The sequence below is a fragment of the Monodelphis domestica genome, chromosome 4 (genome assembly GCF_027887165.1).
Source record: "Monodelphis domestica isolate mMonDom1 chromosome 4, mMonDom1.pri, whole genome shotgun sequence".
In the NCBI taxonomy this organism is placed as follows: Eukaryota; Metazoa; Chordata; class Mammalia; order Didelphimorphia; family Didelphidae; genus Monodelphis; species Monodelphis domestica.
Window position 1 is genome coordinate 432176197 of NC_077230.1, and position 110542 is coordinate 432286738.

A 110542-nucleotide genomic window follows, 5' to 3' on the forward strand; every position below is an offset into this window, starting at 1 on the left:
CAGGGCAGGGCTGGAGGGGAAATGGGGGGAGGGGAGAAGGCTGCAGCCGCCCAGGTTATGGAACATTTCCTATATGACCCCTCCCCCACCAGGAGGCTTAACCCAGGGACCAAGGCAGGAGAACTCCATTTCCCAGAATGCCTGTCAGGACACCATTCAGGTCCTGTCCCTCTCCATGGAGGACTGCATTTCCCAGAATAGCGCTATCCAAGTTCCTTCCCCACCTTGGCAGCCCCAAGGCATGTTGGGAATATCCTGTGCGGGGGTGGGGGTGGGGTGTCTCCGCTCCTGGGAGGCTCACAACTGTGCTTCTTGGATCTTTGCCGGGGGAGAGGGGAGGGGAGGGAGGGGAGGGAATCAATGCGCAGGCGCGGTCCAGCTCCCTGCTCTGGCAGCTGAGACTTGGTTAGGGAGCCTGCAGTGTGGGCAGGACGGTGTGCGCATTTGCAACAAGAGGGGCAGGTCAGGGAAGGGGTGTTGGGAAGTAAAAGCAGGTGGTGTCGGGGAAGGGGAGACTCTGTGAGTGTGTGTGTGGGGAGGGGGATTCCCAGCACCACCTCCCCGGGCCTTGCGGAGCAGAGATCCATTGAGGAATCAGTCAGCCAGTTAGTAGACACTTATGAGGCACCTACTGTGTGCCAGGCGGTGGCCTGACGCAGTTTCGAGTCTGCAGAAGCAGGGTAGAGCTGAGGGGGAAATGGGGGTGGCGGAGAGAAGGCTGCAGCCCACTAGGGGACAATTTGTGATTAGCCCTTCCCCCACCAGGGCTCTAAACCCAGGCGGGAGGACTTCATTTCCCAGAAGGCCTCTGTCATGACTTCCTGGCAGGAAGTCCGGTTGCTGTGGAAGACTCCGTTTCCCAGAATTCCTTGGCTCTGACGTCACGCTAGTCTTGCCACCTCCCTTTGTGGCCGCCCCAAAGCTTGCTGGGAATGTAATGTGGGCAGTCTCAGCTCCTGGAAGGTGGACAGTCCTGGTTCTCTGATCATTTCTGGGTGAGAGGGGGAGGAGGTGTCAATGCGCAGGCGCGGCCCCGGCTCCCCTCTTTATCAGCTGAGACTTTTTGCTCCCTAACTTTTGGGCATGGGACGGCCCGGGTGTACCAGTTCCGTGTTACTGAGCTTGGGAATGGGTGGTGCTCGTGTGCGCATGTGCACTGAGAGGAGGGGCTGGACGCAGTGTAAGTTCTTGTGAGGGCGGAGGGGCTGCCTCAGTGTTTCCCTGTCTGTCCAGCACCTTGAAGGACCTCAGAAAAGGGACCAACACGGAAGTGTCCGGCAGCTCTGTCTGGACGGGGAGCCATGGCGGGGCTTCGCCCTCCTCCAGTGGCGGGAATGGCCCCTCCCGCGGCGAGAGCCGGAGGCAGCTGGGGGGAGGGGCTGCTCAGGTCCGATACGCGGAGGGGCGGGGGTATCTGCCTGAGCCCACCTGCCATGTTAGGAGCTCTGATCTCGGGCACTGAGGAAATGCCAACACGCTCTCCCCACCCCCACCCGATGGCTCTCCCCCCCCCCCCAATTACCCAGTAACCCCTCCTAGGAGTCTCCCTCAGTCCACCCAGTGCAGTTTCAAAGTGGAGTGAAGCCAAAGATGGCGGCAGAGGGGGGCGGGGCTTCCTGGCTAGTCCAAGGCCCTTCCCAGCCTGAGGTTCCCCCGGGTGGGTGGAGAGTCTCCCCAGAGGCCAGGGAAGGGCCTGGGAGCCCCCCTGAGCCCTCCCCTTCTCTCCTCCCCCCAGGCGCACACAGAGGACGTCTCCCCCCTCGGGGCTGCCACCCCCTGAAGCACCCCAGGGTGGCCCCGCAGAGAGCCCGCAGCCAGAGCAATGGCCCCCGGGACCCCGAGGCCCCCCTCCCAGGTGAGTGCAGCCCCTCTCCAGGCCAGGCTGGACTCCAGCAGAGCTCAGAGCTGGGTCTCGGCAGGCCTCCAGGGGCGCCGTCACTGCTTGTCCTCAGGGAGCTCCGGGGTCCGCCCTGGCTGCCCCCCATCCAGCAGGTTCTGGGGGTTTTCCAGGACCCTCGTTCAGAGCTGAAGATCCAAACTTGACCTGTGGTCAGTGGCAGCTGCAGGTGACCCCCAGGCCCCCCTCAGGGCCCCCAGAGCAGGTGTTTGCGGGTGTCTGGCGGGTCATGCCAGGCTGCAGCGGGCAGAGGAGGGCGGCGGGCGGCGGGCAGAGGGCTTTGGTCAGGGTCGGAGCCTTTGATCAGTCCAGCACGAGGTCAGAGGAGAGAATGGACGAGTCGGCAGAGGAGCCTCTCCTGGCCGCAGTCCTCGGGAGCTCGAGGGTGGCCTGACTCTTCCCAGGCTCGAAGGGCCCCGACGGGCCGAGCTTGTCTCCGGGACCTCCTCAGGCCAGCCATTCACTGGCCTTCCCGGCTCCTCCTTCGGCCTCCCCAGACGACCACACAGAGCTGAGCTGTGATTCCTCCCACAGAAGGCTTTGCTGCCATGAGCTGGTTGAATCTGATGCCCCAAACTCGGTCCTTTCCAGTCCTGGCCTGTATTTGGTATGGGCTGCACAGTTAGGGTCCTACCTGAGTCTCCCTCGTTCTGGAAGTTGTACGTAGAGTGACTTATGTAAAGGATCCTCCGTGATGGGAAGGCAAAGAACGACTCCCCCTGGTCACTCCACTGTCGTCAGACTTGGTGACGGGGTCCAACCTGAGACTAATGAGGCGAGAGAGTGAGGAGCTATCACAAGGCTCTATTGTGGGAAGGTTGGGGAGAGGGTGAGGGAAGAGGCAGACCTGGAGAGGGGGCCATGGAGCTGGGATGCAAGGAGGGGCTGGGAGGGAGACAGGCAGGAGTGAGGGGAGAGCCCGTCCCCTGTACATGGCTAGGGGTCTCCACCTGGGAGGAGAAGGGGGCAGCCTTTTATAGGGTGGTGGTCTGGGATGAGGTAACCTGTGTTACCTCTTCTCGGTCAAAGTTGGGGTTCTTGTGTCCAGTTCACTGGATGGCCCTAAGAGGGTTCAGAACCTTGGAAGTTCTCAGGCCTGATGGTCAGTGATTCAGGGACATCATTTGTCTAGACCTGACAGCAGATTTCTGGTGTTCTGCCAGCTATTCCTGGGGCTTTGTCTTACTGTTTGGACAGGTTCTAGGGTTGGGGAGTGCTATTGGTCTTGCTGGGAAGGGAAAGGGGGTTTTGGTCCCAGGGTCTGTCAAAAAGGAGGTACTTCTGGGTAACATCACTGAACTTGATGATCTTGAGCAATTTAATCTCCATTCTTTTGAGGGGGACTCTTTAGAGGGGTATTTCTTTACTTTATACATAAAAACTGAAGATGGGGTGCAGCTAGGTGGCTCAGTGGATTGAAAGCCAAACCTAGAGATGGGAGGTCCTGGTTTCAACTCTGGCCTCAGATACTTCCTAGCTGTGTGACCCTAGGCAAGTCACTTAACTCCCAATGTTTAGTCCTTACCACTCTGCCTTAGAACCAATGTATACTATTGATTCTAAGATGGAAGTAAGGGTTTTAGAAGAAAAATCAAATTGAGCATGTGCTCTGTCCTTTTGCCATGTAGAAGAAATTGAATAAGATCTTGGAGTTGTGGGGCTTTAGCCCATGTGAGAAGGCATTTTAAAGAATTCTGCCCAGGATTTTTACTCTTCTTCCTGGATTAATTGCTTTAAGTAAAGGATTTGGCCAAAACAGAGGAAGGGGGAAAGAAGGGAAAAGGGGGGAGCTCTCAGGGTGACCAGCCTTGTGGGTAAATACTCAGGTGGAATATCAAGCCCTTGGGTGGTTTAGATGCATGGAAGGAGTCTAGGCTAAAGAGGGCTCATTCTGGTGGCAGTGGCATTCCAGATAATAGAGGGCAGAACTTGAGGCAGAGAAGCTGGCAGGCTCATAGGGCAGGTGGGGCAGTGAGGACTACTAGGAACCACCCAGATTAGAGGAATTCCAAACAAGGAGTTGTCTTCTTTTCTCTGCATTCTTCCCTTTGAGCCCAGATTCCTCTGTTTCCTTTGAGGCTGACATCTTTCTGCATTCTGGTTCTAGCTCTATCTGAAGGAAGAGCTTTTGCTGTCTGTTTCTCATAGCTACCCTTTCCACTGAACTTCATCTTTTCTGTCTGAACTCAGAGGGTATTCAGATATGTCAGGACCAACTCTCCCTCCCAGACCTGCCTCCAGAGGCTCTTCTCTGCCTCTGCTCCTGTTGTGGGAAAGTAAGTTTTGTTGTGTTAGAAGGAATGCTGGTTCTGGCCCAAAGAATTGCAGCTCAGACCCCTTCCTCTCCAGACATGAAGATGTCTATTGAAGGGTATTACACATAATGTAGTCATGGGGATGGAAAAAGCCATTGCAGGGGGGTGGAATAGCCCCCAGATGAGTATCGAGGACAGTCGATTGGACCCTGTAGGGTTTCAGATTTCTAGATTGTATTGAGGGTCTGAGGAATCATCTTCCCATGCTTAGAAACTCAACCTTTCCTCAGACTATTCCTCCCTTGGAGGTTTCAGGGGAATTCCAGGCTGAAAAATAGAGAATGGGAAAGGAAGAGGTGAAATGGAAGTTTTTAATACCAAGCATATCCTGTGTTTTTGATGTAGGAGATTGGAAAAGTAGGAGAACCCTGCCAAGAGGCGTGTTATTGTCAGATCTGGCTACTAACTTGTCAGTTATTCCTCAGTCAGCCTCTTCTTCTCTTGATCCTTGATCCCCAGGTTTCTGTAGTTACAGGGCTAGGCTTAGATCCCTTGTTTTTCATAAATATTGTGTTTTAGAAAATTAATGTTGAATTGTGTAAAGGTTAAAAATAATGGTTTAACTCCATATATAAGAGAATGTGGTCACTAATATTATAACTCAAGTCAAAATGACTTTTTAACAACTTTATTTACAAAATAGAGGTAAAGAGTAAAGTAGAGAAATGTGAAAGAGAGTAGAGAAAATATCTAACTTAACAAGCTAAATATTTGCTCCAGCACCTGGCTCAACCCAGGCAGGGCTTGTTAACCCTCCACTGGAGGACCTTCACTTGGAGGATCTTGTGGGGAATAAAGCAAGAGTTAAACCCATGTAATGTAAGAAAGAGTGATCCAGGCGGTTGCAATGAGAAGTCAGGCTGAAAGAGAGATCAGTTGAAAAGCAGCAGTAATGGCACAGAGAGAGAAGCCTGGGAATTCTAAAGGGGTTAGAACTCTGAACTGTCAATGGTCTTCCAGCCTGAGAGGTAAAGGAGGAAGGTTGTTTTCTTGGAAGCCGAGAAAGAGCCTATCTGTTTGGGAACTGTTATTCCTTCTGGGACCCAGAAATACCTCCACTAAAAGTCTTCAAGAACAGCCACTGGTTTTTTAATTTGCATGCCCAATTCATTGACCTCTGCCCTCCCTAATTTGTTTATATATGAACTCAAGGAAATAAATTTCCCCGAGTACTGCTTTGTCTGCATCCCATATATTTTGAAAGGATGTCTCATTATTGTCATTTTCTTCAATGAAATTATTGTTTTTATGATTTGTTCTTTGGGCTGTCAATGGCTGGTCTCCAGTGCTGGCTCTGATACTCTTCAAAGTTAGGAGTTTGAGTAAATCCCTTGTGTGCTTCAGTGTCCTCCAGACAGTGAATGAGGGTAGTACTAGATGAATTCTGAAGGTTCAGTTCTAAGACTTGTGTCTTTTACTCGTTTAGGGGTCAATAAAATTCAAGGATGTGGCTGTGGACTTCACCCAGGAGGAGTGGGGCCTGTTGGACTATTCTCAGAAAGAGCTATTCAGGGAAGTCATGCTGGAGAATGTGCAGAATCTACTCTCTGTGGGTAAGGAGCATTTCCTCTGTTAACTTTGAATCTTCCATTAAGGGAATGTCTTCATTAAAAGTGCTGATCTCTGCCCCAAGTTCTCCTGACCTCTTTTCATTAAAAAAAAAAAAAGTCAAATTAATGAGAATCCAAGTCATTCCCCAATTGACAAATGGTCAAAGGTTATAAATAAGTTTTCAGATGAAGCAATCAAAGTTCTCACTAATCATATAAAAAGAATTTTCAATCCTTGATTAGAGAAGTAAATTAAAAGAACTCTGAGGTACCACCTCAGCCCTAACATATTGGCTTATGTGCACTAAAGGAAAATGACAAAAGTTGGAGCATATGTGGCAAAATTGGGACACTTAATGCATTGCTGGTGGAGATGTGAACTGATCCATTGATTCTGGAGATTGTAACAATTAAAATTATAGATAAAGCTCTACACTCTACCGTTCTGTGGCCCTTCTTCCCACAGAACTGGCAGGTAATGGATTGATAATTGGATTTCTGGAGAGGGGATAGTGCCATTGGTTGAGTATCATGCCCTCTTTCCAGTTTTCCAATCTTATCTGTTAAAAATGTCCATTTTTTTATTGTTTCTATGATATTATTCTCTTCCTCCTTTTCTTTGTTTCCCTTTAAAACATATAAAACTGTTTTCTGAAATTCTTCAAGGTCTATCTCTGGCCATCTTGGGCAATGTGTTCTAAAATAATCTCTAATCACTTTGCAAGAGTTAGTGCAAAGTGCATTCTAATTGTTCTTAAGCTATTTTCTTGAGATAGTTCAAAATCCAGGTATCTCCCCCAAACTTGATTTTTCTATCCATGGGTGTTTCTTTCTCATTTTGCTTAATCTTTTCAAATTCTGTCCACTTCTCTGTACTGTCTGCACATTCCCTCATTGCTGTTAGGATGGCCTCTCTACAACAGTAGATTTTAACGGTATAATTTTAAAAGATCCTCAGAGTCATTATAGTCCCATTCGGGATCCTGAGATGATCAATGTGCTGCATTATGCCCCCAGGTTTTGATGACATGAGCAATTATTTTATTTTTCTCACATTCAGTTAAAAAAGCCTGTAGCAAGTTTTCAAAGTCCTTCTAAGACGGATTATACTGAAAAAAATATGTCTGTCATCTTTTTTGTTTTAAAAAGAGATCTTGTTCATATGTGGGAACATTTCATGTAAATTCATTTATTTCTTGGGGAGTAAACAGTATATTGTGCCTTAAAGTCACCCCATTCCGTCCTATTTCAGGTACTTCTCTTAGAGGAAATAGGCCTCTAGTTGAATTTTGTACCTGTGGTGCAGTTCGACCAGGACGAGTTTCTCTAGGAGGATGAGATCTCCTTTGGGCTGGAATTTGGTTTTCTGTAGGAGAAGGAACATGAGAAACTGGGATTGCAGGGGAAGGGTTTTGGGGGTGAAATTCAGCCAAAATTTGCACTACTCGAGAGAAGGAGTCTGTTAACTGAGCTATAGGGAAGGTTTTCCATCTCTATTCTGGGAAAGGAAATTTCCTCATTCAAAGGTTCAGAAACAGGTCTTTTTATGGTAGGGTGGATGTTTGCCAATTGATCCTGTAAGAAACATTTTAAGTTTTTCTAACTGGGCTTGCATGTTCTCTTGCATTTTATCCTCAATTTTTTGGGTATTTTTCTGAATTTGAGCTTCAAATGATTTTTTTATGTTAGCATCTCTAAACACAGTATTGAGAAGTACAAAAATGACATTACCTATTAATATAAAAAATTGGAGGTATGCTGTATTCCTCAGTGCCCCTAATTCTTCAACTGCCATTTAAATGTCGAAGAATGTAGTATTCATATATATATATATATATATATATATATATATATATATATATATATATATATATTTGTGTGTGTGTGTGTGTGTGTGTGTGTGTGTAATTATTTTTCTAACGGTCTTCACAAAACATGTGGGGAACAGGACAAAGCCAGGACTTTCTACAGGATTTTCCCACTCCTAATCTAAGCAGTTGTTCCCTAAGGGAAAGGAAATTTAGAAACAGCTCTCCCAGCCAGGACCTTAGGGCCCTATTGCTAAGATTTAAAACAGCTGTGTTCTATCTAATTTAAGGAGAGAGGGAGAAAAGGAAAAAAAAATCCAAATTTACTTAACCTGTATAGCTGATCCAAATAAGCTATTAAAAAAATAGTCACAGTAGAAAAAAGTTTAGGAAAGTTAAGAAGATTGAGGGTATTTTGTCACACTGATGTGGTTAGCCAAAAACTGTTAACAGTTAAAATTATAGTTGAGACTGAAAAAAATCTAAATTTTAATGGTCACCTAGGGAAATCCGAAATAATAAAATACCCAGGTCAGCTGCCAAATTTTTATGGTGATTTAATTACAACAGGAGGAAAAAAATATTAGAGGGAGAGAAGGAAAGGAGTTTAACTACGAACCACTCTGGCTTAGGCTGATCCAAAGTGGGCGGTTAGGCCTTGGAGAGACAAGGCAGAGAAAGGGGTTAGTCCTTATCACTCACATGACCAGTCTGAAGGAAAGCTATCTGCAGGGCTCCTCCAACTCAAGCTCCAGGATCGAACTGAACTCTAGCCCTCCTCACAGGAAGTCCTGAGCACTCCAGAGGCTGTCCTCTACCTCACTTCCTGCATCTCACATGTGTCAGTGGTGGCTCAAGCTTGATTTAGGACCACCCAGAGGTCTGTCCTTTTTTTTTCACATGTCTGTTGAAGGCCATTTTCTCAAATAATTAAAACTTGAGTTTGATTCAGAACTTCCTAATCTTGTTACACTGAGTGTGGAGAATGTGGGTTTTCAAGACCTGATTCTGTTATTCCAAGTATCTCTATTGTTATTGATCAGGAAATAGCTAAATCAGATCTTCTAAAGAATGGTCTGATTAGGGTGGAATAGTTTTGAAATTCACAAGGTCAATTTGGAATGACTCCCAAAGGGCTATAAAACAGTGCTGCTCCCCTTTTAATCAGTAATACCATTACTAGGCCTATACCCCAATGAGATCAGAAAAAGAGGGGAAGAACTGTTGGAAACTATTTGTATCTCTTGGTGGTAGCAAAGAATTGTAAATTGAAGGGACATTAGTTGATGAATAACTAAACAACTTCTGGAATATGATGGTAATGGAATATTATTGTGCTGTAAGAAATGGTGAATGAGATTATTTCAGAATGAGCTGGAAAGACCTATCTGAAGTGATGCAGAATGAATTAAGCAGAACCAGAACATTGTGCACAGTAACAGTAATATTGTGGAATGATTAACTGTAATAGACTTGACTATACTCAGCAATACAGTGATCCAGTAGAATTCTGAGGGACTCGTGACAAAGAATGCCTCCAGAGAAAGAACTGCTGAACTTAGAATGCAAGTGAAAGCATATAATTTTTCTGTTGTTTGTTTGGGTTTTTGTTTAGAAGTTGTGGTTTCCTATGATAATTCACTTATGAAAATAAATAATATGAAAATAAAATTTTTAAAGGAATATAAAAGTGTAGCTCATAGCCTCTAATTCTGCCAGGTCTAGTGAGTTTATCCTGATTCTTCCTTCATTCTTTACTCAATTGCAGGCCACATGATAGGAATGGAATAAGCATTTCAAAATACCTATTTCCTCTCCCAGGTAAAGAAGTCCATTCATTTATGAACACACTATGAATTTGATGCTCATATTGTCCTCAATTCATAATTGATACAACTGAGGTAAACAGAGGCCCAGGAGTACCTATTTGTCATTTCTATGAAGCTAAGTTAAATTAGTTTTTCTCCAAAATTTTTTTTTTAATCCTTACCTTCTGTCTTGGAGTCAATACTGTGTATTGGCTCCAAGGCAGAAGAGTGGTAAGGGCTAGGCAATGGGGATTAAGTGACTTGCCCAGGGTCACACAGCTCAGAAGTGTCTGAGGCCAGATTTGAACCCAGGACCTCCCGCCTCTAGGCCTGACTGACTAAGCCACCCAGCTTCTCCCTCACTCCAAGTTCTGATCTTCTAATCCTTCGCCATTAGCTGCCTTTAATTTCTATATAATGGAGGTTGTGGAATGTGCCTATCTTTCTATTATAAGAGGTATATGAAGATGGAATTTTCTAATTTCAAATGAGTTACATGATCTCTGCCTTCCTGCATATGTCCCAACAGTGAGTAGAATAGAAACCATTATATAGGTCTTACTCATATGCCCCTTTTCATTTAGAGCACTATGTTTTTTATTTTTTCTCCCAATCCCTTCATTCTTTCTCCTGCCCAGGGCTTCCAGTTCCTAGAGAAATTTTTATCTCCTGTTTTCAGCCAGGGAAAACACCATGGCTGCTAGAGCAAAAAGGCCCAAGAAACTCCTGTGCAGGTGAGTGAAGTGAAAGCAGATGCATAAGGGTTGTTATTCCAAAAGACCTTTATCTGTTGTAGTGAAGGGAGTACTAGACTGAGGGCTGGCAGACCAATGGTGAATCATGCTATTTATTTCCTGAGAGATGGATGATGAACTCAGTATAGAGTATGAGACATAATATATAGTAGGTCACAAAATAGGAAATATTTAGTATGTTTGCACTAAATGGCATATCTTTGCATCTGTAAAGAAGTAGCCTTATATTCCCCTTTCAGAATTACTACATAAGAGTTGAAAACCGTTAAGTTCTTTCTGAGCTTAGCATATAAAATATACCAAGAATAACCATGTGATAGTTCATCCAAAATGCTAAGAACAAAATATCTGGAATGTTACCTGGGATTCACAAAATTATAAGAATAATGGATATGACTACTTTTTAGGAAAGATAGAAAGGGTGAAGGAGAAAGACTGTCCAATACTGTGGACAAAGTATGCTCAGGCACAGGGTTTGAGTTGTAGAGTAGCTACCAAGAAGTTGGTCAGGCCCTACTTCCATTCTTTACTTATGATAGGAGCTGCAAAGTATAATGAGAATCTTGTGTCTGCACATGTCACAAGTCTATTGTGAGGTTTCATTGTTATTGTATGTAAAAGTATTTGTAAAATCATCCATTTTGCACACATTACCAAATAGTGCATCCAAGACTGGTTCTGCTTGTTTAAGTCTGAAAATTCCTTTTGGCCTAGAGAAATAGAATAAAAATCAGTTTACTTTTTGCCATCAGAGGAAGGAACTTAAATTGCTCTGTGTGTGTGTATTCTCTTTCCTTCTGTGTTTATATTATTATTTGTTTTCTTCAGAGGCAGAAACTAATTTTGAAATGAAGGAGATGTCTACAAAGCTGAGCCTTTTTGTGGAAGGATCTGGCTCCCAGAGATGCATGAATGAGGGTCTCTGTCACTTCATTTTGAAAGAAATCTGTGACTCCAATATCAAGGTAAATAGAAATCCAAAGAGTGACTGTCAATTTGAAGAGACTGGAGAGAAATTCAACCGGTATCCAGTCCTAAAACAATATACAACACTGCCCTCAGGAAATGACTGTTTACAGTATGGGGAATACAGGAAATCCTTTCCTGAAGAAGTAGGACTTGTTGAGTGGAATGAGAAGCCTGTGGAAATGCCCAGGTATCAAGGGAACCTGGGGGGAATGGGCTTGGACTGGAGTTTAGACTTCATTAGACATCCAAAAAGTAAAATTGTCAAAATGGTTTTTGTGAATAATAAAAGTGAGAGACCTTCCAGTCAGAACTCTGAGCTTGCTGCACATGAGAGAATCCACACTGCAGACAAATCTTATGAATGTATGCACTGTGGAAAGGTTTTCAAATGGAGGGGCCATCTTGCTCTACATCAGAGAATCCACACTGGAGAGAAACCTTTTGAATGTAAACTTTGTGGAAAGACTTTCACAGAGAGTGGCTCCCTTGCTAGACATCAGAGAATCCACACTGGAGAGAAGCCTTTTGAATGTAAACACTGTGGAAAGGCTTTCACGCAGAAGACCTATCTTGCTAAGCATCAGAGAATCCATATTGGAGAGAAACCTTATGAATGTAAACACTGTGGAAAGGCTTTCACACAATGGAGCCATCTTGCTGATCATCAGAGAATCCACACTGGAGAGAAACCCTATGAATGTAAACACTGTGGAAAGGCTTTCACACAGAAGTGCTCTTTTACTAGACATCAGAGAATTCACACTGGAGAAAAACCTTATGAATGTAAACACTGTGGAAAGGCTTTCACACAGTGGAGCCATCTTGCTGATCATCAGAGAATCCACACGGGAGAGAAACCTTATGAATGTAAACAGTGTGGAAAGGCTTTCACAGAGAGGGTCAATCTTGCCAGACATCAGAGAATCCACACTGGAGAGAAACCTTATGAATGTAAACTTTGTGGAAAGACTTTCACAGAGAGTGGCTCCCTTGCTGTACATCAGAGAATCCACACTGGAGAGAAACCCTATGAATGTAAATATTGTGGAAAGACTTTCACACAGTGGAGCCCTCTTGCTAGACATCAGAGAATCCACACTAGACAGAAACCTTATGAAAGTAAACACTGTGGAAAGGCTTTCACACAGATGAGCAATCTTGCTGCACATCATAGAATCCATATTGGAGAGAAACCTTTTTGCGTGGAGTGAAAAATTAGTGTCTTATTCTTATTATAATAGTTATTAGTGTCTTAAGTATAGTAAATATGGTTCCTGCTCCCACTAGATCCCCCTAATCAAGCTACCTTCAAGGCAAGATTATCCTACTCACACCCTTCACCCTGTAGGACAAAAGCTTTACAGCCATTCAGTGTTTTGGGTGTTCTTAGCCCCCAAATTATCCCATGATCAAAACTTAATTACCTTTTTGTCTTTGAAGTTCTTCCCATTGTGTCAAAGGCTTCCCCCTGATAGTCAAGCCCAGTGGCTGGAATGATACTCAATAGTTGAGTCCCCATTGTAAAACCTCAACCCCTCCCAGATAATCTAGGCCCTCCCTCCCTTTTTTCTTTATATTTCTCTCCACATTCCTGATCATTTCTTTCAAGTGTAAATTTCCTTGATTTTACTCATATAAAACTATGTAGCTTGATAATCCTGTCCTTTATTTCTGGATTTCAACCATTGTGAAAATGTTACAATCCCTTCATAGAGACTTGATTGTATCAGAATTCTCCTATAAAGAAGGGATTTTTCTATGACCTTTTGGAATATTTGTCTTAGGTCAATGACTTGAACTAGTGCTTCACATTTTCTCTCAAGAAAGAATTACATCTTAAGTGACGGTTTTTCTAGTATCTTTTTAATAGTGTTTAAAGAAGGTGTACTTTGCAGTTTTCAAGGTCCCCTCAATTTCTACTCCACACATTATGAATGTAAACAATGTGGAAAGGGTTTTACATGGAAGGTCTCTCTTGCTGCACATCAGTGAATCCACACTGAAGATGAACCTAATTAAATACTGGAAAGGCTTTCACAGTGAGGAACAACCTTGCTAAACATCAGAGCATCCACATTTGGAGAGAATCTTTATGGATGTTATCAATTCGGATTGGCTTTCACATGAAGCTCCACAGTTGTTTCATGTCAGAAAATCTTCCCTGAAGAAAAACCTCATGAATTAGGTTTGAGAAGGGAATTCCTCTCCCTTTGTTTTGATGTCATTGATCAGGGACCTGGAGATACTTTAACATTGAGATGTGCAGGGATAGACAGGCCCTCAGAGGAAGGGAGTTGAAACCAACAGATGGGAAACTAATCCCATAAGCACTTCCTTTTTGTGAGGTGCCAGGCAAATTAAGGAACTATGATTGGTTCCTGAAATGTGATGTAGGAGAGCTAGTGGGTGGAGAAAACTGTTTATAAAGGTAAGACCAAGGGTCTGGCCTCTCTCTCTATTGCCCTTCTGACTGGAGATTGGACCTGAAGGAACCCCTGTTGTGGTGAGCTTCATTCCATCAGAATGACAGATAGGGTGGGTAGGCCAGGCAACTCAATTTCTTTCCTATATTTCTTTCTATACTATCAGTAATTTGATGTAATAAAGGTACCAGCAGCCTCATAATTTAAATTTTAACTATTACAATTTGTCTGACCATGGAAGTTTTATGAGTCCTCTCATTTTCTTCAGTTTCTTCACTTTTTACTCTACTAAACTATCTTTAAGTAAGTTTGTTAATAGCTAAGTTAGATTGACAAAAACAAACACTAAGAAGCTGAGAAGATTCAGTTATCTGGACTGATCAAAGCAACTACTTTGCAGCCCAGTATTCTTGATTGGTGTGAAGGATTTAAGTATTGGGGAAGGTTAACAAGTTTGTCTTTTAGCTTTTTTTCCCCACAAAAATTATCCAAGTTTCAGGAATTAGATTTTGATTTCCTGACCCTAAAACCAGGTGTAACTAAAATCTCTGCAGTTTCTAGCCCTTTTAAGGAGAGTATCTAGCTCCTGAGAGTCATTTTCTTTTTTCTTTCTTTTTTTTTTCATATGTCCTTTCTGGGCTCCAGGTGCCTTCAGCATAAATTTAAGTTGGAGGTGGGCAGTTGAGGGGAGCAGCAGCAAGATCTCTCAAGCCGCTCCTTTAATCCTGGGAAGTATTTCAGGGACTACTGAGTGCAAAATCCCAGCAGGGGACTCTGGCCACAGTCTGTGCTCTACACCCAAGTTTTTTGCCTTCTCAGGCCAACTTGGTGAACGGGTTCCCTGCAAAGACTTTCCCCAATAAAGCCTCAGTGCAGATGCCCCTCAGAGCTAGTGTCCCAGATCCCCACACCTGTAGGCCCACTTGGAAGCGCGTGGTCTCTAACTTTTTACCATTGGGGGCAGGGGAAGGGAGAGAATTCTCCCCACCTTTTTAGCTGAAACTCTGGCTGTACCCTGAGGGGTGGTTTTAGGTACAAGGAAGTGTTTTATTTTCATTAAGTGTAAATCCTTTGCTTTTTCTTATATTTTTCCTCTCCCAAACCTTTCTTACCACTTTTTGGTTTCAGGTTAAGGCTTTTCCTGCCCCTCATTCAAATGCTAGCAAACTAGGGCATGTCTGCACCCACACCATTATTTTCTTCCTAGTCTTTAGGACCTCCACCCTCTAACCCTATGAGACCCTAACCCCTAGCCAGTACACAGTAGGATAGCACCATCTACAGACAGGAAGTAGAACTGCAGGCAATGTAATAGTTAAAAAATAAATAAGTGACCAAAGTTAGTGCTGGAGAGCATGATCCACATTGTGAAAGTGCAGCTTCCCTCCTATCCCAAACGGCTCCCATTCCCAGAGAGCATTACTGGGTTTGGTTTGCAATTTCAGAATGTTTTGTTTAATATGATTCTGCGTGTACTTGTACTGATAGGATACCTTGCAGTTTATCCATTCCTCCCCAAGAAAAAAATAATATCATGATAGCTTGATTAATCTCAGAATTCAGAAGGAAAATCCACATCTCTAATCCACCTCACTATCTAATCCTACACTGTCTCTGCCTCACCCTGTCCATCCTTCTTCTTGACCTGCCCACCCTTGCTAATGCCCTGGCCACCTTTCTTGCCTTACTCAGGTTTTCTCACCCACTGTCAAACCCACCCTTTCCTCCCCCCCTTGTTCAACTTCTTCCCCTGCCTCCACTGCCCCCTCCCCTTTCACTGGCCCATCCCCTGTCTCCATTTTCCCCACCGTTACACTCACCTGTTATATTTAAAATGGTTGATGTTGTAAACTGTAATGAGTTAAAATGGTGGAAGATACAAATTATGCTAGATATAAGAGAGGGTGAGTAAATTGTGACCGTAGAAAATATGTTTCACTACAGTGTCTTGGTTTTTAAATCAAATATAAGGTGGTCGCCAGGGAAATATTCCCAATTATTCAATATGCCCAAGTCAACTGGGTTTTATAGAGAATTTAATAAATAATACAATAAGTAAAGAGAGAGAGAGAGAGAGAGAGAGAGAGAGAGAGAGAGAGAGAGAGAGAGAGAGAGAAAGGAAATAAGTATGAAGGGCCTTAAGCCAACATGGCCTAGACCTGAGTCTTAAGAGAGAGATCAGTCAGTCTTTATCACTCACCACAAGGTCTGTCTAAGCAAGGATTCTAGGGACACCAGGCCAGGTCCATCTCAGCTGATTTCACCAGAGAGAGTTCCAGTCAGAGTCCTCCTCAAAGAGAGATCCAGCCAGAGACTGTTTCAAAGGGCCTCTCTCCAGAGCCTCCAGAGGGACAGAGTCCCCTCAGAGGAGCTCCAGCAAGACCTCCTTAGAGATTGTCCTCCAAAAGCTTCCCTTCTCCAGAGCCTCTCTCAAGAGATTCTTCCCAAGCGATCCTCATAAGAACTTTCTCCAAAAGGATTGTCCCCTCAAGAGATTCTGCATTTTCTTATATAGGGGTTTTAATCCTATGTCACCTCCCCTAAGTCCTTACATCTACCAATCACTGTAGACGTTTTCCAAAGGACTGCCCATTTGAATTCCTGCTAAGTCGACTAATCTCCTCAGTAAGTCTGAACCAGAGAAAATGCTGCTGTGTCGACTAATCTCATTAAGAGAAAACTTGCCCGACCCTTTTAGGTACCTAGCATCCCATTATATCAATTCTAAAAAACAGGCATGGCCCAAAGAACTCCTTGCCTTATTATAAGCATGGGTCCAAGGACTTTCATTGTTTAGCAAGGAGTTTTCTCCCCTAAAGCAGTCTTAAGTATGGGTGGAGTAGAGGTCCTCCCATTTCTGATCCTGGCGAGTTCTCACATCAAAATGGGGAATGTTTCCAGTAGGGAATTTGTTCCAATAGAGGATTCCTCAATGTGGAAATTTTTTAACATTCACAAGTTTGAGAAATTTCAAGATTTACACCTATTAACTCCTCCCCACTTCAGCCCCTGCTCAATCTCACTTTGCCCTGAATCTTCCTCTCCTGCACCAGCTCCCCTTTCTTTTACCTGACCTACCTCTCACCCTGCCCCCTGCTCCTACCCAACCCATCTCTCCTCTGGCCCTACTACTCTTCCCCCATGCTTCTACCACTCCTTCCCCTCCCCCACCCACTCTAGTGCAATCCAAACAAAAAGCCAAGCAATAATAACAGACAATTCAACTAAAGGCCTATTCACCCTAGGGGATGTTCCCAATCGTACTAAATGAGGGAACTTAGTAAACACTAGACATCATTTTTCTACCAGATATTGGGAGATTTAAAGGAAAAAAAAAAACCCTTTGAAGATGATCCCATTGTAGTCATAAATAAGTTTGAAAACTGTTACCACAGTTTAATCTTTTGTGTCTTGACATGGAAGATTTGCTTCACACCCAGCCAATGGAAAGAGAAAGAAATAGTATTCTTTCTCTTGTTAATCAGGTCCAGGGAGAGGGAGTGATTATTGGCCATATGAAGATCCTAAATGGGACCTGAATTTAGAGGAAGATTACTTACAACTATGTCAGGCTTGGAAAGCATCCTAGGAATGCTAGGAATAAAAGCAATGATAACTTTTTCTTATAGGCCTGGTATGTGGATTAAATTTGAAAATCCCTCACAGTTTATGGATAAACTTATTGAGCTGGGAGGTAGATGTGTAGACCTAGATTTCTGCAGGGAAAGAGATGTTAGACAAATCTGGAGACAATTTGTAAAAAACAGTTGTAAAGTAGTTAAGAACTATTTTAAGACTAACTGCCCAAACTGGGCTAATATGGATCTTGAGGAATTAAAAAGAGTGGTGGTTTACATTTTTTTGATGGACATGAAAAGAAAGATGAAGAGAACACTGACATAGTGGAGAAATTAATGAAGAGAATAAATGCATTAACTGGAAAAGCTGAAAAGGCAAATGCAAATCAGGGAGTGGCCATAGCCCCTTTACAGGAATCCACGAAGAAACCACCACAATGTTGTTTTTTTGGAAAGGTGGATCATGTAATTATGAACTGTAGGAAGTGGAATCAGGAAAATAGAAATAAAAGCTTGAGGAATAATAATAAGAAGTCACATAGGAATAGTAATTCTAATGAGGCAGATCATAACTCATGCCAAAACATCCAATATGTGGTTTGTCCTCACTGTGCTCACTGTGGCATCCCCCCTATGCATGGGGGACCCGAGAGGAATAGACAGGGATCATTATGAAGATGTGAGGGGAGGGGAAGGACTCTAGAATCAGGGGGTTAAAACTTAAATTTCCTAAACCCTGATATCTTAATACCCGTTCTTTCAGTCCATTCCTCCCCTCCCCCCTCAAAATAATGAACCTCATGTGACCCTGAAGGTTGGAAGCATGCTTAATGATTATTAGACATTGGAGCTTTCAGGTCAGTTTTGGTGAGTAAACCTGATACTGAATGCAATTGTATTGACTCATTAAATGTAGTAGTTATATCAGGAATGCCTCTAAAATTCCTAAAGGTTTCTCCTTGAATAATATCTGTGTGAGTGCCTAGCAGTAGAACATTCTTTCCTTTTAATTCCTGGTTCCCCTACAAATTTGTTAGGGAGAGATCTTTTATGCAATCTTAGAGGTACAGTAACATGTTCTCAAGCTGTCTCTATAATGCTAGAATTGCTAGAGGACTTCTTTAGTTTGTTTCCTGTCCTTCTTTTAGACAGGAAATGAGGGAACCCCCCACCTTTGAAATCCCAGCTGCAATATGTCATGCACCTCTAGCCAGTGAAATAGGTGTGTAGAATAAGAGGTCAAAACTATAAATATATAACAAAATAACAGTTTAATAAAACTAAAGGAGGGAGGGAAAGGGAATCGGGGAATATTTAATTTTATACCCAAATCAGAGACTAAACCCCTAACAACTTTCTATAACTTATAAACTAACTCCTTAATACTACTTAAGATTAGGGAGGGGTTAGTAGGAACAAGAACAAAGGCCAAAGTAAATCTCACAAAACTGAAGTCCCCTTTGGGTCTAGCAGAAGTCCCAGTAGGAAGAGTAGCACTGCAGGTCCACATAGGATCAGAAGGGGAGTGATGGATTAACTCACACCATCCACTGGTGAAATGTTGTCCACTATCTCTACTACTTTCTCAAGATTATTTTGATTCAAGGAAGGTCCAGGCTCCTGGCAGCTCCATGTCTCCCTCTTCAGAGACCCAAACTGTCGACAAATCTCAACTACCACTCAGCTCTTGAGAGCTCCAGAATGTTGGCCCTCCTTTGCCCTGTGGGATCTCCTGCTTCCTGTTTGCTCCTGCTAAAATCCCTTACAATGCCAGAGAATCTTTAGAAGTATAAACTGGTTGTGTGAAATGATTCACTTGGGAGACTAGGCATGAACATTTCCCAAACCCCTCAATTGGGGAATTTTCCGAGTGCTCATCTCCCAGTAGAATCACGCGGGGGGGGGGGGGGGGGAGATTGTGTAAAGGGAATTCTATCGCCTCCCCTTCCTGGATTGTTGACCCAGTTCATCCCATGTTGCTTGCCTACTGGACTTTACTGCACAGATGATGCATGATGGACAATGAAGGGAGTGTTGCAGGCTGAGCCAGCTCTCTCTACTTCCTTGGACATGGCATGAAAGACAGATGGAGAGTCATGTAGGAGGATGAACATGGGGTCAGACTTAGAGTTGAAAAATAGACTTTAAACCTGTGCCTATCTGTTTTCTTTATTTCAAGTGATTATTAATAAACTGTGGAAAATAAGGATCTGGAGTCATTAATTTAAATCTAACAAGAATTTAGCATGCTATAGGTTGGGAATTTAAGTGGCGTTGTTTCACAAATTACTTTAAAAGTGTGTGCAATGTATGAGAAGAACTTCACGATCTAAGGATTAACATGCAATTTCTTCAAATGTAATTATGTGTAAGAACAAAGTTTGTAGAGCGGACACCCGTAATACACGGACTCATGAAAAAGTGACCACTGAAGTATACAAATGCTTAAGAAACTTGTGCCAGCCAACTCGAGCTCTGTAAAGAGTAAAAATGAATAAGAAGTTAATATCAACTCATAATACCGATAATATTGTTAAAATGCAGATTTCCCTAATTCACTGCAATTGGAATGCAAATTTAAAAGAAAAAAGGGGGAAACTGCAGATATTAATAAATGATAAAAATATAAAACATCAAAAATAATTAGTTTAAATTAAACATCTTAGGATCACTTATGAAAGTAAAAAAGAGATAGAGAAAAAGAGACAGTACATCAAAAATATTTTAGAAATTTCCTAAAGTTTTCCAATTTTTCAAAAATTTCCAACACTACCATTTTATTAAATTTCAAAGTTAAAAAATGATGGTACATCCTATACAAAGTTTTGTTTCACCTTAAGTGGTTATTCTTATTCCCCAAAAATTACAAAAGGCAAAAATTAGCCTCTGTTCTGGTGACTTAACACTGAGCTTTAAGGTACTAGATCTTAGTCAAATAAAGCCTACTGTGTTGATTGTCCGAACATCCCTAAAAGGTTATTTGAGTAAACTGGAATTGAGATCAAAATGTAAAAATTAAAGTTATTATGGAAAAAAGTTCAAATATTATTAATCTGTTATTGTGAAGTGCCATTGAGAATTAACAAGCATTAAAATACAATTTGTTAATGAGTAATTATGTATAAAAATAAATTATGTATGCAGCTATACTGTAAAGAAAATTTGCTTTTCACCTGAATTGGATAAGGATAGATGTACAACTGTGATACACTTTTTTTTGTGGGTTTTAACTTTATTATTTTGAAAATTATATTTAATTAGTAAATTAGAATATTTTTCCCTTGTTACAAGAGTCATGTTCTTTCCTTCTCCTTCCCCCCACCCCCTTCCACAGCCAACATGCAATTCCACTGGGTTTTACATGTGTCATTGATCAAGACCTATTTCCATATTATTAATATTTGCACTAGGGTGATCAATTAGAGTCTACATCCGCAGCCATATCCCCTCGACCCATGTGATCAAGCAGTTGTTTTTCTTCTGTGTTTCTACTCCCACAGTTTTTCCTCTGAATGTGGAGAGTGTTCTTTCTCATAAAGCCTTCTATGTTGTTCTGGATCATTGCATTGCTACTAATATAGTAGAAGTCTATTACATTGGATTGTACCACAGTGTATCAGTCTCTGTGTTTAATGTTCTTCTGGTTCTGCTCCTTTCACTCTGCATCACTTCCTGGAGGTCGTTCCACTTCACAAATGTAAAAATAAATTGGTGAGTTATAAAAATAAATATAGATGGAAAACTGTTCAAAAACTGTTTGGGTACTTTTGATAGAGGTAATCAAAAGTATCTTCAGTGATGAAATGAAGCTCAAATGTGAACTTTCCTTCAGGGCCAGGAGCAAGGATGCTAAAGGGACTCTTATTATAAGCATTATAAACATAAATAAAGGATTTCTAATTCTAAGGGATTCTAAATCCACCCAAATAGGCTCCCTGTTTCTGCAAGGAACTGCTTCTCCTGTGTTTTCACAGGCTACACTAATCCTCCCTGATCTGACTAACCCAAATTTATACTATCTTAAATTCAAAACTACCACTATTATCCTTATAAATCTTCACCCTCAAATTATAAAATAGCAAAGGCTAGCTGGTTCAGTCTCAACAAGAGGACTGAGCCTTAACAGACTCAGAGTCCAAACCAAACCAAAGACCAGGTTTTCCTTTGGTCTTCTCAGAGTTAAACAATCTATAACAACCACAATAGATATTCAATAGTATTTTCCAAGTTGGGAAAAGAAAACACTGAGCTCCTTCAGATCTTTCCCTCAGACAGAGGAGGCAAAGATGTTACCTCCTCCAGCCCTGAGAGTCTCTGAGAGTGTGTCTCTGTCCACTGTCAGAGAGAGTGATTGCCACAGAAAACTGGTTATAACTGTCAGCAGTTGGAATTAACATGCTCTTAGCTCTGCTTCAAACTCCAGTTCTTTTCTCAAGCATCCACTTTACTTCTTATCCCTAAACTAATAAAGCAATACTTATTTTCTAATATCATCCTTACACATGGAATTCCTCCAGTTCATTATTCCTTTGGACACAATAGTATTCCATCACCAACGTATACCACAATTTATTCAACCATTCCCCAATCGAAGAACATCCCCTCCAATTTTTTGCCATCACAAAGAGCTGTGAGGTTTGGATTTGGCTCTCCCCTGATTATAACAATGAAGGTACATAACTCTTCCTTGATTGTGAAGATTAAATTGTAATCCCTTGTCTATTTTTAGATTTTAATCCCCAAAGTGTAAACACAGTACTTAAAGTTGGGTATGGAGTGAAGAGGGTCACTTGGAGTTTGAAAGAGACACACTGGGGGTTGGAGGGAGCCAGCTGGAGTTGATGGCTGATAAAGAATCTTGCTGATTGAACTGACATGTGGTGAGTGTAAAGGCTGACTTCCTTCTTTGGCATTCTGTAGGCCTCAGCCTTTGAGAAAAAGCCCATCGTCTTAAGATTCCTTTCCCCTGGCTGGGGCCTTAGAATTGCTACCTGGCTCAGAGAAAGTCAGAGCTCTCTCTCTCTCCCCCCTTTTCTCTCTTCCTTAATATCTTCCCTCTATTGTAAAATAAACTACCATAAATTCCATATTACTTTAGTAATTCATTTTTGGGATTTGGAAGTTAAATCCCTGGTGATCAATTAAATATTCAGTCCAACCATAAAAACTAACAGAGCACAGCTATGAATATTTTTGTACATATCTTTTTCCATATTATCTCCTTGAGGTACAAACCCAGCAGTGCTATGGCTGAATCAGTATTTTACCGCCCTTCGGGTATAGTTCCAAATTGCCCTCCAGAATGGTTGGATCAGTTCACAACTCCACCAGCAATGAATTAATGTCACAATTTTGCCACATCCCCTCCAGCATTCATTACTTTCCTTTGCTGTCATGTTAGCCAATCTGCTAGGTTTGAGGTGGTACCTCAGAGTTGTATTGATTTGCATTTCTCTGATAAGAGATTTAGAGCACTTTTTCATGTGGTCATTAATAGTTTTGATTTCTTTATCTGAAAATTGCCTATTCATTTCCCTGTTCCATTTATCATTTGGGGAATGGCTTGGGTTTTTGTACAATTGATTTAGCTCTTTATAAATTTGAGTAATTAGACCTTTGTCAGAGATTTTTGTTATGAAGATTTTTCCCCAATTTGTTACTTCCCTTCTAATTTTGGTTGTGTTACTTTTGTTTGTGCAAACCCTTTTTAATTTAATGTAATAAAAATTATTTATTTTACAATTTGTAATTTTTTCCTAACTCTTGCTTCATCTTAAAATCTTTCATTTCCCAAAGATCTGACAAATATACTATTCTGTGTTCATCTAATTTACTTATAGTTTTCTTCTTTATATTCAAGCCATTCACCCATTCTGAGTTTATCTTGGTGTAGGGTGTGAGATGTTGATCCAAACCTAATCTCTCCCACACTGTCTTCCAATTTTCCCAACAGTTTTTGTCAAATAGTGGATTTTTGTCCCAATAGCTGGGATCTTTGTTCTGCTGAAGTCATTTACCCCAAATCTATTCCACTGATCTTCCCTTCTGTCTCTTAGCCAGGTAGGAGTAAAAATAAATAAATACTCCTAGTATTGAAAAATATATAGGAGTTTTAATAATAAATTAGAGATAAAGGGAGAGTAAAGAATAAAAAAAGGTCCTTTCAGTCAAGTAAGCAGAGCAAAAGAGCCAGAGACTCACACCTGTAGCACTTAACCAAAAGCCCAAGCTCTGAAAAAACCCACAGCCAAATGTATCTCCCAAGCATCCTTACGTAAAATGGGGATATAACTTAAAAGGATGGTGGGAATGTAGCTCAGGTGTGGCAAATTTTCCACTGGCACATTCAACCCTGTGATCCTTTGGGGGACTAGTTTCCCCAATGGATCATTTTAAACATAATTAACTAAAGTATATACAATTTTACACAGGGGAAATACAACAACCTGGGGATAAAGAAACAAAAGGGAATCAAGAACAAAACCAATTAGAGGGCAGTCCCTTTGGTACAACAAAGTACATGTAAACAAATGTATTCAACCCCCCAGAGTTCAGTTCTGCACATTCAGTTTTGCTCAGGAACTCCTGGAACAGCATTCGGTCTCCGTTGCCATCTCCATGGCATCTTACACAAGGAAATCAGTATCTGGATTCTGGGAGGCAGAAAATTTCTTATCCTTAAAAATATTTTTTGTCTCTAAAGGAACTTAAAACTTTTCTTTCTTTTTTTCTTACAAGGCTGTATTTATTCTGACAGTGATTGCCAATCACTAAAAACACCCTCCAAACATCAATCCCAAAGCAAAACAAACAGGCACTAAGTCCTTATGCATCTGAATTCCATGTGAGGCTAGATCTAACTTTTCTTGACCCAGAAAATGATTAGACTTTTGACAGGGCTATTTTGACACACTCCTGACTCTCTCCTTAGGAAGGCCATGTTTTGAACTACTCCTTTTTTTAATAGGGTCAGGGAGACCTGTTGTTGTTGTTTGTGACAATTTTATTTAATCAATTTAGAATATTATTCCTTAGTTACAAGAATCATTTTCTTTCCCTCCCTCCCCTCCCCCCCCCACCCCTTCCCGTAGCACTAGTTTGCACTAGGATTATCATTTAGAGTCTATATCCCCAAACATATCCCCCTCAGCCCATGTAATCAAGCAGTTGTTTTCCTTCTGTGTTTCTACTCCCACAGTTTTCCCTCTGGATGTGGACAGTGATCTTTCTCATAGATCCCTCCGGGTTGTTCAGGGACATTACACCACCACTAATGGAGAAGTCCATTACGTTCGATTATACCACAGTGTATTAGTCTCTGTGTACAATGTTCTCCTGGTTCTGCTCCTCTCGCTCTGCATCACTTCCTGGAGGTTGTTCCAAACCCCATGGAATTCCTCCACTTTATTATTCCTTTGAGCACAATAGTATTCCATCACCAACATATACCACAGTTTGTTCAGCCATTCCCCAATTGAAGGGCATCCCCTCGTTTTCCAATTTTTGGCCACCACATAGAGCTCAGCTATGAATATTCTTGTACAAGTCATTTTCCTTATTATCTCTTTGGGGTACAAACCGAGCAGTGCTGTGGCTGGATCAAAGGGCAAAATTATTTATTTTACCTTTTGTGATTTTTTTTCTAACTCTTGCGTGGTCTTAAAATCTTTACTTTCCCAAAGGTCTGACATGCATACTAGTCTGTGTTCACCTAATTTACTTATAGTTTCCTTCTTTATGTTCAAGTCATTCACCCATTCTGAGTTTATCTTGGTGTAGGGTGTGAGATGTTGATCCAAACCTAATTTCTCCCACACTGTCTTCCAAGTTTCCCAGCAGTTTTTTTTTTTTTTATCAAATAGTGGATTTTGATCCCAAAAGCTGGGATCTTTGGGCTTGTCCTAGATTGTCTTGCTGAGGTCACTTATTGCAAGTCTATTACACTGATCGTCCTTTCTGTCTCTTAGCTAGTACCATATTGTTTTTTGAAGACCATGCTGTATAGATATGGGACTGCAAGGCCACCTTCCTTTGCATTTTTTTTTCATGATTTCCTTGAACATCCTTGATCTTTTGTTCTTCCAAATGAACTGTTTTATGTTGTGTTTTTTTTTTTCTAATTCAGTAAAGAAGTGTTTTGGTAGTTCAATGGCTACGGCACTAAATAAGTAAATTAGTTTGGGTAGGATTGTCATTTTTATTATGTTAGCTCATCCTACCCATGAGCAATCATTGTTTTTTCCAATTGCTTAGATCTAGTTTTAATTGTGTGGAAAGTGTTTTGTAGTTGTGTTTATATAGTTCCTGTTTGTCTCAGCAGATAGATTCCTAAATATTTTATATTGTCTAGGGTGATTTTAAATGGAATTTCTCTTTCTAATTCTTGCAGCTGAGATGTGTTGGAAATATATAGATATGCTGATGACTTATGCAGGATTATTTTGTGTCCTGAAACTTTGCTAAAGTTGTTGATTATTTCTACTAGATTTTTAGTTGATTCTCTAGGATGCTTTAAGTAGACCATCATATATCCGCAAAGAGTGACAGCTTGATCTCCTCATTGCCTATTTAATACCTTCAATTTCTTTTTCTTCTCTAATTGCTACTGCTAGTGTTTCTAGTACAATATTAAATAATATAAATGATAATGAGCATCCATGTTCACTCCTGATCTTATTGGGAATGCATCTAGTTTATCCCCTTTGCAGATGATGTTTCCTGATGGTTTTAGATATATATACTGTTTATAATTTTTAGGAAAGGTCCTTCTATTCCTATGCTTTCTAGTGTTTTCAATAGGAACGAGTGCTGTGTTTTGTCAAAGGCTTTTTCTGCATCTATTGAGTTAATCATGTGATTTTTGTTGGTTTGCTTGTTAATATGGTCAATGATGTCAATGGTTTTCCTAATATTGAACCATCCTTGCATTCCTGGTATAAATCCCACCTGATCATAATGAATAACCCTTGTGATCACTTGCTGGAGTCTTTTTGCTAGTATTCTATTTAAGATTTTTTAATCTATGTTCATTAAGGAGATTGGTCTATAGTTTTCTTCCTCTGTTTTTGACCTGCCTGGCTTTGGAATCAGTACCATTTGTGTGGTAAAAGGAATTTGGTAGAATTCCTTCTTGGCCTATTCTGTCAAATAGTTTGTTTAATATTGGGATTAGTTGTTCTTTGAATGTTTGATAGAATTTATTTGTGAATCCATCTGGTCCTGAGGATTTTTTCTTAGGGAATTCTTTGATGGCTTGTTCAATTTCTTTTTCTGATATGGGGTTGTTTAGGTATTCTATTTCTTCCTCTGTTATTCTAGGCAATTTATTTTTTTAAATATTCATCCATATCACCTAGATTGCCATATAATTGGGCATAATAGTTTTTAATGATTGCCATAATTTCCTCTTCATTAGAGGTGAGATCTCCCTTTTCATCTTGGATACTGTCAATTTGCTTTTCTTCTTTCCTTTTTTAAAATTAGATTGTCCAGTACTTTGTCTATTTTATTTTTTTTCAAAGTACCAGCTTCTAGTCTTATTTATTAAATCAATAGTTCTTTGACCTTCATTTTTATTAATTTCTCCTTTGATTTTTAGGATCTCTAATTAGTTTTCATCTGAGGATTTTTAATTTGTTCACTTTCTAGTTTTCTAATTTGCATGGCCAATTCATTGACCTCTGCCCTCCCTAATTTGTTAATAAATGAACTGAAGGATATGAATTTTCCCCTGAGTACTACTTTGGATGCATCCCATAGATTTTGAAAGGATGTCTCATAATTATCATTTTCTTCAATGAAATTATTGTCTCTATGACTTGTTCTTTAACCAATTTTGGAGAATCATATTATTTAATTTCCAAATAATTTTTGATCTGCCTCTCCATGTACACTTACTAATTATTATTATGTTCATTGCATTGTGATCTGAGAAGGTTGCATTTATTATTTCTGTTCTTTTACACTTGTTTCCAATGTTTTTATGCCCTAGTCATGATCAATCTTTGTGAATGTACCATGTGCAGCTGAAAAGAAAATGTATTCCTTTTTGTCCCTATTTAGGTTTCTCCACATATCTATTAACTCTAATTTTTCTAAGATTTAATTAACTTCTCATATCTTTTGGTTTGATTTATCTAGTTCTGATAGAGGAAGGTTCAGGTCTCCCACTAGTATAGTTTTTCTATCTATTTCATCCTTGAGCTTCACTAGTTTTTCCTTTAGTAATTTGGATGCTCTGCCATTTGGTGCATACATGTTGAGTACTGCTATTTCCTCATTGTCTATACTGCCTTTTATTGGGATGTAATTACCTTCCCTATCTCTTTTGACTAGATCTATTTTTACTTTGGCTTTGTCAGATATCATGATTGCGGCTCCTGCCTTCTTTTTATCAGTTGATGCCCAACAGATTTGGCTCCATCCACTTACTTTTACCCTATGTATGTCTACCTTCCTCATGTTTCTTGTAAATGGCATAAGGTAGGGTTTTGGTTTCTAATCCACTCTGCTTTTTGTTTGTGTTTTATGGGTGAGTTCATTCCATTCACATTCAGAGTTATAATTAACAGCTGTGTATTTCCCAGCATTTTGATTTCCACTCCTTGTCCTGCCCTTTCTTCTTTTACTATTTCCTTCTACACCAGTGTTTTGTTTTTAATTAGTCCCCCTAATTCCCACCCTTATTTTACTTCCCTTTCTACCCCCTCCCTTCTTATTCCCCATTTATTTTCTTTACAGTCTTTTTAAACTACCCCCTCACCATCTCCCTCCCTTGTATTGCTTCCCTCCCCACCAGCCTATTTGTTACCTTTCTACTTCCCTATAGGGTGCAAATCAATTCTCTGCCCCAGTGGATTGGATAATTCTTCCTTCTTGAGTCAGTTTCAATGCACGTAAGAATTGAGTTTTTCCTATCTCCAACCTTCCATTGTATTGATGTTCTCTCCCCCTCCCACCATGTGCTTCTTTGTGACATATAAATTTACCCCATTTTGTTTCTTTTCCCATTTCACTTAGTATTAACCTTTTTTAACTCTAATTGTAAATATATATATGTATATAAATTTATGCATACATATATCTATATACATGTTTATTTCTTGGCATTTCATTCTATATAGTTTGTTACTATACAGTTCTATACAGTTTGTTCCCTCTAAGTATAATTCTTCTAGCTACCCAAGTATTAATAACAATTTTTAAGAGTTACCAATATCCCATTTTCTTGTAGGGATACATATCATTTTAACTTATTGGGTCCCTTAAGAAAAGTTTATTTGTTTTTTTGTTTTGTTCCCCCCCCCTTTCTAAATTACCTTTTGAAGATTCTCTTGAGTTCTGTATTTGGCATCAAATTTTCTGTTCAGGTCTGGTCTTTTCTTTACAAATGCTTGAAATTCTTCCATTTTATTAAATGACCATACTTTACCCTGTAAGAATATAGTCAGTTTTGCTGGGTAGTTGATTCTTGGTTGTAGACCTAGTTCCCTTGCTTTCCAGAATATCATATTCCATGCCTTTTGGTCCTTCAGTGTAGATGCAGCCAGTTCCCGTGTTATCCTCACTGTGGTTCCATGGCATCTGAGTGACTTCTTCTTGGCAGCTTGTAATATTTTTTCTTTGGTCTGATAGTTCTTGAATTTGGCTATAACATTTCTGGGTGTTGTCAGTCAGGGATTAAGTACAGGAGGTGATCTATGGATTCTTTCAATCTCCACTTTTCCCTCTTGTTCTAGAATATCAGGGCAGTTTTCTTGGATAATTTCCTGTAGTATGATGTCCAGGCTTTTTCTTTTGTCATGGTCTTCTGGTAGACCAATGATTCTTAAGTTGTCTCTCCTGGAACGATTTTCTAAATCTTCTGTTTTGTGAATGAGATGTTTCATATTTTCCTCAATTTTTTCATTCTTTTGATTTTGTTTTATAGTTTCCTGCTGCCTTGTGAAGTCACTTGCTTCTAATTGCTGTATTCAGGTTTTTAAAGACTGAATTTCCTCCCTGGATTTTTGGTCATCCTTCTCCTTCTGGTCTGATTTTCTTTGGAGGTCTTTTTTGCCTCATCTTTCACCTCCTTTGCCTTATCTTTCATTTTATTTACCTCATCTTTCATCACCTTTGCCTCATTTTCAAGCTGATTAATTTTGGCTTTCAAGATGCTATTTTCTTTTTTCAGATGACTTATCTTGCTTTTAAAGTTCTTTTCCCAGTTGTCTTCAGCCTCTCTTAATTGTGTTTTGAATTGTATTTTGAGTTCTTACAAAGCCTGTGTCCAATCTGCTGGATTTTCTGTGTTTTTGCTTGATGTTCCTTGATCTTCCTCTGTTACATTTGCTCTTTGTTCAATGCCTGGATAGAAGCTGTCAATTGTAATTTATTTTGTCTTTTTCTCTTGTTTGCTCATATTTTCCCCTTCTTTGCCTCCTGTAGTGCCTGCACTCTGTAAAATTGAGATTTGAACCCTAGACACCAATCCCCAGAAGTTCTTGGTATTTCCCAAAATTCCCTATAATCTTACCTGAGTCTCCTCCTGGGTGAGATCACAATGAGTATTTAAACTGGCTGTAATGCCTACCTTGTCCTCTTCCTTTACTCGGCCATTACAATATGTAGTAAATAAGGTGTGAATGGGCTAATAAGCCTAGGCACATGGTTTTCTTATTTTGTATTTTCTTATTCCTTGATTTCATATAATCCTTAATAAACCTCATAAAATATAATATTTATATTACTAGAGACTAATTTAATTTTTACAGTTTTGGCAACCACAGGACTGGAAGAGAACTTCTCAAAATTCTTTTTTAAAGATAGCCTAGATAATTTTCTTTTTAAGCCACATTTCTCTGTCCGAGGCTTTTCGCCTACCCTCTCAAAGCTGTTTCTGATTCAGTTCATTCCATTCATCCTCTCTGGACCTGCTTGACCAAGATTGCTCACCTGGTCCTGGCCCTGCCCACCTGGCTCCTGCCCTGTGTGAACCTTAAAAATTCCCAGACCCTACTTCATAAGATTGGATTAAGACCATTCCCCATTTGGGCAGTGAACTCTACTTAGATCAGGAATGTGAGAACTCACCTACTTAAGTCTGCCCTAGGGGAAGATAAAATTGTAAACTCTTTTCTGAACAATGAAAAGTACTTAAATCCATACTTAAGCCATGCCTATTTTAGGACTAATACAAAAAGGGTGCTAAATACCTATAAAGGTCAAGCAACTTGTGAACTTACAAGGAGCAAAGAGGTGAAAACTTACTCAGAGATTCTAGTCTACTCAGGTGTGAATTACTCAAAAGATTAGTCTACTCAGGTATGAACTAAGAATGGTCTGTCCTTTGAAAAACGTCTACTGTGATTGGTAGATGTAAGGACTTATAAGGGGAGGTGACATAGGAGAAAATGCCCTTTAAATAGGAGCTCAAAGGACATTCTGAAACATTCAGATTGAGGATTGAGCTGGTGAAGTCAGCTGAGATGGAGCTTGCCTGGTGTCACTAGAATCCTTGCTTGGACAGATCTTGTGGTGAGTGATTAAGGACTGACTGATCTTTCTCTTAGAGCTTAGGCCTGGGTTGGCCAGGACTGGCCAGGGTCGGCTTATCCTTTTCTCATTATTTCCTTTTTCTCTCTTTCTCCCTTTCTTTAATTCCTCATTTGTATTAATTAAAATCTCTATAAAACCCAGCAGACTTGGGTATATTTGAATAATTGGGAATATTTCCCTGGTGACCACCTTATATTCGATTTAAAAACAAAACACTGTAGTGAAACCATATTTTCAACGGCAACAACCATTTAAATTATAACAGTTTGGATGGATAAGTGAAAACATATTTCCTGCGGTCACAACTTACTCATCCACTCTTTATATGTATCACAATTTATATCTTCCACTATTTTAATTACTACAGTTTATGGCCTCAACTATTTTAACTCTTACACCTGGCCCCAGAAACTCTGGCCTCCAAGCCAGATCGCTTATTGCTCCAGGCCCAGCCTCAGGACTCAGGCTGCTGGTAGCTTCTCGTGTGTCTTCAGGAATCACAACCCAGCTGGTAAAAACAGGGGTGTTCTTTCCTTAGGCAACAATTAACCTCCACATGGCAGGGACCACGGGGGGGGGGGGGAGAATTAGGAGAAGGAAAAGACTTTTCAAAACAGGAAGTTACAAGCATGGCGTATTTCACAATCTTTTGAGTGCACTGTTTCTGTTACTTATCTCACCTGAGATGCAGGGGAGAAATTCGTCTCCCTGCAACTCTTTGGCCCAATTTGAGATTCCTAAAACCCACCCTCACTATAGGGGTGGAGCTCAGTGGATTGAGAGCCAGGCCTAGAGATGGGAGGTCCTGGGTTCTAATCTGGCTTTGGACATTTCCTGGCTGTGTGACCCTGGGCAAGTCACTTGAACCCTATTGCCTACTGTGAATTTTAAATTTCTTCCATCTTGTTTGGTCTAGCACCCAAGAATGTGCACACCCACACTACACGGGCATGTGCTAGTTAATGATAAAACAGAAATAACTAACTTTCCCCCTGGGCTGTCCTAAGCCAAGCTTGAGCCACCATTGGCATGTGTGAGGCGCAGGAAGTGAGGTAGAGAACAGTCTCTGGAGTTCTCTCACTTCCTGTGGTCAGGGCTAGGTGCCAGTTTGTTCTAGGAGCTGGAGCAGGGAGGAGGCCCACAGGCAGCTGAGTGAAAGGACTGATTCCCATCCCCGCCTTGGCCTTCCAAGGCCTAAACTCCCTCTGGCTCTGCCAGAAGGTTGAGTTAACCTCTTTACTTTTCCCCTTCTTTCCTTCTCTCCCTCTCCTTCTTTCTTACTCCCGTTGAGATTAAACTGCCATAAAACTCCATTCTGACTTGAGTGTTTCATTTAGGAATTTCATAAGTAAATTCCTTGGCAACCTTAAATTAATATATATCAGTCTTTTAAAGTGATTTCAATATTACACTACCCTTTACCAATCTTTTGCCTTCTGACAATAGGCATCTAAATGGATAATAAAAAAATTAAACTTTAAAGGGACTGGAGGTTATATTTTTAAGCCTTTTTGGACTCCAATGTTTTATAAAAATCTCTGTATTTTATTGGATTTTGCTGATTGTTTTGTCTTAAGATTTAATTTTGTGGTTTTAAGTTCATATATTAATGTATTCAATACTATTCTGTTACTCCATTTCAATATACTGGGTTTTAACTACTGTTATATTCTGTTGCTTTTCCCCCTATAACTATACTGAGCAAATATTATTGAATAAGCCTATATAAAAACAGCCCCTTTTCTGTTTTGAATTTGTAAATTGTCACATAAAGGATAGATGGACTTTATAAAAACTGGTTAAAATTGTATAACAACCTTTGGACAATTTAACGAGCTAAATGACTCAAATTGATTTTAAGGGGTCTTTAGACATGAGTTTTAGATTTTTTCCCAAAAACTCTGGTCATTTTGCCTGTTTCTAACAGGAGGTAAGGTGCATTTTAGTAGCTGAAGTGAAATAAAATTTTAGTCCCCACCTCCCACATTTATAAAAATGTGAATGGATGGGACATCACAGTCTCATACCAAAGGAGCTGGGAAATTAATCCCAAGGCATAGTACTCATGGATGACTCCCAAAAGAGGTGCATCTCTCACTTATAACTCTTCAGCTCACTTTACTTCCACCAGAATGATATCTAGATTCCTTGATGATGTTCTAGACCCAAATGTGTTCTACTTTGTTTAAAAATATACTTGCCAAGGTTGAAAGATTTGCTATGTTTCTAAAAATTGTGACAAATATCCATCAGTTCATAGGTTCTTTAAATGTCATACAACAACTTATGTAAAATATGATATTGGGTTTATTTGCTATTGTAATTAATTGGGCTATTGTGAATTTTGGGGATTTTGAACTACTGTTCTTTATTAAAAAATTGTTACTTTGTGAAATTCATTTTCTCATACTCACTGTGGATCATGGCTAGGTATGAAGAGTAAATGGATCTCATTTTTGGTGAGAAACCTTGTATTCATCATTTTCTTAGCTGACACAGTGTGTCAATGATTATAAGCTATATTTTTATTTTAAAAACTCTGATTATATTTTTCTTGCATGTGAAATATACTATTTCAGTCTTTTATTTTTTCTCTCCTTTTTATATTTGAAGCACATGTCACCAGTATTAAGATTTTCTTCAACTTTTTTGATTTTGCAGTAATATGTTTAAAATATTTGCTATAATGTTAATGCATGCCCCAAAAGCTTGGGACTATAAAAATGATGCCATTAATTGTTTTAAAAAATTATGGGACTTTGCTTAATGATTCTGTCTGATTCCAGGACAAGATATACAAAAGAGCCATTGCATAGGGTCAAAGAAGCACAAAGCTAAACCTGAATTATGCCAAAAGAGCACACAGGTCAAAAAAAAGAAGAAACCAATCCAGGTAGGATTGATGCACTTCTCAGCCAATACAAAGGACTTGAACCTAGTGTGAAGACTCGAGTTTGTGATGCTTAACATACATTAAGATGCAGGCCTTCCTTGTATCTACACTCTTTATGAAAATACTTACAGACGAGTATCTCAAATTTGGCTCCTTCCTGGCTCCCATATTTAAAGGTTTTATAAAAAATGTGCTAAAAATTCAAAAATACATATCTCCTATAATCAGTCACACACACACACACACACACACACACACACACACACACACATAGAGCAGTAGAAGTCTCTCGGTGATCGAGAATGACTATTATCTTTGTGCAGTTTCATCTATGGTGTACCCTCATGTGGCTTTGGAGTCCAAAGGCTGAGGCGCAAATTTTGTGGCACATGGGGCATGGGACTCCAGTTGTTACGGGAGGTGCAGTTGTGGCCTGGTGTCGGCGTTCACGCGCAGCGGCAAGACTTCCACGTAGCTCATCTTCAAAGGTGGCAGCGGCATGGTTAATGTGGGTTCGTCAGCTGCTTCTGTCAGAGGCAGTGAGTTCTAGTTGCTTTGGTGTCATGCCAGCCCACTTCAAGTTCGACTTTAGCTGATCCTTGAATCTTTTCTTTGGTTGGCTTTGTTTCCTGAGTCCAGCTGACAGTTCACCATAGAATACCTGTCTTGGTATTCGCGGTGGGTCCATGCGGATGACGTGTCCAGACCATCGTAGCTGGGTTTTGAGGACCATGACCTCAATGCTGGTGGAGTTGGCTCTGTCGAGGACTTCCTGATTGGTGATTTGGTCCTGCCATCGGATCGTCATGATTGACTGGAGGGAGTGTTGGTGGAATTGCTCCAGCTGTTTCATGTGCTTCCGGTACAGTGTCCATGTCTCACACCCGTACAGGAGCGAGCTGAGGACCACTGCGTTGTACACTTTGAGCTTCGTCGCAGTGCTTGCACCGCTGTGTTGGAGGACTTTGCAGCGCAGCCGCCCAAGTGCCTGGCTGGCCTTTTGGATCTTGGCATTAATCTTGTGGTCTAGGGACCCATCGTTGGCGATGGTGCTGCCCAGGTACTTGAAAGTGTTGACGTTAGAAAGCTGCGTGCCATCGATTGTAATGCACGGCTGGTTCGATGGCCTCCCTGGTGCAGGTTGGAACAGCACCTCTGTTTTGCTGAGGCTGATAGTCAGGCCAAACAGTTTTGTTGCGGTGGAGAACCTGTCCACAATGGTTTGGAGATGATTTTCTTGGTGGGCCATAAGAGCACAGTCATCTGCGCAGAGAGCTTCCAGGATGAGTCTCTCTGTTGTCTTTGTTTTTGCAGTCAGGCGGCGAAGGTCAAATAGTGAGCCATCCAGTTGGTATTTGATGTAGATGCCCAGGTCTAGATCCATCACAGCATGTCGTAATACTTGGGTGAAAAATAGGTTGAATAGCACTGGAGCAAGGATGCAGCCTTGTTTCATGCCATTGGAGATGTTGAAGCGATCGGAAGTCTCTCCACCAGATAGGACTTCCCCTGTCATGTCGACATGAAAGAGCTGGATCAGTTTGACGAATTTTGCTGGGCAACTGAGCTTGCTGAGGATTACCCACAATGCGTCCCTGTTCACTGTGTCGAACACCTTTGTCAGGTCTATGAAGACAATGTAGAGACTCAGGTTCTTCTCAAGGCATTTTTCCTGAATTTGCCTCACTGTAAAGACCATGTCGATGGTGCTGCGATCTGGTCGGAAGCCACATTGTGATTCAGGCAGGTTCTGCTCTGAAACAGATGACAGGAGTCTGTTGAGTATAACATGGGCGAGGATCTTTCCAGCAGTGGAGAGTAGTGAGATGCCTCTGTAGTTGTCACAAGCTGCTCGTGAGCCTTTGTTCTTGTATAGGGCTACGATGGAGGGATCTCTGAGTTCTGGGGGCATGTCTTCCTCTTCCCATATGCTGGTCAGCACTATGTGGAATGCCTGGAGTGCCTTTCCATTTAAGGCCTTGTACACCTCGGTTGGGATCCCATCTTTACCGGGTGCCTTGCCTGCACTCATTTGTTTAATGGCTTTTTGGACTTCCTCTACTGAAGGAGGAACTTCAAGTTGTTCAATGGAGCGGTTTTGGGGGATCTGGTCAAGGGTGCTTTGGTCGACTGAAGAGGGTCAGTTGAGAAGCTGACTGAAGTGTTCTTTCCACCTGTTGCTGATGCCTTTTTTATCTTTTATGAGAGTGTCACCATCAGAGGATAGCAAGGGAGTGGTGGTGGGTTTTAATGGCCCATAGACAGTCTTGAGGGCACTGAAAAATCTGTTTGTAGTTTTTCATATCAGCGAACCGCTGGATTTCTTCTGCCTTTTTTTCCCACCATCGGTCTCGCATCTTCCTGATCTCACACTGTGCCATGGCTTGGAGAGACTTGAATCTGTCCTTTTTAGGAGCAGAGTTTGGGTTATTTTGCCACTCCATAAAGGCTTTGTTCTTCTTGCTCAATAGGTCTTCAATAGCAGTGTTGTTTTCGTCGAACCAGTCCTGGTGGTTGCGTTGTTTTGGGCCTAGGACTGCCTTTGATGTTTCCTTCACTACGTCTCTGAACTGGTTCCATTTCTTGGTTGAGCTTCCAGTGAGTGGTCCCTTGGCAGACAGCTTGTTGTCCAGGCAGGACTGGAATGTTTGCAAATAAGATGGATCTCTAAGACGACTCACATTGTAAAATGCGCCAACTGCCTGGGCACGTTTTGGATGGCGAGGCGCAATGCGCATTTGAAGAGTCGCTCTAACCAATCGGTGGTCTGTCCAGCATTCAGCTCCTCTCATGGCTCTGGTGATCTTTACATCCTGGATGTCTCGCCGGCGTACAATGATGTAGTCAATGAGATGCCACTCTTTTGATCTTGGGTGCATCCACGTTGTTTTATATTTGTTTGCCATTCTGAACACAGTGTTCATGATGGTGAGTTCGAACTCTGAGCATTTGCTGAGTAGCAGTAGGTCATTGTTGTTCATTTTGCCCATGCCATGTTTGCCGAGCACTCCTTTCCATCTTTCATGGTCCTGGCCAACGCGGGCGTTGAAGTCTCCCAGTAGTATCAGCTTGTCATTTGTGGGCACTGAGTGCAGGACGGCACTCAGGTCAGAGTAGAACTGCTTGATGGTCTCCTCTGTGCTGGTCAGTGTTGAGGCATATGCGCTGATGATTGTGGCATACCGGTCTTTGCTGAGAGGCAAATGGATCTTTATGAGCCTCTCGCTGATGCCCACAAGCAAGTCTGGCAGCTATTTGAGCAAACTGGTCTTGATGGCCAGGCCAACACTGTGAATTCTGTCTTCATTTGAGGCTCTACCTTTCCAGAAGAAGGTGTATCCAGTGGTGGGTTCGCTGAGTGATCCCTTTTCTGGTAAGCGTGTTTCGCTTAAGGCTGCGATGTCGATGTTATATCATGCCAGTTCTTTACCGATTAGAGCTGTTCTTCTCTCAGGTCTTGGGGTATTCTCTCTATCAAGTAATGTCCTGATGTTCCATGCTCCTAGTAGGAGTTTCTTTGTATTTTTTCTTTGATTTCGACCGCTATATATATATATATATATATATATATATATATATATATATATATATATATATATATATATATATATATATATATATATATATATATATATATATATATATATATATATATATCTTACAATCAGTTTCAGTTAAGGAGGGGTAGAATATGTGCTAAGAAGATCTTATCCTCTCCCCCTCCTGAGTAGCCTGACCTGTCCATCAACATTCCTCAAAGGCTTTTTCTGCATCTATTGAGATAATCATGTGGTTTTTGTTGGTTTGCTTGTTGATATGGTCAATTATGTGGATGGTTTTCCTAATATTGAACCATCCTTGCATTCCTGGTATAAATCCCACCTGATCATAATGAATAACCCTTGTGATCACTTGCTGGAGTCTTTTTGCTAGTATTCTGTTTAAGATTTTGTTAAATCTATTTTCATTAAGGAGATTGGTCTGTAGTTTTCTTTCTCTGTTTTTGACCTGCCTGGATTTGGAATCAGTACCATATATGTGTCATAAAAGGATTACTTTTTTGTTTATTATATCAAATAGTTTATATAATATTCGGATTAGTTGTTCTTTGAATGTTTGATAGAATTCACTTGTGAATCCATCAGACCCTGGGGATTTTTTCTTAGAGAGTTTTTTGATGGCTTGTTCAATTTCTTTTTTTCTGATACGGGATTATTTAAGTATTCTATTTCTTCTAATGTTAATCTAGGCAATTTTACATTTTTACAAATATTCATTCATATCACCTAGATTGTCATATTTATTGCCATATAATTGGGCAAAATAGTTTTTAATGATTGCCTTAATTTCCTCTTCATTAGAGGTGAGGTATCCTTTTTCATCTATGATACTGTTAATTTGGTTTTCTTCTTTCCTTTAATTCAATAGTTCTTTGACTTTCAATTTTATTAATTTTTCCTTTAAATTTTAGGATCTCTAATTTAGTTTTCATTTGGAGATTTTTAATTTGTTCCCTTTCAAGTTTTTTGATTTGCATGCTCAATTCCTTGTGATACACTTTTAGATAATAATGCAAAAGATTTAAAACTTCCTACAAACCTATTAACCCCATCCTCACAGAAAATTGAAAACCTAAGGTGTTAATTAGTAGTCTCATTAAATTGTGTTATGGTACGGAAAACAATAGCTTAGGTTGCTAAGTAGTCACAAATTTTGTATTTTTGACAAAATTTTTATATATTGAATGTTACCAAAACATGTACTTTGTTCAAATATGATTCTGAAAAAACTGAAAACGTGTTTTAGGCCTAGCAGTTAGGCCTAACACCTATTCCAGCCTGTATACATTATCTCCTCTGGTGTGATCTGGAGGGAGAGTGTTTAGGCAGTCACTTGATGAGTTCCTAACTTATCCAAGTCTAATGAGTGTTGTCATGAGTTATTTATCCTGATTATTTTTAAACTGGTGTCCAATTTGAACTAGTCTTTTGGGTATAAAGGAGGCCGTCTCATAAGGCTAGAGTCTGGGTCTTTGGTCTTGACCAGTGTCAGAAACAAATTTCTCTCTTCAGTGTCACCTTTTTAATGTCATCTCTCAGTGACCTGGAGGTTGTGAATGGTTAAATTTTGGGGGTAGGAGTTTGAACAAAAGTTAGGAGAGTAGTTTCTTAAACACAAAACAGGTAGTTTATTATTAGGAAAATAATGATAGGAAATTGATAAGAGAAAAGAGTAATCTTATAATAGCTTATAACTATATCTATGATCACAATCCTAACTAAATTTGCTTTGAAAGGAAAAATCAAGGAAAGGATTAAACACTATTTGACTTTTGGTAAAAGTCAGAGTTATTCATCAGTCATGCCTTTCCTTTTGAATGATGGATACAGTTCAATGATCTATCAGATAACTATACGTGAATTCAAAATTCAAAATTAATATTAGCTGCAATTCTAAAAGCTTTTACTTTAAACTACAAATCTCATCATTTGTGTCTTGGAGCTGAAAAGTTTCCAAGATTTAAATATCACAACAGAGGAGATGATGTATATAGGCTGGAATAGGTGTTATTTTTAACTGCTAGGTCTAGCTCCATAAGAAAAGTACAATCATGTGATTAGGTTACCTATTCAAGGCCTTATGCTGACAAATCATGATTATATCAAAACTATTGTTTACTTTGATCTTAAAACCTATACTAAAACAATTATGAAAACATAAGGAATTGTTACATTTATATTAGGTTGGACTTAATATTAATATGGTGGTTGCCAGGGATTTAATTTCTAAATCCCAAAATGAATTACTAAAGTAAATGGAATTTATGGTAGTTTATTTACAATAGAGAGAAGATATTAAGGAATAAAAGAGAGAGAAAACTCCAGCTTCCTCTGAGCCAGGTAGAAATTCTAAGGCCCTAATCAGGGAAAGGAGTCTCAAGATGATGGGCCTTTCTTAGAAGTTCACACCTTCAGAAAGTCAGGGAAACTAAATCAGCCTTTACACTCACCACGATGACCTTCTAAAAGGAAAGCAGTCTGAGGTCTCCTGCACAAGCTCCTTCAGGAGTCCCGTTCCACAGCCAAATCTGAGTGTCTGTCTTCCAGTCTCTCCTTCGAGGGACTCTTCTTTACTCCAAGCTTAAGAGAGGCCTCTGTGGTCCTCTATTTAAAAATCTTTTTCTCTTGTGTTACCTCCCCTAAATTTCACATCTACCAATAACAGCAAATGCTCCTTTCCAGGGCTGTCCACTCTTTCACAGGTGGGTCACAGACCTCCCACTCAATGCATGAAATGGGTGTTCATACCTTTTTTTGGTTAGATCATACCTTTTTTGGTTAGATCACACCTTTAGCATTTAGTTCACACTTTTAGTGGTTAGTTACTTTTGTGTAGATTAAAATGGTTAGATCTTCAAATACTGAGTTAACACTTTTGGGTATTAAAATCTAAAAATAGGGGATTACAATTCAGTTTTCCCAATAAAGGAAGAGCTAAGTACCTTCATTGTTACAAACCTCCTCTGGACACAGTCCTGTAAAGAAAGGCTGAATGGCGGTCAGCTCTGGATTTGACCTTGACTAATGCTTGGTAGGCAACCTTTCACAGTTCCCTCTTTCTACCCTTTTATTCTTTCCTTTCTCTAAAAGACAACCTTAATCTGAGTTCTATTTACTCAGAAAAGGTGGTTTATTGAACAGGAAACAGGGAGGAATAGGAAGGAGGGATTAGGAAACCCTAAGAGACACCCAAGCAGTTTGTATCTTCTCTGGTCAGCCGAGCCAAATGGCTATGGCTTCTGTGTTTTTTCCCCCTTCTCTCTAAACTATCTATTAGTCTATACTAAAACAGGTCACTGGTGTTCTTCTTGGGAAGGCACAGGTCGGGACAGGTCTTCAGGGTAACCCCCATGGGGTTTCAGGGTTGAACACCCCTCAGCATAAAATAATTGTCACTCTGCTCCTTTGGTAGATGTTCCATCGAATTCAGGAATCTTTCTGATTTTTCAGTGCAAGGGGAAACTGAGACAAATCTCAGATATCTCAGTTTTGGGTCCTGAGCTCAGGTCTTCCATTCCTGTCTCCCTCAGGTTCCAGAGAGCAAAGACCCCCTCCTTTGTTTTATTTCCCACAAGCCTCTTTGATCCTTCCAGCTGTCACTCCTGTCCCTGCTTGCAACATTCCAAATGGTCTGTTTCTGTGCCAAGCTCATTCTTACAGTAGTTAATATTCTGGGGCTTCTCCTCCCCTAAACCCTCATTAACAATAACATGCAAGATGATGTTCTCCCCAATGCTGTGGCCTCTGGGAGCGATAAGTTTTAGGAATCATCATATTTGATCATTTGGTTATTTCTTTTGGTTGAGCTAGTCCTAGCTAATAGCATGTACGATGGCTGAATTAAACTAACATGAATCTCAATTTTAGTAGGTAATCCCTCCTAGAAGCAATGAGGTTCATTGAAATCTAGGAAAATATATAAAGTAGGAAATCTGCTTCATAAGGTTAAGTAGAAAACACCTTCGTAGCCCTGGGGCTACAACAACTCTTGCTTTTCTCTTTACTAAGAAGAATGAAAAGCCTTTGCTATGCCAGCCTCTAAAAACTCCAAAGTTCCACCATTTTAGGAGGATGTCAGAACTCCCTTTCCAAAACATCACATGATAGGCATAGGTTCTTCTCTAGTCCAATATTAGAATTTTCCATGGACACTCCTTAGACACTCCCATCTGCCTCTATTATGTGTAACAGTTAAATTAGTTTCTCTACTAAAAGTATTATAGTTTATGAGGTTTATTAAGATTATTAGAAATCAAGGAAACAAGAAAATACAAAATAAGAAAAGCACATGCCTAGGGCTGAATAGCCCATTCACAGCCACTTACTCTACGTCTTGGCTGCCAGGTAGAGAGATGTATGTGCTTAGAAGCGGAAGAAGAGGATCTTGGGAGGCAGAGAGCCCTTTATAGGGAATTCTGGGAAGTACCAAGGACTTCTGGGGATTGAAGTCTGGGGTGCAAATCTCCATTTTTACATATGTCTATGAATGAAGTGAATGACCACTTAATTCCTTTGTAAAATCAGTCAAAACCCCTTGGATCTTTTCTGGTCTTGATGTAAACCCACAGTCTCACCCCACCCCCCACCCCCCTTTTATAGTATGGAGCCTGCCCTGGAATTCCACTCAGGCTCCGGGACTATTCTGGTGAATCACATGACCACGGATTTAGTTTAATTGCTAGATTTGCATTAAGTCAGTTCCCTTAGAAGTTATTTTTTAACACTCCCAGTTTGATCTCAATTCACATGGCTTATTCCATTTTAGTTATCTAGAGGGATAGTTATCACCTGCCATCATCTATGTGTGTTTGTTCCATTTCCATGTTCATTCAGAGATCCACCACTTCCCTCATCTGCTCACAATCTGTCATCCTTCTACCTCTCCCTTTAAAACTTCTAGCCCAGGCCTGATTATGACCTCTAACCCCTCAGGTCTCTCAGGATTTACTCCTCCACTGGCCATGTTCTCCCTTCCCTGACTTGAGCCCTTAATGAGCAGTACTGTTCATCTCTACATTGTACTCCTTTGGGTGCTTAGCCCCCTTAACACAACTCCAACTGTTCCTTGAAAAGTCTCAATCTTGGATCTGTAAAGTAGAATATATGACCAAATGTGTAAATCAAGACAAGCTTCTCCAAGTAAAACTATGTTTTGTTCAAGGAGGCACAGCCAAAAGACTGTACTGAGGGTACAATACACTTTTGGGGTAGATGTTAATGAAATGTATGGTGTATAGGTCATTTTGATTTACTTATATTAAGAATAAAACATAGTTTGCTACTGGCAGAACTTAATATAATTCACTTCTGATTCATAATTGGTTACCCATCTTTGGAATTTATCATCATGCCCTCGGCACTGGTAAAAACAATTCTAAAATGATGTTCACTTTGGACAGAAAATGATTGTCTATGATAAGAAGGGACAAGATTGTCATATATGATTATTTAATTCAGATAGAGTTTTCATGAACTTAAAGAGGGATGAAAATATTTAGATAAGTAGAAAATCACTGACAAAAGTTATGTGTTTGAAAGTTTATGAAACTGTCAATTGATTAGGATTCCTGTGACCAAAATTGAAACCAACAAAACAAAGTTCATAATACTTTTCATATGTTTCTAAGTATCTAAAGAAATCAATTTATCTTGAACCTAACCTGAAGTGTCATATCAGATTGAAATGAAAAACCTGTAAGAATAACAGAATTTCTTTTTTAGTAAAAACTGAGATATAACTAAAATCCCAAATTAATATGTAAACAAACCTTTATGCTGTTCAGTGAATTCTGTCTAGTTCCTCTAACAAACTGCAAAGTGGCTCTGGTTGTGTAGCAATCACTTCATTGTCTGGGACTTGGATGGAAGTATGGGTTTCATTCATTCCTTTTGCTACATCATTAAAGTAGCAGAGAAGGGTTAACCTCTACTTTTATATTTCTTTAAAACAAACAAAAAAAAGGTGGCAGAAATGGGCATCCATCTTCAGAAAACCAGCAGCATTTCTCTCTGTACTCTGGGTAAAGTTTGGCCTAAATCTTTAATACTATCCTGAAGAGCCATGAAATTCAAACAATCCTGGGACATATTGCATAAGGTAGGATGAAGAACCTTTTCCATATTATTGTTTCTGGCTGATATAGGCAAGGTAAAGCAAATCCAGGTCTTTTTCAATGGATGCAATGTTCCGTATGCTTAGAGGTATATAAAACTAGTGCCACTGGTCTGTATGTATATGCATGTCTATGTTCCCAATAAAGCCCTCTTGTCTACTTCAAAATTGAAGGGTGGTTTCAAGGAGGCAATGAATCAAAGTAGAAAAGACCAAAGTGTCTTGTCTGTCTTTGTGGAAGAATGTAGAACATTTGCCCTCAGGATTCCAGAGCGATCACTGGTGGGACCTGAAAAGTTTCTACAGGACATCTGGGCAATTTGACTTGGCTGAGTTTTGAATGCAAGAGATCATCTAGGACAAGCAGCCATACTCATTCTTGTCCAGATCCCTCTGGCTCTTCTGCTGGAGAGAAAAGTTTCTTCTTTAGCTCTTCTAGCTTTTCTATGGTGGGAGATCCTGACCATTAAAGCAAGTGGGACTTCCTGGCAACCAGGTTTCTTTGCCAACTTTTTCTCTGAAAACTCTGAAGAGATCCTGACAAGATGGTGGACTTCTCTCATAAACCTGTAAAATGGAGTTAAACTTCCTATTCCTGGAAGCCAGGTCACCCCAAGTTTCCATCAAAACAAGTTGTTGCATATTCCTGATGTGGATTCCATTTCCCTGAAATGACATCAGCAGATTATAATGAGGCTGAGAGTGATAGGCTACCCATCACCTATGACTTGCTCAATTGTCCACTTTCTGAAAAGATTAACCAGATATGCAAATGATAGGCTAGAAAAAAGGCTACTCTTTGATTGGCTAAAGCCTATGTCAATCATTGAGAAAGTTGTTGTTGTACATTGTATGTTCTGATAAGTTAGCTGTCCTGGCTAGATTCTGCCTCTGATAACCAACTTCTGGTGAAGGAATCATTCTGGGATAAGGACCAGGGGTCTGTGAGCCTCTGTGTTTTTGCATTTGTTGGCTGCAAGTGAGGAGAGTGGCTACAGCAGGAGAGATCCGGAGAGGAGGTAGTACACCCTCCTTGCCCAGGATAGGTAGCTTTTTTATTGCATTCTCCCTAGAATGGGCACGCACCAGCAGAAAGCTACACACTATCACTTATTATTTTGCTGATCATGCCCTGCCAGTTCTTAGCCTTCCATGATTCCATTCACCACAATCTCTCTCTCACAGTCCCGAATGAGGGTAGAGAAAATCATACAATCCTTCTGCCCAAATCTACTACAAATTTATATGAAAGATCAAATGAGTCCTCACTGCTGCTTGGCAATCCTTCTCCATGTCCCTTATCAGCTCACTCCCCACAATGGCTTTTCCAAACCTCATCCTTCTTCCAGCCTTCCATGGCTTCCTCTCTCCCCACTGTCTTCGAGTAGAATCTTGCTTCATATTTTGCAGAAAAAAAGTGAGGCCATTCTCCACGAGCTCCATCTTCTCTTTTTCTTCTCTCAGTGAGGTTCCTTTTGGCCCTCTCTCCTCTACCCTGCCCCCCCCCCATCCCACATGAAGAGGTGACCTTATTCCTTACCAAGGCCCACTTCTTTACGCTCAGGAACCAGTTCTATGGCATCTCTCCAGTACTTTATCCCTACTCAAGCTATGTCCAATCTCTGCTTTCTACTGGTTCCTTCCCCACTTCCTAAACATATGCTCGTCTCCTCGTCCTCCATTTTCACTTGATCCTTCCAGTGCCCATGTTTGTTGCTTAAGCTTTGGGCACTTGTCTTTACTACAGTTTCCTTTTGCCAGGTAGTTTGGCTCCTGCAAACGTCTCTACATCTGAACTCCTGGGCTTCTGCCTTCCTTGCATTCACTGTCGTTCTGGGTCCTCGGGTGTGGGTTAGGCAGGGTAGACTAGTACCTCCGGGTAAGGGCTGGCCAAGCTGCTCCTCCGCGTTGGGGGCTTCTCTTCCATCTGCATTTTATTTCTGGCTCCAAGAAACTGCAGCCAGCCCAGTGGCCACACCCTGGGGGCAAACCCCTGCCTAGGCAGAGACTTGACCAGCTGGGGGCGGGACGGCCTCAAACCTATGGGTGACTAGAAGGGCGTCTGTGTCAAGCGTGTGGACCGGGCTGAGGAGAGCGTTTGTTTCCGTCATTCAGGAGGCGGCAAAGCAGGAGCTGAGAAGTGTTTGTCGAGCTCGGGCAATTACCAGCTGTCTTAGCTTGGGTCTTGCCACTGGCCTTGGACGCCTTCGGCCGTCCCCATTTGGTCCTTTTAACCACACTGCCGTCTCCGGCAGGGAAGCAGCTCGGGGAGGCTCTGTCTTCCCCAGTTTCGGGTCCGGAGCCCTCCTTTGCCCACAGAGCCCAAGTTCTCTCCCGCCGCCCCCGGGGGCTAGGATGGTGCCTGGCACACAGCGGGCGCTTCTGGACCGCTTCCAGGGGATGGCTGCTCTTTCCTGGGCCAGGATGCGGGTCGCCCCCTGGAAAGTGGGGAATCGGCCTGAGGAAATTCTCTTCCAGGCCCGAACTTCCAAGGAGGCAAGAAGCGATCTCCAAGGGGGAAAGTGGGAGACTCCTGGGGAGGGGCCAAGCTGGCCCCAGAACCTGGACAGAGGGAAGAGAAAGGCGGGTGGCCACCCGTGTCCTCCCCAGCCCGCTGGTTTAGTCAGACACGGCGTGTGTGCGTGCCTGGCAGGGAAAGGGCTCTGCGTTTCCAGAATGGATCCCAGAGCGCCCCCAACAGGAGTGGCTTTCCAGACGCGCAGGCGCACATCCTTACCGGAAGCCACATTCCAGCGCCACAGGCCAGTTTGGGCGCATGCGCAGAGGTGGGCCTGCGCCTTCTCCACTTCTTAGCGGTTTCCAGGAAGGGACCCTCCCTCCCAGCGGGCGGACGAGAGCTGGTGTGGGGCCTGCCCAGGTGCGTCCTGACCCCTCCTCAAGTTCTGCGTCTGCTCCTGTAAGCAGTTTGTGCGTGTGAGCACGTGCCTGCGTGTGGGAGGGCGGGTACATTTTCCCCAGCATCCTGGGTCCTTCTGCTCCTGGAAAGGAGACGGAGGGAGGAGGGGGCGCTCTGGGTGTAGGCCACGGCCAGGGCAAAGGTGGGGGGGTGGGACACAGAGCCTAGGCTCACTTCTCTCTTCGGGGGGACCCTAAGACTGGGTGTGAAGCAGGACCGGAACCCAGCTCCTCCGAAACCCAATTCAGCGTTGTGAGGCCTGACGGCCCCTCAGTGCTGGGTCCAGGCCACTGTCCGGCCTCCTGTCCTCGCTGCTGCCAGGCTTCGGGAGGCACAGGGCGTGGGGCATGGTGGGTCTCGGGCCCGGATGTGCGCTCTGAGCCCCTCCCTCACTTCCCCCCCCCACTCACCCCCATCCAGGCTGGTCCCAGGATGCTCCTGTCTGGGCACCAAGGTGGCACTCTCTCCCTCTGGGCAGGTGTAGACACCCGTGTGAAGGGCGCCCTGGGCTCGGGTTCCCTTGTAAGATGCTGCCCTTTGTCCCAGCAGCAGTGGGGGGGGGCTTTGTCTCCGCCCCCCCAGGTCGGGAGCATCTCGGGACCCCCCCACGCCCTGCCCGCCCCCCTGGGTTTGGGGCCGGGGAGCAGGTCAGGCTTTCTTCTCTGGGGATTTCCCCTGTCCCATGGCCTCCACTGCGGCTGCCAAGCCCTTTAGCCCTCCCCCGCTTCCCCAGCCCCCACCTGCCGGCATTTCCTTGGCATCGTCTTGGAAGTGGGTGGCCTGTTTCCCCCAGTGGAGTGGAAGGACCTTCGGGGCAGGGATTAGTCCCGCCTCAGCCAGTGCCAGCACATGGTGGGCCCTTGGCAGATTCACGAGGAGCAACGTCATCGTAGACGGGGAAATGGGGCGCCCCCCCCAGTCTGGGGAGAGAGGATGTTTACGGCCGGAACCCGCAGAGGGAAGTGCGCCGGCCTGGAATCAGGGACCCGAGTTCAAGTCTGGCCTCAGACACTTAGGAGCCGTAGGACTGGGCACGTTACCGAACGGTTTCCTCAGCTGTAGAGTGGGTGACCGGAGCGCCCTCCTCCCAGGCTTGTTCTGCGGACCGACTGCGGTCATAGCTGGAAAGGGCTTGGCGCGCTCCTGGCCCGTCGCTGGCGCCTAATAAGTGCGCGTCGGATGGAGAAGAGGCGCGTGGCCAGAAGCCGGTTTGCCGCGTGGGTGGGAGAAGACGTCGGCCTTGGGCAGCCCCTTTGGGCAGCTGGACTGTGAAAAGGAAGCGAGATGCGGGCGGCCCCCGAGGGGCCCGGGAGACGCTCTGAGGACGGGGCGGCACCAGGAGGGAGCCGGTGGCCGAGAGGGGGGGGAGGGGGTCCGGGGCGGCCCCGAGTCCTTCCTCTTGGAGGAAGCCGAGCGGCTCCGCCCCTCGTGAGCATGCGCAGTTTCTGGTCCGTCGGGTCAGCCTGCTGTTCGGGGTCCTCCGTCCAGCAGCCGCTGCTTCTTCCCCCTTTGCTGCCTCCTCCTGTGCTCGGGCTGGGGGAGGGGAGACGTCCGGCCTTAGGCGGGGCTTCTTTCTCGCTGAGCCTCCAGCCCATGGACTTTGCTCGCTCAGCACTTCCCTTCTGTCGCAGGGGGTCCAACGACGGGTGGAGGGTGCCACCGCAGAGCGGCTGAGGCCAGATTGGAAGCCGGGGCCTCCCGACTGCGCACGGAGCCTGTGAGCGCCGCAAGTCAGGTGGGGAGCTCCGGGGCCGCGCGGCCGTGCCCTGCTTGGACAGCCTCTACGGCGCTCCCCACAGTCACTCTGGGAAACGGCCCTCATCGGCGACAGCTCTGGGGTGCGGCGCGGCCTTCCCAGACTCGAAAACCCTTATTTCTGTGGCCCCGCCTTGAGGCTCCCGAAGCGAAAACCGTATTGTCGAAGCGCCACAGGGATGGGGCCGCCAGCCAGGGAAGCGAGAGGCCCGACAGGGGCAGCTGGGCACCACGTCGGACAGGCTGCGCTGGGCAGCCCCGGATCCGCCTGCCGCGGGACGTGCAGCGCTCACACGAAGCCTCCCTTAAAAGGGCCGCGTGTCTTAAATGTCTGCGCCCTGTCGGGGGAGCCACCTTTGAGGTGACTCTGTTGGCTGCACAAAGCTGCCCCTTTCAGTGGGGCTGGGATAGCCACTTCCGAGAGTGTCTAAAGAGCCTCGGGATGTTTACGGCAAACGTTTAAAGAGGCTCCCAAAGCATTAAGGAAGAGCAGGGCTGACGTGCAATACCTGCAGCGTCCATCGGACTTCAGACGCGGCCCACTTTGGCCAGCTGCCGTAGAGAACACCCAACTGTAGCGCCAGGCGAAAGGGAGTGACGCCCCCCCCCCCCCGCCCCCGCCCCCCCAGCACTGAACTATCGCCCTGACCTCGGAATTCAATGCTGTCGCCTAAATAACCCACCCAATACCGGAATAGGGTGGCAGCTCTGGAACTCGGCTTTTGGAAGTACCGAGTCAACCCAAAAAGCTTCTGAATGAAACGCTTTTTAAATGGACGAATGAAGCAACGGCCATTTCTGGACACTCATTCCAGGGGCTCTAGAGGAGCCCGACGATGAAGTGCGATCCGTGATCAGTCACCAGCCCTCCTGCTTCTGCCTTCCCCGTCCCAAGATTGGCGCTCCTGACCCGCCGTCCCGCCATTGTGCGGACCAGCGATGTGTCTCACCAGCCAAACGGCACGACTATCGGCTCTCTTCCTCCTTTCTCGCCGCCTAGCAATGCACAATCATACTATGAAATAAGCATCCAGCAGTCTTTCTGCCACCACCAATCACCATCTAGAAATAGCGCTTGAGCTGCCACGAGCAACTCTTTGGGTTATCACATCACTGTCAACCCAAATACATTTTTTATAAAACTCTCCCCTTCCGTCTTGGAGTCAGTACCGTGTATGGCTCCAAGGCAGGAGAGTGGTGAGGGCTAGGCAAGGGGGGTCAAGTGACTTGCCCAGGGTCACCCAGCTGGGAAGTGTCTGAGGCCAGATTCAAACCTAGGACCTCCCCATTCCTGGCTTAGCACTCTATGCTGACTAGCTTGCCCCATGATTCAATTAATTAATTAATTTTAAACCCTTACCTATGTATTGGTTCTAAGGCAGAAGAGTGGTCAAGGCTGGGCCATGGGGATTAAGGGACTTGCCCAGGGTCACACAGCTAGGAAGTGTCTGAGGCCAGATTTGAACCCAGGACCTCCCATCTCTGGGCCTGGCTCTCCATCCACTGAGCCACCCAGCCGCCCCTCCAAATACATTTTTAAGACAAAGAATGTAAGGTTACGATTTCATATCAAACTTTGGAACCAGGAGAAACCGTTCATGAGATTTTCATTTTCTCCAGTCGATGCAATCCCAGTCTCGGAACTCTGTTCTTCTTATACATGTCACTTCATAGAACGGCCTCCTTATGGCGTCTCAGTCTATGCTGATTTTTCCTGGTGGCCTCCGGAATCCCTCTTTGCAGCATTCACACGCGTGTGGGCAGTCTTTCGTATGTGTGCAGATGGCGGTCGCTTAAAGCCCGAGGCGTCCGTAGGACTCTAGTCACAGCACTGACGCTGAGGCCTTTTCCTTGGCTCTGGGTCTTCCCAAGTTCGGTCTGCTGCCTAAATCCTCTCTTGGGGGTCTCTGGTTGAGCACAAACGGATCCGGTGTTCGCAAGTCTCCGTGTCTGCACTGACGGACTTTTCCGCCTTCATGGGCTCCGCCGCGCTTCTTGAGCTCAGAAGGACGATGAAAGCCCTTTTCACTCCCCTCCCATTTGTGGGGTGGGCAGAAATGGTACGTCGCTCAAGGCCACCCGAACTGGCGCTCTTGTGGTCACAGCGAGGGCACTGACGGGCTTTATGGCCTTGAAACACCTCCAGGTGCTGCCGAAGCTCAGCGTCAGCACAGGAGGCTCGGGGCGCCGCTCACATTTCTATGGCCAAATAGTGCCGCGTTTGGCCTTCATGGACTGATCGGAGCACCAGGAAATACCGTGACGGCAGTGGTGCGGCTCTTCCCCTGTGCGGGTCCTCCCGTGCTTCCTAAGTCCGGAGGGGCGACGGACGCCCTTCCCACACTCAACACCAACACGAGGGCAATGTTTGCTATGAACGGCCAGCGAGTAAGTGTCTATTCAAGAGTCCTTGTTCTGCGCTTCCGTAGCCGCAGTGTTTGCATTTATACGTTTAGGCTCTTTGACTCTTGATACAAGCGTGTTTGAACTCAGCGGACCAGCTTCTGGGCGTCCTTTTGCGTATTCTGTGAGTTCAAGTGCTTTATCACCTTTATGTGTGAGCTGGTGGCTTCCTAAGTGGTTATGAAAGCTTGCTTTCTTACTAGCTGTGGAGTCCGATCTGTCCACGGGCATTCGTTCTTGGTCGCATCATCGGGACGATCCTTCACGGGTCTCTTCAAGACCCCTCCGGATGTAAACCTCTTCCCACAAATACAGCAAGGGTCAAACAGTCAACGGCTGCCCATCGGGACCAATTATAATAGCGGTTTGCCATAGCCTGCTTGCTTCCCGCTTCCTTCCCTCGGACTTCTGTTTAAGCGCTTTATTTGTGTTAACATATCGCACATCTGAGGGCACCGTGCTGGGCACCATCTTTATGTTCGAATCTGGTGTCCAAATTATTTCCTGATGCCTCACAATCTTCAGGCCTCTGGGGAGACCTTCACCCCCGTATGCTGCAGCCCAGGCCACAGGAACAAATGTTTTATTCACACCAGAATCGTCCAGCTGGGCCTCAGGAAGAGCTGGGGCTTCCTCACCCCCCACGACGACTTCCATGGAAACTTCCTCGGCACAACTGATCTCCTCACCCTCATGAGATGAGTCTTTCTGCCATGTAACCTTCCTCTCCCGCCGCAGTCAGCCAACACATCCCTGCTGTTCAAGTACTCCAGGGACAGAAGGTCCATTGTGGAAAGCACCGTCTGAAACAACTTCTGTTCCACATCAGCTTCAGCTTTAAAAAGATATACTTTTATCCCTTCTGAGCCAAACTCATCTTCTTTGGCGACGTCCTCACTGGAAGCTTCAGTGTTGATTGTTACTGGTGGGTCGGCAATTTGGTCTATTTTCTCTGCATCTTCCTCCACAAATCCTGCGTTGTTACAGTACGGGGCCCTGCGGATTCCTGTGGCCGCAATCCAAGACCTCCACCACCTGGATCCATACTGGGACTAAGTTCATTCGCAAATATCTGCCGCCGCTTGTTCGGAGACCCGGCAGCTCTCACCGTTCCAAAGAGGGGGGTGGGAGGTGCGGGGGACCGTGGTCGGGAAAGACTGAGGCCCTGCATTCGAGTTCCCTGGGTCTTCTGTATCTTTTATTTCATACCATGAAAACTGCTTCCGAGAAGGTGTCCAAATGTGTCACCAGACTGTTCTGCCCTTTTCCCTGTGGGGATCTCCCTTCTTCCCTCCCATGTCTGAGTTGTCATTTCTTCGCAGACGATTCCCTAATCTAGATCTTCATCCCTCACCCCTACCCCAAACCGCTTCCCAGAGCTTTCAGACCTTGGGAGTTTCCAGGATTGCCTCTTGATTGTGTGTGTGTGTGTGTGTGTGTGTGTGTGTGTGTGTGTGTGTGTGTACATGCATCTGTGCACATATGTGCCTGCTCCCTGGATGTTAGATTACTTTTAGCTTCTAGCTGGAGGTGTCTCCCCTCATTGGTTCAGAGACTATAAAGCCACTTCCTTCAGAGTAGTTACTCTCTCTCCCCACAGGCCTCATGTCTCTTGATTGCACCCAAGGGAAAAGCCCAGAGGAGAATGAAGCAGCCACCAGGGTCTTGTTGGCTCTAGAAGAGGTGAGTTGGACTCTCCTCTCTTCCTAAGATACCCTCATGCTGTTAAAAGTATATATATTTTTGATGGGGGGCAGTGGGGAGGAAGGTAATACGGAGGGAAAACAGTACATAAAATAATATTGAATTTATTTAACAGAGAAGGGATGAAGGGGAGGAGAATGGGAAAGGGCGAAATCTAAATGTTTTACCCACTAAATAAACACTATCTGGCCTATACTAACTAATACCTAAGGTTTCTAAAGGCATGTCCAACAGGGAATCAGTATCTAACAAATAAAGAGTCTTTGGTGGGCCAAAAACAGGAATCTCAGATGGGATGTTCACAGATGGTCTCTTCCAAGTAGAGGTCAGCACTCCAGTCACACTGTCCAGCAGAAGGCTGAAGATGACTCCTCACCACCGCCAGTAGATATTCAAAGGCCAGTATCTTGATAGGTGGACTTTAGGATGTCTCAGCCACGCACCTGTCTCCTTCCCCTCTCAGGTCCAGAGTGGCAATTACTCTACTGTTCCTAAGAATTCTGACTCCACCAGACTCAGAAAGATTCTGGTCTCTAAGCCCCTGTCAATCATTCCTTGCAACCTTTATTTCCCATTGCTACAATCCCCCCTTTGCACAAAGCCTAGATCCTGTTGAAAACACTATTTTGGTATTTATGCACAACTAACTTGCAGATTACCTAAACTAAAATATCTACCCAAAATAACAAACCACCTACACTCAGCTATCTTCACTTTTCGAATACTAACCTATCCTAGGGATTTTATCAAGGAAAGGAAAAAAGGGATTAAATAATGAACAAGTACAAATTTCAAACATATGCAAAAGCAAATAACATCAAAAGCAAAAGATAAATGCAACTTCCATGCAAACATTAAACTCATAAATACTATTCTTATCAACTAACACAGAACATTCTACTACTATTATAATGCATTAACATCAAACAGAGAAAAAATTTGAAAATTACAATAAACATGAACATTGCATAAGTTTTACAAAGAAAATTAAACCAAAACATCAAACTCACTTATGCAAACTACATGTAACAACATATAAAATTAAACATGTGATCTGTTTGCATACATTTACATATATACATATACACATGTAGTACATACATACAATATACACATGTATGGTATACATATATACACTTAATATTCACATATATACATATGCACACGGTATGATACAATTAATTTATAACCCTATTATATACACTATTTACATATGTATTTGTAATTTTGTGTGATATGTGATGTTATATGTTATTTGCGTTATGTAATGTATGTTCTTACATATGTTGTAAGACAAGTCAGTATCTAATCTTATCTTAATTCTTTATAACTAAATCCCTATCTTCAAAATTCTTCTGTCTAATTAAATTTCTATACTTAACTAAGTATCTACCAAATTTTTGTTAGTAAATAACTAATCTATAGCTAATTACAATATTGTTAGTACCCCAACTATACATTGTTTCACTCATTCAACTAGTGATTCAATGTAACCTAACCATATTTGTGTATTTGTTTATGTTTTGTTATGTTATTATTTTTGCTGTGTCATGTTGTTTTGCTAGTGTTGTGTCAGTGTTACTGTCATGTTAGTGTTTTGTTACTGTTGCATGTAATATACTCACCGCTACTTCAGATCTTTCCTTCTTTTCTCATCTCATCTTGATTGAATAATTAGTAAATTTTTCCTTCTCTTGTCTCTAGGACACTTTTATAGGCACTTTCTTTCTTTCATCTTTATTTAATTAATTTAAGTGAAATTAATTTAAATTAATTGTTAATTAATTTTTGCGTGCTATAGTTCATGTGTAGATTGGCTTCTTGGCCCTGAAGACTTCCTTCTGGGTCAGTACGTGTTGGTCTTTCTGAACTTCTCTGTAGTGTAATCTCTAATATGAAGGTCATGCATTCATTTAGACTATGTTGTTGAATATGGTGTAAGGTGTTGGTCTAAGTCTCATTTTCTGCCAGGCTGCTTTGCTGTTTTTCCAGAAGTTTTTATGAAATATGAAGTTTTTCCATTGATAAGTTATGTTTTCTGTCTTATCAAGTACTGGGTTGTAGAATGCTATTCTTTTTTCTGTCCTTTCCCCAGATCTAATGCTCTACTTTTTAACCAATACCAGGTGGTTTTGATGACTGCTGCTTTATAGTTTAAGGTCTAGAAGTGTTATTCCCCCTTTGACCTTACTTCTTTTCATAATTTCTCTTTGATACTCTAGATATTTTGTTTTTCCAAATGAATTTTGTTATTTTATCCACCTCTATAAAGTATGCTCTTGGTAATTTGATTAGTATAGCATTAAAAGTATAAATTAATTTTCATAACGTTGTCCTTTTTATTATGTTTCAGTGGCCTAACCATGAGTACTCAATATTCCTCCAGCCATTACTTTGTAATTGAACCTGTATAAGTCTTTTGTGTGCTTTGGGAGCTATTCTATGAATTTTGTCATTATTTTCAGTGTTTTCCTTTCTATTATTGCTTCTTGGGTTTTGTTATCATATAAAAATACTGTTGGTTTTTGAGAATGTATGTTTTTAACCTGCAATTTTGCCTAAGCTATGTTATAATAAGGATTTTATTAATTTTAATAAGAGAAAGTTTTAGGCCAAGAGAAAGGGTTTGTACACTTTTATACTGTCCCCTTTAAGAAAGGAGACAGAGCTATCTGCTGTGGGTCCTTTAAGGGAAAAAGATAAACTCCAGGGAAGAGAGAATTCTGGGCTCCATCTTCTCTGAGAGTCTGAGAGGACAGGAATGCCTGGATTGAGCTCTGGGTCTGGGAGACATTTGGTGGCAGTTGGAGGTAAGAAAAAGAGACTTAAGAAGTTTAAGAAGCAAAGACTTACTATTTGAAGTTGAGGGTTATTCAGTGAAGAGGTTTTCCTCCCCAGGTCCTGGAGGAAGAAGAAGCTACCAGAGAGAGGCTCTGCCCAGGCTCTCTGACTTACTGAGGAAGCCTGGCTCTCTAATCTTCTTGGAGCAGGTGACTGGATCTTACTGTGATTGTAGATACTGTTTATTTTAGAGGGGAGATATACTGAACACAGTTTAGTCTGATTTTCAGAGAGCTTTTCCCTTTTGAGCCATAGGGGGAGCTGAAGAGCAACTTCTGGTTCAACTGACATAGGCAGTTGGAATCTTTGGAGTGAGAGAAGAGTCGGTGCTGCATTCAAACTGTGAAGATTTTATATATAAAATCTTCAAGTGTGTGTATGTATGTGTATATATATGGAGAATAAGGAGAGTTCATAAATTAGAATAGTATTTAGTTAGACAAAATATTTTAAGGTAGTTGAGAGCACGTTTAAGGAGGTTTGCTTTAGCAAACAAGAAGAAACTCTGGGAGGAGTAGAGGTTGGGTTTTTATATTTAGATAAATTAAAATGAGGATAATATGAGAGATTTCCTATTACATTCCAAGTTTCTATACTCCTTCTATTCCATTCTCTACCTCAACTAGAATAATTAAGCATTGTAGTAGACTACTTCAGGCCTTCAATTCACCCTCTGTATAATAATTGGCTTCCTGCCTTCCATCAACCGCCTGCAAATAGGTTACCCCTAACAGCTTTAGTTTATTAATACAGCTGGGCAATCAAAGCTATCAATACTCAATACCAACACAGTCAGATCAATTATATAACATCTTATTGCTAATAGCTTGGTTACCAATACACCAGCTATTATTTAATCATTATAGCTATTGCCTCAATTAATATTTTTGCTTAATTCCCAGGAGTTTTACAATAAATCAGAATATCATTAACAAACTGGGACAGTTTAATCTCCTCTTTACCTACCTTTATTCTTTCAATTCCCTTCTCTTTTCTTATTGCTATTTTCACATTTCCAGTACAACATCTTTAGGTTTAGATAGATGCTATTTTATGATATTAAAAACAGGTTCCATTCTGCCTATTGTTTTTTGTTTGGTTTTTAGCATAAAACAGTGCTGCACTTTGTCAAAGACCTTTTCTTTATCTTTCAAGATGATCATGTGGTTTGAAATATTTGGAGTTTTAATATGATTAATTTTGTTGATTGTTATCTTTGAGATGAACCATTCTTGCATCCCTGGTATAAATCCTACATGATCATAATGAATAATTTCCTGAATAAATTGCTATAATCTGTTTGATTGGATTTTGTCTTAAATTTTGGAATCAATATTCATGAATGATATTGGCCTATAGTATTCTTTCTATATTTTGTCCTTCTCTGGTTTAAGTATTAGGGCTGTATTTGTCTTGGAAAAAAAATAAGGAAAGGATTCTGAAAGGGTCCTTTATTTCTCAATTTTTGAGAACAATTTGTAAAGTATGGGTACAAAGCGTTCTTTAAAAGTCTGATAAACTTCTCCTGTGAATCCACCAGGTCCAAGGCTTTTTTCCTTTGGTAGTTCCTTGACAACTAGATCTATTTTATTTTCTGAGATTAATCTCTATCTAGTCTTCTGATTTTAGTATTTTTAGAGGTTTTTTGTATTTTAGTATTAGTATTTAGTAGTTTTAGTATTTTTATTTTTAAAGGTATTTCCATATTTCTTCTGTGTTCTCTATTTTGTTAGTACTTTATTGTTATTGTTCAATTGTATCTGACTATGATCCTATTTAGGTTTTGCTTTTCTTTTTTGGCCAAGATAGCAGAGTGGTTTGCCATTTCATTCTCCAGCTTTTTACTGGTGAGGAAACTAAGGCAAACTGGGTTAAATGACTTCCCAATGTATCACAGTTAGTAAGCATCTGAGTAAGGTCAGAATTGAAATCATGAAGATAAGTCTTCCTGAATTGAGGCCTGTTATTATCCATGGAGCAACCTATTTGCCTTTGTTAACATATAACTAGGCAAAATATATTCTGATTATTCTTTTTTATTTTTATTTCTTCTGATTTTTCTGTGACTTTACCTTGCTTATTTGGTAGTTTATTGATTTCGTTTTCTGCTGTCTTTTAATTAAATGAATTAAGGGTTTATCCATTTTATTAGTCTTTTTAAAAATAGCTTTTAATTTTAGTTTTATCATTTCTGGTTTTCTGTTTCCAATTTCTCTATTTCTCTTCTAATTTTTTTAAACCCTTACCTTCCATTTTAGAGTCAATGCTGTGTTTTGATTCCAAGATAGAAGAGAGGTAAGGACTAGGCAGTGGGGAATAAGTGACTTGCCCAAGTCACACAGTTAGGAAGTGTCTGAAATCACATTTGAACCAAGGATCTCCTGTCTCTAGACCTGGCTTTCAATCCACTGAACCACATAATTGCCCCCTCTTCTCTTTTGTGCTTATTTTAGGATTATTCTTTGACTCACTAATTTTTTAAGTGCACATTAGAATCATTAGTCTTCTCTTTTTCTATTTTGTTAATGTGTGATTATGAGGATATGCTTTTTCCCCTAAGGACTGCTTTAGCTGCATCCCAGAAATTCTGGTATATTGATTCATCATTATCATTTTCTCTTAAATAGTTATTCATTATTTCTATGATTTCTTCTTCTTAAAATTTTTTTCCACTTATTTATTTTCAACATTTATTTTAAAATTTTTCAGTTTCAAATTCTCTTCCTCCAAGTCTTTGCCCACCCACTGAGAAGGTAAAAATATGGTATTTATTATAAATGAGAAGTCATGAAAAGCATATTTCTATTACAAAAAAATTTTTAAGGCAAGAAAAATTTTTAAATGGAAAACAGTTGTTAAAGGGATTTTCTTAATCTCTCCCTCTGTCCCTTTAAGAGTCAGGAGAGGGATTTCTAGGTGGAGCAGAGCTGACAGGGGTCTGTGTGCCAGAGCTGAAGATTCTGTTACCAAGTAGATGAGGGGGGGTTAAGGAAGGAATCAGTTGGCAGTTAGGTCTTTTGCCTTTGGATCTCCAGAGAGGAGGAGGTCTGTCTCTGAGATGAGGGACTATTGGCAGTTACTACTGACATTTGGAGGATAAAACCTTATTTAAGGAGTTCGTGGGTGGTGTTGATTTATCAGTGTAAGATAGGTAGTTAGAGAATCAATTTTAGATAGGGTAGGTTAGCTAGGCCTGGTCTGGCCGTGCAAGAAGGACTGATCCTCAGAAGACAGAAGTAAGGTTTTAGAACCAGTAGAATTGCTCTTTGGCTACAGGAGGGGCATGGGAGGAGAGGAGGGAAAGAACATGAATTGTAAGCATGGAAAAATTTTCTTAATTAATCAATTAAATAAAATTTTAAAAAAAGAAATAGGGTTTAGTTAGTATTAGGAATTTAAGTATAGTCATAGGGTATTAAAATAATAATCTGTCTTTCCTCCTTCATATTTTCTATCTGTACTTTTCAAATTAAACTAAGTGTTTTATTTTTTTTAAAAAAGGCTTGTAATGGTTAAACAGTAGGAGTTTGATAAAAGTGAAGAGAGCAGTTTAATGTTTTCCCATTCCTCAAAGAGTCAGTCCCTTAGGAGTTCCAACCCGACCCTACCTCCCCTCCCCAGAACAAATAAACTTTTCAGGTATCAAATCCTCCAGGCTTCACACAGTATAAAGTCTTCCTTCTCCTTTCACCCATAGGGTTCCACCCAATGGAACCCCCTCCTGCTTCCAATGTAAGTAAGATCTTTCTTTCCCTTCCTTTTCAATCTTTTCTCTCTCTTCCTCATCTACTCCCCTGCAAGTTCTCAGAGGTCATCTTCTGCTCTTTGCTAGCACTTAATTTGACCCCAGTGCATCACTCCCTCCTATAATCCCCCGTACATGACCCCTGGGTGCGCATAAAGGCATTTGGTGTTTCAGGAAGCAGTGACCTTCAGGGATGTGTCCTTGGACTTTACCTGGGAGGAGTGGGAATGCTTGAGCGCCGTTCAAAGGGAGCTCTACAGAGATGTGATGCTGGAGAACTACAGGAACCTGGTCTCTCTGGGTAAGGATGCCTCCTCCTGGAAATTGGGGTCTGCCCTGGGAGTATCAGGGGTCATAGATGTGGAGCATAGACCTGTAGGAACCCTTCATTGGCTCAGCTGAGGGTCACCCCAGTTTAGTGTGATTTTTGAGGCAAGCATTCACTCACTCAGCCAAAAAACATAAGTTTTATTAGGAATCTATTCTATGTCAGGCATCTTGCTAAGCTTTATATGTGAAAAGAGGCAAAAGACAGTCCCTGCTCTCTAGGAGTATCCAATCTAATGGAGGAGACAACAAGCAAACCAAAATATACAGAGGAAACTATATAGGATAAATAGGAAGTCATTTTAAAGGGGAAAGCATTGCTCTCCTGTAAAGAGAGTACCTTCTACTGACATTGAGTGACTGTATCCTATCCCACTTATTATATTTGCTGATTGTTTTAAGATTTTATTTTGTTTGTTAAGTTCACATATTGATCTAATCTAATATATTCTGTATACATGATGTCACTTTAAGTTACTGTGTTTGGGCTATTAGCTACATGTTCTGTTACACTGTTTTTATTTGCACAGTCCTATCTTTATTTGTACTGTCCTATACCTGTACTAGAGATAATATCATTGTAAAGCCCATAACAACTTGGGCAAACCCTTTCCGTGACTTAGCCGTAAATCTTTATGGATACTGGGTTTGTCTCCAGATCCATCCAGGTCACATATTGCCTATACAGCCTTTTCTGCCTTTTTGCCTTTGCTAATTGTCACATAGATGATGAATATAGTCCATCAAACTGGTTACAACCTGTATCAGTAACCTTTGGAGAATTTTATGGGCTCTTGTGATTTGGGGAATTTGGGGTGCTTCTTTGAATGTGCATTAGCTTCTGTATTACTGTTTTGAAAAGCTGTTACTTGGTAAAAATCATTTGCACTCACACTGTGGATCATGGCCAAGTTAAAAAGGAAATGAATCTCATTTCTATTGTGCCTCTCCTTGGGCAAACACTGTGTGTCACTGATTGTGGATCCCATAGAGGAGGGAGGGGCCGAGATGGGAGTGGTGAGAGGAAAGGGTGGGGGCTGGTGGGATGGAGAAGTTGAGAAAGGGGGAGGAAAGGTCAGGCCATGGACTTCCAAAAGCTGAAGATGAGATAGGAGGAAATCAGCTTGAGGCATGGGCTGGGCAGGTTGGAATGGAGGGGAACCTTCCTTCTGAATTTTAAAACTACTGAAGTGTTTCTCAATGCTGTTTATTTGAGTCTGTAGTTTCATCAAAGTAACCTTGTGTTGATTTTTCTTGAGGAGAAAATATGCTATGAAAGGAGCCCTCCCTGGAAAAGTGCTAAATAAAACCATTCTGAAATGTTGAACAGCTTGAACTCAGGAAAATTCTCTGGGAGCATAAGCTTTTTCCAATTTAGGGAAAGTCTGTCCCTCGTTGCCAGCATAATTTTAAATACCATTCTTAGACATGGCTCTCTTAGCGAAGTTTAAAAAAAATGGAGGGTGACTGAAATGCTTTAGCTGAAAGAAAAGATAAAAGCTTCCCCCCCACCCCCAGCCAGGAACTTGGAAACCCCCCTGAGTTAGTTTAAAATGGACCTGGGAGGTAAATAGAGTGGGAGTAAGTGGGGGTAAGCAGCTACTAGTCTAGAAAGCCATTCTGGTCCAAGCTACCACAGGCTTGAGACCCTCATGGGGGGAGGGAGGAGTTAAGAGGGTGGAAGAGTTTCCTCAGGCAAAAGCCTTTAGGAGACTGAATGTTGCCTAAAAGAAACACCAGGGCTTCCAAGGCAGCAGCAAGTACTCAGGTGTTAGCAATGCAAGGGAAAGAGGGGTTTATACTTTACCAGCCCTGCAGAAAATGGCTCACAAGAACCCCTAGCTTGTGTGTGCAAGAGACACTCCACAGGCTCACAGCAACAGCAGCTGCAGCAGCAATGGCAGGCTCAGTAAAGCGCCCCCCCCCCAAGTTATCGAGGGAGGCAGAAGCAGCAGCAGTTGGAGTTCACTGGAGGGGAAGGAGGAGGCCAGGGCAGAAGAAACATGTTTTTTTTTCAAACTAATCTACTCACTTAGAGAGAATTAAGGGTTCTAAATCCCTTCGTGGTCACCATAAATGTGAGGTTTAAATTAATGTCCAATAACTCCAAGTATTATATTTTATAAAGTTTATTAGTAATCACTTGAAGTAGGAGAAATAAAAGAACAGAAGTAAAGCCAAGTAAAACCATGTGAGTAAACTTCTGCTGCCTGGCACTCACTCAACTGCCACAGCTGTGTTTTCAGGAAGAGAGAGAGATTGGGGGTGACACAAAATTTATATCCTCGCTATGTCAGCACATAATGTGAGAAGGAAAGTGGGGTGCTGGGAATTGTAGTTCTGGAGTTCAGATTCCAGTTACACAGTAGAAAGACAATGAGCTCTGTGTAGGATATTTTGAACTTAAGATGAGGGCTAGACATCTAATAAAATGAACTGGAAATGGAAGAGGCAAGCCTCTCCAATATCTTTGCCAAGAGACAGACCCCAGATGGGTTCATGATGAGTTGAACATGTCGGAAAAATGACTGAAGAACAAAATTGGACAGCCATTTCAAGATATCAGAGAGGCAGGCAGATGGGGTTGTGGGACTGAAAATCATTAAGGAGTCTGGGGCAAGAAAGGTAGATGTGAGAATCATTAGCATAGAGATGGTAATGAAATCCACAAAAAGCTGATGAGATCACCAGGTAATATAGTGTAGAGGAGAAGAGAACCCTGAGGGATACCTATGGCATGTGGGTCTGCCCTGGTGAAGGATCCAGCTGGGAGACAGAGAGGTAGAAGGTGAACCAGGAATGAAAGCAGTGTCCAGAAAACCTAGAGAGAAGAAAATAATCAAGAAAGAGTGATCAGTGGTATCAGAGATCTCCAAGAGGTCGTGTAGGTTGAGAACTGGGAAAAGGCTATTTATTTTGGTAGCTAAGATATTATTAGTAACTTTTGAGAGAAATATTTTAGTGGAATAATAAGGTCAGAAGCCAGATTATAAGGAGTTTAGAAGATAGTAGGAGGAGAGGAAGTAGAGGTATAATTTGTAGATGGCCTTTTGGGGGAATTTAGCTACAAAGGGCAAAAGAAATATAGGACAATAATTCTTGGGGATAGAAGAATCAGATGAGGGCATTTTGAGAGTATGGGAAACTTGGCCATATTTATGGGTGGTAGGAAATGAGCCATACAAATAGGGGAGATTGATAATAAGTGAAAAGTGGGGATGTCAAAGGGGATAGTCTATTGGAGGAGGCAAGATGGATGGGATCACTTGAGCAGGCAAAGGGGTCCACCTTGGTCAGGACTAGGGCCACCTCATCATATGAGACAAGAGCAAAGAAGAGGATAGGGGCAAAATGCACCTGAATTATAGGAGATGAGGAAGAGGGGAGAAGAGAGAGCTCACAGTGAATGGTCTCAATTTTTTTTTTTTGGTAAAATATAAGGCAAGGTTCTCAACTGAGAGAGTTAGTGAGTTATGGGAGATTTGGGGAGCTCTGAAGAAGTTTGGAAGAGCGAGCTACTGTGAAGGGTGGGAGAGGAAGTTGATAAGGGAGGTACAGTAACATTGCCTAGTAGTTGAAGCTGTGTAACATAAATTTGTAGTGAACCCTGTCAGAAAGGTTGTGTGATTTTCTCCATCTTTATTCAGCACCATGTGTCTAGAAATGAAGGCAGTAGATGGAGGGAGTGGTTCAGAGCTGAGGATCATTGGGGCATCATTGGAGATATCTTAAGGGGCCTAGGGGTTCAAGAGTGAAGGAAAACCTAGTGTGGAACTGTTTCACTAGGGGTCAAGATGGAAAGAAGAAGAGATGGTGCCCAGTGTCAGGAAGATGACCTGGGAGAAATTGAGGGGTCAAAGGATTTGAGTGAGTAGAGCTATGGAAGAGGAGGCAGAAGGAGAAAAGAAAAGCCGAAAGACTATGGTCAGATAAGGGGATTCCATTCTTGACTATGGAGGTAGCACATTTGTCACTGGTTAGTAGGATCAGCTTTGGGTATGGATGAAGTGGGGTGGAGGAATAGTTCATAGAGGAGGAGCAGGTTGAGAAGCTGAGGGGTTAGTTTAAAAGAGAATAATTTGTATTGAATTTCCTAGACAGAGAACAGGAATTGGAGAGGAATTGTGAGCCAGGTATTAGACTCCTTGAGGAAGGAAGGGGAGTGACCTGGGGGTCTCTAGACATCAGTGAGCAGGCTTTTGTTTGGATAGTAGAGATCCCACTAAAGAGGAATCATCCGACCCTCAAAAGAAGAGTTAATGAGTGAAGGATTCAGAGAGCCCAAAAGTGGCAATGGGAAGCCCTCACTAGTGGAGACCGAGGGGAGGGGCAGCCTGGCCGGGAGAGGGAGGCCAGGGAGCCTGTGCCATGGGGGAGAGCTGGGTTTCAGGAAGAGCTCATACAGTGAGTGAGAGGGGAACGGTTTTAAGAATGGGCGTGTGTTGTCTGCAGAGCAGGCACGCCAGAGGGCACCAGACGGAGCAGGCAGTTAGGATGAAACTTGGAGACGGGCTGGGATGTGGCGTGATCTGTAGGGATTCAGAAACAGGGTCCGGCCTTCGTGGTCTCCCGAGTCTCCGTCCAGGGTCCTTCAGGATCTGCCCTACCAAGATCAGTGTCTATCCAGAGAACAGCTTGCGGCCTTTCACACTAGGGAGCTTGAAGCAACAGCTCAAGGGCTCATCGTGAGGACTGTGTCACAGATCTGTGCTTCGGAGGAGAGCTGGGACTCCACGATGGGGGATGGCCTGCTTCTGTGACTCACGCTGGCTCTCGGGGGCAGAGCCCTCTCGGCCTCATCTCCTCCCCCGTCCCACCACGGCTTCCCCCTCTCACCTTCAGCCCATGCCGAGCTATCTCCGTTCTCCCCCGTGAGCGGGGCTTCCTGATCCCAAGCCAGGCCTCATCTCCTGGTTGGAGGGAAGACAAGAACCACAGATGTGGGATCCACTGGGCCATGCTGCCAGAAACCCCTCTTTGGGAGAAAGAGAAGGTCCCCGGAGTCAGCTAGGGGCCAGCGGACAGAGCAACGCAGCTGCTGCTCTCTTCATTGGCTGGCGCAGGGGGGCGGACAAAGGGGCGACCATCAGCGGCCAAAGGCCAAAGAGTGTGCGAGATGGACACATGAAGGGGGCTCCCTCCTGCAGGCTCTAAGGGCCTGGAAGGCAGGAATCTCCCCTTCCAGCTCAGCAGCCAGGCCTTTGCTCCAATCTGGAGGACTCGGAATGGAAGGATAAAAAGAGCAGGTCCGGCTCTGGGAGGGGCAGGACAAGCAGAGGGAAGTGAGTCTCCAGAATGATTTCTTACATAAGGGGCGTCTCCAGAACAGGCCTTCTTCACCTGTTGGTTTCAGGGACCCCTTGGGCAGCCGGGTGCGTCCCGTGGGCCACTTCTTGGAGCAAATGCAGGAAACAGATGCACAGGGCACTGCAAAGGAAACAGTCGACTGGCCGCTTCCAAAATATCGCTTAGCGAAAGGTCGTGGATCTCAGGATAAGCTCCCTGCTGATAGCTGGCTGGTGAGGATCAGAAACGCTCCAGGCCGGTCCATCGGCCTTCTGCGGAGAGTCCAGGCCAACAGTCCCATCACTCGGCAGGCCCTGGTCATCGAGTGCCCGGGGATTCCATTCCCCTCCCTCTGAGTTGCCCTGTATGTGCTGAAATTGCCTGTTACCACGTAAGCGGCTTGAGGGGACACCCTGCTTTTTGGGGTCTTGTGTGTACCGCTAGCACGTAGCCCGGGACTTGGCACGACCATAATCCCACAGGGGGCAGGGGTTCTGCCAGCTCCCTCCACGGCTGCAAGGTCAGTGCTCCCCAAAGCCCTCTTTGCTAATGCCGACCTTCTAGAAGGCCAACACCAAAATATCAGGCCCAGAATCTAGCAGGCCTGGCCTGAGCGTCTCACACACCTAATGGGTTGCCTCTCCCGGCCTCTGAAGTTATGGGAGTCCTTAAGAGTGAATTCTCCATACAGGGCAGGACAATCCTCTCTGGACAGTCTGCCTGAACACCCTCACCATTACTTGCTACGCACCCTTCAGCAAGCCCCCTAACTTCTCTGACCCTCACTTTCTCCATTTGCCAAATGAGAACGATGTGCCTGAATGGCCTGAAATTCCACCTCCGGCATTCGGTGCTTGCTGTCCCATCTCAGGGCTGATGCAGATTTTGAAGTCGGATAATGTCATTCTGTGGGATTGTATTTGAAGGAGAAGTCCCAAGGGCAGCTAGGAGGAGTCATGAATCTGGGACAGGTTGGACAGCTTTGTAGAGCACTTGACAGATATTGTCTGGGATGAGCTTTCTAGCCCTCTGGGTTCAACTTCTGTTTCCGTTGTATTTCAGCTTGGGATCCTAAACTCAAGAACCAGGAATCAGCTGAAAAACAAGAAGTAAGACCAGTAGAGATATTAGAAGAAAGACGCCCTGGGGTTGTTCTCAGGAACCAGATCTTTGTGGTTGGTCCTGTCCCAGAGATCAGGTTATGGAAGCAAATGGACAACCTGGCAGGGGAGACTCCAAAGAAGCAAAGTGATCTGAGACAAGTGATTCTGGACAAGAAAACTCCTGCTGAGCACAGAGGCCATGAGTGGGTTGACACTGGCAAAAAAATCCACAGTGGCGTCTGCAGACCCAAGAGGGCATGCAGTGAGAGGGAGGGCAAGGGTCTCCCAGTCCTGATTCAATGCCCCTCAAGTCTGAATAGACTAGAGAAATCCTGGGATTGTGAAGAATTGGACAAGACTTTCAGCCAGAATGCACAAATGATCCCATGTCAGAGAATTCCCACAGGAGAAAAAACTTATAGATGTAAGACCTGTGGAGAGTCCTTTACCCAGTATTCATACCTTGTTAATCATGAAAGAATGCATAATGGAGAGAGACTTTATGAATGTAAGGAATGTGGGAAAGCCTTCAACTGGAAGTCATACCTCATTGGACACCAGAGGATTCACACTGGAGAGAAGCCTTATGAATGTAAGGGATGTGGGAAAGCCTTCAGCCATAGCTCAGCCCTGATAGCCCACCAGAGAGTTCACACTGAAGAGAAACCCTATAGATGTAAGGAATGTGGAAAAGCCTTCAAATGGAAGTCGGGCCTCAACCAACATCAGAGAATTCATACTGGAGAGAAACCTTATCAATGTAAAGATTGTGGGAAGGCCTTCAACTGGAAAACTCCCCTCATTCAACACCAGAGAATTCACACTGGAGAAAAGCCTTATAAGTGTGGTGAATGTGGGAAAGCTTTCAGCCAGAATTCAGCTCTTATTGTACATACGAATATTCATACTGGAGAAAAACCATATCAGTGTAAGGAATGTGGGAAAGCTTTCCACTTGAATTCTCACCTCATTCAACACCAGAGAATTCACACTGGAGAGAAACCTTATGAATGTAAGGAATGTGGGAAAGCTTTTAACCAAAGCTCGTCCCTTATTATACACCAGAGGATGCACACTGGAGAGAAACCTTATGAATGTAAAGAATGTGGGAAGGCCTTCAGTAGGAGCTCATCCCTTTTTGAACATCGGAGAGTTCATACTGGAGAGAGACCTTTTAAATGCAAGAAATGTGGGAAGTCCTTTAATAGAAATTCATATCTCATTCAGCATCAGAATTCTCACTGGACAGAAACCCTAGAAATATAAGGAACCATGGGCAGAGTTGTATGGTCTGATGTAGGTTCCAGATCCCAAAGTATGGTATTCTTAACCACAGCAGTGTTTTGAAATTGTAGCTTGTTCTGGTTCCTTGACTCTCTACCCACACCGTTAGTATAATAATAAAATGTATAAATAACTAATATAAGATAACCATAGTAGGAAGTAAGATTTCAGAAAAACCTAGACATTACTTACCGACTGTCCCAGAAATGAAGGGGCGGAGTACTTACTTGCAGACTATCTTGTAAATTAGGGGAGAATAGGAACCACTGCCAACTGTTTCATAAACCACCTGTGGCCACATCCTAAGACTCTGTGCTAAATGAAGGCAAGCCAGCTAGGCTAAGAGCACCTGGATCTGGCTAACTACCTATGCTTTATAAGTCTCAGATAAGCACCAACAACCAGCAGAACCCCAGTAAAATCAGGCTAATGAATTAACCCTAAAGTGTCGCTGATACCTTCAAGATGATGTGGATATGCTAATGAACCAAGACAAAGTGACATGCATAAGAGTTAGTCCTTCCACTACCACTAAATTCCCATGAAAATGGGATTTCCCAAACTTCTGCTGACCCTTCTAGCACTCTTCCACCTACTGCTGTCCAAGTACTTCCAATCCATAATTAGATAAATGACTCTATCCTTCCACCTCCCCATTCCCTTGTGCACCTCTACTTCCTTTTCTCCATCATTCCATCCCCATTCCCATGCCGCCTGCCTCTGTTCTTCCTCCACCATCTGTCTCTGTGCCTTATTAAAGTATGATTGAAGCATTATTCCCTTCTTGCTGCCATCTTGGACTTTCTTGGCAGGTATACAAAGAACTCTGCATGCCTGCCTCCTCTTGGGCCAAAGTGCCCCCATTGAGACTTTTCTTTTCTTTAGGTAATAAACTAGAAATAATAGGCCTGAGGAGTTTACACTGCGTTTAGCTGCCCCTACCACAAGCATGACATGCTGTATTCATTGATAGAGCAAGAGTGGCTGATGAACCTTGGGTCCCCTTCCAGGAGGATATTCCCCTTAGTTGGGTTGCAGTCAGTTGGTTACTAATTCCATAAATAATCCAAGCAGGCTTCATAAATGTAGCCCCAAAGGACAACAAAATGGAAAGGACAAATCATTGGTTCTGGACCACTGACGTTAAATGTCCACCTCTCTGCTACTAGTTGGCAGACTTCAAAAATGGGAAGTGCCATTGTATTTGTCAAAATTTGCCTATTCGCTGTCACAGAGAATCCACTTCGTACCTTTTGCCAGAAGGGAGGGAAGCTTCCTGGGAAAGATCTAGATCCATCGAACATCGAAAGCAAATGTCAATTTACTAATGTTGGAAAACTGTCGGCTGCAACTCATCTCTTGTAAAAGTTAGCTCATTAAATGGGAAAGATTGATCAATAGAGTGAATGTGGGACATCTTTGCAGAGCAGAAAACAAAAGCCTAAAGAATCACATGGGAAAACTGAGCCTAGACCTATGGAATGGGAAACAAATCATTGTGATTTACTATCTTTGTGTTGAAGAGAAACTTTGTGGTTGGAGTAGAGGTAGTGTATTTCAGTGGGAGCTCGGAGAATTCTGTCCTTAGATTTAGATTTGGGGTCACATTCTGACTCGGCCTCTAAGAGGCCTCAGGAAAGTCATTTCACCATGTGCCTTGGTTTCCCCTTCCAACCACAAGAGTTAGTCATTCTCGTACTCCCTGACAGTATTATTATGAAGATCATGTGTGAGAATGTCTCTAACCACAAAACATCCTCATCTATGTGTAAAACAGGACAAACAGTAGGGGAAGATGTGGGTGAAAGAGAGGTCCAGACAAAGTGGGAGTAGACGTGGAATTTCAGGAGGCAGATAATGCTTTAAGCTTGAAAGATTAGGGAAGCATTATGGAGAAAGGTACAAGGAGAAGCACCTTGAAGGAAGGAAGAAAAAGACTTCTGAAAGGTGGTGAGGTGAGGAGGTAAGAATGGAGTATTCCTGTCCCAGGAAATGGGCTCTTCAAGACTGTGCTATACTTAGATATAATGAAAAGCCTGACTGGAATTTGGAATGTGAAGGGAATCAAGGGAAATAATATTCAGAATAAAAAATATCAGAAAGGAAAATTGAAGCCAAATCATGAGGTAACAAATACCAGACTTAGGACTGTCTATGTGACAGGAGGCCATGCCACGGAGTCCAGGACTTATCCGCATGAATGTCCCCAACACATTTCCTCCCATGTGACGTATACATATAATGGAAATTCCTTGGAGAGACTTAGGACACATGCAGTTATTCTGTTATTGGCTCCAGGCTGCTAACCACATAGTAAGGAGGTACCTCATGGGCTGTGGCTGTGAAGCTATAATTTGGGCCACATTCCAAAAGCAGGGGTCAATGAGGTTACTGGAAACTTCCTGTCCTGACCTTTGAAAGTCACAAGGTCCATGCTTCTCATCTCCCTGAAACAGAACAAGCCCAAAGACAAGAGCCCAAGAAACTGTGAAGATTGGATTTGGCTCTCCCCTGCTTATAACAATGAAGGTACTTAGCTCTTCCTTGATTGTGAAGATTAACTTGTAATCCCCTGTCTATTTTTAGATTTTAATCCCCCAAAATGTAAGCACAGTATTTAAAGTTGAGTATGGAGATCTACCCATTTTGGATCCCTGGATAAACCCAATCACAAGTTAGGTGTGTGATCCATCAACTGAGAAGGGAAGGCTGACTCTAAGGCCTAAGTTAAAGCAGTTTAAAACTTTACTAAAGTAGAAATGAAAAAGCCTTCTAAAATCATGGCTTAACGGCAACCATTCTGGAGGGCAATTTGGAACTATGCCCAAAAGGCGCTAAAAGACTGTCTGCCCTTTGATCCAGCCATAACACTACTGGGTTTGTACCCCAAAGAGATCATAAGGAAAAAGACTTGTACAAGAATATTCATAGCTGCACTCTTTGTGGTGGCCAAAAAAAATGGAAAATGAGGGGATGCCCTTCGATTGGGGAGTGGCTGAACACATTGTGGTATCTGCTGGTGATGGAATACTATTGTGCTAAAAGGAATAATGAACTGGAGGGATTCCACGTGAACTGGGACGACCTCCAGGAACTGATGCAGAGTGAGAGGAGCAGAACCAGGAGAACATTGTACACAGATGGATACATTGTAGCACAATTGCATGTAATGGACTTCTCTACTAGAAGCCATGCAATGATCCTGAACAACCCAGAGGGATCTATGAGAAAGAGCACAATCTACATTCAGAGGAAAAACTGTGGGAGTAAAAACACAGAACAGAAACACCTGCTTGATCACACAGGTCAGGGGATATGGCTGGGGATAGAGACTCTGAATGAACAACCTAGTGTAAACAACAACATGGAAATGGGTTCTGGTCAAGGTCACATGTAATACCCAGTGGAATTGCTCATTGGCTATGGGAAGAGTGGGGGGAGGGAAGGGAGGTAAAGAATATGATTCTTTTTTTTTTTTAAACCCTCACCTTCCAACTTGGAGTCAATTCTGTGTATTGGCTCCAAGGCAGAAGAGTGGTAAGGGCTAGGCAATGGGGGTCAAATGACTTGCCCAGGGTCACACAGCTGGGAAGTTTATGAGGCCAGATCTGAACCCAGGACCTCCTGTCTCTAGGCCTGACTCTCCATCCACTGAGCCACCCAGCTGCCCCCAAAGAATATGATTCTTATAACCAAGGAATAATGTTCTAAATTGACTAAATAAAATTTTCAAAAATCAAATCAAATCATGGCTTAATACTAATTATCTTAGAATACTAATTAGGATTATCCAAAAGCTATCACTACCATTGAGATCTAATTGTGTATGAGGGAGTAGGGGGATTTTCTCACTCCCCAAAGCACTCCAGCATCTTTACCAGGAACATCTCAAAGGGGATCAGGAAGAGTTGGACACGTCTGAGCCATGACTGAACAGCAGTAGAATTGGGAATCATTGATGTGTCAATGATCACTGAATCGTTCTCTACACTAACAATGCAGGGAATAAGATGAGCTTGTAGTAGAGACTTGAAGGACAACTAAAGCTACACTTTCATGGGCGATCTGCTCACAAATCACAAACACAAATCTTCAGACAAAATGTACTTTTTTAAAGAATGTCGATTTTGTCTGATCCCTTCTGTGCCTTGTTTGGTATGCGATCTCCCCTGAAGATAATTATGCAATACACTCCCTTATGTTTTCCTGTCCTTACTTTAGTGATAAAACTATATGGGTCATGTCCATTTGGAGTTGATTGTGTAAGATGCTGATCTGAACCCATTTTCTGACAAACTGTTTAGTTTTCCCAGCAGTTGTTGTCCAGGGGGGAACCCTCCCCCTCCTCCTCGCCTTCCTACAGAGCCTGTAGTGCATTGTTGGCTTCTGTGGCTTCTGATGCTCGTCTTGGCCATTCCACTGATCCAGTTTTCTATTTTTAGCCAATACCAGGGGGATTGACAGGAATTTACAATGTCGTTTCAGTCTGCTAATGAGAGGCCTCCTTTGTTCCCACTTTCCCCCATCATTTCCCTTTTGTGCCTTTAATTTTTTCTATTTTGTGCTCAGTAACTCCTTCAATTATTTCTCCCTTTAAGTTCTGTCTCCTTTATGAGGTTGGCCCGGCCAATAATGTTGCCTCTGATTACTTGATTGTCTAGACTGTTGGTTTCAGCATGTCATGAACTTGGAGAAGGTTTGTGGATCTTGTTCTTTTTCTCATGAACGTTCTCATTCCCCAAGAAGTTTCTGTAAAAGCTTTTGCCCAAGGAAAATCCGTGCCACAAGAATACGTGAGACTGGGGGGGGGGGGCAACTCTGGCAAAAGCCCGAGGGATATCCCAGACATGAACGAACAGCCGAGACCCCTTCTCCAGGGTGCACGTGGTAAAGGAGTGGAAAGAAACATGGGTTTGGTTCGAGAACGTTTCACGGCTGCTTCGCACCCTTTGCATCGGCTTCTGTTCCAGCCACGTCCTCTGCTCATCACCTGCAGGCCCTCGGCAACATTCTGCCCACCGACTTGGCCGGCCTCCTTCCTGGAGGAGCTGAGGACGTGGGGGCTGGCCGACTCCACACAGGGCTCTTTGCTGGCTCCCATCCCCATTCCTCCAGCACTCACGGTTTCCCCTCTCCAATGACCTTCCATCGAGGCTCCGTCCTGGGCAGGTAGTGTCAGTCCCATTCGAATGGGGGCTCTTCGGGGCGTCTCTGGCAGTTTTTATGAGTGAGCCTAACACAGCGAGCGCATGTTGACTGACTGACTGGCCTGGGCTGCAATCAGGCCTGACCCTGAATGTCAGAGGCCTGCAGGTGGTACCAGATTCCCATCTGGGAGCTGCGCAGAGATACTTGGCGCAGAGTTAAGGAGGTCTGAGCTGCTGGAAGAAAGGCAGCAGCACCCTGAAGAGGCAGAGCTGAGGAAGGAGAGCACTCCAGGCAGGAGGGACAGTTCAGACAAAGGGTTGGGAGGGGAGACAGCGGCCAGGAAGTTCTGGCATGTAGAGCTGTGGAGGCGGCCAGGTGAAAGCCCCCAAAGGTAGGAAGAAGCTGGCTTTGAAGAGCTCCAAATGGCCCACAAGGAAGTTATGCCTGATTCTGAAAGTGATAGGGAGCCAGTGAAGTCTGAGTAGGGAGGGAGTGACCTGTCTTTTAGGAAAATCACATTAGGGGCTGAATGGAGGATGGAGTGGAGCAGGGAGAGATGGGGGGGGGGGGCAGGCAGACCTCTATGAATCTTAAAATTTCTCAGACTCCTCCTTGGAACATTATCTTAAGGTTATGGTTAAGGTTATTCCTCATTTAAACAATGGAGGTACCTGATCAGGAATGTCTTAGGAACTTTAAAATTACTCCACCCATACTTGGGCATACTTTAGGGGAAGATAAAGTTATAAACTCCTGATGGAACAATGAGAAAAAGTCCCCAACCCATACTTATAGTGAGGCAAAAGCCCTTAAGCTAGGTCTATTTTTAGATCTACTACAAAAGGGTATTAAGTACCTATGAAGGTCAAATTAATCACTAAAAGGTCAGGCAACTTGCAAGGGGCAAGCTTAACAAAGAGGTGTGAAGTACTCAGAAGATATAATCTACCCAGAGAAGGTGAGAACTAAAAACTAAGAATGGGAAGTGCTAGAAAAAGCGTCTACTGTGATTGGTAGACGTAAAAATCTAGGGGAGGTGACACAAGAGAAAATTGTCTTTAAAAGGAAGGAGCTGGAGGGCTCAAATGAATTCAGCTTTGGTAGCTGAATTGGAGGTCAGGAGTCAGAGGAAGCTGCTGGAACTTGGAAAGATCTTGCGGTGAGTGATTAAAGACTGACTTAGTTTCTCTCTTAAAGAGAAAGGTCTAGGTCATTGGCCTAGGCCCTAGCCTTTTCCTACTATTTCCTCTTACTCTGTCTCTCTCCCTTTCCTTAATTCCTTCATTTGTATTAATTAAAATCTCCATAAAACCCAGCTGACTTGGGTATTTCATGTTTGGGAATTTTTCCCATGGCGACCACTTATTTTTGATATAAAATCAAGACGCTAAAAATTATCTTTACAGTTTGGGCAACTCACAGTCTTGAAACCCATATTTTCGCAATCACACCTCTGGCCCCAGGAATGATTGCAATAGTCCAGGCAAAAGGGGATAAGGGTAGAAGGCAATTGGAGAAATGTCGTGAAGGCAGAAATGACAGTGTTGGTCATGTGGAGCGAGTACAGGTGAAGAAGCAAAGTGGCTCAGACACGTGACCCTGAGAGCTGGCGATGATGGTGGTACCCTCAATGTTGAGAGGGATGTTGGGAAGAGGGAAGGCTTTGGGACTGGGCTAGATATTCCCAGAATACAGCATGGAACAAAACCTTTAACAACACCATGAAAAGTGGATTCCTCCAGGATTCAGCTGAGGTCGGTCCACTGGCCCAGCTCTTCCTGCCTGGGGGGCTCCCTTGGCTCCCAGCCAGCTTCTAGGGTGTGCCTGCTCCGGAGCCCCAGGACTCTTCTTGCTCTGAGGTCTCATTGAGCTTTATAGCTGCACCTCTCAGAGGGTGGTACCTAGGGGGGTTGGATGGTCCAGGTCCTGGTGATTATGGGGACAGAAAAGAGCTAGACAGCCTGGCAGACAAACGATTGTAAGTTGGAGAAATGGACACTGTCTCAGTTTGGGGATTTCAGGCAAGACTGTGGCAAGCAACAATCCACAAGGGCAACGGGGAAGCAGTCAATGGGTAGGAACTCTTCAATGATAAACTGAGTAAGCAAAGGGGTTTCTAAGTTAGGAGGAATTCCATTTATGCCTAAATAACTTGGCTACAGCTCAAGGAAATTGCCTCCACTGAAAAGACAAGAGGGCACCGACTCAAGGAATCCCAGGGCCTTCTAGCCTAGCAAGCCATGATTGGCCACTCTTTCCAAGGTGGTTCTTGGGAAATCCCACTACCAGACGTGTTCGAGGTACCCATACAGGCATGCAGAGTGGTTAGCATGGCCAAGAACTTTCCTTGCTCATCCACAATGCTGCTGACCTGTGGCACCACTTCCAAGGCTACCAGGTCTAGGGCTTGAGGTAGGGAGTCTGCCCAAGGGCAGGTTTTGTCCCACCTCCCCCATCTGGGCTCCGTATTCCTCTCCCCCACAACATCAAGGGGACTGGTCTGCCCCAGTTTGGGATCTTCTCTTTTTCACCTCTGCTTCCCTTCACAGTCCCCCTCCCATAGGTCCAGCTCAGCTCCACAGTACCGAGCATGACTCAGTCAGAGCCCAAAGTCGGTGTACACAGCTTGGGCTGCTTCTTGAGGGCTACTCAGCCCATCTCGCTGCCTTCTCCAGCCCCCACCTGGGACTATGGGTTCATTGTGTCCTGTGAGCCCACCAGATTATGGAGGTCACAGGCAGGCTACCCCAAATGAAGGGAGTCCCTGGTAAGGCCTTGAGTGCTGTGTGTGTAACATCAGGTTCAGGATAGCCTTTAGCTTGGACAAGAGGAAGCAAGAAATGAATCAACAAACCTTTATTATGTGCCTGCTGGGTACCAGGCATTGAGCATAGAAACACAAAAGCGGAACAGCCCCTGTCCTCAAGGAGCTTGGGAAGAGGAAAGGAATAAGCATTTATTCGGCATCTACTAAGGGCCAGGCTCCATGCTAAGCATTTTACAAATATAATCCCATTGGATCCTCAAAACAACCCTGGAAGGTAGAAGCTGTTGTTATCCTCATTTTACAGATGAGGAAACTGAGGCAGGCATAAGTGAAATGACTTGGCCAGGGTTACACAGCTATTATGCATCAAGGCTGTATTTGAATTCAGGTCTTCCTGACCTGTCCAGTTCTCTTTCCACTGTGCAACCTGGCTGCCTCTAAATTAGAGGAAGCAGAGCAAGGTACATATACAGGTAAATACAAATTAGAGTTGAGGCAATGGGAGATGAGAACTAGCATCTGGGAAGCTGAGGGGAAACCAGAAAGGACCTTATGGAGAAGGTGGGGCTTCAGCTAAATTTTTAAGGAAACCAGGGATTCTGGAGGAGGGAGGGAGCAGACTTCAGGATTGGGGAGCCAGGATGGATACATGGAGACGGGAGGCAGACTGTTGTATATGTGAAGACTGGATTTAGCCATCTCCTGATTGTAACAATGAAGGTACTTAGCTCTTTCTTGATTGTGAAGATAAAATTGTAAGCTACAATCTATTTTTAGATTTTAACCACAAAAAAGTGTTAAGTAACTACAAAAGGTGAACTACAAAGAGGTGTTAAGTAACCTAAAAGATAATCTAACCAAAGAAGGTGAGAACTAAAGAATGGGCAGTCCTGGAGAAAAGTGTCTGCTGTGATTGGTAGATGTGAAATTTAGGGGAGGTGACACAAGAAGAGGAGTTTGGGAGATTCAATTGATTCGGGACATTCGGGCACTGACTGGGAGGAGTGACTGGAATAGACACCCAGACTTCTTTTAGACTGACACCACTGGTGAGTGAAAAGCTGACTTAGTGACCCTGCCTTTCTGGAGGTGTGAAGCCTCCAGGAAAGACCCAACTTCTTGAAACTCTCTTCTCCTGGCTGGGCTTAGAGATTCTAACTGATATCAGAAGAAACCAGAGTTTTCTCTCTCTCCCTCATTCCTTAACATCTTCCTTCTATTGTAAATATTGTAAATAAACTACCATAAATTCCATTTACTTTGGTAATTCATTTTGGGATTTAAAAATTAAATCCCTGGAGACCACCTAATTAATAATATATTTCAGAGTCCAACCACAATTAAATTTAACATATGTGAAGAACAGCAAGACATTTGGGTTGGGTCAGAGTGCACAGAGGGATGAAAGTGTTAGGAAGGCCAGAAAGGGACACTGAGACCAAGGCATGACAATATTTGCATGCCAAATGGGGTTCTGGAATTTGATCTGCTTGGTAATGAGGAGTCACTGGAGGTTACTGAGGATAGGAGTGACGTGGTTAGTGACTCCTGTCCTGTAGAACACACCTTGGATTAGGAAGAGATTGAAGGCAAGGAGACCAAGCAGGTGACAATCACAAGGAGAGAGAAGGGGCCGATCCTAAAGATACTGGAAGCTTGGATTGGGGTGAGTGTGAATGAGTTCACTGGGGCACTGAGGGTTACAGGCAAGTTCAGAGGAGTAAGTCGGGGGAGGGATGAAGACGATGGTTTATGTCTAGGACATGTCCATGGGGAATGCAGGTGAAAATGTCCCACAGACAGTTGGTGATGCAGGAATGGAGTTCCAGAGAGAGAAACCAGTGTAGGAAGCAGGGATGTGAGAACAATCCAAACAGGGCTGGATGATAATTAAACCCAAGGGAGCTGACAAGGTCATGGAGAGAGAGGCTCAAGAGAAATGAGGGTCTGGGATGCAGAGGTGGAAGGGCACTCCCTTAGACATCTTGAGATGAATGACAGTCAAATGACATGATTAAAAATCACTTTGCAAGCCTTCAAGTGCCATATGTGGGCCAGCTATTGTTATTATTAAGCAAAAGTGACCATTGCCATGAAAACCCCAAACCAAGGAGTATCCAGGAAGAGGGAAGTCATCAATGTCAAGAACAAGAGTCATGAGAAGATGCCATTAGATGTGGCCATTAACTGATAATATCAGAGAGCAATGTTAGTGGCCTGATGGGACCAGAAGCCAGTCTATAAAAGGCTGAGAAATTAACCAGCTGGGACAATGAGTGTAGACAAGCTTTATGAGATGACTAAGGAAGAGAGGAGACATTTTGGATGCCACCTTGGGCAGCTGGTGGGGCCTAGGGAAATTTTTCAGGATGAGGGAGACTTGGGTATGTCTTAAGCAGTAGGGAAGGAACTAGGAGATGGAGAAAATAAAGACTAGGGAGAAAAGGGTGATGGGGGGGGGTCTCCTCTGGAGAAGGCTCAAGGAGATCGAGGGCTTGTTTTTGGCAAAGAAAAGGGTGCCATCTCTTCATGAGAGACTGGAGTAAAGGAGATGGCATTAGAGGGCATCAAGAAATCGTAGATATGAGGAACAGGGAAGGGGAGCTCACAGAGAATAGAGGCAAGGTCCTCATGCAAAACAAAACAAAGAACAAGCCCTACCCTCCCCAAATACTCTCTCTCTCATGGACAAGCCAAGAATAGCTGCAGAATACAAAAGATTTAGAGGAATCAACAACAACCAGACACTGACCTTCCTAACAATGAATCCCACCTTCTCTTCAGCCCTCACCTTGCCCTGTTGGCCACCCTTTCCTCCTGGCCACTTTCTCCTCTGGCTTTGTGACACTGCTCTCTCTGGGCTCTCTTCCCACTGGTGATCTGGCAACCCCTCCATCTCCTCTGTGGCTCATCATCCATGTCACTCCTCCCAGCCATGGGTGTTCATCCCCTAAGTCTCTGCCCTGGGCTCCCTTGTCTTCCCTCTCCTGTTGTTCACCTTGAAAGGATCCGATGGCATCATGAGGGGGACGTCTTGCACGTGAGTTGGATTTAGGTGAGGCAGAAAGGCACAGAGTTGTCAGCCTCATTCTCTTTTCCAGAGTCGTCTTTACTATACCGATCCTTGAGAGTCTTTCAATGACCCCAGCAGCTCCCCAGGCTTAACTATCATCCCTATGCATATGGCCAATAGATATATATGTATCTGTGTATGTATACCCACATGTATATGTTGTGGCTGTTGATACATGTAGATAGGCATGTCTCCACATACACACATACATACATATATCTCCATATATACACATAAACCCAGGATGCCAATGCTTCCACGTATCCATACATATAAATCGTGCATCATCTTGCCCACTGGGCAATCTCAAAGTAGCTGTCCCATCGACACTTTAAGCTCCCCAAGCCCAACCCTGAGCTCCTGATTTCCTCCTTGCAGTCTTCCCTGTTTGTGTTGAAGGTATCATCACCTTCCATCCTGGGTTCTCAACTCTGGCATCGCCCTCGCCCACAATTCCTGCTTTTTCTACCTTTACGTCCTCTCAGAACTGACCTCTCTCCATTCCCAGCTACCATCTTAGTTCGGGTCCTCATCATCTCTTGCACAGATTACAGCAAAAGCCTCCTGTTTCATTTCTTCACCTCAATCCATCTCTACACCCGGCCGACAAAGTTATTTTCCTGACATCCTAATCTGGCCACAGACGCCCCTCCTCACTCAACTCCATTGGCTTCCTCTCGACTCCAGTATAAAACATTGACTCTTGGGTAAGCTGTTAAGTGTTTCACACCATGGACCCTTCCTGGCTTCATCATACATGCCTTTTCCTAAGGGCTGCAGGCCAGCCAAAGTTGCCTTCTCTCCTCTTCACACACTGCACATGATCCCCAATCTTTTTGCCTTTGCCCTGCCTGTGTCCCTTCCCTAGAAGGCATTCTTTCCTCATCTCTGCCTCTTAGAGTCCTTCCCTTCCTTTAAGACCCAGCTCAAGCCATGTCTTCTATGGGAAGCCTTTCCTTATCCAACTGCCCTCCCTCTCAAGGTACCTTGTATTTAAGTATCTTAAATATATTTGTATTTATTCACCGCTTGCATGCACACGTGTGCACACACACACATCCATACACACACTCTAAACATACACTTGTTTCCTCCATTAGGATATCAGCTCTTAGAGAGCAGGGATTGTTCTTTATATTTGTATCTCCCACACCCACAAAGTATCCGGCACATACTAAGTGTTTAAAAGTACTTGCTGATTGACTAAATGATTGTCCCTGAAGGTGCTACACATTCTCTTTTCAGAGTATCCACTGCTTTAAGAGATTACGCCTTCTATTCAAAGGAACCAAATCTGTCAGTCTTTTCAAGGGTTGTTTTTTTTTTAAGCTCTAAATTCCCTCTTTAACTTGAAAATAAGCTCAATCACTCTGGGAGCCTTGAGGCACTTTTATTCTTACTACAATGAGTCTAGTTGTTGTTCCCAAGACTTTGTATACTTCCCCATTTCCTGTCTCCAAACCTTTGCACTGGCTTTGCCACATAGCCTAGAATATACTTCTCATCTTCATCTTAGAATTCCTATTTCATTCAAGACTCAGATCAAATCCTGCCTTCAGGAGGAAGCCTTTCCTGATCCCCTCAGCTGGGGATGCCCTGTGGTTGTTTAGTATATAGTGTATATAGATAAGTCTGTACATATGTATGTATTTTAGTATGTATGTATGTATGTATGTATGTATGTATGTATGTATTGTTCCCATCCTCTCTCCTGCTAGAATGTAGCCTCTCTGATAGCAAAAACAGACATTTCTGTCTTGGTATCTCCAGGTCCCAGCACTTTGCTTTACCCACAGTAAACAATGAATAAATACTGACTAGTTGATTCTTCTGGAGTCATCACTTTAGGCCATGCCATTGAGCTCTTTTTTAATTGACTCATTTCTTCCACTTCTTTGCTGGTATTTCAGATTTCCACTAGGAATATTTCCTCCCTTTTCCCTCTTCTTTCTTTTTCTTTTTCTTTATTTGCAGCATTCCATGCTATTTTAAGGTCAAGAAGAACTAGATTTAGGCATGACCAGTCACATTTTCCCCACATTTTTTATACTTGTAGAAATTTCCTTGAGGATGAGTTTGCTGAGGGTGAAATATAGTAGATCTCTGACCAAAGTTTTTTTTTTTTTCCAGGCAGTGTATTCTTAGGGTTTAGTGACTCCTTAATGAAACTTCCTCTTCAGGAAGTTGATGACTCTCTCCAGTATAGGAAAAATTCTCTGACTAAAGGTCTTCACACTTCCAGAGTTTTCTCAAGTGTAAATTCTCTGATGTGAAGATTTGAGTCCTGAATGAAGGATTTTCTGTATACTCCACATCCATAGTCCCTAGTAAGGATTTCTTATGGTGAGTAAGGACTTTGATCTGTCTGAATACTCTTTCATATTACTTACATTCATAGGATTCCACTCCTTTATGAATTCTTTCATGGTTATAAAGGGCTGAACAGTTGCTGAAAACCTTCTCACATTCCTTACATTTATAGGGCTTCTCTCCAGTGTGAATTCTCTGATGCTGAATGAGGTATGACCTCTTCCTAAATGCTGTCCCACATTCTTTACAGTGATAAGGTTTTTCACCTGTGTGAATTCTTTGATGTTGAATAAGAACTGAATTCTGCCTGAAGGCTTTCCCACATTCCCTACATTTATATGGTTTCTCTCCAGTGTGAATTAACTGATGGGAAATCAAGTCTGATCTCCGGATGAAGGCCTTCCCACATCTAATACACTCATAAGGCTTTTCTCCAGTGTGAATTCTCTGGTGGTGAACAAGGACTGAGTACTGCCTGAAGACCTTCCCACATTCCTTGCATTGAAAAGGTTTTTCTTCAGTATGAATTCTCTGATGTTGAACAAGGACTGAATTTTGCCTAAAGGACTTCCCACATTCCTTGCACTGATAAGGTTTTTCTTCAGTATGAACCTTCCTATGCTGAATGAAGACAGAGTTCTGCCTGAAAGCTTTCCCACATTCCCTGCATTTATAAGGTTTTTCTCCAGTATGAATTCTCTGATGTTGAATGAGATGTGATCTCTGCCTAAATGCAGTCCCACATTCCTTACATTGATAAGGTTTCTCTCCAGTGTGAATTCTCTGATGTATGGCAAGGTATGATTTCTGGCTGAAGATCGTCCCACAATCCTTACACTGGTATGATTTCTCTTCAGTATGAACTCCCTGGTGTTGAGTAAGACCTGAGTTGTGCCTGAAGGCCTTCCCACACTCCTGACATTTATAAGGCTTCTCTCCTGTGTGAATGTTCTGATGTGCAATGAGGGTTAGGCTCCGACTAAAGGCCTTCCCACATTTAGTACATTCATAAGGTTTCTCGCCTGTGTGAATTTTCTGGTGTCGAGTGAGGTGTGATTTGCAATTGAAAGCTTTCCCACATCCCTTACATTGATAAGGTTTCTCTTCAGCATGAATGCTTTGGTGCTGGACAAGGACTGAGTTCTGCCTAAAAGCCTTCCCACATTCCCCACATTTGTAAGGCTTCTCTCCAGTATGAATTCTCTGATGATGAATGAGGTGTGACCGCTGCCTAAATGCTGCTCCACATTCCTTACACTGATAAGGTCTTTCTCCTGTGTGAATTCTCTGGTGTTTAGTAAGGTATGACCTCTGGCTGAAGGCTATCCCACATTCATTACATGAATAAGGCTTCTCTCCAGTGTGAATTCTCTGGTGTTTAGTAAGGTATGACCTCTGACTGAAGGCAGTTCCACATTCCTTACATGGGTAAGGTTTCTCTCCAGCATGAATTCTCTGATGCTGTTTAAGATGTGACTTCTGCCTAAAGGCTGCTCCACACTCCTTACATGGATACGGTCTCTCTCCAGTATGAATTTTTTGATGTTTAGTTAGGTAAGACTTTTGACTGAAGGCTGCTCCACATTCCTTACACAGATAAGGTTTCTCTCCAGTGTGGATCCTATGATGTTTAGTTAGGTATGACCTTTGTCTGAAGGCTGCCCCACACTCCTTACATTGATAAGGTTTCTCTCCAGTGTGAATACTCTGATGTTTGGTAAGGTATGATTTCTGGCTGAAGGCTGTCCCACATTCCTTACACTGATACGGTTTCTTTCCAGAGTGAATGTTTTGATGTTGAACAAGGACTGAGTTGTGTCTGAAGGCCTTTCCACATTCCTTACATTTATAAGGTTTTTCTTTACTGCGAACTCTCTGGTGTTGAACAAGAGGTGGGCTTTGCTTGATGGCCTTCCTACATTCCTTATATTCAAAGAGTTTACATCCATAATGAATCCTCTCATGATTAATAAGGCATGTATGGCTAGAGAAGATCTTTTCGCAGTCCTTACATTTATACGATTTATCTTCCATCTGCATTAGCTGATCTTGAATAGGGTGTGAACTTGTCCTGAGTGTCTTATACCCAGTACTTTTGAAAGGTTCCTCTTCAATAGGAATTCCCTTAGCAGGTTCATCCTGACTAAAAGTTTTTCTCAACTCCCCACAATCCCAAGGGTTTTCTTCCTTGTTTCCTCTCTGATGTTGAATAAGGGCCGGGAGAGTCTGACATTCTTCATCATTCCATGATCTCTTGAGCTGACAAAGGCTCTGACTAAAACTTTTTCCAACATTGATACAGTCCTGGTCTATCTGCACCCTGGGATCCTTATTGTGGAAGAAAGTCAATTTCTTGAATTTCCTTGGAGTCTCCTTTGGAGTGTTTCCTGTTTGCTTCCACAATGGGATCTCCTGGGCAGGATTCCTCCCAAATATGGAACTCTGGAGAACGTCTTGGTCGAGTCTTTCCCCTAATGTCTCTGGTGGTCCCACATCCTGATTTTGAGGTGACTCTTGGTTCTTCGGTTTAGAATCCCAAACTGAAATAAATTAGGAATGAAAATAATCAGAATTAAGTGAGCTAAAAGATGAATTTGACCCTTACTGGACTCACAAATCTTATTAGCCCAGAGAAGAAGATGAGAAAACTAAGGCAACACCAGAAAGAATTAAGGGAGATCCAGCACCTAAAGCAGTGGAAGTGACAGCTCCTCATACCCGGCCTTAGCCAAAATCCAACTGAAGCTAAGATCACAGTTCAACAATGATGGTGAAATGTAGGACAGCACAGAGAAGAAAGTCACCAGGTTGATGAAAGGCCTTGAGTTCATGATATATGAGGATGGACAGGCTTATTAATAGGGTCAAGAAAAAACAAACTTGACAGGGTAACAAGAGTGACCTTAAGGACTATCAAGAGGAAGGTTTGACTTTGTTCTCCTCAGACCCAGACAGCAGAACTAGGAATAACTGGTGAAAGTTATCCAAAAGTATCTCTGGGCACGACATAAGAAGACGTTGCCTAATGGTCCAAGCTATCTAAAAGTGGAATTGACTCCTTTGGAGGGTAAGGGGTCACCCCAACATGTGGAGGTGTGACCAGCTTGACTGACTCATGGCTGGACTAACCACTGGTTATGCAGGGAAAGGGAATGGGCTAGATGGTCTCTGAGGTCACTTCTAGTTCTTGGATTATCTTGGTTCTCTGCATTCATTGAGCTTTCAGCCCATTAGAACTAGAATGGTATCTGAGCCTCTCATTTTATAGATGGGGACCTGGATGCTCCAAGAGTTCCCTGAAGCTATGACTTGAATTTGTAACAGATCTGAGACAAGGACCTGGGTGTCTAAGCTCCTCCTCCTGTGTCCTCTGCCCTCTGCTGTCTGTCTGAATATATCTGGATCCTTTTTTTTTTTTTGAGGCAAGAGGAAATTTCTAGATGGTGACAATGACATTGGAAAAAAAGCCAAAGGTCCTGGTCATCCCAAGGGAATGGAAAGGGGGCCAGTCGAGGAGTGGTAGCAGCAGGAAGGGGAAGCTATTTGGAGGTTTAGGGACCTGACTGAAGAAGGCAGGAGGGGAACAGGCTTTCCTATAAAGGAGGCCGGGGTACAGATTCTTGGCTCCTACATTTCAGGGACCATCTCATTCAGACCCCACTTTTTACAGAAGAGGAGCCTAAGGCTCAGGGATGAGAATCATTTCTTCAACATCACACTTTGTATCAAAGACTGAGCAGGGACAAGGATCAGTAAGTCAGAGACTGAGTCAGTGACACATGTCAGAAGGATTGTTTGGCTTCGCCCCCATCTGACAGATGAAGAAACCAAGTATGAATCTTAAAAACTACTCAGACTGTACTTTAGAAGATTTGGTCTAGCTATTCCCTTATTGTAACAATGGAGATACTTGGTCTAACAAGAATCAAGAATGCATTGGGAACTTTTAAAATTACTCCACCCTACTCAGACAGTGCCTTAGGGGAGGATAAAGTTATAAACTCCTGATTGAACAATGAAAGTCCCTAACTCATACCTTATAGTAAAGCTAGAACCTTAAGATAGGCCTGTTTTTAGATCTAATACAAAAAGTTGCTAAGTACCTGTAAAGGTTAAATTAATCACAAAAAGGTCAAGTAACTTACAAAAGGCAAGGTTAACAAAGCGGTGTGAAAAACTCAGAAGATATAATCTAACCAGAGAAGGTGAGAACCAAAGAAGATGAGAACTAAGAATGGACAGTCCTGGGAAAAAGTGTCTACTGTGATTGGTAGATGTGAAAATTTAGGGGAGGTGACATAAGAGAAAATTTCTGTAAAAGGGAGGGGTAAAAAGTCAGTTGGGCAATTGAGTTGGAAGTTCAGAATTGAGTTAGATTTTGAACTCAGTTCAGGAAATTGAGTTGAGTGGAGGACTGGAACCCAGCTTGGAGACAGTCTTGTGGTGAGTGATAAGACTGACTCCCTCTCCCTTAGGCTCAGGGAGGCCACTTTGGCCAAGGCCTTTAACTACTGCTTGGCTCAGCCTGAGCCAGAGCAGTTTAAATTCATTCTCTCTCTCTCTCTCTCTCTCTCTCTCTCCTTTCCTTAATTCCTTAATCCCCAGCTGACTTGGGTATTTTTATATTTGGGAATTTCCCATGGTGTCTACTTATTTAGATTTTAAGTCAAAACACTAAAAATTATCCTTACATGAGGCACTAAATAATTGCTGACATATGCATGTCAATACATTCTGGGTTTACATTCAAATATGGCCTTGCTCTTTAGACAGAGTGAGCTCTTAAGGCTTCTCATCCTTGGACCCCTTGGGCACTGTGGTCTAGCAGCTCCTCAAAATCATGGTTTTAAATGCATAAAATTAAATAGATGGGATTATGAAGGAACCCAATTATATCAAAAGACAGCAGCATGAGAAGCTATTTTACATAATCACGCATCAAAAATCTAAATCCAGTTGCTACTGTCTCGGGGAGGGGGTGGAGGGAAAGAGGAAGGTGAAAATTTGGAGCTCAAAACTGTAAAAAACCCAAATTTTAAAAATTGTTTTTATGTGTAATTGGGAGGAAATGAAATATTAGTTTAAAAAGACAACTAGCAAAATATTTTTTATAATATGGAAATAGACACATGTAATCAACGACACATGTAAAACCCTGTGGAACTGCGCGGCAATGGGAGGGGGTGGAGGGAGGGCAGGGAGAGAGCATGAATCACATAACCATGGAAAACATTGTAGACTAATTCATTAAAAGTTCAGGGAGGCCAGGCGGTTAAGGATTCCTATCGTAGGGCAGCCCTGACTTCAGAGACCAGAAGAGGCCTGGGATGATTGGGAAAATGATCCCGGGGTCCCTCTTGCCCTCCATACACCTACCTGCACCACCTAATGCCTCAAAGATGGCGGCACATAAGTGAGGAGTGGAGTGGCTCCATCCCTGGGCTCCTCCTTCACAGGAACAGGTGCCTACTGTGGCCCATCCCAGGGGATCCCAGATCTCAGTCTCTTCCCTTTGTTCCAACCAGGAGATGAGGTCTGGCTTGGGGCCAAGAAGTCCTGCTCAAAGTGGAGAAACGAGATATGTCTGTAGGTGCCAGAGGCCGGGGAGTCCAGGCGGTCAAAGGGGGGCTACAGCAGCAGACAACCCCCCCCCAGAGCAGCACCAGAGCTACCCAACTGGGGGATCCTCCAGAGAAACAGATAATGTTAGGACTCAAAAGGCACCTCATTTCAGATAAGCCTGATCTCTCCCCCGACCCCGTTTTCCACAAGATATGTTTCTTGGGCAGCATCCCCCCAGCTGGCCATCTGGTCTCTGCTTCACCATCTCCAGCCTCAAGGAAGTCAGGACCTCTTTGGGTCTGAGTTTGCACAAATGGAAAATGGGCTCATTTCCCCTCCTGGCTGAGCTTCTGGCACAACAGACTTCCTCTCAGGACTCAGCTGCCTTCTCAGCCTAGAAAATCTCTCCCTGCTTCTTCCACTGGGGAGTTCCTACCAGAGGCCCCATTTGGGGGACTGCTTGGGCCAGCCGTCCTTTATTCAACTCCTGGCTGCTTCTGACTCCACCTTCTCTTCTCTCTCCTATGGATTGTGGGGGCAGAGACTCCCTTCTTTTTGCTTGTATTTGTATCCCTGGGTCTTGGCGTAGGGCCTGGCGCCAAGGAAACCCTTGTTGCTTCCTTACAGATGGTGAGAAACACTGGATTGAGAACCAGGAGGAGGAGTTTGGTCAGATGCAGGAAATTAGAAATTGCCTTGGGCTGGGGTTGCAGAGACCTCAACTTAAATTCCCTGTCTGCCAATCCTTTGCAGGATGACCCTGGACAAGTCATTTCCCCACTTTGGGCCAGTTTTCTTCACTATAAAGTAAACGAGTTGGTGTGAATGACTTCCAAGGGCCCCAGAAGTGCCACCATTCTACAGTTTTATAACTTGTTAGGGAATCATCCATTTTCCACACACAAGGGGAGGATCTTCAATCTACAGAGGTCTCTACATAGGCCGTCCTGATGGCCAGGAAGGGGCACCCTTACCCAGGGAGACCAGGTTCCGGTAGTTCTCCAGCATCACATCTCTGTAGAGCTCCCTCTGAGCAAGGCTCAAGCATCTCCACTCCTCCCAGGTGAAGTCCAAAGCCACATCCCTGAAGGTCACTGCTTCCTGAAACACCAACACACTCCTGCCAGTCCAGGGGCAGAGAGGCGGGTGTAGGCACTGGAGGAAGGGCCCAGGAGGGACACCAAATGGACCACAAGGTGTTCATGAGAGAGGGAGGGGCATAGAGGGCTGCCTCGTATGGGGAGTCCAAGAGAGCTGGGACCGGAGGGATCAGAGTTGGAGGGGACCTCAGTGGTCATCCAGTCCAATCAATCATAAGTGAGGAAATGAGGTTTCAAGGAAACAACATGCCCTGACAAAGGTTCTCCATGTAAAACTGAAGGATCTGAACCCAGCTCCTAGATCTAGCCCCAAAGCCAGCCCTTTCCCCTATACTAGGCTGGCTGGATCCATTCCCAACTTTGCTCCCTCCCCACCTTGGCCTTCAGAGTAAAGGGAGGCAGTTGGACCATCCATTATCAGATGATGTCTGAGCTCCTTTGCTGACATCTACAAGCAAGGAAGATGGCTCCTGCCTCCTATGGCCCAAGAGGGACTCGCTGCCACTGAGACCACCACGTGGGAGAACTTCAGGAGCGGGCGTGTCAGGGCTGTGGGAAAGGGGCGACTGGTGGAGAGAGAAGACGGTCACTCACCTGGGATCTGGCCAACAGGGTTCTGGCTCCAGCCTCCTTGGGGCTCCCCTCTTGGGCAGAGTGATGAGGCATCAGACCTGAGGGACCAGAGAAGGAGGAGCCCCTGAAAGAGGGTGGGCTGGCTTTCCAGCCTCTGGCCTCCTTTGGTTAGGTGTACTTTGTCACACCCCCCCCCCAGACTCACTCACCAAATCCTGCCCAGAAAAGGGGCATCTCCCGGGGTTGGAGAGCTCAGAAGTGGAGCTTCGGATGGGGACACAGAGGAAGGCGTTAATAGCAGAGAAGTGGTCACTAAAGACATAGGGACAGTCCCTATGTCCATGAGAGAAAGTCCCGAGAGAGAAGAAAATCGAGAGCAGCCTTAGGGGCACCCACCCTGGAGAGGGAGGAGGCAGAAGGAGAGACAAGGCAGATGGTCAAGCAGTGATCAGAGATCAGTTACTCTACTGTGGACAGAGTGAATCCAAGATCCCCACAGGACGCAGAAATGACCTAGGAAAGGGGTCCCTGCTTCATACGCAGTGTACAAAGACTTGCAAAGCCGTTGGGAAGAAATGAGTTAGACCAATATCTGACGCCATGTTAGAATAGACTCAAAATGGACAACGGATGTGAGTAGGACAGTTCTTAAAAAAACTCTGAAGAAAACGAGATCAGATTTTTCACAATTGGGAGTAGACAAGTTTCTTTTTCCCAGTCAATGAAACTCCACCTTTTTCTCTTCCTTGTCCCTTGAGAAAGATGGAAAAAGAAAATCTTTGTTATAAACATCTACAGTTAAGGGCAGCTGGGGGGCTCAGCGGATAGAGAGCCAGGCCTGGAGCAGGAAGATCCTGGGTCAAATCTGGTTCCAGACACTTCCCATCTGTGGGACCCTGGCCCAGTCACTTAACTACCACTGCCTAGTCCTTACCACTCTCCTGCCAGGGAACTGATAGTTAGTATTGATTCTAAGACAGAAAATAAGGATTAAATATAGACAGACAGACAGACAGATAGAGTAACACAAATTCTCACATTGGCCACGTCCAAAAACTAGAGGAAATTCCTAACAAAACAAGAGCCAGCAAGTATTAGAAGAAGGAACGAAATTTCATTGATATGAAGTGGAAAGGATCTGTGTGAACAAAATCAATGCAAGGAAGATAGGACGGTAAACATTAAATGAAGAAGGGGGAAAAAAAGTGTGTGTCTGATAACTCTGATAAGGGTTAGCTGTGCCAGATCTATAAATAACTCATAGAAATATATGACCAAATCCATCTATTCTCCAATAGCTAAGTGGTCAGAAGATATGAACAAATGCTCTGACATCATCCCAATTTATTAACAACTTTGAAAGAATGCTCCAAATTACAAAGAGGAATGCAGACCAAAACAACTCGGAGGCTTCACTTCACACTTGACAAATGGAAAAAGATGGCCAAGGTGGGCTGTCTATGCTGGAGGGGTTGTGGAAAGGCAGGCATGCTGGCTCGCCTGGTGGAGCTCTAATGGGTCCATCCTAGAAGGCTCTGTTAGTCAGGTAAAGAGAAAGTTCCACATGCCTATGCACTTGCAGGCAGAAAGAATAGTCTGGGGTGGAGAGCAGCCTTTTCTGGGGCAGATATGCAGCACCTGGGGAATGGCTAAGCCCTGCAGGGTGAGCGTGTCATGGAATAGGAAATAATGAGTCAAAGAGAAGAGGATGAGAAAGTGTCTATGGACTGATCCCAACAGAAGGAAACAGATCTGGGAAAACAGACCATGCAACATTGCAAATAGGAAAGAGTAGCCCAAACCCAGGGAACTCTGGGTGAGCAGCACTACACAGAATGTCCAGCTTCTCTGAGAAGGGGGGGTGGGAGATTACTGCACTGCTACCTACCCCTCCCCTTCCCTTTAAATGTTTTATCATAAGGGATTGGCCTCTAGAGGGGAAGGGAGAAACCCGGAATTGTAGGTAAGAGATCAAGAAAATGTATTTTAAAAAGAAAAGAAGGGAGTGAGAGGAGAGGAAAGGAAGGCGCTGAGTCTGGACAGCTTTGCCAAGGATTTTGGCTGAGAAAGGGAGAGAGATAAGGTATTTGTGGTCACTAAGGATAGTTTTTTAAGGATGGAGGAGAATGGGAATAAACCAGGAGGTTGAGAATGGGAAAAGGAATGATAGAGGGGCTGGAGTGGGAGGGACTTGAGATCAACCACCCACCCATAAGGGTCCCAGCTGGATGAAAGAACTAAAGCACTTTTTAAAAAGAAACATACAAAAGGGCAAAAAGACAAATTTTGGAGGGGATATACAAAAGTGGGGACGCTGATACACTGCTGGTGGTACTGTGAACAGATCCAACCATTTTGGAGAGCAATTTGGAACTATGCCCAGAGAGCTATAAAACTGTACATTCTTAGGATTGCTGGATCTATTTCCCAAGGAGATCAGAGAAAAAGGGAAAAGAAAAGACTCTATATGTTCCAAAATATTTATAACAGGGGGCAGCTAAGTGGCTCAGTGGATAGAGAGCCAGGCCCAGAGATGGGAGATCCTGGGTTCAAATTTGGCCTTACTCAGACACTTCCCAGCTGTGTGACCCTGGGCAAGTCATTTCACCCCCATTGCCTAGCCCTTACCTCTCTTCTGCCTTGAAACCAATATACAATATTGATTCTAAGACAGAAGGTGAGGGGTTAAAAAAATAAAATGTTTATAACAGCTTTCTTATTGGTCACAAAGAACTGGAAATCGAGAAAATGTTCACCAGTTGGGGAATGGCTAAATACACTGTTGTACATAAGAAACAATGAGCAGATTAATTACAACATTTTGAAAGGACCACAAGAGATCATGAAGAGTGAAATGAGTAGAATCAAGAGAACATTCTGTACAAAAAATCAAGCCATTCCCCAATTGATAAATGGGCAAGGGACATGGATAGACAGTTCTCAGATAAAGAAATCAAAACTATTAACAAGGACATGAAGAAGTGCTCTACATCTCTTATAATCAGAGAGATGCAAATCAAAACAACTCTGAGGTATCACCTCACACCTAGCAGATTGGCTAACATGACAGCTATGGAAAGTAATGAATGCTGGAGGGGATGTGGCAAAGTAGGGACATTAATTCATTGCTGGTGGAGCTCTGAATGGATCCAGCCATTCTGGAGGGCAATTTGGAACTATGCACAAAGGGCGATAAAAGAATGTCTACCCTTTGACCCAGCCATAGCACTGCTGGGTTTGTACCCCAAAGAGATAATGGACAAAAAGACTTGTACAAGAATATTCATAGCTGCGCTCTTTGTGGTGGCCAAAAAATGGAAAACGAGGGGATGCCCATCAATTGGGGAATGGCTGAACAAACTGTGGTACATGTTGGTGATGGAATTCTATTGTGCTAAAAGGAATAATAAAGTGGAGGAGTTCCATGGAGACTGGAACGACCTCCAGGAAGTGATGCAGAGCGAGAGGAGCAGAACCAGGAGAACATTGTACACAGAGACAAACACACTGTGGTATCATCGAACGTGATGGACTTCTCCATTAGTGGCAGTGTAATGTCCCTGAACAATCTGCAGGGATCAAGGAGAAAAAAACACTATTCATAAGCAGAGGACAAACTGAGGGAATAGAAACACCGAGGAAAAGCAACTGCCTGACTACAATGGCTGAGGGGACATGACAGAGGAAAGACTCGGAGCGAACACTCTGATGCAAATACAAACAACATGGCAATGGGTTCAAGTCAAGAACACTTATGATACCAGTGGAATCACACGTCGGCCACGGGGGGTGGGAGGGAGGAAAAGAAAATGATCTTTGTCTTTAATGAAAAATGCATGGAAATGATCAAATAAAATACTATTAAAAAAAAAAAAAGAGAACATTCTTACAGCTACCGATTTAATATTTGCAGAAGAACCTGTGAATGTTCGCCTCCAGAGAAAGAACTGAGAAGAGGAAACAGAAAAGACATGATCTGTATATTCTGCCAGATGCTGCCTTCTAGATGTGTGTGTGTGTGGGGGGGGGCACTGCATTTTTAAAAGTAATAAAGAATTAAAATGCCCAAAGGGGGAGGGGGAGGGAATCCAATGCGTACTTATCTGGGTTGTAAAAAGAGGTCAGCCATTGTTTTTTCTATTGAAAAAATAAAAAGGATGATTAGGAATAAGACATGCTTGACTACATTAAAATAAAACATAACTAAAGTAAACAAAAATAACAAATAAAGGGGAACGATGTGTGGGAAATGTAAGAAATGAAAACTTTAAAAATTAACATGGATTCATTTTCTCTTCACACATCTCCTTTGCCATGAAAAAAACAAAGCCTTGTGACAGACAGGCAAAGCCAAGCTAAACAAATTCCCACATGGGCCATGTGCAGGATGTCTAAAGAGATGGTCAGCATCTGTCATTCCATGGAATCTGGAGTCAGGAAGGCTGGATTTCAATCCCCCTCAGACTCTTCCTGGCTATGAGATGCTCCACCATTGCCTGCCCACTTCCTCCCTCCCTCGCTCACTCTCTTTGGAAGTCTCGGAGGCCGTCACCATTCAACTGAGACTCCCTTTACTGCTCTTCTGCCTTGGGACCAAGACGTTGGATTGATTTTTAAGATGGAAGACGAGGGCTTAGAAAAACAAGAAGACAGGAAGGGCTTGGAATAGGATACTCTGCGAGGCAAAGAATACAGGCTTATCAGCAAGAATCACCTACCTAGCAGAACTGAGTATAGGGGGCAGCTGGTGGGCTCAGTGGATGGAGAGCCAGGCCCACAGATGGAGGTCATGGGTTCAAGTCTGGCCTCAGACCTTCCCAGCTGGGTGACCCTGGGCAAGTCCCTTGACCCCTACTGCTAGTCCTGACCCCTCTTTTGCCTTGGAACTAGCACACAGTATTGACTGTGTTTAGGATTTTAAAAAAAACTGAGTGTCATCCTTGAGGTGGAAAAAAAGGATTTTAAGGCAGTAGAGGACTTCCTAAGCATTCTTAATGAAAGCGATCCGCGGAGTAGAAAATGTGGCCAGAAACGCAGGAGACGAGAGAAGCAGCAAAGGACCAAAACGAGGGCCGAAACAAAGCTGGGCTCCTTCACCGCCTGGGACCTGCCATCCCGAGAGGCCTTCCAGAGCTCTGGACAGGCAGCGGGTCTGGGAGGGATTCTGTGGGGTTCGGATGGTCTCGGAGGAAGAATGCAAAAGATGGGGAAGAGGAGGGAGGACGAGGGAGGACGGAGCGTGCAAAGAGGAGTCTGTCCAGCCAAAAGGAGCCGAGGGGGTGGGCAGCACTTGAATCTTCTCTCCTCCAGCATCGCTCCCAACAGGGAGGCAGGAGAAAAGGGGGTTCAAGAAAAGAGGGAGAAACAGGAGGCTTCGCAGAATGAAGTGGCCTTTTCCTGATCCTCCACCTCTTCAGCCCTCAGGGGCTCTGACAGGGCTCTCTCCATCACTCCACCTCAGCCTCGGGGATGCTCTGTCCTGGGCGTCCTGGGCTCTGCTCTCTCCGTACCATTTCACTGGCTGCTCTCAACAGTTTCTGCAAGTTCCACGGTTAACTGTCAACCCACCAGAGAACAGGAGCTAGCGGCCCAGCTTTCAAAACACGGAGGAAAAGGGAGCCTGACAGCTAGAGGTCAGGGAATCAGGGTGCCTGGCCAGAGTTTACAGGATTCTTTTATTTGTTTGAACCCTTACCTTCCCTCTTGGAGTCAATACTGTGTATTGGCTCCAAGACAGAAGAGTGGTGAGGGCTAGGCAATGGGGGTCAAGGGACTTGCCCAGGGTCACACAGCTGGGAAGAGCCTGAGGCCACATTTGAACCCAGGACCTCCCTTCCCTAGGCCTGACTCTCCATCCTCGGTTGCCCCAGACGATTCTAGTAAAGGATAGTTCAGGGAGGGTCCAGCTTCCGCAGCAGCCAACGGTCCCCTCAATGTCAGGCCAGCAACGGGAGCTCCTATTCAGAGCCTTCCTGACAAAGTCCTGGACTGCGCTGGCTCGCCAATACCCGTACTGGAGGGCGTTTCCGGGAAGAGGCCCAGGCTGAGATGGCCAAGGGTGGAGGACAAGGGCTTCGAGGCCCAGGGAGAGGGGAGGAGGGGAGGGAGGCAGGGAAAGGGGGAGCCCGCGGGCATGGCGAAGCCTCAGCACCCGCACAGCCCTGGCGCACCCCCAAACCTTCCACTCGGGTAGCCTAAGGGAGGGTGAGGGAGGGAGGCGGCTGCCCATGCAACAGCCAACTCCACAGAGAGGAAAGGAGCAGCAGAGAGCAGTGAGCTGGTTGCAAGCCAGGAGCCAGGAAGGAGGTGGCAAACGTCCCCGAGACTCTGTCCTGGGGTCAGAGCTCACCGAGAGACAGCTGCGAGGCCCAGGCCACAGAGCGCCAGACTTGGAGTGGATCCGGGTTCGGATCCTGCCTCGACACTTCCTAGCGGTCAGCTCCCGACTCCTCGGCGGGCACGGGGCGGGGCTAAGAGGAGGGGCGGCGCCTCCCAAGCTCCACCCCCTTTCTCCAGGCTTTTCCTTCTCTTCTGGTCGCTGAAGGCCTCCGGAGGACCGGAGGGCTTCCCTCCCGCCCCTTCCAAGGGCTCAGAGACTGCTGACTCGGGCCTGCACTTCAGGCTCTTCCCAAAGCCTGCCTCCTGCGCTCTCGGGGCCCCCTGGGTGCTGGGGGGGAGGGGCGCGAGCGAGCGAGAGGCTGGGAGCGGCCACGCGCACGCACGCACGCACGCGCACGCCCCCAGCAGTCCGGCCAGAGTGCGGCGGGGAGCGAGCCAAGTTTCGGAGGACGGACCGCAAGGCAGAATGACAAGGAAAACAGTGAAGAGCCCCGGCCCGGCGCGGCGGCAGAACTCGCACTCCGGGCCGGGCGCTGCCAGCTGGCTCATTTTGTTACGGGGAGGGAGACATACTGACGCCCAGAGGAAAGGTAACGGGCCGGCCGGAGAAGGGAGCGCGGCCCGCCGGGCCGCCTCGAGCACCTTCTTGTGGCCGCTCGTGGCCAAGGCGAGCCCCTCCCCCCTCCGGAGGCTCCGCCCAGCGGCCGCAAAGACAGACTTCAGGGCGCCCACCGGGAGACACCATCGCGGCAACCCAGGCAGGACGCCCGAGCCGCGATCTCCCACGCAAGCCGGACCCCCGGGCCTGACACAAAGCCTCGGCCCCTGCCGCAGCCTCACCTCCTTCCGGCCGCTCCACGGTAGCCCCCACCGGCTAGAGGCCAGCGGGTGGTCCTGATGCCTGCGAAAACCCGGACGCAGGGTGGGAAGGAGGGGACAGCGAAGGCAGCCCCCGGCGCATGCGCCCTCCACCTTCCCCATCCCCCCTCCTCCTTGGGGGGGCGGAGTCTGAAGCTGGCACTTCCTCAGTGAAAGTAGGCGGCAGGGAATCTCTGCGGTCATTTCCATCTCCCACGCCTTCTCTCGGGGATGGGCTCCCTTTCCCCGACTCTGCCGGGCCCAGGCCACGGTCAGGCCCATTCTCCCGGGGCCGCGCCCCCTGGGAGGCCTTCGTCTCCGTCGTCCTCCGCCGTTCCTGTGCTTGCCTCCCTCAGGTAGGCTCCTAACTCTCTTTAAAGTCTCCAGGAGGGGCGAATCCTCCCCTGGGCTCCACATACCTTCATTCTTTGAGCCGTCCTCCTTCCTCGATTTCCCTCGGCGGATCCCAGGAGCCCAGAGGTCACGTGGCCCGCAGGCAGCCTTTCAGGTCTCCCATTTACACGGAAATGCCCAGTTTGGCATTTGTTTTCGAAGGTCAGGGCGCCTCCTACGCCCCCAACCCCCACCCCGTTGGAGAACCACTTCCGTGGAGAAGCCAAGATTGCATCCAGGGTCACAGTGACATCGCTTTTGCCAACCGGTCCACTCCCTTCCTCCAGCTCGTCCTTTCTTAGGGTGTTGCCCTACATCCACACTCTATAACTCGGTCAGCCACTGCCCACAAATGGGCCGCTGCCCCTCTCCAATTTTTTGCTACCACAAAATCCAGAAGAAGAAAATACCAGAAACATGGTTGTTCAAATAGGACCTTCCCTCCCGTTCTTCCTCTCTGCAGAATACAGACCTCAGTGGTGCTGCTGCATCCAAGGGTTTGGATACTTCTGTAGCCTTTAGGCATGTTGCTCTCCAAAATGCTAGATCAGACTGCAACTCCATCAACAATGTATGAGTGTCCCCCTTTCCTTTCATCCCCTGGAATGTTTCTGGGTGTCCTTTTCAGACTTACTGACCCCAGGTTAATGCTTCACCACTCTGCCACCCAGCCCACAAAGCCTCATGTTGTCATTTCTCTGAATCACTAGAGTACAAGGGGTTCATCCAGCATTCCTCTTTGTAGAGGTCTTTATTAATCACACAGGTACTTGGTGTGCACTTCTTAAATGACCGCATTGGAGACAGAGAGGGAGGAATGGAAAGCAAGTTTGGGTCCTTCCGGACCTCCTCATCAAACATAGTGTTCTGTCCAATCCAAATTCTGTTCCTGTAAGATCCAAGTGATGCTAATGGTCTTCTCAGGGGGCAGCTGGGTAGCTCAGTGTCAGTGGATCGAGTCAGGCCTAGAGATGACGGGTCCTGGGTTCAAATCTGGCCTCAGACACTTCCCAGCTGTGTGACCCTGAGCAAGTCACTTAACCCCATTGCCTAGCCCTTACCACTCTTCTGCCTTGGAGTCAATACACAGCATTGATTCCAAGACATAAGGTGAGGGTTCAAAAAATGAAATAAATAAAATAAAAATAAAATGGTCTTCTCCACTTCTAGCTACTGTACTCTCATCATCTTGCTTCTTTCTAGCAATGATGCACACTTAAGGAAAAGGAATCATAGAGCTGGGAGGGCCCTGAGCCCTCTCATCTAGGCCAGACCCTCAGTTTATAAATGAGAAAGGTGAAGGCTGGCAGGAGGGAGTGATTTTCCCAAATCAAATAAGATAATGTATGTTAAAAACAAACTGGCCATCCTGGTCAGTTATATCGTGTAAGGTCATACCTCCAAGTTGTTTTCATTTGCATTTCTTTAACTGTTAATGATTTGGAGCATTTTAAAAATATGACTAGACAGCTTCCATTTCTTCATCTGCAAACTGCTTGTTCATATCCTTTGGCCATTTATCAATCGGGGAATGACTTGGGTTCTTAGACATTTTACTCAGTCCTCCCTGTATATGTTTCAGAAATTAAGCCTCTATCAGAAAGGCTTGCTATAAAGATATTTTCCCAGTGGCAGCCAGGCTTTGAACACTCCCAGCAGAGGAGTTCTTAAAAAGCTCTCGGTTCTGGTCCCTTCATAAGTCGTCAGATTGTAAATATGAAAATTAATATCCAATACTCCATGTACTATATTTAATACTATTTCTTAAATTCAACTTGAAGCAAAGGGAAAGTGAAATCTAGAGAAACTCAAGCAAACTGCTCCCCACCTCCACGAGGATCCAGAGAGAGCACAAGAGTATGACCAAAACTGAAACTAAAACTTCAATCAACATACACGAAAAGGAAAAGGGGATTGTGGGAAATGTAGTCAGAGGCACACATTAATACACTGTTTTCCTTCAAATTTTGGTTGCACCAGTTTTGTTTGTATAAAACCCTTTAAATTAAATGTAAAGACTTCTGGGCTAAGATGACTGCAGCGCAGAACTCTTCTTAGGACCAATCACAACAAAGCATCCCAAAAGGACAAAAATCAAAATCAGAGGAGGAAAGGGACTCTTCCCTAGAGCACAGCCTTGAAAGTAGGCAGGGTTTGGGCATTTCCACGCTATAAGGGGGCAAAATTACACCTCCAAAAGTGCAAGCTGATCACACACACACCATTCCAGAATCAGAGTGAAAGCCAGGGCAATCTCTAAACTCTTGGGAGCTCACTAAGGGCACCACAGTCTTACCCCTGAGGACAATGCAAAACCTTGGCATTAGAGACAGGCTGCCCTCCTCACTCAGACCTCTGGCTGAGAAGGGAAGATAAAACTAATACAGAAATGACCACCAACACCAAAGAACTACAATCCACAAATACCAAAAAAAAGTAAGACAACAGAGAAAGCCTCTGTATTGGATAACTTCTATGGAGAAAAGGAGCAGAGAACAGAGGCAACAGCAAAGAGTGACAAACAAGCAAACACATCCAAACCTTCCCAAAAATAATGGAAATTGGTCACAAGCTCTAGAGGAACTCAAACTGGAGTTCAAGAACCAGGTAAGAAAGATGGAGGAATGATGGGAAGAAAAGTGAAGAAAAGAAAGAAAGGGAGAAAGAAATGCAGGAAATTCAAAAGGAAAATAACAGTTTAAAAGAATCTCTCACTTGGAAAAAGAGGCCCAGAAATCAAATGAAATAATAAGCAAATTGGAGATTATAATTAACCTGCTGGAAGCCATGAAAAGCAGGTTAGACCAAACTAAAAAGGAAAATCAAAAGATCATAGCTGAAAACCAGTCCTTAAAGACTAGAGTTGGGCAAGTAGAAGCTAGTGATCTTACAAGACACCAAGAATTAATAAAGCAAAGTCAAAAGAATGACAAAATAGAAGGAAACATGAAATATTTCATTGAGAAGATGATGGACCTGGAAAACAGGTCCAAGAGAGACAATTTGAGAATCATAGGTCTAGCTGAAAACTTAGAAAAAAACATAAGTCTTGACATCATATTAAAAGAAATTATCCAAGAAATGCCCTGATATTCTTGAACAAAAGTACAAACTAGACACTGAAAGAGTTCATAGATCACCCTCTATATTAAATGAAATGTAGTTAAAGTTATTCATTTTAGATCTCATAAAACTATCACTTTGCTAATCATAAATTATCCCTTATCCATAGATCTGACAGGTAAACTATTTCACACTCTCATGGTTTGCTTATGGAATCACCCTTTCTAAGTCATGTATCCATTTTGACCTTATCTTGGTATATACAGTGTAGTATGCTGGTCTATACCTATTTTCTGCCATAATGTTTTCCAGTTTTCCCAACAGTTTGTTTGTTTGTTTTTGGCCAAATAGTGAATTATCCCAGAAACTTAGATATGGGGGTTTATCAAACACTAAATTATTACTGGAATTTTATCACTGTATTGTGTGCCTAATCTATTCTACTAGTCCTTATATCTTAGTCAGTCCCAGACTGTTTTGATGATTTCTGATTTATAGTACTGTTGAGATCTGGAACTGCTAGAACTCCTTTCTTTAACTTTTTTTTTTCAATGCTCTTGCAATAATTCTCTTGATATTCTTTACCTTTTGTTCTTCCCTACAAATTTCATTTATTTTTTCTAGTTCTATGAAATTTGGGGGGTAGTTTAATAGGTATGGTGCTGAATAAGTAGATTAGTTTAGGTAAAATTGGCATTTTTATTATATTGATTCAGTCCACCCATGAACAATTGATGTGTTCTCAATTGTTTAGATCTGACTTAATTTGAGTGAAAAGTGTTTTGTAATTGCCTTCAAATATGTTAAATTTATTTGTGGTTGGACTCTGAATATATAATAGGAGGTCATCAGGAATTTAATTTTCTAAATCCCAAATGAATTACTAAAGTAAATGGAATTTATGGTAGTTTATTTACAATATTTACAATAGAAGGAAGATATTAAGGAATGAGAGAGAGAGAGAAAACTCTGACTTCTGATATCAGTTAGAATTTCTAAGTCCCAGCCAGAGGAAGAGAGTCTCAAGATGATGGGCCTTTCTCAGAGGTTTACACCTCCGTGAAAAGCAGGGTCACTAAGTCAGCCTTTCACTCACCAACGGTGACAATCTAAATGGAAGGAAGTCTGGGTGTCTGTCTTCTGCTCGCTCCTCAAGGGTCTGTCTTCCAGTCGTTACTCCAAGTCAGTGCCTGAATCTCTGAACGGCTGTCCCAATGAAATGATCACCTTCTGCCTTTTGGTCCTCTTTTTAAAGATTGTTTTCTCTTGTGTCACCTCCCCTAAATTTCATATCTACCAATCACAGTAGACACTTTTCTCCAGGACTTCCCACTCTTTAGTTCTCACTTTCTCTGGTTAGATTATATCTTTTTGAGTTACTTAACACCTCTTTTGGTAAGTTCATCTTTTATAGTTACTTAACACCTTTTTGTAGTTAAAATCTAAAAATAGATTGTAGCTTACAATTCTAGCTTCACTATAAAGGAAGAGCTAAGTATCTTCATTGTTACAATCAGGAGACAGCTAAATCCAATCTTCACAAATAGTTCCTCTATTCATATTGCCTACATTATTTTATTTATTTAATTTTTAAATGCTTTTTTGTTAGTTTGCTTTTGCTATTTTTTAAAACCTGACCTTCTGTCTTAGAATCAATACTGGGTATTGGATCCAAGGCAGTAGAGTGAGGCCTAGGCTAAGGGTGGGCAGTGACTTGCCCAGGGTCACCCAGATAAGAAGTGTCTGAGGTCAGATTTGACCCAGGATCTCCCATCTCTAGGCCTGGTTCTCCATCCACAGAGCCACCCAGATGCCCCCTATAGTTGTTTTAAGTGGAATTTTTTTATTTCTTGCTGCTGGACTTTATTGGCAATACACAGAAATGCTGATGGTATGTGGGTTTCTTTTACATCCTGCAACTTTACTAAAGTTGTTCATTATTTTAACTAGTTTTTCAGCTGATTCCCCAAGTATACCATCATATCATCTGCCAAGAGTTGTGGTTTTCTTTCTTCACTGCCTATTCTAATTTCTTCAATTTCTTTTCTTCTTACATTAGTCTATCTAGCATTTCTAATACAATATCAAATAATAGTGCTGATAATAAACACCCTGCTGGGAAGGCTTTTGTAAAGATAGATATAAAATCTTAGCCACAAAATACAACAGGATACTAAAAGAACCAAAAGCCTTCATCATGACAAAGCAGGCTGAATACTGAGCAGGAAGCTGCGCAAAATCTCAGGAAAATTAACTGCACCCTGCCCCACAGTGGGTGGCATGGTGGGACCGTGGGGGGGGCGGGGCGGCCCTGCTGGCTGGGGGGAGGGGGTGCCAACTCGAGGCCCACAGGGCCCGCTTTTGTCTCCTCCCCACCCCATATCCACACGTGTCCCGGTGTGGCCGGTCCCGCCTGTGGCCTTCATGGAGCTCTTTTCTAGGATGGGAGGAAGCGGGGAGCCGAGTTTATCCCGAGAATCGCTGGCCTGACTTGTTTGTCTGACTTGGGGGAACCTCGAACCCGGCCCTCCCCTCCCCCCAGGGCTTTTCCCCATCTCTTTATCCCACTTCCCCCACCTGCCTGCCCTAACCTCCCAGGCTGAAGGAAGAGAAGGGGGAGGGGTAAGGTCCTGCTCTTAAGAAATGCCTCTGAGGGCGCGGGTCTTTCTGCGCTGGGCCCAGGCAGAGCCGCGGCTTGGTAAGTCGGGGTTCTGCTTTCCCCCCACTCCCCACTCACAGTCTGACTCCCTGGTTCTGAGTTCCAGTCTGGCCTTTCTTCTAGCATAGCTCACTGCACTAATGGGGAAACCAAGGCCACCAAAGAGCCCAAGCCGAGGATGACTTCTATCTGGTTCTGGGTCCATGGCAGGAAGCAGTTAGGACTAGGCCTGGAGATAAGTGACTTTTCCAGGGTCACCTAGCTAGGAAGGGTCTGAGACCAGAGTGGAACCCAGGAGCTCCCGTCTCTGGGCCTGGATTTGAGTCTTGAGAAAGCAGTTCATCACTGGATTTCCCGTCTCGATCATCTTTTCACTTAACCGTCTTCATGTCCTCCTTGATCTCCAAGCCTCTGGGCTTGTCTTACAGTTGGGGACTTGCAGGGTTGTTTCAGTCACCCAGTGGTCAGCTTGGGGGGCTTCTCCTTTCTTCATCTGAATTTCCCCCTAGGATTCCCTTCTCATTCACCCTTGACTTCTCTTCCCGGTAATTCCCGCCTCCCTAATACTTAGGGCTGTGCTGTGTAGCCTCCATTAAGTCTTGGGCCTTTGGGTGCCTTTCCATGGCCCTTCCAGCTTTGGGGGTCCACCGGCTGCAGCCCAGTGGAACACAACACAGCACAGGTGTGACATGCTAAGAAGCCGCTTCAAAGACACAGCCCGGCACCATGTGTCCACCCCTCAGGACGGGTCCCTTCACCTCTCAGGGCTCCAGGAGACTTCTTTATCTCCACAGTATTCATTTGTGTAAGTGAACAGTCCCATAAAAGCAAAACCCCAGAAACGTACCCCATCAATGGCTAAGTCCTAGGACTTCCCCTCCATCCCCGCTCCCACCACTTTTCTGGAGGTGGAGAGCTTCTTTCCCACAAGTCCTCGCCATGTTCCTGGATCCTCAGATGGCTGGGAGTAGCTTTGATCGCCCTATAGGGTAGTCTAGGAAACCCCCAAAACCAAGATGTGCCTGGAGGGCTGGCTTTCTTGTGCAGCCCTTTCCCATCCTCGTGAAATCTTGGGTCCGCTCACTCTCTCTCTTGGTTCTGAAGGATGCGCTTCATATTTCTGCTTTTCAGTATATGTTGGTGAGAAATTGAGTTGTGCAGGGGTTCCATGAGATGGATTTTGGAGAGGTGCGAGGAAGTGCTGAGAAGGATCTCCACTTCACCATACACTCATCCATTCATCTCTCAAAATCCATCACCTGCCTCTTTCTGTTCAGACCTCTCTATTAGCCTTGTCCAGGTCTCAGAGATAGGTTGAGTTCCTCAGCAAAGGTCGTCTGCTCTCCAGGTCCTTCCATAATTCCTCCAGCTCTTCCCCTAGACACTGAAGTGCCATTTGAAGTGCTGTTTAAAGCAGAAATCATTCCATTCTCTTGGGTCACTTTAAACCTAATGGAGTTTCTCCTCTCAACTCTTCATCATGTCTATTTTCATTGCTGCGATGTCTGAGGTCAGGAATGTGGATCCTGCTCTTTGGGGACTTTGCTGAGACATAATAAATGGGATGTGTCCAGTTGAACAGAACAACAGACCAAGAGATGGAGCGTCCAACAGCCCAATCCCCGGAGGACCTGAATTGAGCAAACCGAGGTTCCAATGCATTTACAAGTGAGATCAAGTAAACACTTGAAGAGTAATTAACCCTCATGAGGTTTACAAAAATGGAGGAAAGGGGCCTCTTCCCTTCTCTTCTAATCTTATCCAATCCAGTCATAAAATAATAATTCCAGAGTCACCACACTTGAGGGGGGAAAGCCTTGGACAAAGCAGCTCATTCATTTATGATAAGACTGGAGAGCTGGAACAAAAGGATCCTTCTACTCCACCAAGCATCTATTCACGCTCAGAAGCCCCAGTGGCTCATGGGCAGAGTCTGCTTTCTTTCAGCCGAGGCTGGGCTTGTGTGCGAGGCAAGATAAGTGGACCTTTCTCAGAGGCAACACTGATGAGAAAGAATCAGACTTTAAAGGTTCTGTGAGATTTGGGTAACTCTTTAAAATATAAAGGAAATAGCAAGAAGGAAAAAGCAAGAATTCGACAGTGAGGGTAGAAAGGAAAAGGAAGATCTCAGATTATTTGTTTTTAATTTTTTCTTGTGAATCTAACAAACAGCAACAAGGATGAACCTTTCCCTACACAAAGAACAGAAAAAGGGGCTCGTACAGGAAACGGTGAATCTCTTATGCTCGACTTTTTATAAAATATATTGAATTGAACACAATAGTGCCACCATTGCCCTGTTTGTCTGTGCCCCCTTCCAGACTTCCTTCTGCACATTTAAAAATGATGTCATTGGCTTCCCTTTCTTTCTTTTCATTCTTGGGGGGGGGGGGGTAATAATTATCTTATTCCCTCAAAAAAATCCCAGCGTTACATCCTTCCATTATATCAGCTAAGCATTGCCAAGCAAAGCACATCCACTCATTGGTTGTGCCTGAAAAACCCAGGACCCTTTCAACTCCTGTAGTCTATCACCTCTCTGCCAAGAGCAGGGAACCATGTTGGCCGGCTTTCATCTTCTGGAGGCACAGTTGGTCATTCCTTTGTCAGAAACTTTCCCAATGATCACATCGAAATAAAGCAGCGTTGCCTGATTTATGATAGCATCCTGGAATGGTTCACTAGAGGAGTATGACCAGAAAAGGACATTGAGTGCGCCAGCTAGGCAAACAGGAGGAGAAATCACAGTCATTAGCCAGTGACATGATTGTTGATAGAAAACCCCAGAGATTCAACCAAAGAAAATGGGAAACAAGAGGAACCAACCAAGAATGTTATCTCTATATATAGAGAGTCTAAGGGAAGAGACGTCATCTTGAGTTTGTGTTCGTGTATCTTGTGGATACCCTCAGTTGTCTGATTGCCACGTAAATATTGCCTGTAGCCACATGAATGTATATGTTTGTGTAGCAACCCTAGGTTCCTATAAGTATCAGCCCCTCAATAAAGCAGCCACTGGCCACTTGATTTCCATCAGCCCTCCTGAGTCTGTCTGCCTTCTTACCCCCTGGGGATCTTCAACCAAGTGGTCCCTGATGGTCCTGACAATGGGGTACTGAGATCTGAAAACCCGATTCCAGATGTAGTTTGGCCAGAGTAGAGGACAGTGGTACTATAGCTTCTATAGTCTTAGTGCACCCAGTGCATTTTTGGTGACCAGTGAAATTCAGGATTTTGGTAGGGGTTGGACTAGCCCTCTAGGGGCCCTTGCAACTTGGAAGCAAATATTCTTCATTGTCTTATTTTTTTTCAGCCTGGGACCCAAGATCAGAGAACCAGAAATTAGTAGGAAAGCAAGGAAGTTCATCAGAACCATTTGTGGGAAGGGGAAATAGTCTCCAGGATGACCTATTAGAGGAAGTCCTATTGAGGAATTCAGGCTGTAAAGGCAAATGAGAAATCTTACAGGAGAGACTCCAGAGAAAGTCCTTTCCCAAGAAAAATACCTCATTCTCTTCCCCAAGGAAACCTCCAGTGACTAGAGAGTCTATCAATGTGTTGATTGACCTTGAGAGAAACTTTGGGCATACAAGATTATGGTATCACAACAGAGGAAGTAATCTCCATTTCTAGCCAACCTTTATTCCACAAGTCACTACACAGGAGAGAGAGACCCTTCCAAAGTGAGGACTAGGGTAAAGCTGTATTAAAATTAAATTGTGGTTGGACTGATAATATATTATTAATTAGGTGGTCGCCAGGGATTTAATTTCTAAATCCCAAAATAAATTACTAAAGTAAATGGAATTTATGGTAGTTTATTTACAATATTTACAATAGAAGGAAGATATTAAGGAATGTGAGAGAGAGAGAGAGAGAGAGAGAGAGAGAGAGAGAGAGAGAGAGAGAGAGAGAGAGAGAGAGAGAGAGAGAGAGAGAGAGAGAGAGAGAGAGAGAGAGAGAGAACTATGGCTTCTTCTGATACCAGTTAGAATTTCTAAGCCAGGGAAAGAGAAAAGCAAGTCCATCAAGTCAGCCTTTCACTCACCAATGGTGACAGTCTAAAAAGAAATCTGGATGTCTGTCTTCCGGTCTTCCCAAGGGTCTGCCTTCCAGTGGCTCCTCCGAGTCAGTGTCCAAATCTCCAAATAAATGTCCACCTTCCCATAAGCTCCGAGTAATTGATTCTTCACTCCAAGCTTGGGTGACTGACTGTCCTCTTCATAAAGACCTTTTTCCTCTAGTGTCACCTCCTCTAAATTTTCACATTTACTAATCACAGCATACACTTTTCTCCAGGACTGTCCATTCTTTAGTTCTTACCTTCTCTGGTTAGATTATATCTTTTTGTGTTACTTAACATCTCTTTTGATAAATTCACCTTTTGTAGTTAAAATCTAAAAATAGACTTTAGTTTACCATTCTAGCTTCACTATAAAGGAAGAGCTAAGTATCTACATTGTTACAATCAGGAGATAGCTAGATCCAATTTTTATAGCTGTTAGCCAAAACTCACATCTTGTCCAACATCAGAGTATTCATATTGAAAAGCACCCTTTTGAATGTAAGGAATGTAGAGTGTTTTCCCTGGAGCTTTCATCTGGAGCTCATACCTTATTCAGCATTATAAAATTCATACCAGAGAGAAACTTTATAAGTGTAAGGAATGTGAGAAGGCATTCATCCAGATTTCAGTCCTTATTATGCATGAAAGAATATAAATGAAGAGAACATAAATAGGGGATAATTGATAGAGGGAAGCTTAATGACTCAGGCAGTTCTATAAACTGACACCACCCTCAACTGATGGAGGGATTTTACTCAACAAGAATTCCCAATGTTAATGGAACCACAAGGACAGTTTTTAAAAAATAGATTAAAAGACGGCATGAGGAAAATTCAAATTCTTGAAGATAAGTTCAGAAGTGCAAACAAGAACCAGCGGTTTAGAACAGAAATTGGATAATATTGATAAACACAGTGTAACAGTTAAATTTAGGTTTTGATTCAATATGAGAGTTATAAAAGTGAGATTGTGGTTGCTGTTTATAAAATATTAGCCCTTAAGTAAAAAATGACTGTTAGCAGCTTTTATTTACAACAAAGTAGAGATAGTGAAAGTGGAAAATGTAGGAAGGAGACAGAGTCTTGTCTAGCCTACCAGCCCTAAGTGCTGCTCTGGTGAAGTCCCATTCAGCCTCCTTTGGCAGGGTCTTCCCCAAGTCCAGATCTCCATGTGGATTTCTCAGCAATATAGAATCCAAGGGAAGAGTCTCTCAAAAAACCAAGGAAGGAAAGAGAGTTCCTCCAGCCCTGCTCACCTACTACAGTCAGGGTCCAGCCTCATTCACGACTCCAGGTTCCCGACAGGTGGCAAACAATCAGTCAAAATAAATAACATAAAATAAATAACAAACGGAAGACAGCTTAATCATAATGGCCATGGGACTGCTTTGCATTTCAGCTGCTCTGACATTCCCAGGCCAGGGATTTATTTTTATATCCATATTCTTGGCATGCAGATACATAAAATCAAAGAGAGATAATTGGCAAAGTGATACATTAACTTTTAACAAATCACTTGATTAACATTCTTTATTCTTGTATTGTGATTATAGACAGAATAAAAGGTTTCACACAAGATAAATTATTTCGTCACAGGTGGCTTGATTTTCTCATTACCCTGTGAGAAATTTGAGATTACAAACAATCAAGGAAAATTACTTATTGCTTTTAATAAAATGGAATAATTAATCAGCAGTTCTTAGATGACAATTCAACAATCATACCATAGGGGCTAAGGGGTCTGGGAACACAATTCAAATTTAGACTGGTGGCTTCTAGGGAGTTACTGATTGACTGAGGCATACTGAAGCTTGATGTACTTGTACTTATCGCTTGGGCCTCTATGATTGATTTGTGTGCTGGCTTCATGAGAATAGGCTTCTGTATGTGGGGATGTTTTTGACTTGGCCTGTAGCTGCGGTTTTGCTGGGAATTATGTATCTAAGTAAAAGTTAAGCCATGATCATCTTTTGGGATTGGGTTTGACGGTCTGGTCTTTTGGTAGTGTTTTGGGGAATTAGGGTACAGGTGTTTTGCTCTTGCATTATTTCTTTTGAGACTTGGGGGAATAGTAATCATATCAATTCCATGGGTGAGAGATATTGATCAGAGAGGTCGTGCAAGGGGGATAGAGTGGGCGTCACATCTCGCCAAGGACCACTCTGGTCTCCCCAGCTACCATGCGTGACTCTGTCAAGGCATCATGGACTGATGGCCCCCAGCACTCACCAACACAGAGAGAGCCTGAATGCCAGGGCTGGCCTTTTTAAAGCAGTTTTCTCTATGTCACTTCCTGTTGCTCCCCCACTTACAGGAACCAATCACAGCCTCCTAATTTGCCTGGTACTGCTCAGGGAAGGGCAGTGGCCTTTGGAAGTGTGAGCTTTCTCCAGTAAGTGACTGGTGAGCTGTCTTACTTAATGGTCAGCTAGGTGCTAAACAGGGGGTACTTTTAAGTTCTTGATTTGATTAGCTCAAAATAGACAGAGAGAGTGAATTCTGTCTTCATAACAGGATACTCTGAAGGTAGAAGGAGAATCCCCAAATACCAAATACAGCAAGAGATAGAAGAAAGCCCTGAAAGACAAAAACTGCAAGAACTATTGAGGTCTCAACAAACTGAAGACATGGAACTTGAAAGGCCTTGGCCAAGATCCACAAGGAGCCCAGTTCAGACGTTGGGCTGCCTACTTCATTGTGGAGCTCCTGGAGATCCACATTGGATTGGAGATTAGAGGACTGCTGTCCTTGGATAAATTCCATTGGCCTCTTCAGCTCATCTTACTCGGGATTCTCTGATATCAGCTCTTTCTTTTCTTGCTTCCAATAATATTCCACACTATCCACACACCACAATTTGGCCACTTCCCAGTGGTGTAAGAGGCATGCCAAAGCATCGCCTTAAGTTCCAGTTCTTTGCTTCTTATTTTCCCCTTTTAATTACAGTAAAACCTTTCAGCATACACAAAATAGGTTCCGAACAAATAAATGTCCTTAGCAGAAAAGGTTATGTCAACCCACATTCCTTAAACTTCTAAAGGAAACTAAAGGACAAGGAAGTGTTAGTTATGTTTCAGAGCTTGGTTTGTTGCCCAATTTATGCTGAGGTTGCTGTTTTTCAGTTGTTTCGGTTGTGTCCACCTCTTCATGATCCCCGTTAGGGTGTTCTTGGCAAAGATACCGCACTGGTTTGGCATTTCTTTCTCCTGCTCATTTTACAATAAAACGGAGGCAAACAGAATTAAGTAACTTACCCAGGGTCACCCAGCTAGCAATTATCTGAGGCTGGATGTGAACTCAGGTCTTCCTGACTAAAGGTAGAAGTCGAAATGACAAAATATCCCATTTTGATGATAGGAATAGAAATGCAACCTGTGATTTATTTAGCATAAGGAACTTCCTACCAGCTGAGAAAACACCCTCTACCAATGTAGGCGAGCGCCTGATCTTTCCCTTCAGATCTCAGAGTTTGCTGGGATCCTGAAACATTACATGACTTCCTGAGGGTCACAGAGCCAGATTGTGCCAAAAGCAAGAGTCCTCGTCTTCCTGGCTCCAAAGCCAGCTCTACCCACTACACCAAGAGACTTCTCAATTCCGATAGACACAATTTGAAAATCTTTTGCAAGAGTTCAATCACTGTAACTAGAATAAGAAGATAAACTTTATCTCTGATAAACTTCGGTTATCCAAAATCTAGAGGGAACTGATTTCAAACAGTTTCCAAAGGAAAATCTATCACCAACAACATGAAAAAACACTGCAAAGCACTAATAAGACATGCAAATTCAAGAAACCAGTGGCTTTTAGGGCCCATTTTTGTTCATCTTTCTTTTGTCACCTTTGCCACATTGGGAAATGCTGAATGTGATTGGTCAGTGTGACAGTAAAGGAAAGTGATGAATGTTGGAGGGGATGAGACACTTAATGCATTGCTGGTGGAGTTTTTCTGGAGGGCAATTTGGAATTCTGCCGAAGGAGCTATAAAATAACGCAAACTCTTTGATCCAGACATATCACTACTAAGTCTGTGTCCCAAAGAAAGGGGAAGCGACCGACTTGTACAAAAATATTTACAGCTGCTCTTTTTGTGGTGGCAAAGAATTGGAAATTGAAGGGATGCCCAGCCATTGGGGAATGACTGGACACATAATGGGGGATGGATCACGGTTGCGCTGTAAGAAATGATGGCCGCGATGCTTTCTTTCAGAGAAAGCTGGAAAGACCTCCATGAACCGACGCAGAGTGAAATAAGCAGAACCTGAAGAACACTGTGCACGGCAACAGCAATGTCGTAGGATGATAAACTGTGATAGACTCGGCTTCTCCCAGCAATACAATGATCCAGGACAGTTATGCAGGACGTCCCAAAGGCTGCTCCCCACCTCCAGAGAAAGGATTGTTGGAGTTGGAATACAGATCAAAGCAAACCATTTCCCACTTTAGTTCTTAGGGGGAGGGAGGGCGTATTTTGTGGTTTGGGCTCTCTGTGATTATTCTCCTACAAAAATGAACAGCATGGAAGGAAGTGCTGAACACGAGGAATACAAGGAATCTTGGGAAGTCTCATATGAGCGAATGCAGCAGAAAGTAGCCAGGACTGAGGAAACCACATGTACAGAGAGCCCAGCAACACAAGGGAAGCAGTCCTCAAAGAGATCAGCATTCGTGTCATTGCAATAATTAATCCGAATTGGAGAGGGCTGATCAAAGACGCATCCCTCCTTCCTCTCAGTGGAGAGGGGACAAGTGCCGAATGGGGCATGTCGGGTGTGGTCAACACGTGGGTTTGTTTTGATGAACTGCATTTTGTCAAAGGGTAGAGGAAAGTGACAGTAAAGGTTCTCAAAAACGCCATCTTAAAGGATAAGCTCTGTTGAGACAATCAGAATCATTTGTCTTTTTTAAAATGATGGACCAAAGTGGCCAAGCGTCACGCACATTGTCCAAGAGAATCATCATGGCGGGTAATGTTCATAGCCATAAAAGTGTTGTGATTAAAATGATCCCGAGAAGCTGATTTTGGGGTCCGCATATAAGTTCACTGATTATATGAGCTTTATTGGTTAGTCCAGCATCAAAATGAATCAACTGAGGTCTCCGTGGCCTTCTGGGGACGAGGGAAGACCTGAGTGAACTGGGCCGGGCAGCCCAAGAAATAGATTTTTAGGAGCGTTTTGTTCAGGTTCTCCCGTGAACATCCCAAAACATCTTTAGTTGATGATAGCTGATTACGAGGTGTTCCCTAAATCTATCTGCCTCTCCCCAGACCTACATCATGGAGAACACAGTCCCTGGAAAAGAACTTTTGTCCCCTTTATTTATTAACCAAGCTCTGCTCGATTGCCTCCTGGCTTCCTTCCAAGATATCTCAAAGCATAGAGACAGCGAGACGTTTTCAGTCCAGCATCCGGAGGCCCCTGATTCTTGGATCTCTTCCAGGCTGCCCTTGCCACGAGACCCCTCACATTCTCCTCCGTTTTGTGGCCTTTTGACTTTGCTTCAACGTCGCTTCTTATCTCATGGAGTCACTGGCTTCCATTTTGTCCATTCAAACTCAGAGAGGTTGTGGCTTGGGCAAGGTCGTGTGTCTTGTCTGCATTGCCAGTTTGCCAATCCCCCTGCAATCTGTTCTTCCAGAGATTCCTTCTTACGCGCGCTCAACTCATTTACAAAACATGCTCTTCCAGAGCTCTGGTTGAGTATGTTTTACTCCGAGGCTGTGCCTATAGATGTTATGGAGTCGTTTTCCTTTGCTGCATTCATGCCCTGAGAACTCCTTTAATCCCTTACCTTCCATCTCAGAAAAGCTAGATAATGGGGGTTAAGGGACTTACCTAGGGTCACACAGCTAGGAAGTGCTGAGGCCACATTTGAACTCAGAACCTCCCTCTCCAGGCTGGCTCTCCATCCACTGAGCCATCTAGATGTCCCCTCCTACCACCATTAATAGCTCATTAGGGGGCAGCTCTGTTTTCCTTTGTGCATTCTTCTAGGCAAAGTGGTCTGATCAGAACAGTCTGATTCTTGCCCCTCCAGCCTGAGCTCTGCCCTTCCCTG

General features: G+C 43.7%; 2 protein-coding genes and 1 pseudogene across 16 annotated transcripts; 1 reads left to right on the top strand and 2 right to left on the bottom strand.

The window, feature by feature from the left end:
* The first annotated feature begins 539 nt into the window (after positions 1–539).
* Positions 540–72280, top strand: LOC103102197 (zinc finger protein OZF-like). Of its 11 annotated transcripts, none has more exons than XM_007492408.3 (6): positions 717–995; positions 1736–1855; positions 5639–5765; positions 51883–51965; positions 58747–58873; positions 65248–72280. In XM_007492408.3, exons 2-6 carry the CDS (start codon positions 1823–1825, stop codon positions 66552–66554), a joined length of 1677 nt encoding a protein of 558 aa, XP_007492470.1. In that variant the 5' UTR covers positions 717–995; positions 1736–1822; the 3' UTR covers positions 66555–72280. The 11 variants fall into 11 exon arrangements, with proteins under 11 accessions (XP_056681521.1, XP_007492470.1, XP_007492472.1 ...); XM_056825541.1 differs by lacking the exon at positions 717–995 and adding an exon at positions 1004–1180; XM_056825540.1 differs by lacking the exons at positions 717–995; positions 51883–51965; positions 58747–58873; positions 65248–72280 and adding exons at positions 1004–1180; positions 9339–9391; positions 10017–10112; positions 10962–19309.
* Positions 49548–50753, bottom strand: LOC107649184 (zinc finger protein 711-like; annotated as a pseudogene).
* Positions 61019–95363, bottom strand: LOC100025084 (zinc finger protein 850-like). Of its 5 annotated transcripts, none has more exons than XM_056825521.1 (5): positions 94285–95363; positions 87127–87203; positions 86407–86587; positions 85247–85426; positions 61019–65280 (listed from the first exon to the last, which is right to left on the bottom strand). In XM_056825521.1, exons 2-5 carry the CDS (start codon positions 87196–87198, stop codon positions 65207–65209), a joined length of 507 nt encoding a protein of 168 aa, XP_056681499.1. In that variant the 5' UTR covers positions 87199–87203; positions 94285–95363; the 3' UTR covers positions 61019–65206. The 5 variants fall into 5 exon arrangements, with proteins under 5 accessions (XP_056681499.1, XP_056681496.1, XP_056681497.1 ...); XM_056825518.1 differs by lacking the exon at positions 61019–65280 and adding an exon at positions 74562–82410 and having other exon boundaries at positions 86407–86533; XM_056825519.1 differs by lacking the exon at positions 61019–65280 and adding an exon at positions 74562–82410 and having other exon boundaries at positions 86407–86552.
* Positions 95364–110542: the final 15179 nt, after the last annotated feature.

Bases quoted from the DNA above. Each gene is read 5' to 3' on its own strand.
- LOC100025084 (XM_056825517.1), bottom strand. From the start codon at position 87,198: ATGCCTCATCACTCTGCCCAAGAGGGGAGCCCCAAGGAGGCTGGAGCC. The intron at 86,588-87,126 runs GTGAGTGACCGT...CCCTTCCTCCAG, and splicing joins CCCTGTTGGCCAGATCCCAG to TGCCTACACCCGCCTCTCTG. The intron at 82,411-85,246 runs GTAGGTGTATGG...AATTTATTTCAG, and splicing joins TGAGGCATTAGGTGGTGCAG to TTTGGGATTCTAAACCGAAG.
- LOC103102197 (XM_056825540.1), top strand. From the start codon at position 1,084: ATGGGACGGCCCGGGTGTACCAGTTCCGTGTTACTGAGCTTGGGAATG. The intron at 5,766-9,338 runs GTAAGGAGCATT...ACTCAATTGCAG, and splicing joins GCAGAATCTACTCTCTGTGG to GCCACATGATAGGAATGGAA. The intron at 9,392-10,016 runs GTAAAGAAGTCC...TCTCCTGCCCAG, and splicing joins ATACCTATTTCCTCTCCCAG to GGCTTCCAGTTCCTAGAGAA.